The sequence below is a fragment of the Lytechinus variegatus genome, chromosome 12, assembly GCF_018143015.1.
Source record: "Lytechinus variegatus isolate NC3 chromosome 12, Lvar_3.0, whole genome shotgun sequence".
Lineage (NCBI taxonomy): Eukaryota > Metazoa > Echinodermata > Echinoidea > Temnopleuroida > Toxopneustidae > Lytechinus > Lytechinus variegatus.
This window is the reverse complement of record NC_054751.1, coordinates 11860450-11973707: the sequence shown is the minus strand read 5'-3', so window position 1 is coordinate 11973707 and position 113258 is coordinate 11860450. Positions and strand designations below refer to the sequence as shown.

Genomic DNA, 113258 nt, shown 5'->3' with positions numbered 1-113258 from the left:
CATTTTCTACCGAACCAGATAACGATTATCAGCGACGAGATTTGCAGCCATAGATATAGTAATTCTTATCAGAAATAAAAGTGAACTTGACTTTGACCAGATTGTTGAAATCGTACCTTGAAAGCGGTGTGACGAAAATTTCATCATGAATGATTATACTGAAAACGCTATTCATTTTTTCCATTTCATTTGATATATTTCATTACTATACATGTAGCATGGAGTAACTAACAAAGAACTCAATAGTTATGGTGTTCATAAAGTATAGTGCCATTAAATAAAAACGCAGCGCAATTGTAAAAATAAAATAAATTCCATACGATTTCCATTACGAAGTGATTTAAAAGCACTGGTTTATAGGTGGGGGGCTAGGCCTCTCATGAGATTCACAACCAATAAAATAGGAGAAAGGGAAAAAAATAAGGCAAAATCACGGAATATGGGTTTTATTTTCTTATTATCATTATTGCAAGATATATCACAAAATTAAAGGTTCATATTTGAAAAGGAAATCATTTTTGTTCGCTCGCTAGTTTTGAGAGATTTTACCCATACGTCAAGTTGTGCGCTCTTTCGAAGTTTTTGGCTCATTACGCCACTAAATCCCACCAAGACCGAGATGCCGTGGCCGAGTGGTCTAAGGCACCTGGCTATACATTGAAAGCCAGGGGTTCAATCCAGGCCACGGTACCTATGCTCTTTTATCCTGCATTAAAATAAGTGGAAATGCTTTACGCGTTATTGGTAACTAGGTATGCACTTCTTCTAAAAAAAAAAAAAAACTATGACCGACCAGAATAGAGGAGGATATGTTGCATGGGGGGATATGAAATAGTCTCTTTTGTTTGTTCATTAATTCCATGACTTAACCTTTACTTGGGGATAATTATAATTCCCCTGTTAATCGACTACATTAAATTCACATATTTTTTTCTCTTTTCCATGATTTAAACATAATCTGTTCATTGTGTTTTTCTTTCACATTCGGAATTAATTATCAAACCATCGATGGTTCAACAAACCGGAACCGGAATGTCTGGCTTGATGTTGACTTTAATGTGTCATGGAGCTAGCAAGTTTAAACCTGACTGCGCATGCGCATTAAGATAACAAAGAAACTTAATTGATTTGATATTGAAGAGAGGATAATCTAGTTTCCTCCCAACATTTCGGTCTTTCATTATAGGCATCAAGAAAAACACACTTCATTTTTTGCTGAATACCTTGTACAAACCTGCCAAAGCACCACGACACACCTTAGTTTCTACTTGTTAATGTTGCAGTCATTCTTACCAAACCCATCCTATACGATCAGGGGATCGATCAAACATTTTACATTATTTCCAATGGCAATGTTATCGGTCGGTTTGAAGTGGTTTCGTTGGTGTGAAGGCGACAATACAATAGTTTGCGTGCGCTAGCGAGAGTCGAGGATGGACGGGCCGATGTCAGCGCCCTTGTACATGTTGTTGGTAGTAACACCATGAAAGCCATCAGATCCTGTGTCAGATTGTACTGTCAACGGATATGACACTTGGTCGAATGTGAGATAATGTAACCGAAATATCATCCTTGGATTTACATGGATATATAAACCCGATCGCATTCGTCACAATGAGGTAAGTGATTTCGGCATCTTAACGGAGTCAAACAAAGTTGTGTTTAAAAGTCTTTAAAATATTGACACAGCGTGCGGTATATCAACACTTCGTTATTATGTAGGATACCTTTATTTGTTGTCGACCTATTTCTGTATTGGACATGCATAACAACGGCCAATTGCCAAACCAGCTAGTGCATTATTTCGAACCAAAAAAATGCTACACCGGGAAAGGTTGTGTATACACCAGGCGTCCACTTCCGAGAGTTAGACTGTGATTTTCCATCAGCAAGTTTGGACGTATACAACTAAAAACGGGGAAAGGACAGGTGACGAAACGTTCCAACAAAAAATGCAAAAGAAGTTAGAAGATTGTGACTAAAATAACAGAATTTTGCGCTAAAATGAATGCCAACAATTGCAACAAGAAGAACAAGATGAGGTCAAGAAAAATGAAAGCTAGAAGCTAGGATACCAATAATTACATGAACGATTAGATTTACAGCAAGAATATTACATATCATCAACCAACGCAAGTCAATTCAACAACTTGAAAAGATACCAGTTCCTTACGATTACTGTACATCCATTACTCTATAATCCATACGAACCGATGTGCATTGACTCATCTAAAAGATATCTTATATTTCACATCTGCTATAAAAATGTATTTCAAGTTTGAAAAAGTCCAATGACATTTTTCAACCTTCTTCAAAATATGTAACCCTGTTGTTTTTTTAAAGATTTTATCAATCAAAGAAGAATATTTTCGCCATTCAAAATCTTTTCTGCAGTGTATACTTTAGACTCTGCTATTGGTCTAGTGTGTTTTAAACTTTTTATTTTCATTTTTTATTCGTACCAGATTTTTATTTTGTGTAAAATGTATGACAGCCTTTTTCATCTGCAACATTATTTGTTACCGATTCTATTCATATTATCCAAACATTTTTTTTTCGTTCGATATCTATTGATCCCTAGCCGTGTTCGAGATCTTTTAGACGACCTACTGCCATCCGGACTCATGGAGAACAATAGTCTTTTCAAGAAAACGACTGTCCCAGGAGCCCAGGCATGGCAGAAACCAGAGCCCGATATCAATCGAATGTCTGCGTACTACAATCGCGTCAAAGTGAGTCATGGCATGGTTTTGATATTGGTCATTTTTTTTGTTTTCTCCACGAAGTGTCAATATTTGACCACAATGATCTAAGATTTAAAGCGTGTAGGTGGAAGAATTAGCGTTGCTTTTTCTTCTTGAATACCTTACCACAATCCATGGACTAATTAATCACAGCAAAGACCAGGACTCGTAGGCCTATCCTCTTTGTGCTACAGTCATACAAATGAAACCGACTCCAAACCGACCGATGGTTGTCGTTAGTAATTAAATAATATCATTTGTCGGTTTGGAGTCATCTTCGCTGGTGTGACAGACATACTATACGACGGTTTGTGGGAAATGGATTTCCGAATCACGGTATTTGATTTTCCGCGTTATGTACATTGAATCTAGATTTACGATATTTCCTGATTTATGGTTTTGCTAAAAAGAAAACATGTCTAAAGAACGATGATAACTATACTCAATTGGTGTCACGGGATGTAATAAAATAATTCCGAACAAAGGGCTAGATTAAGTCATTTTGAAATGAAATGAAATAAGATGAGAATGGAAACAAAATTAACAAATATAGGTTAAAGGAATCAAATAAAGTAAATGTCGTAGGCCTATTAGAAGATTGGTTGAACGATTCGGATTGGTTTAGATTAAATCACATGACAGTAGTTCTTGACAATGGAGTTTTTTTGGTTTTCGAATTCGTCACAGTCGAAGCATGTTTATGATTTATTTGTAAATTAGTTTAAGAGCATAACATTAACTAATAAACAAATTGATACTTCCAAATATTTTCAATTGTGTTCCCCTTAAGGTGTTTCGAATTTAATTGTGAGGTTTTGGGTTTTACTCCCTGAACTATATTTAGTAGACTGCAACCCACTTGCCTGTGAAATTGTCTGTTTGAAGCTTATTAAATTGGCGATACCACAATAACATTGTAATTCCTTTACCAAGAGATTGTGGACCTGTCCTGTATCTTGTAATATGCCTACTGTCGTTGGCACTCTTTCATTTTAAGGAATTTTCCATTTTATTTTAATGTATACACCGTTAGTAACAGATTTGCACATGCTAAACATACATGCTAAACATGAATTACTGATAAGTTAATCGCTCTGTTTAGGTTTCTGCTATTCAACTATACATATGGCTATACATTATTACTGACTGTAAGTGTAATCGTTTTGTTATGAACATGCGAGTTGTTTTTCTTTTTCATGTGAAATTCATAGCTGAATGTCTTACCATAATTTCAGGTCCTGTGTTTCTATTCGTGTAAGTTATGCCCGCATGAATGAGCATGTTAGATTATTTTCTAAACTCTTTCTATCTGATACCACTTTTACTTTTTGTGACGTCAGAAATGATCAATGTACATGTATGTACATGTATTATATGTAGACATTACTGTATATCTGGTACCTGTTTTTTTACTGCAATGTGCAAAGTTGTTTATCACGCACAAAATAAATGTAGCAAGCGGATGTTATAAACCGGAAGCGATTCCTCTATGCCTAGGCCTCACATAAAACTTGGCCTGAACCTAGCTAGTCTTATTATTCCCTATGTACGCGTTTTGGTGGAATCAAGACATATAGTAACAATAATATTTCCGGGGTCGTGTTTTATATGCCTAAATTCTCGAACGGGGATACAGCTGCAAATTGCTACAGCGTGAGGATACCAACAACTCCCTCAAAATATCTGGAAGACATTACGCTCATTTCACTTGAATAGTCGTAATTATCGGTTGAGTTGTTCCTCAGACGTATAATCGTTATCTTATGCATGAAACCTCAATAAACAAGGGTTTTTTTCAAAATGGGTTGCTTATGCAAAAATCTTTGACTTGCTTTGAATTTTGTGATTATTTGTATACTGAATGTTAGAAATGAATCAACACATTTCGTCGAAATTTTAGGAACAAGATTTTGAGGCAAAGTAACTTCGATATAAGTTAGATAAAAAAATGTTGTTGGAAATGTAAATTCTATCATTTTTTCTTTGAAAGTTTTTCATGATAATTTTAGTAAAAGAACTTCAAGTTCCCTTCATGTGAGTTAGGGACAACATTAAGGTAAGATACATTGTCAAGGAATACTCTTAAACCACCATCGTTACATTCGAATGATTTCCCCCAAAATAAAATGTTCGGGTCATGATAATCATTATTTGTGTGCAATTCAATTGTTTAAGCAAGTCGAAAAATTCCAAATCTTTACAAAATGCATTATAATCAACCGCGGTCATGATCGCTTTGTGACAATGTCTTGACAGTCCAATGTCAATTTCTTCAAGAAGAGTTTTAAAAAAAGAAAGAAAAATTATCTTTAACATGTTTAATTGTCAACATGGTCAAAGATTGAAAATATATTCCTCTTGGTATGCTTGGGTCGATATGTTTAAATCATTGAGATTCGAATAACAGAAAAACAGGAATTCCTTTCTTTCCGGCGCTCCTACATATCTTACGCAAATAGTGCAGTGACTGTCACCAAACTATAGCTAAATGATACATAAACGTGTGTGGAACTAACTAATCGAATGAATATATTCATTCTGGGTTGTATTATGAATTATAAGATATCTATGGGCATTGGCATTTCTGCACATGTGAATAATTTTGATTATGAATATATTTCTCTTTTCGTTGTTTGTTCTCGTATAATTAGGAATATTGCCGACAAGTCTTTACAATCAACCAGTCAAGTGGACATGATAACAAAGATGTAAGAATGATGTTTTGCGAGGTTGGTACACCAAATATTTCTAACCCCTACCTATATTTACTCCGTACTTTACCTTTCTCCCCTGGGGGGGGGCACTCAGTATATAATGCATAGTGGGTATGTGCCGCGGAGGGGACCCCCATTTTTACACCCAGATTTCCGTTCCAAGGCCTGCGGCACACCCCTACCACTTTTTTGGTCGAGTGCCCCCCGGGCCTTTCTCTCTTTATATCCCTCTTCTCTCGCGCGCAATCTCTCCCTCCACTTCTTTATCATCTCTACTATATACTTCCCTCTCTCTCTCTACAATGAAGAAAAAAAAAAATATATATATATATTTATCTTCCTCTTCATTCTCCCTCACGTCTCTCGCTGACCCTAACAACCAACTTTAAGGGTTTTTTTCAAAGCAATACATTTTTATCCAAAACACACTAACCTATCCTTGCCCAAGATACATTATAATAATCTTTTAATTCATTCTATCACTCATCATTAGGCTTAAAAATCAAACATAACATTATAAAAAAATGCCTACATCCACTTCCCACACACACACGCGCGCACACCCACCCTTCCATCCCATCTGCACGCACACACCCCCTACCTCTCTCACAAATACTCCCTCACACACCCAGACGAGCTCACAACCATCAAACCAAAAATATACCTTCCCACACCATGTACACCCACACACATTAACACCCCCACCCTTTCAAACATCAGACTCTAATCCCAAAGCAAACATGCACAGAGGCGTCGAGCCTGGGGGGGGGGGGGGGCAGGGGGCGATCGCCCCACCAATGGAAATATTGGGGGCAAACATATCGTTTTGCCGTCCCCCCCCCCCCCAAATAATTCCGCATGTTCAAAAAATAAAATAAGATTGTAATGTTAAACAGAAATCAGCAAGCAAGATTGAGATACACATCTCCTTCTTTAATTAAAATCGTGCTAAAAATGTTCGTTTTTCAGACTGGAATACAAAAATAATTTCAGCTCGCGCTCGCATCATTTCTGTAGCAAAAACTCATACTTTTCATGATAAGATAGGTGAATAGAATGTCCCGCTTTCGGTTCTAAACCTCAAAAGAACTCCCGCTTCGATTTGCAATAATCTTTTGTTGGATATTTATATCTTGCTCTTTATTAAAACGTCCATTAAACTCAATTTTTTCAGATCGAAATATATAAATTTTCAGCTTGCGCTTCGCGCTCGCATTACTTTGTTGGTGAGATATGTGTTCTCTATCTCATGATATATATATATATATAGGCATATGTGTGTGTGTGAGAGAGAGAGAGTTTGTTTTGTGTGATCGAGCGCCTTTGGAAAGTTGATTTATGATTCCCCCCCCCCATCTGAAAAATGGGTCGACGGCCCTGAACACGCACATCCACACGCACCCCAATAAATAATGGTCTTATGTACACCCCTCTCCCTCCCACACTCTCTCCTCCTTTCTCTCTCTCTCTCTCTCTCTCTCTCTCCTCCCCCCCCCCCCCCTCTCTCTCTCTTTATCTTCCTCTCCTCCATCTTAATGGCGTCTACCATTACATGTCATTTTTTTACAACACCTACCCAACCCAAGCACTTACAACCATAAACGCAAACACACAGAGTCATGTACCCCGCCTCGACACCCCTTCCATAATTGAATCGCTTAATAAGTCCCATAAAACTGTACATTAATATTATCTTACTAACATTATTTCCATGCGTTTAGAATGTATTTTCAAGAAAAATAAAAGATTCATATAAGCTTGGGATTCGAAAGCAGTATTATGGCATTATTTTTGTGCACTTTGTCTTTCGCAATGTAGGGTTCACCAAGCCATCGGGAGAACGAACTTCGACAGAAGATTTTGACCGAAACAAAGATATCTCTGGAGCTGGCGAGGGCAGATGCCCTTCGAAAGGCTGCCGAGCGACGCGGGAAAGACCCCATCTTATGCCGTGTCAAGAAAACGATGGGAAACTTTTCCGATTTTCGGGGGTACGCAGTGAAGCTGGAGAACAGACTCCGAGAGGAGAGGAAAAGGACCGGGGTTTTGAGAAGGAAGTGGGAACGCGAGTTTCACAGAGCAAACAAGTTCGAACGTGAAAAGGTAGATGAGCATTATTTTCATTTAATACCAGTATCATTTCCGAATCTCTTGGATGTGTAATCACTTCACAATCTTGTTTATTAGTCGATTCATTTCATTTTTATACTTTGTACTTCGTATTTATGTGGTACCCCATTTATGAAGTGTTAATGAATTTCAATTCATTTCTTCATCATGTTCATGTCACACGCTAAACTCGCGATAGCGAGTGCCTACTGTTCTTCAGAAAGTCCGTGACCATAAACTACGAAAAGAAACGATTTTTTTCAATAAAATGTAATATTAAGATACTTATATGCAAGAAACTTTAACAATCGAAATTACAATTAACATCACAACATTTATCCCAAAGTGCTTAGAGAATAGAATACAATGATAAACATAGTCTCGAAGGGAAACATTTACAAGTAAAATTGATAGAGAAATTAACAAAGAAAAATATACAGACAACTGTCAAACACGAAAAAATAACAAATTGGCCTATGCAGTAATTTGTGTTGAATGTGGAGTGTATTAGAGTCTGCCTGAATGATCATAAGGATGTTTTTTTTTCAATTTCACTTAACAGCGAGAAGCTGAGAAGAAGATCAAACGGATGTCAGATATGCTTGTCAGGATGAGGGAAATGCTTGTGACCCTGGAGGTAAAAATCATTCCCTATTTAACATTCTTTTCAATTTGTGTGACAATATGATTCCCTTTGTCCGATTAAAGTAACAATACAAAGACGGAATTACTTATATTCATTTGTTATTTGCAAAAATAATTACTACTTTTTCGTAAGCTTATGTAGTATGATTTTTTGGGTAAATAATTGTAATGATTTCCGTTTTTCACTGTATGCTTTTTGTTATACCCCCTTATTATAATTGTCACTAAAACTACTTTATGATGAGGTAATTGTATTATTTTAATCATTACCATTATAATCATTGTTATCATCGTCGTCATCGTCTTCATCATCAATCATCATTGGTGTTCATTAGAGTGTCGTACTAGTAGAAATAATAAGGATTTTTCGCAACCACTATGCAGACGCTTTTCCGGAATGTACAGAATCTATTGTCAATATCCTTTCATGACAATGACAAAGCAGTCTTTGTCGAAAATCGCTAAATCAAGACAGCAGTGTCTTAATTGACTCTCGACTAACGACATAATTACAATTATTCGTCAGCTTCGAATTTTAGGACGATCCAATTTTCGACAAAGACCTCTCAGCTGCACATTTGGGATTTGACGGGTAGTTACAATGCATTTACTATGTTCTAGAAGCATTTCCCTTTGCAATCGCTAAAGCAACAATGAGGGGTAGTAACACATGTAGTTCTTTAGTTCAATGGAAAGTAGGGGCAAGAATGGACCATCACATCATGATGCAAAAGAATGGAATTATCAGATTGTAGTTGGTTCAGGGAATTGCCTCATCACTAACATTTCGTGGTTGATGAGATAATGAGCTAACTACGACAAACAATATGACTTGATCGTTGATATGGTTTCCTTCATACATACTTCAATGACATGCGCTGATACTCGTAAAGAGCTCTGTAAAAATAAACGATTACTCGAATTTTCGACAGAATTGTTTTAGTTAATATCTCCGGTATTAACGTAACTTAATCGTTATTTTCTTGTCCTGATTTCCCCCGAAGGAAGAGAATTCTAAATACAAGACCGATCTTGAAGAAGCTCTTCAGAAAGTACAAGAAAAGGAAGAAGACAACGAGTGAGTATTATGGATCATGTCAAACAATTCTTTGCGACTTCCAAACTCCGGGTGACCATCGAATGATTGTATCACTTTGAAATCATTTTGAAATCAATAATGATATAGATGCTCGATGAGCGTCCTGTTTCCTTTTGGCAGTTAAGATTTTATAAAATGATGTGTGGGATTGCATGTATGTGTTATCTTGTTTAATTCGCTTGTTTTAATAGGTATGATTTCTTCGACAAGGCAATTCTATAAACAAAATGAACCCCGATTCTACTTTAGTGATGCTTCATTTTCCTGTACTTTAGAATGAGTTTTAATATATGTCGTCATATTATATCTACTTCACAATAGGTTCCTAGAGGTTTCCTGGCATGAAGCCAATAAAGCAAAGGAAAAATTGGAACGAGAACTCAGCAGGTATAAAACAATTAGTAGTGGTAGCAGAAGAAGGAGTAAAAGTAGAAGTAGATGTAGTAGAAGTAGATGTAGTAGAAGTAGTTGTAGAAGTAGTAGAAGTAGAAGTTTTTAAGGAGAGCTTTCGCATCGGAGCGAAGAACGGATTCGAGTATATAGCATAGCAAAATGCCCTTCAGATGACAAGAAAAGAGCTGAGATGTCTATTTGTCGAGAATTGGTGAACCGGGGGTTCCGGAGTCGACGAAATATGACCAATACGTCGTTTGTCCAGAATCTTGAAACTACCGTTTTGAATCACCAACTCACCAAAGACTTCTTGGTTATCCATTGTCATGAAGGGCAATTGACAATGCATTTTCTTTGTTCTTGAATCACATACCCGCGGATTAAAATGGGAAATTCCAACATTCGCGTTTTGAGAAAAGTGAGTTCGCCAAACAACTTTCAACTTTGTTGGAGCCACAAATGGGGGGTAGTAGTAGTAGTAGTAGTAGCAGTAGTAGTACTAGTACTAGTAGTAGTAGTAGCAGTAGTAGTACTAGTACTATTAGTAGTAGTAGTAGTAGTAGTAGTAGTAGTAGTAGTAGTAGTAGTAGTAGTAGTAGTAGTAGAAGTAGTAGTAGTAGGCCCTAGTAGTAGTGGTGGTGGTAGTAGTAGTAATAGTAGTAGTAGTTGTAGAAGTAGTAGTAGTAGTAGTGGTGGTGGTAGTAGTAGTTGTAGTTGTGTGTATTTATCGTATTTGACGGTATTTGCTTGCATGGTTTGTTTGTATTATGTCAGAAAGGAAATATGAAAATGAAGCTTTCCAAACTGACGGCCAGTGTGTTTTCTAAGTGATTCCCAATTAGGAAGAAGCCGACAGATATTGTTTTTCCTGTGACAACCTTTGCCGAAAGATAAACGAATTGTTATTCAAATTAATTGTATAAAAATCAATCGATCGATCAGACAGAAAATCTTCTTTGCAAATACATTTGAAATTAGTTTCATCAAGTATTCAGTTGAATTTATTTTTTTATTAAATTCCGTGTATGCTTTTCGGTCCTGCTTCATTAAAACATACACTATATTTCTTATTTCAGACTTTTGAAAGACACAGCGGACTGTCAGTTCAAAGACCTGAATGAAATTCATTTCGCATTACTCAGAAAGACTACACCCCTAGCGAAGGTGAATATGGCCGAGAAATACGAACCTATCGTTGACAAGACCAAGTCTGTCATCACTCTTGGCGGAGGGGCCTTCGGAAGAGTTTTCGCATACCGGCAGAAGCGTGGTCGACAAGGAAAGACCGTGGCGATGAAGATATTGCACGCGACCGCTGACGACTACGAAGTACGTCGGCAGGAGATCATCCTCGAAGCGCGCCTCATCAGACTCTTCGCCGGTACCGGCGTATTTCCGCGCATGTACGGGGTCGGTAGTCTCGGGAATGATACTGCCATTGCAATGGAGTTTCTAGGTGATGATAGCACGTATAAGGTGAGGACTCTGAATACATGGACGCAAGACGAACACGTCAGCATCCACCACGCAAAGACAGTGATGCTTGACATCCTTTCTGCCTTGAAGGCCTTACACTCGATGGATATCCTCCACAATGACATCAAGGGTGATAATGTAATCGTCAAACAGTCCGACCACGACTTATTTAGTGGGTACCTTATCGATCTGGGTAATGCGTCGACGACGTTCCTGTCCGCGATCTACGACTTTGGGCAGACCGAGAGAGATTATTATGAAGAGGATCCGTTGTCAATCCACTACGCACCAGAATTGATATTTGATAACGCAGCGACGACCCGAGCGAGTGATATATATCAGATTGGACAGCTCATTTACATTATGGGATATGACTTAAGAAACGATGATCTTAGAGATATCGGAGAGAAATGCCTGTATAGGGAACCTTTATCGCGTATAAAGCTCTTGGACCTTATCGAACTGATATCTCAGTTATGACCCTAAAGGGAACTGATCTCCGAGAATTCTCTCTCATATGATCATGAAGTTGAGAATAATTTTGAAACATAAATGTTTATGCCCTTCAAAAAACAATCGGAAATAAATTATACTCAATTTTCAGTTTTAACAAATGTTCAAGGTATGGGGTATACATGTAGGATAATAGTAGAAGATATGGGATACAGGATCTGGGGTAAATTGCACGAGGTATGATATGGTATAGGATATGGGGTAAATGTGAGAGGGTATAGGACGTGCGGTATATGATTCCGGATAGTATGTGGTGCGCAACGTATTTTATAGGATATGGTATAGGATATGGGGTACAGGATACGGTACCGGACATGAGGCAAAGGTTTTAGGGTACAAGATAATGGGAATTAGTATATTATGGGTAGAATGATCGGATAGGATATGGGGTAAAGGATATGCCAAAAGGAAATGGGATGGAATGGGTGAAATTGGACTTGAGGCATTTAAAATATGGGGCAGGGTATGACATTGGTTTAGGATATACTATGGGGTATATAAAAAGAGTGGCACTTTGAAATACAAAGGCTGAGCTGTGGGAAAGGCCGATAAATTACAGCGTTTTTCACTCTTGAATTTTTTCCACTCTTTGGCCTTTTGAGGGGTGATGCACCCCTTTCCATAATTCTAATTTTCTATAGTTGTGCCTCTAAGATAAATTGACATATTACTATTTTTATGAATATTATTTTTTATTTTAATTGACCTTCTTTTATTTGACCTCAGTTTAATTTGATCTAAACTATACAGAAGTAAGACATGGGTCCTATACGAACAAGGGAGACACAAACTAATCTCGTGGACTGATATCATCGACTAATGCCTTAATTATGAAATTGTATATCATGGAATTGTAGCTATTTAATCTTAGTTTTAGGAATAAAAGATTTAACTTTATGTACATAAGAAGAGGTATTTTATATTCACTACAAATTCCTTTACAATACTCTAAAACAAACTATTCAGACTGAATATGATCCAAATCTACTTGGGCTTGTACAAGGTATCTATTCAATTTTTACCAATATTATTATCAAGTTTTTCAGATTCTGCTCAAATATTCAATATTCAGGCACTAGATTTTAGATTTTGTTCTGAAATTGATCTTTTCAAAGACAAAAGGAGATGAGTGTGATATGGAATCCGATAATTCAAAGGTTGATAGTATTAAGTTTGTTATGTCTCGAGATGGTTTTATCAGACCATTTATACACTGCCTTAATTTTTCTATTCAATTTTGAGATTATAGTTATTAAAAAGAAATGGGCCTGATTTAAAGCCCAATCTTATACGACATATTTCATTTATTTAAAAAAGAGAGCTGCTGCCATACGTTATTCATCTTGAATATTATATCTATTATTCTTGTATTGTAATCACTTATCAATATTTTCTTAAATCGTGCATAATCTTATGCTGATAATAATCAATGAAGTTGAAGCGTTGAGCCGTTATGATCTTTGTTTTATAACGATTAAATGCTATATACTGCTGCTTTTCTTGTATATGAAATCGTCACAGACTATGAAAGAAATTACACATGTGATACTAGCATCACTTATTATAGTACATCAAAAGATATTGCACAAACTTGAAAGTGAAGCGACCGCACGGAATAAATTGATCGAAAGTCGAAGGTTTGCATATTGTTTTAGCAAATACGAATTAAAATAGACTTCGAGCCTATTGCTATGGTTTCAGTTGTCGAAATGAGAATTGCTGGAGTATATTTTCTTAGTGTATTTTGTCGTATTTTGATTGTCTTTGTGTGTTTTGATACATAAATAATATACTCGTTCACCTAGAATCTCTACATATTGTAAAATATCATGGATCAGAACTTAATCATCGTGTCACTAAATTAAAATTTCAGGTACTATGTTAAATTCATTTGCTTTCATCAATTTTAATACAAGATGTACTGTATATTGGGTCTCAACAACGGGCTCTTGCATACCCCTCCCCTTCCAGTTCTGTTCATTAGCAGCCAACACAAGGATGCTACATAAGTGAAGGGAGGGGGGGGGGCAATGTGACTTTTTTTTTGCTTTGAAGGGAATGTCTTCCTTCTCACATGGGGCCATACTGGAGTAGGCATACGCCCGAATCCACGATCTGTCCTTCATGAGAAGGGCGCTCTTCCACCGGGGCATTATAATTTATGGATGGCTATAATTCACGTACTTGATATTGTGAAAATCTTTTGATGTTTTGAAATGTAACTGTGTACATGAGATGCTTTTATATTCAATAAATGATCCCCTATAAAAGGGTTAAAAGAAAATACAAAAAGTAAGTAGGTTAACATTTCAATTTATTTCTTGCATGAGAGCTAGAGATGACTTTGGGGCCGCTTCATGAAGCTGATTGGAAGTTACGTGTGATCTTACTTAAGACTGGTGACCCTTTCCTGTACCAAACATGGGCGGAAATCCCAGGGGGGGACAGAGGGGACGAGTCCCCCTAGCCAAAATAGTAGGGGGACACAATATCAAATGTCCCCCTACTATTTTTTGGTCTTTTATGATGGAAAGAAATACATCATTCAAAATCGAAACGAAACAGGTATTTTAGACGAGATGACCCGTCACTTTTTGGATGATAAGCTTTTTTCCCCTTTTTTTGGCTTGTCAAATTTTCCAGCCCCAGGTCCCCCTACCTTTGGAGAGAGATTTCCGCCCTTGGCACCAAATAAGATTGGATCAATGAAGAATGAGTTTTAACTGTATCTATTGACCAAGAAAAGGGCCACCAGTGATTCGTCAGTGTGTAACTAACGAACAACTTTAAGAAAGAAAACATAACCCTCGCAGTTTCATTCAATGAAAGTATATCTAGGGAGTTCGAGGTAGAATAAGATTAACCAGAGTGGCAAAGCATACACAGACCTTACCTTTCTCACATTTATGAAAATGGACCGAAAGAATGTGGTGTACTGTCAGGAGGAGGGGGGGGCGGAGAGCCCCGGTGGCGAGCGAGAGATATACAATACTGTTTATTCATCCCTTCAAAATAGTAAGCCTATAAGGGTATGTATATATATATTTTTTTTACAGAAATCGAGTTTGGGTTGGGGTAAGCAACTGCCCCTCATTAACGCTTCTTACAGCCGTTTGGGTGACTCAACATTTACGTAATAATAAATAAATGTCTTAGCCCAATCGGATGCCATTTATCAAACAGTCTAGTCAGAAAGTAGAACGATCCTGCCCCAGCCCCCCCCCCCCCCCCCACACACACACAAACACCCATGCACAATTTGGATTCGAGGGGGTAAAAGCCTCCTCATCCTTGCTTCCGACACCCCTGCTGAAACTGGTCTCCTATACTCCAATTTATCTATTTGCATGGGAGAGAAAAACATATATCAATTAACTCCCTCCACTTACCTCGCTATAGCCATGCAATGGGAACAGGCTGAGGAAGATATGAATACCATGGAAGGTTTTGTTTCAGCCTACGAGAGAGCGCTGCGACCAGTGACCTCAAAGAATATGGGGTTTCATCTTGCAAGTTTTCATTTTAAAGCACTTTTTATGGTTGTAATGTCTTTCTTTTCATTTTAGGTGAAACAAAAATTATTCGATCTGTTCCAACACCTAAGGGCGCCGGAAGAGGGGGGGGGGCAGGGGGGGCACTTGCCCCCAAATAAAATTTGGGGGGGAGCAAAACGAGATTTTGCCCCCCCCCCATGTGCCCCACTGAAAGTAGAAAAATTATAAATTATTTAAGGACAAAAGTAAACGTAGGCACTTTTCTTCCTGAAAAATTGTCATTTCCATTGTCAAAAAATAAAAAAAATTTGCCCCTGACGGGGCAAATACATTATTATAGTAAGCCTCGCGTCTTTTGACGAACAGGGGGGGGGGCGTTTCATCAATATTTTCGTCTGACAAGTTGTCAGATCTGACAACTTTCCTGGATTCTGATTGGTTGAGAAGCACTGTTACTATAGTAACTGTCGGATAAAACGGGACTTGTCGGATAAAACGTCCGACAAGTCCTTTCATGAAACACTCCCCAGTTCCTCTGTGAAACATATCTTTGATAAGCCCCTTTTCCATCTTATTACAGTGTGATAACGTTTAACCTTTTAATGAATACATTTCAGACTAAAAGCGAATGGCAAATTGATAGTGGTCCACCAATGATGAGGTTTATGACTCCATATGATGCTGGCTGTGTCGTCTAACAAACGCGCGGTCGCCCAGAAACGCTCAGACCGGACCCGATATCACTAACGCGCGTGAACACTAGTTACTCGAGCAACATAATGGAATCTATGTCCCGGAGGGGGGGGGGCACTTACATTGACGAGTGGATACCATGCGCGACCAAAAAACACGTAAAAAGGATGTCTTTTTCACGATAGGGCCCGTTACGTACGTAACGTGATAAGGGTGTCAAAAACACAAAAATAATGAAAAAAGGGTATCTATTTCGCAAGGAAAATTACGTGTTTTGGGTCGAATTTGTGGGGATGATTAAACAAAATTAAAATGTTTTATAAAGGATGTCCTTTTTGCCCCAACACTTCGTGTTTAGAGTCCGATTTGCGCAAGGTTTAGAAGGTGGTGGTCGTATACTAAACCAAATAAGGTAAAGCAGACGACCGAAGGTCCCGTAACAATAAAACATTCCTATACTTGTTTAGGGGTTCATTTCAGGGAATATTTACTAAGAGTACCGTTTTGTTTCCAATACTTGTTAAGGGTAGGGTCTCACACGCCAATACTTGTTAAGGGGTGCATTTTCAGAATATGGAAATTACGTGTAGGGTGCTTTTCGAGACCCTATGGTCGCGCAAGGTATCCACTCGTGAATGGAAGTGCCCCCCCCCCCCCCCCGAGATCTATGTCATAGCTGTCAAGCCCAGAGACCATAACATCTCGAGAAACTTGTTTCAATTATTTTATTTTTAACTAAATATAAATTTTGATACAGTGATAACAAGTCAGTGCCCTAAAGAAAATACCAAGGTCATTTCAACTCAATATAGACATGTTATCAGAAAATTATACACAGAATAATCATGTGTAGAGGATTATAATTTATAATTTGTTAAAATGGTGAATCCCACTCGAAAGCAACTTAGAGATAATGTTTAGACATGAAAAAAATAAAATCATCTGTGAAAGTGTCTTCTTGACCGGACTCATATTATCCGAGATATGAATAAAAATGGAAATAAAGAATATAGAAGAAAAAATAAGCGTTATACAGTACTGCTCAACTATAAAAAAATCTTAAGATATTTTCACAGCCCCGTATTTTCCTCTATTCCTTTTCATTGGCACGATTGGAAAGCGTTTTGTCTGATACTATCATGACTATTGCAGCTCATATGATAAAGCACTTATGTATTTTAGATTCCAAAACTTCTTCCCATTACCTGTAACTAATCAGATCGAGATGGCAGCTAGCTCTGGTTCATCCCAGCTTTTGTTATTCATGGACGTTTGCAAAAAAAAAAAAAAAAAAAAAACAATCCGGGAGTGGGTGGGGCTGCAAGACCTAAATTTTTCGAAGAAACTTAAGAGCGAGGGGGCTTGTGATGGGGGAGCTTTTGCATTTAAAGTTGAAGGATTTCGTGCAAATTTTGGTGAATTTTGCCCTCTCGATCGGCGGCCCCCGGCTGCGTACGGTCAAAGGCCTATATTACATTGGTTTAAAACAATTTCGTTTGCAATAAGGCTCGTAATTTGCTGGAACTGCGACCCTGATCATGAAGAAACACCAGTCTGGGTCAGAAGAGGGGGAAACAGAAGGAGCAAAAAGAACTCCAAGACTGTTTAATTCTCAAGAAATTTATTTTTGAATGCTCTTAGAAACGCAACTTTTATACTCCATTTTTACACAAAGTCCTTACCGTGGGGGGGTCCCACAACCTCTCCCGCTCGATCGCTTCGGTATCTCACGCTGTCAAAAATATTGTGCCCCCTTCGGGATTCCCCCCCCCCCCCACACTGAAAGTGTTCCGGCGCGCCTGCCAACACCCCTGCTTCCATGGCCTACTTCCTTTTTCTTCCTCTTCTCCATGTTCTCCTACGCCTTCATACATACATGTATCTTCTTCTTGTATGTGTTTTTATAGCCATAACTTATTTGACTCTTGTATTTATTACCACTGACAGTTTTTCTTCATAAACTTTGGTAATCAAACACACATTTCTCATCTATCTTCGTTCCAATCTTCCATCATTAATTTTTGTCAAGTCATTAGATTTTTTTCTTTCATTGATATGGTGTCTTCAAATCGGCTTACACGCTATACTCTTCCATCGATCACAGAATAATTTCCAGTTTGACATGTAATGACCACCACTGGGGAACTTACGAAATCAGATAACCAAGAAGTTCATCATTCAAATTCATCAGTTCTTCATTGAGTGAGTATATGGTTTGCGTTGAATTTGATTGGTCTAATATTTCCCACCATGTAGTAATTTCTACAGTGTTCTGTTGAAAGGGTACCAACCACAGCCAACAGGTCGAAAGAAAGAGTCAAAGGGGAGAATTGATACCTCTGAAAGGTAGTGATAAAGCACCCATCAGGATGCATAACTTATATACTACCTTTTTTTCATTTTTATTAAGTATCAGTATAGGCCCTTACTCAAAACGTACATAGCTTTGAGTAATATATTAGAAATATGTATTCGGAAATGAGAGCAAGGACGTATTCTTCCCCTCGTTTTTTGATACACGTAATTTTTTTCCCTCAAACATGCCGAACCAAGATGAGAGGAATAAGACCATGGTTAAATGTTATCATGGTCTTTATTATTGATTATTACTATCATATTCTTAGTTAAATTTTTGATAAGAACATGAAAATAACGTACATTCAGTCATATGTACTGTACATTTATATGTTGTATATTAAGCAGAAAACACGTAAATATATCGACAGTATCAAAGTAAACTCAGAAACATCATTAGAGTTAGCACAGCTTTATTGATCTTACTCCGTCTTAAATTCACAGAGGTCTTCATTGCGAAGGGATAACGATCGATATAATTCTTTTCATCATCGAACCTAGTCCAAAGAATCAATACTTCCTCGAATGCTTTATGTCTGGTTTATACTGCAGCTTGTGAACGTACGTGCATTATCAACCTACCAAGTTCATTGTGAAGCCATTCCTGCCGTAGTATTAACTTTCATGTTCAATATTTAAAATCTTAAGTGGGTCAACAATTATTTACACATTGCTGAATTACTATACATGTATACGCATAATTATGCCTTCCATGACCACATAATTTTAAGTACTAGCTCATTCGTAACTTAATATACATGTGATTCATTTTTATGTATACTGTGAATGACTAAATGTACAGTACAAACACTAAAAGGACATCTTAATTAATGTAATGGTACTGACCTATTCTTTAGTATTATTAATTTTATTCAATGAAACATGTATAATTTGTTCTGTTTGCAGACGATATAGACGATATCATAATTACTCGAAGCCTTCTCTTCTTGAACAAGCCACGTGAAGACGAATCGCTCGACCTATCAAAATGCTGAAGCTAATATCCCTGCGGACAGTAATGAAGATATTCGGAGTTGTCATGTTTGTCATCGCTCTTCATCTAACTATTGAAGCTTATTCTCAACGAAAAACGCATGCCGATTTCCAATACAACAAAAATAGTTTGACTGCCAATGAACAAGAGAGAGATGCAGGTGATAAGGGGAAAGTTCAGACTTCCCACGACAAGCATAATTATTTTGAATATATTCCAATGTTGAAGAACCTCAAGCTCAGTTCTGATGCCCTCAAATTTGAGAGAACAAATCGTGAGATTAAGGCGGAACTGAACGATGGCAGGCACAGTAAATGGCTGGCAAATGCTTTGATAAGCATGAAGCACAATGTAACTTTCCAGGAAAACAGACTCTTGTACAAGATACACAACTCAGTAAGTCAGAGGCAGAACCATAACAGCCCGAACACATGCGTCATCAAAGTTCTCCAATTATGTAGGAAGATGTGTAAACGGATGATCAAAGAAGAGAACAAAAGATGGACAAAATTTTATTGCAAATTCTCAAACTGTCACTTTGAAACCAAGGTGAGTGACACACTCGAAGACATTAAAGAGAGCGATGTCGTATTTCTCATTCCAGAAAAACGGGATTGGAAGTCGGTTATTGACTCTCGGCCAAAGGGGCAACTCTGGGTTTTCCACTCAAAAGAAGCGCCTATTCATACCCCGGAACAGTACCCACCTCGAGAGTTCGGGAATCCATATAATATTTCAATTAGCTACCTGACGAGTGTAGATCTTGCTCCGGCCTATTACTACGTGGATTCCCACAACTCAGAACAAAGTCCTATGGTTCTTCGAAAGAAGAAACTCATGTATTGGGCGTCATCGAACTGCAATCACACCAGCTGGGGAAGGACGAGATTTGTACACGAGTTGGAGAAGTACTTGGACATTGATACATTTGGTCTTTGCGGACGCTTGCAGTGCCTTCGCTACGCGAATGGATGTTATTCCATCCAATCGGACTACAAATTCAACCTCGCCCTGGAGAATAGCCAATGTCCAGAGTACATCACGGAAAAGTTCTGGTACAATGCACTCCTCACAGGTTCTGTTCCAATAGTCTACGGACCTTCGAAGAAAGATTACGAACGTCTTGCGCCGCCTCATTCTTTCATCCACTTTGACGACTTCAAGACGGTTCAAGAGTTTGTAGATTACATCAATCTCCTGGATCGCAACGATGAACTGTACCTTGAATACTTTGCATGGCGGAGAGTCGGTCGAGTGGAGAAGTCTTCTACGATGCTGACAACTCGTATCCAGACTGGGGATAGGTTGTGTTACATTATCATGACGTTGCTCAAGAAGTCTTTGAGACCTGGCGAGTTTACATGGCAGGATGATCATCCAAACTTCCATGACTGGTGGACTGGACTGTGTCAGGAGGAAACCCAGAAGAAACGAATAATGGACATTGATGTCTAAACATAGATAGGTTTCTTGCTCCACGGCAGTTTGAAAAAAAAAGAGATATTGAAAAAAAAATATTCGGGTTAGACATAAATGGTTTCGTTCCTTCATGTCAGTGTTTCATCAAGAACTATTTCATCTCTCTTAAGGGTTTTGATATACAGTATCCTGATGTGCTTTGGGTAGGGAAATGATGCAAGGCGTTTTCTCTCACACACACCTACATTCTCAACCCCACCCATTTTCTCCCCCTCACACACACACACACCCACACATCCCCGTCTCTCTTTCTTTCATAATTCTTCCTCTTTACCGAACCATTCTGATTCGTGCTTCGAAATTTTATTGATATCAGTATCTGACTTCGACCGATCATGGCGAATTGATGCAATGAAACTCAATTCTTGGACTATCATGCAATAGAATGATTTTGGGAGTTTATGGTGTTTAATATATTTTTAACACATCAGTTGTTTCCAAAATCATGATAGATAAGTTTCGATATTCACATTTCGACAAATATAATGACTTGAAATATAATATATTATCTAAAATAAAATTATATATATGCACATTGTTATAATGTTGTTGGGGTTATTTTCTAAATAAATTTAGCTATCTGGAATCATTACTTACTACTCTTACCTAGGCAGGAAAGATGTACCTTGGAAAATAAATGTCTTGGTTTTGCTTTTTTAAAGTAATATTACAGTATTCATCACAATCTTAGTAATCAGTAAGAAGTCAATGAAATCTCCGAAATATTTATAACTATTTATTTTGTTAATTTGTTTATATTAGTGGTATATTAAAAAAAAAACTTAGTAACCGCAGAGGAGGAAAATTCTTAGGAAGGTAAATTAAAAACAAACAAACCTGTCTTTATTCCAACGATATTGTTTGCTACGTGAATTGTACAACTTCAATACCTCCCAAACCGAGCCAACGAAAAAATATTAGCTAAAAGCAATACAAAGTAGATATAAGATTACACTAACAATTCCTATAAACAACTTATGTGTGTTATATTATTGATATTTCCTTTTGCATCTTCTTGTGTGAGTTTATATAAAAGACGCACTGAAATTTCGTGTGATATAATGTTCTCAATTAAATATCAAACTATTTTGTAATTACTTCAAGGCCTACAAGTGCATTTTGTATCAATCTTCATTTCATTCATTCAGTAAAAATTAATACAATTTTCGGCAGGATGAACATTATACTTAACATATTGAGATATAAAATGTGTCCATACCATACACTGCTTCTGAAAATTGATCCTTAACAATTCATCTTAAAATTGTTCAGGCTTATAGGTTTAAGATTCGTGCATTTCAAGTTTTTCACAATAAACATTTGTAGTACTTTTTTATTTAGAATTATTCTAATAAACTTTTTGAAATACACCAAAGCTGTATAGGTTATTTTTAATGTCAATCAGAGTGAAAATGGTGAAAAAGAACGATTTTTAAAAACGTTATTATGACCACTGGCTTTGATGTATCAATCTTGTCTTGAGATCAGACCAACTCTCTTAATGAAATAAATTGCGAAAGCAGGGACCCCCCCCCCCCGACCCCTTGACGTCATCAACTCACTCTTAAAAATATTGGGTAAAAATGCTCCATGATGGTAATTATGTATCCAACCAACATTGGGCATTTCTTTTGGGCATTATTATACATCCAGTGTGATGAAAATGTTGCTCATTCTAAAGTAATTTTCTGCTTATTTTTTAACCTTACTGGACAATATGCTTCCCGCATTGGGTAAAATACTACCCCAAATTGTTTGGATACATAATAACCCGCGTGCTGGTTAAAATTTTGCCCAATATTTTTTACAGTGCTCATGTGCCCTTCTTCTAAACTCGAGTTTACCACATACTCTGCTCTAAAGGATTGGTTAAACTATGGATAACCAATTGTGACACAAATCTCTAACAGTAAAAGCTCCTTTTCCAGCTTAACTAATCAACTAATTTAATTGATACACAAATTATTCATAACTGTCAGGAAGTTCTTATTATATTTGCCCATCATTAAAGCATGAGGAAATAGCAAAGTAAACTTGTGAAACAAACCATGTGATCAAATATTGTGTCATCTTCGGCTGACCATATAGTGTGAGCACAGAGTTAGACCAATGGTCTATAAGATAAGCCAGAAATCAGAATACGAGCCAGAGAGTCCTGGTGATCGTTTTGGCGGGAAAACAATGACTCTGATTCTTCCTCAAATTCGCTTGCTCAAATAATAGTAATGCATCATGATCGTCACGCCAACCTTACATAATTATGATGTTTCCGTGGTTTATCACACGGAAATACATGTGTTAGTGATTTAAAAATTATAAGAAAAGGCGGTCAAAATTATTCCGTATTCAAAGCTTTCAGTGGGATTCGGTGGGGAGTACTTTATTATATAGAATAACACTTATTTTGATTCACAACATATCAGAGTACTGAAATGATACGATATCCTGCATTCTTGTTTTCATTTAGGAAATAAAATCAGTTTCAAATATAACCTAGTAGATTTATATGAACTACTTGGAAATATATTAATCATGAGAGAATTGAGAGTGAAGGAAGGTATGGTCACCTGAGTAAAATCAATATTATTTTTGATATCGTTTTATTCAATCAAAGGGAGTTGAAGTAAGCATTAAACTTGATAAGACTGTCAGTGTAAGTAATTTTTTTTTCAAAATGCTGATCATAGTTTATTTAAATAAGTGCAATATTGATAAGCGCAGGCGCAGATCCATTCACGGTATGTAAAGCAGGAGATTAGGCGACCCTGGCTGGGGGTCATTAACTACACCAGTTGTTGCATCAGCCAAGATCTTGCTCTTAAGAGCACTTGGAGTCAGGCCGTTGTCGTTTCCAAGTGCTATGGCTGCCGCTCCTAATAATGACAAAAACATTGAGTAATCAGGGACTCTTCATTGGGAAGAACAGATGTAGAGCCAATATGAAACGTATTATCTCTACGATATGAATAATATATCTTCTATATTTTGTATTACATTCATCGTTATGTTTTTATGATATTGTTACATGGTTTACAAACATTAATATTTTGATCATATACTGTACATTTTGTTTATATCTATGCATTGTAATGGTGGATAAAACCAAACTAAACTATCAGCTCATTCAATCCATTGAGTAAGATATTTTAATAAGAAGCAAACGCCAAGCTTTGTAATCTAGGTTAAAATGACAAATTCAAAACCATTTATCTGACTCGGAATCACATGACGTTTAATAGAAATACGAACTCTATTCTGTGGCTTGTATATTATTTCATTTTTCATTTCTATAACAATACTAATGAACTGGAGACACTGATCAGGGTTCGCAGCCTGCATATTTCTATTTTTTATATAGAGTATGGGATGACAGGTTGGGCTCAGTTACTCAACCCCCCCCCCCCCCCGTCGCCACACGGGAACACTTGCGAGAAACAAGAAAGAGAACGCTCCCATTAAACGCAAGGGAGCATAGCAATCGAACATTAATTTGTCGTTTTTTAATGTAAAATTCGCACTTTAAATTATTAAAACAAACAGGGAAAGGAGAGAATGTCTGTGACGTAACCCAGCAATAAAATTTTGCGAGTCATTTGAAATTTTGAAATTTTAGAACAAATATTGCAGCCTCATTTTATCAATGAAATTTGACACGCTTTATCAATCCGAGGTAGTTGACGAAAAAAAGAGGGCTGCAACCGGTGATAAATGAAACTTGATCTGACGCTTTTTTTCTCTTTAGTTTTTATTCTTATTTTTTATTGTTTGTATACTTTGATGACTGCTGATATAATATGAGATCAGGGGAAAGGACTTGTCAGACGTTTTATCCGACAGTTACCATAGTAACAATGCCTCCCAGCCAATCAAAATCTAGGAAAGATGTCAGAACTTTCGGACAAAGATGTTAATGAAATGCCCCCACATTCCAAAGATAATGACATTTTCTATTTTTTAGAGGGTTTATTGATCATTTATAACCGGAGTTTTTAGAAACCCACCAATTTCTGGTTTTAACGCTAATCATTAAAGCACAACAGAAAAAGTATATATACTCACCAGCTACATGTGGACATGCCATTGATGTTCCGCTTATTGTGTTGATAGCTGTTGGTTCCGTGTACCAAGTACTGGTAATGTCAACACCGGGGGCAAAGATATCAAGACAGGTGCCGTAGTTGGAGAAGTAAGCCCGTATATCTGATCTATCTGTAGCACCAACAGTGACAGTCTGTGTTGATAAATAATCCAATAACGTGATATGATAATAATATTTAAAAAAAAACCTATGATACCAACAGTGGCGTATAATGAGTCAAATATATATAAGGGGGTAGAATATACAGACATTATGGGAAAATGGTGAGATATCATATGATTTTCTGAATATGTTGTCAGCTTAAAAATTAGAATTTCTTTGTAAAGAAAAAATTGCCAGCCCCCCCCACCCCCACCCCATTGAAAAAAATACCAGAAAGAAAAATCTTATTTCGCGGTAGATTTTGACATATCTAAAAAGATATAGTGTTTCACCATTTTCTCTTTACTATCCCCCCCCCCCCTTATCTCGTGGGGAACTAATTTCTTGGTTTTTTTTCTCTCATCATCATCATCATCATCTGCTGTAATCTTCAAAGGGATCTGCAGCCTATTACGAAGATTTGTTTGTGTTAACGAAATTTATTTCACCATAGTCTTACAGGTATTCCAAATATATAAGCCTATACCATCCCGTTTTAAACCGCAATACATTTTCTACATATTCCACTAACAGCATGTAGTTTTACTCCGACGACTTGGAGCCCATTTCTGAATATGGTGACGTCATGGGGTAACCTTCATAAGCACATCAACACCCCCATCCTCTCTGCTCCCGTGGTCTGCACTCTGACCAAATGAATTAGAGTTTAAGAACTACATTAATATTATGTTTTTAACCGATAACAGTGCTTTGTATCCTCTCGAAATGCGCTACATCAGTCCAATCATCATCATCATTATTATTATCATTATCATGATTATTGTTACTTACTTCTTCGACTCGGGCTGGCGAATTTCTGCAGGCATCATGATCATCGTTTCCCGCCGAAACGGTCACTAATACTCCACTTTCAATGAGCGAAGACACCGCCTCATCCAGCAACGGAGATACACCACCTCCAAGCGACATGGATGCTACTGCTGGTTTCTTTGCGTTCTTTTGTACCCAATCAAGACCTTTGTTGCAAGAAACATATAGACCGTACATTTATCGCAAGTCATGATCTCAACGCCCCTCCTTCCACCCCGACTCTTTTAAAGGTCAAGTCCACCTCACAAAATGTTGATTTGAATCAATAGAAGAAAAAAAATCAGAGAAGAATAATGCTGAAAATTTCACCAAAATCGGAAGTAAAAGAAGAAAGTTAAGACAATTTAAAGTTTCGCATATTTTTAACAAAATCGTTTTCAGATATGTACAATTTAGTCACATGCAAATGAGAGAATCGATGGTGTCCCTCACTATTTCTTTTGTTTTTTAATACAATATTTCATTTTTTACAGATTTTACAATAAGGACCAACTTGAATGAACCATGAAATATTAAACAATAGTAGTTCCACATGCTCAGGGTAAAATTAAACTTTATTTCAAAGGACAATGAGGAGAAATTAGAATATTTCATATAATAAAATATAAAAGAAATAGTAAGTGAATGATGCTATCAGTTCTCTCATTTGCATACCGACCGGGATGTGCATTTTACTGTTTTGTGAAATTAAGCGAAACTTTAAAATGTTGTATAACTTTCTTATATCCTTATATCTTACATCCGATTTTGATTAAATTTTCAGTGTTGTGTTTGTTGGATTTTTCTCTTTTTATTCAAATCAACTTTTTGGGGGGATGGACTTGTCGTGTGAATATAGGGTTGATATGCTCATGATAGCGATTTTTAACACGTACTGATTCTTCTACAACCCGGATGATCACGCTTTCCTCAGATTTGCTTCGGAAAAGATAGTTGCATTGAGTTCATCTCGGAAGTGATAATTTACTCATCAACTTCATCAACAGCGATGATCTGCTTTATACTAATCAGAAACATATTTATGTTATAAGCTTAATGCGGTAGAAAAATTCAAATGTGACTGAAGTAATAGTTGCACCCTGAAAATCCTTTTCATTTACTATGTCACTATTTTTTTTCAGTTTGATAAAACCTATATCTAAAAAGGTAAATCGGTTCCATGAAGACGTGAATCTAAGTTGGTTTGATACTAAGAGAATAAATCCTTATTTAATGCTTAGGTTTACACATGGATAGATTATGAACCAAAGCTTTCAAAACGGGCAGAAACAAGGAAGGAAAGAATGAACGTACATACCATTCACGATCTGTGAGGTTAGTCCGCTACCCAGACAGTTGAGAACTCGAACCCCAACCAATTCGGCTTTTCTAGCAATCCCATAGTCATTAGACCCGATGGTTCCTGCGCAGTGAGTTCCATGTCCATTACAATCCACTCCTTCCTGGTTTAATAACATGGGATATTATCATTTTATAATATTATTTGTTTTGTTTGGCGTCACCTGTGCCTAGGAGGCGAAAAGCGAACTGAAACACTATGACCCGCAGGTCTCTCCTCCCGATATAACTGATTGGGGGAATGCAGGTGGGCCACTACACCGGGGTTTCCCCCTACTCTTATACGAATAGTGCAGTGGGTTCTTAACGTGCAAAGGTGGTGACTCTCCTCTACACGGGGTCTCCATTTAACGTCAAATCCGAGGGAAGAAGGGTTTTCCATTGTAACATAGCCTGTATCTATGAAACATGGGAGAGACGTTTACAAAAGTTGTAGAAGTCCATAATTTTTTATAAGGCAGGTTATTCGAGACGACTTGACATCCGATATGAAAGTGATCGATGATTTTGAAAGTTCAAGATTTTTGAAAGTGGAACTATTAAAAAAAATTTGGAGACCAACGAGTGTTGATCTTTGAATTATGAGTGATGTCATCAGTTCACTCATTTGCATACCGACCGTATTGTGCATATCACTATTTTGTGAAATTAAGCGAAACTTAAAGATGTCATACTTTCTTTAATTTTACATCCGATTCTGTTGAAATTTTCAGTGTTATGTTTATCTGAATTTTCTATTTTTATACAAATCAACTTTTTGTTGAGGTGGACTTGTCCTTTAAGAAACAAAATGAAGATAAGAAATAATAAACGTAGGCCTAAAATTGTTTCTTTTTTTATTTTTCTAACTCGATGTGTTTATGGAATGTTATTTGTCAATGGACAATGGCTTGACACGAATAACGAAAGACAGGCAAAGTAAAGCATACATTGTTATCATTATTAGATTACAGAAATTTTATATTCAGAACTATAAAGACTATACCTGTCCTCCGCCTATAGCGTCGTATCCCACCGTAGCTCTGCCATCGAAGTATTCGTTACCTGGGTATATTCCCGTATCTAAAATGTAGACCGTCACGCCATCTCCATCACCTTATATATACAGCACAAAGCATCACATAAAGAAAATGCATTTATATGAATTAAATGTCTTTGCAACCCTCAGATATCAAATGCTATCAAAATTGTAAAGAAATCCTCGTTCTCATATGAGTATACAGTGCGTATCAAAAAAAGTTTACACTTTGAAAAAGACCTGGGAATTGAAAAATATTCAACATGTGGGTAATTTTTCACATATATTCTTGGGTTTGGGTCTCATTTATCCAATGGAAGTAAAAGTTTTGACAAAATGTTACACTGGAGTGAGCACTGTCCATTTTTGTAAAGCTCTCAGAAATCTGTTTGCGCATAAATGCTCATTTTCATGCTTTGTCAAGGGGAAAGGGCGAAATCAAACTTACCTTGCGAAACATTTCTCATACATTTCCCTTTCCCTTTTAGTCAATTGAATTAAAACGAATACATTCAAGCATTTTATAACAATTTTGCCACCCAAACTGAAATTTCAACACTTAGTAAGCACAACCTTTACCCTTTTTGTGCCAGCTGGATCTGAGGACATAACTGAATCTGAAGAAAAGTTTACATCAGACATCTCCAGCATTTTTTCTCTAAGTTTATATCATTTAAAATAGGTTTACATTTCATTTTTCATTTAATACTCGCTTCTCTACACTTATCCCAAGCTTGACAATGATTAATAAAATGAAAATCAAGCCTAAGCCACTTCATGTAAATCACAGCCCAGTGTAAAGCAAATATCGTCACGATGGCATCGGTGTGTGAGGGAGCGGGGTGGGGCGCAATGCACTCTTCGAAGTGTTTTGAGCAAGGAAACAACTTAAAAAGGTAAAAGATATCTTCAAATCAATTTTACTAGGTAAATACCATGTGTTTTTCATGATTAAGGTCTACTTTTCTTGTCATAACTATTTCAAAGTTCTGCGCAAATCATTTTTCACTAACTTCTTAAAAGTAAGTGGTGCTCACTCAAGCGGATTTTTTTTCGACAGTTATATCGTCATTTGCTTAAATGGATCTCTACCAACGTTATAATGTGGAAAAATCACCAGGATATTCCCAATGTATACTTTTACAGTGTAAACTTTTTTCTATACACACTTTATAGACTATAATATGGTTGAAAAATTTTCAATTTAAGATCTGGTTAATTTCAACTATGGTTGATTTTTTTTTTATCAATTTAATATCTGCTTAGGATTTTCATGCTCACCCCCCCCCCCCCCCCTCCTCCCTTCTCACTATTTCATACATATTAACAACTGGCTCGGTTCCAAAGAAAATGAAGATTTCCAAGGTCATACCTATCTTTAAGAAAGGCAATAAACATGACATAGGAAATTATCGCCCTATATCTCTTTTAACCAGCTTTTCCAAGATACTAGAAAAATATGTCTACTCTCGCCTCATTGATTTTTTAAATAGCAATAATGTCCTTCAGGTTCTCAGTTTGGTTTCCGCAGACAACATTCAACAACACATGCACTCTTGTTATTCATCAATAAAATTGCCAGAGCTTTTGACAGCAAGTTACATACTGCGGGTATTTTTCTGGACCTCTCCAAGGCCTTCGATACCATTAACCATGATATTTTGCTACACAAGTTGTCTCACTACGGAATTCGAGGAAAGGCCTTGGAGTGGTTCAGGGACTATCTTTACGATAGACAACAATATGTTTATATTAATGGTGTTGAATCAACCTCTCAAACCATTAGATGTGGAGTCCCACAAGGTTCGTTATTAGGCCCTTTTTATTTTATATATCAATGATTTACAAAATTCCTCTTCGATGTTATCTTTTATTCTTTTTGCTGATGACTCCAATATTTTTTGCTCCCATCATAACCCCAATACTCTTTTAGATATCATTAATACTGAACTAACAGCTGTTTTTGATTGGATACAGGCCAATAAATTGTCCCTTAACGTTGACAAAACTAATTTTATGCTATTCAGCAACTCGGTTTCCACTTTACCCGGTAGTATACTTATAAATAACAAAAACATCTCCCAGGTTGACTCTACCAAATTTTTAGGTATATACATCGACAGTAAGCTAACGTGGCGGGTACAGATTGATTCCTTATGTAAAATATTATCTCGTAACACTGGTGTGATAAACAAACTGAAACACTTTGTACCCTTTCATGTGTTACGTATACTTTATTCTGCTCTAATCTTGCCCTACTTCAATTATTGTATTTTAACATGGGGTAATAGCTCCAAAACCCTCTTGGATAAAATCAACATTGTCCAAAAGCGTGTTATAAGAATAATCGATAACGCTGGATTTCGTGCCCATACAAACAACCTTTTTTTTATTGCAAAATTGCAAAATCTTAAAAATAAATGATTTTTATTTGTACAACCTTGGCATATTTATGTTCGAACTCAAGAATGAAAATTTACCAGATGCCTTTGCGCCATTATTTCAACGCAATTTTATTGTACATTCCCATTCAACTAGACAAGCTAATCATTACCATCTCCCACAAGCCCGAACCGTTTTTGCTAATAGCACCTTTACTACAACAGGACCCAAATTCTGGAACAGCCTTAATAACGAACTGGTTGAAAGCCCATCTCTTAATTGTTTCAAACGCAAGCTTAAGTTATACCTCTTGGAGAGGTACAATGCTGGATCGTACGGATGACTGCATATTTTTTCTATTCTTTATTTCTTATACACTTTATATCCCTTGCCCCCCCCCGTCTTTTTGGTCGTTTTCCAATTTCTTTTTATTGTGCTATTTTTATTTCTATTCGTTTTTTTTTTCATCATTTCCTGGTAACTTGATGCCTTTCAATATATTTTGTGTAAAACAATCTATGTAATAAATATGTATTCCGTTTCCACATTTGTTCGCTCAAAGTAACAACTTATATTTCTCCCCATTGGGAGCCTAATTTTCTACAAGCTCTGCTTTTTATTTAGGCTCCTCACTTTTTTACATTTTGTAGTGTACCTTATGCTTAAAAACTTATGTTAGATACTTAATTTCATCATTGACACGCTATGTTTATGACCACATTTGTTACGTATATTATATGATATTTGTTTTAAAAGTGGAATCAATAAATGAAATGAAATGAAAAACATTACCCAGTATTATCATATATTTCAAAGTATTCACCAATATTTACCAGGTTGGTTGCTCTTTCAGAGAATATTTTGCCTATTCATTAAACAATGACAAAAGTTAAAACATTATCATCTTAGTACAATGACATAATAAACCGTACATAATTATAGTATGCAAAATAATGTATATCAGAGATTCTCTGACTTGCTTTGGTTCTCAAACTCAAAAAGGGGACTATGAACAATGTGTCCAATATTTCCCGATATTTCCTGATAATGCCCAATACTTCCTATACTAGCAAACAATCCTCTGTTGTTTCTAACCTGTGAATTCGGCCTCTCCGTCTAACGGAAGATATCTCTGATCCACACGGTCGATCCCCCAAGATCCAACTTTGTGAGCTCGAACGATTCCATTTTCCTCTATCAAAGAAACCTCATCCGAACTGAGAAGCTACAAAGTGAAAACACACACACACTTATGACTAGCTTGTCCTCTTCTACATAAACAATACCAAATTTCAGTAAAACACACAAAAAAAGTTTAACAAACGAAAATATGGTTATAAGAATAGGACAGGTTGTGCAATAATTATCCGGCTTACATTCAGCTACAGAGAGACAACCAAAGTGCTTAAAACCTGCGTGCTCTTATTATTTTTTGGGGGCGGGTACTGTATGGTGTATGCGTTAGATCCCGTTTGTATAAAATATAACTGAACTGCTAAGGAATATTTACACAAATAGGCATAATTTTTGCGTTTGAAAGCAAGTCAGACAAAACTCTGCGTTTAAACTGAGGTGATCGTACGCTAGTCTTGAATACCCGCTTCATATTGGTTGCTGATACAGATCATATACAGTTTGATTTTTGGAATGAAGTTTGATTGCAGCTCTTTTTCTTTTGCAGTGGGCCCCAGGGAAGCGTTCATAAAGGACAATTGGGACGTTTTATCTGACAAGTCCCATTTTATCCGACAGTTATCGTAGTTACAGTGCTTCTCAGCTACTCAGAATTGAGGAAAGAATATTGTCAGATCTTACAACTTGTCGGACAAAAATGAAATGGTCCCCATGCAGGACGTCCACTAAGTTCATAACTATACACAATCGTAAGTACCCAACGCCAGAGGTGAATCATGGGACCCAATTCATAAAACCTGTTATAATTACAAATCTGTAGTAAAACTGAACTGAAATCCGTCAATATGCTTGGATGATAGGGACCTTGTCATAGAAATTCTGCATTTGTTATTGTAACAAATCTTTAAGAAACGGGACCTATGATTGGCAGTGGACCGCGAAAGGTATTATATTTTCTTCCAAAATTTAGTGACAAGCAAAACAAATATAAGAGAGTTATCGATCCACCCCTCCCTGCAGCTTTTCGCCAATTTTCACATTTTTTTAATCCATGGGGAACTTTCGAAAAAAAATCTGTTCTGAAATTCACGTTATGCTACTCAGATAATTTACGTTGAAAGTTTGGATCTAATTCTATCGTATCTTGCAATATTTAGATATTATCAATAAAATGATATAATTGTGTCTCCTTCTTTTGTGCAAAGTTGAAAGCCACACATTATAACCCCTCTCAAACCACTTGATATTTACATAAATCATCATTACAAAGTGAAAATAAAAAATAATGACCGATAAGCAATTTGCATAAGCGTACTATGCTGGTGTAATTGGAGAATGAGCTACACCCCCCCCCCCCCCTCCCACACACACACATCCTAACCATTTCCTTAATTCCCACATGCGTTACGAAAACATATTATTGTTCTATTCACAAATAAATAAATTTAGAATCGATTGAAATCTATTTCGTTCTGCAATGTACTACACTAGTTTTGGAGGCACAAATTCGTAATCATTTTCCACACAAGTAAACCCATACTTACTTCTTCAAGACCTTCAAAGGTAAGTTTGGCGGCGAACCCGTTGATGATGTTGTAGACGTGAGAGAAGGAACAATTCACAAATGATGCTGATTTTGCAGTTTCGACTCGAGAAACAAATGCACCAGCATCAAACCCAGGCTATATGAGTAACAAGAAGACACGATTTGAACAAAATATCTTAATCGCTCGGCAAACTCCTCAAAACAAATATCACGCAATGAACGGTAGAACTAAAATACTGCGATTTTCTACTATAAAAAGTCCTGAAACATACATGTAGTACTAGCAGGATTAAAAAATGGCCACAAACTGTATAATTATTATAATTATCATTCTGAATTTATATTTAACGCGTACAAGGACAAATCATAAGGTAAAGGAAATTCGACTGGAATTATGATACTGAAAATCCAATGTATTATTTTGGGATTAGGTTAATTGCTTAATTTTGCATCTTTGTATTGCAGAACGAATCAATCATTGTGGAGTAAAAAATTATGCTAAAATCTGTTGCAATCGCTTTTTCATAATTTAATTCCTTACCTATCCACAATCCTTCTACGGCATCGTGACTGTGTTTTATTACAGCCATATTTGAGATTCCATGCATGAAACCTAACAATTCTCGTTTACTTGACTCGTGACACACTTTTATTTATTGTATCTCTTAAAAGCTTTAGCTGCAAAAGTGATTGCTTTCTTCGTTTATTATATGTACTTCGAACATCACGAGATGTTCTACATTTGTATTGCTTTCACATGGTCATTATCTCCTTTCTTTTTTCCCTGGGTGAAATAAATTGAAGTCAGTATATCAGTACTGTCGTCATAAAAAACAAATTCATTCTCATTACAATCACTGATTACTGCCATGCATGCCTATCTTTATTTCATTCATTTCTGTTGAGGGTGGGGGGGGGGCTTGTACAAAATTAATTTGGAAATTAGGGTCTTTTTCAGAACAGAGTTGACTTCAAGCTGTTGCTATCCGAAGCCAATATATTTAAGCATTCAGACATGGCAGAGTGATTAATTGATTCATACCCTGAAATAACAATACTTTCGGTTCACAATCATGCTTACCGGTTTTCTTATTCTTCTCTCTGAAGCCCCCCCCCCCCGTGGGTCATGACCGATCATAAAGGGGTACTCCAGGCTGAAAATAATATGATGAACAGCTAAAGATAATTTCAGTAGAACAAACAGTGAAAATGTGATAAAGATCGGCCAAGGAATAACAAAGTTATGGTATCTTAAAGATTTTACTATTCGAATGAAACAGTTCTATAGGCATGTCTTAATGAATATCTAAAGAGCAAACGGATGTCATATCCCCTCTTGTTCTTGTGTATTTTATGGTATGAAATAAGGTAAATTCACATTTATTTCCTCTAAGAACTAAATAAAAAGGGGTTAATAACTGATTTAGTGCAATAGATATTCATTGCTGCAACTGACTTCATTGAAAACCCAGAGTTACACCAAAACCGAATTCTCCCGAATACATTTGGACCGGTTCTGCCCGAATATGGCCTGATCCATTCGGAACCTGTTCATCTTTAATTCGGGGAGCTCCCCAAATAAAGAGGAATGTGTCCCGCACCGGTCCCGATTCATGATGACGTAACGGGATTTTAATGAAATTTTCAGCATTTTGCTCTGTGAATTTTACATTATTAAGTGTGACAGTTTTAAAAGTGTGGATAATATTTTCACATAAGTTAACGTATTTATTTAGATATAAATATTTTCAGCCCGGAGCACCCCTTTAACTGACAATAAGCTCTCTTCTTCAACAGTTAGCGATGCATAAATATTATATTATCGGATGATTACACAGAATAATTGCCGAATTTAATACTAAATTTGTTAACTCTCTTTTGTCAACTGAGAGATATGAAGAACAATATTATATGGGGGTATTGCCTCAGGATCGATTCAGCACGAGTTGACGAGAGTATTATTTTAAACCGTGTCTCGAGTAATACCGTTCTCTCTATGACGTATCAGCGGAACAAACTGGTATTTTTTCTACATTTCCCTACTGAAAATGACACAGTGTTCCAGTGTTTTCACAGTGTGGACCACTATATGAATCCACACTGTTATTGTTAAATCTGAGCATGTCAACAGTGCCAATCACGTATTCACCCTATTCACTTAGTCTGAACACACTGTGAACATCCACACCATAGATGTAGCCACAGTGTGAAATTCTTTTTACATAATATTTATACTGAATTTGATCATTTAATAGTGTGAATAATATTTTCACATAGTCCATTATGTGAACACACTGTGATCTCACTGTGTTTGAAACCCAGTTTTTTTTTCATTAGGATTACTCTCGTCGTAAAGATTAATGGTTTATCAAAATGAGATCTAGAAAAAAAAAATGTTATACCAAGCATGTCAATTCTCTAACTCTTACTTTATTCAGGACCGAATGTAACTTTTCAATATGAATCATGAAATAAAGATTGCTTAATTGATAAAGATTGTTTCATAACTAGTGTTTTAATTGCCTGTAAGGCAATTACTTCTTTTCAAAACTAAAACACCCCTAAGCATACTATAAATAAATTTCATCCTAAGCCACGACCTTCATAAAAACAACATTAGCTTGTTTTGTTGTTTTAAATATTTTTTTCATGTGTTTGCGCATACATATCCATATCATTATCTTTGGTTTCCAATGTAACTTTCTTCCGTTGGCACTTTTCGCTTCCTCGTTTCTCATGTTACTAATATTCGGATGGTTTCTATGGCAGTTGCGGAACAGGAATATTGAAATCCAAAATAATTATCCACACCAAATACTGCATCGCAACTTTTTACAGACATGCATGTTTCGCAACTGCAGCGTTTACCTCGTGCCGTGTCTGCATATTCTTGAGCAAATTGGTATGTATTTTAATTTCACTTACATCATTCGTATTATTTTGTGAAGAATGTCATATACCTATGTCATTTATTATGTATAAATCCGAAAGTCAAACTTCGCATTCAGCACGCAATGAGCATTGATGAATGCGGTGTGATTAATACTCTATCATGGTATCATGAGTAAGGAGTGCATAATTTGTTTCACAATGCTCAGTACATGTGAGTTTTGGAATGCTGAGAGGATATGCATATTGTTCACTGTGCCCTTATTCACCTTGAAATATCCTGAAGAGTATATCAGTTGGTTCATCAAACTGATAAAGTTATCAACATTACGTTCTAGATTTCAAGGATTTAGAATAATCCCAGATCGTCTGTGGATAATGGCAAATCGAACATTACATTTATTTTTTATCTATTTCTTTCTTTCTTTATTTGTTCATTTATTTATTTATTTATTTTTTCATTTATTTATCTATTTATTCATTTATTTCTGATAGTTATACAGGGTGGCACATATCACAAATTGGGTGGTATTCCATGTGGCCCTGTTAACAAAAGAACAACAAATAATATTGATAATAAAAATATTAAGTAATGAAAAAGATATAATACAGTAATGCATGATACGTACACGCACAAAATGTAAGAATAGATGTTATTAAAAAATATTTGTATCTTTGGGAATTATGTTTATTCTATAATCAATTTTGACAATTTGATTGAAATTTATGAATTTAAATTTGAAGGTAGAACATAAAATAATATGATAATGAATTAGAATGAAAAAAAGAAATTAATTCATATTTAAGCCTTTCAGATTTGAATTTAAAGCTAAAAATTTGAATTCAAAGTTGTACAAATTCAAAGTTGATCTTTTGAATTCCTAATGGTCGTCTGGTCATTATTGAAAAAGGCCACTACCGATCTCAATTTAAATCCTTGAAATTATTAAGAGTGTACCATAACATAACATAATCTCTATTCATTTAAAATGTTATTTACTTTGACATTTTGAATGAATAGAAATGAATGAATTGTGTTCATTTTAAGAAGATATACATATTTTGCATGATATGAACAAAAGCAAGTTAGGATTGATGAATCACTCATACAGATATTGATATTTTCCTGCCATTTCCTTTTAACAATAAGAAAACCCACTCACACAACACACTCACATGTACTACAACTTACCTTAAGGGAAACGATGTACTGGCCCGGTACACGATCATCTTCAGACTTCTTGAAGAGTTTATCCCAGTGCTTTGGCCTTGCTTCCACGGTGAGGCCCAAAATCAGGACCAAGACTAAAACCTGACATTTCATGTTTATCTCTCAGAGCAGACTGTGATCATCAGTAGCTCTAACAATATGGAAACCAAAACTTAATGGTCGACACCAGATAGAGTGACGTGTGACATTCTAACACAAGGAAATGTTGCTTAAATACGTAAAGACAAATAAAGATTGTTTCAAAGTCAACGGTAATATTTGCAGTAGTTCAGCTTTATGGGTGACCGATAGATAAGAGGGGTAAAGGATTTGGAGTTGTTACTTATTTATTGTATATAATGGAACAACTATGAAAAGTATTGAATGCAATCAGGTGATTCGGGGCACTTACAATTGTTTGAGAGGTTATTTACCAATTCTACTATGCTTTGAGTATATCACTATTATAAACCATGGTTAATCATCTCTAACGACAGTAATGTGAAAGAATGGGTATTTTCCTGTTTTTGTTGTTGTTGTTGCTATTGTTGTTGTTGTTGTTGTTGTAGTTGGTGGTGGTGTTGCTGCTGCTGATATTTAGGCGTTTTCACTCCAAGACGCACGACAGATTCAAGAAAAACACAGAAAATTAACACTGTCAAATGTCCTTCATGACAACGAGCAACCAAGAAGTCTTTGTCGAAAATTGTTGAATCAAAACAACAGTTTCGTTTTGGACACTGAACAAACGGCATAATTGCAATTTTTCGTCAGCCCCGAAACTAATGACAAAACTACTGTTTCGGTTCACCAATTTTCGACAAAGACCTAACAGCTGTTCATTGTGATTTGCCTTGCATTTACAATTAATCTAATATGTTCTTGAATTCGTTCTGCATCGCGGTGCGAAAACTATTTTGAACCAAGACGTTTTTTAACGTCTTGGTTGTTGGTTAACAATAATGCTCAGGAAACTGTGGGAAAGGTTTGATGGTTGGAAGTTAGTTAGGTTCCCCGTCCCTCGCCCCTCCAACCTGCCCATAATCTGGTTCTACGTCTGATCAAGGTTCATTTTCCGCATATACATACCCCATCAATGAAGGATGATGATAATCTAAACAAAACTTTGATGTATTTGTTTTAATTCTAGCCTTAAATGACCTAATATTTGCTTGCGCCCCTTGAACTTTGATGTTGTTGTCATTTTTAGAAATATATTTCAGACTTAGCATTGGATTTATTTGCCCCCCCCCCCTGCCCCCCCCCCCCCCCCCCCCCCTCTCCCTCCCTCTCTCACTTTCTCACTCTCTCTCTCTCATATCCAGATAGTTACCAGCCAATGCCATTTTCTTGGACTTATGAACAGCGCCCCCATTCTGACGATAGATGTCTGGACACAGAAAAACGAACAATTGTCGTTTTTTTTAACTACATTATATTGAAATGAATCTAGCAGATGACACAGAAGAGGTGGATGAAAAGTTTCTTAAGATCATCATCATTGGTGACAGCCTTGTCGGGAAGAGCTCTTTCGTTGAAAGTTTTATCAACAGCAAGTTCAGACGCACCAAAACTGGTGGTAGGAACCTAAGGCAATCAAAAATACAACAACTATAAAAATAAAAATATATTCCAATTTGATTGATTAAAAGCTATAATTATACTAACGATATTATTCATAACATATACATTAATCTTAATTAGACTGGGTATTTTGGAGGCTGGAGAGCGGACTGTGCCTCCTCCCCTCAAGATATAGGGGCTGTTCGCACGACCTCGCCGGAAATCGGCACGCACGTCACCTACGATGTAATACGACTTTGTTTATTTCATTTTTCCACAATTAGTAAGATTTTATTCTAAATAATTTAATTATGCTAATTAATCAATGAAATTAGAATTGGTTGTATAAAAATTATGTTTTATATAAATCTCCTACAATTTCTATCTTAACTAAAAAGCCTTGAAAGAAAAGTCTCAATACGACATGTATGGTGCACATTGCAAACATTTCACATAACAGAATTATCGCGAAAAAACTCGAGGGGGCCTTTTAGGACCCCCCCCCCCCCTCTGTTCTCACAATCTTGTCTTTTGTCTGTCAAATAGGGTTATAGTTTTCTTGTTGTTGTTGATTTTAAGACTAAAGAGGTTTCCAATGTTAATTTTCTCTACTTAACAGTTGATTTTGCTTTCAAGATTGTAAAATATCAGGATCAAGTTGTAAAGTTACAGCTATGGGACATTAATGGTAAGTATTGCCGATTCCAGACTTTTGTCTTCGTCACACTTGAACGCTGTCATGATTAAGACACTGGTAGATCAAGACTGCTTTGGGTATAAACCAACGGGGGAAGGCATTGAATGCTCAGAAAGTTTAAATAAATTTCTTGTGGTAATTACGGTTCAGCATGTAGTGGTTTGGAAGAATGATGATGGCATAGTCATCCCTGAAGATTCGACAGTTGGTTAGCGAGTCGTGTAAACCGAAGTCAAGTAGACAGAGAGATCATCTGCTTTTTTTTCTGAAATTCCATCATCATTTTTAAGACCAAATGTTACTTCGACTTATTTAGTTTTCCTTCCGTCTCATTTTCATCAGGTCAGCTCGAGAAATGGAGCTCCATCAGAAGACTGTACTACAGAGATGCTTCAGCATGCGTCATAATATTTGATGTGACGCAACGTAAAACATTCGACAGCGTCGCTGATTGGCGGAAGAATGTGACGATGTTATCCAACGTGAGATCTATACCATGTCTACTTCTTGCCAACAAGGTAAAAGGTTTAAGAACACGTTGCTCATTGTCAGTGTGCGTCAGTCGATTTCAGTATTATGGCATTAGCGCATTTCAGCATCCACTTCACAGACGTTTTCTGCAACGTTCAAAATCTATTGAAAATGCCCCGCGCCAAACCACTGTGGACAGATTAAAGGTCATTTTCGAAAATTGATGGACCGGGGCAGCACATCGTTTTTAAGACTGGGATTCGAACCCCTCCCCCCCCCAAAAAAAAAAATGCAAATATGTCGTTGGTCCTGATTCCATGCCGACACTGTTGTTTTGATTAACCGTATTTCGACAAAGGCTACTTTGTTATGAAGGGTTTTGACAAAGATTGTCTGCGTTATCGAAGGCGTCAGCGAAGTGATTTTAGACGTCCCATATTTTCGCAGTCACCACGCAGCTTTCTCTAGCGCAGAAAATCTTTTGTCAGAAGGCCTTCAATGACAAAACAGCCTTCGTCGAAAGTCAGTGAATCAAAACAATAGTGCCGTCCTTGACTCTATAGACATGCAACATATTTACAATTTTTCATACCGGTCCGAATTTTCAGACGATCAGCTGTCCCGGTCCACCAACTTTCTTTAAAAACCTCTTAGCTATCCATGGTGATTTGACTTTCAATTTAAAGGATTGGTGCGTTGTAGAAGCGTCTGGGTTGTGATTGCCAAAATACGCTATTAGTTACGCCTACCTGCGTCAAGATTACGTAAAATGTGATTAGCGCTTGTGGTACCGTGTCCACCAAGCGTCTTCTATACATACCCGTCCTCTAAATAAACCAACATTCCCAATGAGAGATCATCTCTTAAGAATCTGATCGTACCTTATCTGACTGTTGGAAATGTTATAACTCTTTCATGTCTTTGTAACGCCTTTGCAATTGGCTACATCAAGTTTAAGAAGAATGGGAGACCATTTCGGTCAATTTGAGTAGATTTTGCTCACAGTTTTTCCTTCACTCACTGCATGATTTCTGTTTGTTTTTTTCATTCTCCATAGATCGATCTTCCATCACCAAATGTAAATGATGAGGAAATTGAGGAACTGTGCAATCAAAACGATTTCATTGGATGGTGCAAGGTGTCTGTTCCAGACAGGATCAACATAGAAAAAACAATGCAGTAAGTCTCTGCAAATTATGACTTGAACAAGGACAGATTGATGTTCCTTGGAAGAGAAGGATGTGGAGGTGACGGGTTGGAAGAGGGTATGAGGATGTAGAAGACCAGTTCCATAACATTTGCTCCCTTGACAAATTGTCTGACAATATTGGTCAAATGGGAAATATGGATGTTGAGTCAAACATAAAATTAACCCTCCAAAATGAAATAAGCCCTAATCATTACTTTTCCATCATTCTGAACCAAACAGTGTGCATTCCTAACTCTAACTCTATGCCCTCCGGAGCATACTGGAGCAAGTGTCGTGTAACCCGAAATCCAAAGTTGATTGTAGCAGGTTTTCAGAGGGACATTGCATCATGGCGGCGCCACATGGGCCAGCTAGGGGGTACAGGGCAAGCCAAGTGCCCCCTATGATTGTTCAAGTCGGAGAAAACAAAGGGGGAGAGAAAGGGGAATAAATAAGAGCAGAGGAATGAGGGGGCTGAGGCATGTTACTGTACCATTGAGAACAATAAGACGCCCCTCCCCACTCTATGAAAATGTCTTGGCACTGCCCCTGCGCGCAAGGGCTCTCGTGATTTGTAACATTTTTGCTATCCCCATGATCACGATTCCTTTGATGACTTGTATCTATGAATCTAAATCAAGACGAAAATTTAAAACGACCTAAAAATTTCGCTGGTTGTGTCTAAAACTACGAAGAAATGAGCATTGAAATGTTAAAACAATATGCGATCTTGTTAAGTCTTTATTTTCTTCAATTTGGTTCATAATCACAGATTCTTGGTGGAGAAAACTTTGATATCAAACGGATGAAACCCGGCTGAAGCTTCCTACGGCGGATGAATTTACGGAAAACTTACTTACACGAATCTAGCACATGAACACATTTTTACAATATTCAAATTTGGCGTGAATAGTTTTCAGTGAAATATGGCGCATTTGGCATAATTTGTTGTTTAAACGCCATTTTTTAAAGAAAATAAGGTCAAGCATTCTAATTCATTTGATTCCGTTCAATTCTAGTTTTGATCTCGTTCTATATGTCTTTGTGCTTAATCCATACTGAATGACGTAAAGTAATAGTGATGATAATATGCAACATTTATACAGAGCTTAATCCATTTTTTTTCTAAGCGTTGCAAATGATTCCTCAGTTCAGGGGCGGATCCAGGATTTTTCGATTTTTCGGGGGCACATTTACCCGAGGAAAAATTCGTCACTTTCAAAGGGGGGGGCACACTTCTGCTTTAAAGCCATTTTTACATTATGAATTTTAAATATGCCTCTCAAAAGGGGGGCAAGGGCCGGCTGTGTCCCCCCCCCCCCCCTTTGATCCGCCAAAGCCCCAGTTATATACCACAGTCATCTTATCTGGCGTTTCCTTTCTTCCGGGTATTCATTTACAACACCAGCATGCAGCATGACCAGGGTGGAATGTAGAGAGCAAATGCAGATTACCACCTTGCCAAAGGATGCGAGAACTGCAGTAGAATTTGAATCCAAGACCCTGTGGTTCAAAGTCCGGAAACTTATCTCCTGAACCACAACGATTTAAATGAATATCAGAGTTTATTATTGAGAAATTTGTATACGTACCGCGTGTGCTGCAAACCCCCCCCCCCCCAAAAAAAAGGAATGTTTAAATGTAATATCAATGAATTGTCCACTATTGTCGCTCATTACGCACAATCAGATTAAATTGACTTTCTTTCTTATCATTGTAATATAACATTGCGTTCATACATATCATTAACACATTTATACTATAAAAAATATTTAAGAGCAAACTCCAATTTAAATGGGACAAATTATGTTGGTGTACTCAAATGTATTTAGTAAGTGATTCTCGAGTGAATTCATTATATTCTAATAGTAACCGAATGGTAGCCATGGCTTACATGGTAAACTCCTTCAAAATGACAAGATGTCGTGTGTTTATCGTATTTATGAATAAAACGGAATGATCAAGTAAAATAGCCATCTACTTCGTTGTTTTTGGAGTAGGGGAAAAAGCTGCATGAAAATAAAAAAGAAACATTGTTAAATGAAACGACGGTGTTCTTGAATTGATTTATCTTAAATGTTTTTACGTTAACATTTATGTTTTTAATGGACATTTCTTTAATTCGTCGCATTCACAGTTAGCATAAATGACGATCTGATTTTATATCTAATGGCAATCATGGATTGGTGTAGCCTCTTGTCGAGGCCCTGGCGGCTGATTCCCGAGCGAAGCGAGGGATTTCCTAATTCGCGGAGCGAATTAGGCCCTTGCTTCGTCATGTTCGCTCGGAAAGCAACCGACAGGGCGAAAGATGCTAGGGTTGGTGTGGGGAGGGTTCCAAAATTTCATGTTCAATGACCGAGACAAAACAGGAAAGAAGAAAAATAAAGGAAATGGAAAAGAGGTGAATACGAAAAGTCACGCGCTCGCTTCGCATTCCTGCGACTTCTCGTTATGCCCCCCTCCCCCCGCATAGCATCAAGCTCTGCTTACGCCATTTATTTTGATAGTGAATAATGGAACACAAAAATAGTGCCTAGTTTTCCTTTCTCCTCACGCTCCGTCGCACAGTGGGCCAGGAGACTGATCAAAAGTGTGCCAAAACTGGTTTTTGGTCATGAAACAATTTTTTTTTTTCATGTTCTAAGCGAAGATAAGAACCTGTACAATGCCTGCATACAATATTTCTCCATTAAATTGATAAGTTGCCTCTTTAAGGCTACCGCATGTGTAATTGACACGTTTTAGATATTTCACTGTTTTAAAAAAAATGGATTGCTTAATCTCTTTCTAATTCACGGTGCTCTTTGATGAATGATTGTTTTAAGTGATCAAAGATTTTCAAGATAAAATAATCATCCCTTCAGAGGCAATTTTGGACGAAACCATTTGAAAATGGGAGGTTTTTGCAATTTCTTTTGTCATGAGCATTTCTTTTACAAATTGCTGCCGATTGCTGAGCTGTAAATACCATGATGGTCTTTGGTATAGTTCATGCTTACACTGATACCAAATTTAGCTGCATATATGTGCATTTTCTGGAGATATAACCAATTTTTTCAACCACATGTTCGGCGAATTTATCACAAAAATCGTTCCAAGTTAATGTCCAATTATGCGTGTGCCGAACGTTGCGGGTTACATTAAACAAACTCCCCGTCATGTGCTGGGAGAGAGAGGGGGAGGTGTTTGGCTCTTGTGACTGGTGTCTGCCTTTAATATATTTTCGTTAAACATACGTAAAGGCAAGATTTCATTTCCAAGTCCACTAACTATATAATAATGCATGTAACACAGCTTCATTTTGATGCCAAACTGTTCCATCCCGTGTTCCATATATATCTGATAAGCTGTCATCCTGAGATGATTAATTCTTAAGGTAAGATTCCCGGGTAAAATTATATATTTGTTTTGTTGTTCGTAAACCAAGTAGGGGCTATTGTATATCACTATAACACACATGATAGGTCTCACGCAGTTTTCTGACAAAATATGAAAATGTGTATAGGACAGGGATGGGATATACGTGGGCTCTATTACATGTATAAGTTGCATTATCATTATTAGTATTTCAGTGGCGGATCCAGAGGGGGGCGCCCCGGGCGCGCGCCCCCCCCCCCCCCTTTTTCGCCGGATTTTTTTTTTTTTTTTTTTTGATGGTTATATTTACTAGATTGGTACAATGTAGTCAATTTCAAGGGCTAGATCTAGTCAAAACTATATTTTAACTTACGCTCATGGCCTTTGTGTTCGCACAATGCACCTCTGTCATACTGTATTGCAATATGTAAATTCCGAAATTCCAGGGCGCGCAAGTCGATTGGTTGGAAAGTTGCACCACTTGTAATCGGGAGTTGCAGTGCAGTGACCAGTGTGAAGATGTTGGATTGGATATCATTTTTTCCCGAAATTTTGTGTTTTTTGTAACATGTGTTTGTCCGTCTTTATGGCAAATACATGTAAATTGTAAGTAACAGATCGCGAGAGAAAGTGTCAACGATGCGAATGATAATGTCTATCCCCGAGATTAGTCTTCACTCAAAGATGAAGCCCTATATCGGGCGCCACGTGCGCAGCATTATCATTCTGCCTTGGTCATGTACGTTTTCACTGAAATGTATAGGTCAGACATATTTGTATTTAATGTAAACTAACTTTTACACTTTCTGGTAGATTAAGAGGCATATTATCCAGGGCGCCCCAACTAAGTTTCGCCGAAGCAATCATTCCAAGTTGGAATGATTGCTTCGGCGAAACTTAGTTATAATGGTTTTGCATTAGGGTTACGGAATAGGAATAATGTTTAGGACTTACAAATAAGGGCGCCCCAACTAAGTTTCGCCGAAGCAATCATTCCAACTTGGAATGATTGCTTCGGCGAAACTTAGTTGGGGCGCCCTTATTTGTAAGTCCTAAACATTATTCCTATTCCGTAACCCTAATGCAAAACCATTATCTTGCAACCCAGACCAAATAAAGTCACAATTTTCTCTAAGATGGTATGAAAAAATGAAATAGAAGTCTGCAGACTAAATAATTATTTACCGCTCCACCATATGAAAAAAAATCATTATCTCTTTTTCAGAAACTAAATTTGTACCAGCGATTACGCAAAAAAAAAGATCAACACCACTGAACAGACAAAAACCTAGCTGAAAGCAATCACAACATTGTAATGATGATGAACTAGTTAAGTATGCAGTATCTTAACACAATATAATTATGACAAAATGGGAGGATACGGTATTAAATCTAAAGCGGGACATTCTCATAACATTTCTCCAATCGCGCTTACGTGATAATGCATTGTACGGCACTTCCTTGAATTAATCATGCATGTCATAGAAATACATTTGGGTGTGATATTCGTTATTAAATTATTTACTGAAGTATTTCACTTACGAAAAACGTATATAATATTTTGTGGCTATGCCCACAGAACCTCGAGACTTGCACAGGCAGCAAACGGGATCTATATAGTGCGGAGCTTTAAAAGTATATCCCTTATATATTATAGTGTGAGTAATTAAATTCCTCTATTTCGTCTGTTCTTCGTTTGTCTTGCATAAATAAACTTTCCATATTTTCATCTTAAAAAAATAAAAGTCATGATTGAGCTCAAACTTGGCAGGAATAGCTTTGCCCGACAGAAGGCAATCAATACAGTTTACAACATTTACTTTGTTGGTTGGAAAGCTAGTATACATTGATTCAACATGTAGAAAAAACTTCAAATTGGAAGCCTATATGAATTCATGGTCTAAACAAGTTGTAATATCATAAATGAAAAGCTTACAAAATGCCTTCTGAACTCTGTATACCGAAGACGAGCCTCGGTTTATTTTACATTTTCTGCCACTGATAGTTATAACTTATACAATTATGGACTGGATATCAAAGCTCCTTACATGTATTTTCTAGCATTTTATCATTGACCTTATTTAATTATTTGTGGTATAGTTTTAACAAGTGCTTCGTAAAAATTGATTATCTTATGTTAAAATAAATATAAATACAATTTCATCCTGGCTGGTCATAAGTTAAGATGGCAACGCGATGAGAGACTTTGAACGTAAACAATAAAAATGATGAGAATCCCCTTAAGAAGCATTATATTACTTTGAGGTTGTGCAGAATGACTGGATTATTGAAGATGATTTGAAAATAATACGAGGGAAAAGGTTGATTACCAGGAGATGATGTCGTTTTTTTCTGTAGTTTGTAACAATTTACTGTGCATTTTGGGGAAAAAAGAACCAAATTGTATGCATGTTGCCATGCGACTAAACAATTCTCGTTTGAAACACACAATGTAAATACACAAATGACAATAAACAGAATGGATTATTCGGAACTTATCGATTACAAGTCTCAGTTTCGTATCATTTAAATTTGACGTTTCAATCACACGATGCAAGCAAGTGAAGAGCCTTTGCCAAAAGTATGTTTTGAATGACCGCTTATACGGTGTGTGACTGGAAACCAGCTCCTAAATGAGTCAGTATGTGTCTTTTATTCATGAAGTTACAGTGATTTAAGTGTGCATTTTTCTTCTAAAGGTGCTCTCAAAATACGACTTTTGGACATGATTTTTTGAAAAAGTCCTTGCCGTGGGAGGGGGGTATGAGGGGGGTATCCCCCCTCCCACCCTCCCCCGCTCGGTCGCTTCGCTCCCTCGCCGCTGGCGCCCCCCCTATTTCAAAATCCTGGATCCGCCCCTGACAACAAACAAACAAACAAAAAACAACATTAATGAAGGTCCTCTATCAACAATGAACTACCCCATGCAAAGCCGTAATGCATATTGGATGCAAAATTGCAAATAATAAATCAAAATGTAGTGATCGGATGCACAGGACGCCTCTCTTTTCAAAAGTATACAGAACACAATTATCTCTCAAATCACGTACGTATAACCCCAATATGGCAAAATATTCACTCTTTGAATTAATTTGGAGAGAAAAAAGTATATTGATTTACCGATTTCAGATTTGATGGAGTTTCAATTCGGTCTATGAATTCAAGTTAAAGATATATGAAAGAGAAATGCTTTTAGAACCACTAATAGCCTATATAGGCCCATACCGGAGTGTTGTCAAAATACCAGTATTACCACAATTTCCAGGTATTCTATATCCGTTATTAGCCACAAAACAGTTGGATATCCGCTAATTAACGAATTTATCTACGGAAACCTGTGGAAGTCCGAAGAACGGTCCCATAAATCATTGTTAAAGAGGAAAAAAGAGAATGGATAACAATTAAGCTTTAAGAGAATCAAAATGGGAATTACATTAAAAAGCAATGACTTTGGTATTACTTATACTTTGATAGTATTCATTTATTGCTCAAAGTTTATCCATCATCAGAATTCTGTAAGCTGCATTTGTTACCCACGTACGTGCTCCGTAACCCCTCCCCCGGGCCCCTCCACACCACATTCCTCCTGAAAACAACAACCTGGTAACGATGATGAGATGAAAATAACCTGGAGACATAATTTATCCCCCCCCCCCAAAAAAAAAAGGGTTTGTAACTTCACATACACGTATGAATTCGTTTATCTCTTGGCTCATTTTAAAGAGAAATTCCAGTAGTTGCAGTAAACACTGATTTCATGAGAAAGTCTGTAAAACAAGGCTTAATTGTCAGTATATCATCGAGGATCTAGATCTGGTACTGTTACATTAACTGAACTTTGTGAAATCTTGAAATCTACGCTGAAAAATGTTCACGCCGAAGATACCCAACACAGATAAGCGCACGTGGGACAATGTATAATTATTGCTTAGGGCGTCGGGCCCGACGCCCTACCCGATTCCTGTGCTTATTTGCTGATTTCTCAGCAATTACACAATTTCTTCCAGAATTCTTTGGCACATGCGTTTTATTTATACAAACAGACACTTTGGTGGTCATTTCATTGGATTCTGTACGAACTCATTTTGATATCGTTACCAAAACTAGCATTTACCTTTAAATTTGCTATAATTGTTAGTATCGATCAAGAAGGAAGTGTATATTAGCATTTCAAGGATTGTTTGGTTATGACTCTCATTGGCTTTATATGTATTCCAAAGACTAATGGTAACAGGTTGATTAGTAGCAAGTTTTTAAGACTACAACAATCACAGCCTCTTCCTCCTGATGTTCAAAGAATGCTAAAATATCCTCTCACCAAAGACATAATATTTGGTGAAATAGTAGAGAGAGACTCTGATTCGGAATAACTTTGTATGCGCCATTCTTGGTGAAATAGGTAGGCCTTGTAGGGCCTTGTACTGATTAACCTGCAGAGGACCCGGCCTCTATCATTTATCACTGGAATCCTTATTTTAAAGATTACACTGTCCACTTCTGGTTAATCATTGTACCCAGGGAATGAAAATACTCCTTTGCATATTTTTTTACAATCTCTTTGAATTTTACAATTTCATGGTAGGGCGCCCTCTTTAAGCGATACTCAAGTCACCAATTGAATTATTGTACCCCGAGCACAGACTTTTCATGCTTGTTTGCCTGTTTGTGTGTTTGCTGTTTGCTAACATGCTTAATTATTGCTGAAATTTCTCTAAAACTAGTTTCTGAATATTAGAAACTTATATTCGAATTAGAAACATATAATTTCTTCTCAAATGTTAACAGCCAATCAGAAAACAGTATTTTAACGACGTCATCAATAGTTTAAAATACTTTTATTGAATTCTACGGGTGGAATTACCCCTATCTACCAAATTCAATCGTACAAATGTGTGAATAATGGCTTTTGGCGCACTTTGGGTTCATTCTGGCCCACTGTGCGTCGTGATATCGTGTATAAAAAGCGATACATCGTATGCAAAATATTGTACCAAGGAGATATCTCCTTGGGGGTGTTTCACAAAGATTTAAGTATGACTTAGGTCGCACTTAAATGTCGACGCGTATATGATATGCAACGCGCAATCTTATTGATCTATACGCAGTAGTGCGCGTCCTCTTGGCATGATCTGACCAATGCTGTCATGCCTTTTATACTGCGCGCAACTAGGCATTTAAGTGCGACTCTAAGTCATACTTAAATCTTTGTGAAACACCCCCCTTGATTGTACCAAGTACAGTCCGACCTCTCTTATCCGGACACCTTGGGACCAGCACCAATTCGGATAAGGGATTTATCCGGAGTATGTAGGTGCAAAACTAGGGTGACAATACTGTTGGAATCGGTTGGAATACCCCCCCCCCTCCACTCTCTCTCCGCTCGCTCGCTCTCCCGCTGATCGATTGCTAATTCTCTTACTAGTATATATCGCAGCACTGACGCAAGGCCTTCAGGTGGGTGTGAGGGCTGCTACCCCCTAAAAAATTATAAATCATTGTAATTTTATTTTTATTTCATAACTTTCATCGAACCCCTCAAGTTTTTCAGGTCGATTGGGCTTTTACATTTGAATATATCATGGAATTTGATTTTGATTCCTGGATCTCTTCCCCCGCTCACTTTAGAAAAAAAACAGTGCATCATGATTATTTGAGGGGATAGATCCATGGTTACATCGATCGTCTGTTCATACAAAATCTGTTATATTCGACAGTTGCCATAACAATGCTTTGCGATCTCAGATAATCAATATGAAGGAAAGCTGTTCGGACATGTTATACAACAAAATGGTGAAAAAGTTCGGTAGTCCGAAAGAAATAAGGTTCGTTAGTCCGAACGGATTACCGAGCCTTCGGATTTCGGATTGACGAGCCTTCGGAATAACGAACCTTATTTCGTTTTTGGACGAACGAACCCTCGGAATGACGAACCCTATTTTGTTTTCGGATTAACGGACCTTCGGAATAGCGAACCTTCGAAATATAGCCACAAATGTTTTGATTAACGAACCTTTTTGATTTTCGGATTAACGAACATCGAGCTAAAGGCGATTTATGTGTCTCGGAATTACGAACCTTCGGAATAAAGAACCTTCGAATTAACGAACCTATTTCGCTTTCGGACTAACGAACCTTCGGAATTACGAATCTTATTGCGTCTTCAGACTCGGCACTTTCAGAATAACGAACCTGATTTTGTTTTCGAATTAGCGAATCTTTGGAATGACGAACCTTCGAAAGTACGAAGCTTAATTTGAACCCTCGGAATTACGAATGTCACCCGAAATTAACACCTTCGATTATGGTCTCATTACACCATTTCTCTTTCGTATTCCTCGTATGCCTACATAGTCCCGGACCCCCTCCCCCCCCCCCCACCCCGAATATAAATCGAACCCTGGGATCGAACCGTGCCTGGAATCATATGCCCCAGACGGCAATACGACATCGATATGATATTTGGTAAACAGTCGTGGTGATTGCATTGATGGGATATCCCCCCATAGCTGAATACGTTTCCTGAAATCAATAGCAATGAATAGCAATAAACATCATGACAAGGACGGGCGGGTACAAAGGGCGAAGAGGAACTGCATGTGTTATTCTGCCTTGTATTGTACCTGTCTATCTACATATGCGTTCTGCCGTGCAATATATTATTATATTGTACAGGCATACGTGTTTTGCCGTGTAATATATACCGGTATGATAGCGTTGACACATGCTGCTAAGCCTAATTCATTAAATTCTTGTCTACCAAGCCAGAGCATCAGACGATCACGATCATCATCGGTATGTATATGCTCCTGAGCCTTAATATTATTGTTACACAATTTTTACATTTTGCTAAAGTGCTACGGTATCACTGTATGGTATATTATCCAAAGAGTTTTGTGCCTATGTAATAATATAAATATATAACTGTTGTTAATCTAGAAATGTAATTAAATGTGTTATTGTCTTCATACATGTCTTCTTAATTAGACACGTACGCATACCTCATTATCATCAGTAGATTATCATATTATATTATCAGTAGATTTATTGGATAGGCCTCATTATACTACCGAACTGCCGAGAATCAGCCAGGCGAACTCGACTGATTTTTAACGACCTTGATGATTGATAATGAGATTGCCTGACATGGAGTAAAGGTTGCAGGGGGCACCCCCCCCCCTTCCTTCACTGACAGTAATAATGATTGCCGTTTGACCTCACAAATTGAAAATAAATTGTATTGTCCAATTGCTGATGTGGTTTACGGTACACCATGTGGAGTGTTATAGAAGCAGTGGATAGAAGAAGAGAAGGAAGTGGATAGGCGAGAAAGTGGAGATTTGAGAATAGAGTATTCTTTCTTGAGAATAGTCCTGAAAAGGACTGTAAACCAGAAGGAATGTTGAGTGAGAACAGCTTGAGTAGTAGAGCTGATGAGGAGATGCTGGCTTGCGTCGGCGAGTAGAGATGATGAGTAGTGGAGAGACTCGACGTTTCGGACAGGTTGACTGTCCGTCTTCAGGAGTGGAGACGGACAGTCAACCTGTCCGAAACGTCGAGTCTCTCTACTACTCATCATCTCTACTCGCCGACGCAAGCCAGCATCTCCTCATCAGCTCTACTACTCAAGCTGTTCTCACTCAACATTCCTTCTGGTTTACAGTCCTTTTCAGGACTATTCTCAAGAAAGAATACTCTATTCTCAAATCTCCACTTTCTCGCCTATCCACTTCCTTCTCTTCTTCTATCCACTGCTTCTATAACACTCCACATGGTGTACCGTAAACCACATCAGCAATTGTACATGCCACCATGCAAACCTTCAAACAACATCTGAAATTGTATTGTGTTTATTTACATGCTGTATCACAATATCATTTTCTCAATCAGAGCAATAACGAATGCTATTACTATATCCGTTGATTTTAATTGATTGTATACTTGTTTTCCTTGTTTTATTATTTTCCTCCTCTTCTCTATTTATTTTCAAATTTCTTCTTTCATGGCAATCTTCCTCTTTGTGTTTCTGTTTTTTTTCTTCTATTTATGCTCCCTGCTCTCCTTCATCTAATTTCTTCTTTAAATTCTTCGCATTATTCTCTCTTTTCGCTTTCTTTCTTCTGTACGTTATAACCGAACAAACATTTTAAATCTATTCTTTCCTTGTATCATTGTCAATCTTGCTATCCAGTGATGCTTGCTTTAATTGTTATTCAACAGGATAATATAGGATTAATCACTCGAAAGGAACATGGACCAATGTGTTACCACATCATGAACATATTGGCTATTACAGGCATGCCCACGTCTAAGGATTCATTTCATCATGACTAAAACAAACGATGACATCGAGTTGGATCTTTCAGATGACCCAATTTCTGAAGATGATGAAAGACTGTTGAAAGTGATTATCGTTGGGGACACATCGGTCGGGAAAACTATGTTGAGTGACCGGTATATCCATGGCAAGTTTGGTATTGGTCAACCTACTATTGGTGGTAAGTATATGTCTAGTACGTACAAGGGGTGCAAAACCGTTTGAAAGTGGGGGTGGGGGTTTCCATGCAAAAAATCACAATCAGATGATCATTTTTTGTTTTTGTATAAGGTTTTGAAAGATAAGTGATATATAAACCCCTCAAAAAAAGTTTTGCAACTCGGTTTTGGGGGATGATATCGTTTTGGTTAATGAAGTATAAAAGATGAAACTGGTATCATTGGAAAGCTGAATTATTCATCTTTACAATGACATGCCATTTGCTGTGATTATGTAATCATGGAATATAAAATCACCCTGAACATCAAGAAGAGTCAGAAGTGAAATGTTGCAAAATGCATTGATTTCCAACAAGAGTCTCCATTTCTATAGAATTTCCACCATGCAGGTGACAGTGAATGCACTCGGTCCATCCTCGAAACAATTGGAAATTCGCTATTGCAAACGACGCATTTTGCAACATTTCATGTCTAACATTGCTGCGTATTATCATGTCTGTGTATTTCATGATAACACTAGCATTACAAATGACACATGATTGTAAAGGAGAATAATCATACTTTCTAAAGATATCACTTTTACACATGATGATGGCACATTAAGAAATTTATCAGCACTCAAACTTGCAGTTTGAGTTGCAGAACTCAAACATGACATGGCAATGAATTTTTGCAACATTTCATTTCTTACATTGCTGCATATTTATCATGTCTGTGTATTTCATAACACTAGCATTACAAATGACACATGATCGTAAAGAGGAATAATCATACTTTCCAATGATACCACTTTTACATATGATGATGGCACACTAAAGAATTTATTAGCACTCAAACTTGAGTTGCGGAACTTTTTTTGAGGGGTTTATATATATATATATGTATCACGGGTGGTGTTTGGGGATTAGGGATTCGAATATTTGCACAGCAGTCTGTCGGCAATGGTCCACTGCCCCCCCCCCCCTTCCACTTACCAGGCTGCCCTTACAGAGGGGACAAAAATCGCCCGGGATGATAATTAGTCTGCAGGCACAGACCCTGATTGAAAATTTGATTCATAAATAGGTCTTCATGTAAGACTATCCAATATAAAACTTGCTGTTTCAATTTGGCCTTCAGTACACAAGTCATTGCAGGCTTTGCATTCAGACACTTTAAAGGGGTACTCCAGGCTAAACATAATATGATTTAAACAGATAAAAGAAAAATCAGACCAACAAAACACTGAAAGTTGAACAAAATCGTCCAAGGAATAAGTTATGGCATTTCAGAGATGTGCGCTATTCCGGTGAAACAGTTCTTGGCACGTCTTCATGAATATTTAGTGAGCGAACTGATGATGTCATATCCACGCTTGTGTTTTTATAATTATTTCATTACATGAAATCAGTTATATTCAGTGTTTTCCTATATATACAAGAACTAAAAATTGGATTGACAACTGATTTAGTGCATTAGTTCGTTGCTGCAACTTATTTCATTAAAATGGAGACATAATCATTCAAACATGTAACAAAAATGAAACAATTAAAAATGCAATAAATTCGCTATTTGTTATCAGATTTTGATGAAATTTTCAGTACTTTACTTTGTGAATTTCATTTAGATATGAATAAGTTCAGCCCGGAGTTCCCCTTTAACACGGGTGAGGGGTTTGCACAGAAGACTGCATGATAGTAAAGAAATCAAGCTTCGACCTATAAGCAGGTGTGTTTCTAAAACATAACTTGTTAAAGCTGTATATGGGCTACCTTACAAGAGGGGCGGTACCTGGGTATTCTAATATTGAGGAGAAGGGGCAAGGTGGCGTCATTTTTGTTATACTTATTTTTCTCTCTTTCTTTTTCTTCTTCTTAATTCTTCCTTATTTCTCTCAAAATATTCACTAAATACTTGAAAAAAACAGAAGGTGGCAATTGCCCCCTTCTTCTTTGCCTCACCGCCCCCGCCTATTTAGCCAAGCCAAACATGATTCCCGATCATTACATTACATCTGATGAAGTTCAAATATAGATGTTGCAAAACATTTTCACTGTTCACACACATTTTCAGTTTTTATTTTTATGTTATGTTTCTTGCAAACATAAAATATTTTTACGTTATTTGATAGGATATGAAATACCTTGGGCTTTCATTTCGACTCTTCTTGTTACAGTCTTTATGTGTAATTTTACAAACAGCTCTCACGAAACACCCCTTGGAGTGTCAGGAACCCCCCCCCCCCCATTTTTTATTCATAATGTTTGATTTTGGTTCTCGCTTTATCTACATGCTGCGATGAGTGCAAAACCTCAAAATGCGACAATGTATTTCTCACCAGCGTTACTGAAGGGCTACTCGCCAATAACATCAGATTTGTAATACAGTACGTCCCACAAAAAACGAAACCGAGATTTATCGATCATTTATTATAACTTAATCACAAATACAATATACAAATGACCTACCATTGTAAAGCTTAGAATCTACTCTTTAATCTGAAAGTACTAGGATTATTTCTCATTCACGCATGAGTGAGCAAAAACAATTTGAAGAGGGGACACCAAAAAGTCATTTGGCGGGCTGTATCTGGGTTTCAAAACGAAAACCACATTTTTAAAAAGTTCAATATCTACTCTCTAATTTGATACCTCAATTACAGAAAATGGTCAGGAAATAACAAAGTTCTGGTTATTTGAAATAAGGCTTGAATTTTAATAATTTGATAAATGAAGAGGTTTTACAGGCTAGCGTTCAAACTCACTCGACACTCCGTTTTGTTGACGATCAGCCATGCATTACGTCTTTTGTTAACCGTGCGATAGCTTCTGTGGGGAAACCGGTGAAAAAACGTTTATTTAATGAAATTATGGAAATACAAGCATTGTTTCGAGAGAACGTAACTTTTTTTTACTTCTTGACCATTTTTTGTGATTAAGGTATCAAATAAAAGAGCAGATATTGAACTTTTTGGGCATGTGATTTTCTTTTTGAAATTCAGATACCCCCCGCCAAATGAGTTTTTGGTATCCTTTCTTCAAATTGTTTTTGCTCACTGATGCGGGAATGAGGAATAATCTAAGCAATATCAAATAAAAGACGAGATTCTAAGCTTTACATTGATAGATCATTTATCTATTGTATTTAAGATTAAGTTATGATAAATCATCGATAAATCTTTCGTTTTTTTGTGGGACGCACTGTACATTGTCCATCGCTGTTTTAGTAAGAGGTATTAACATCACGACACAAAAAACATGACAAATAACGTTACAGATTTCTCAAAATTTTATCTAATATTCATTACACTTTACGTAACCTTATTTTCAATTATATTAAGGCAGGTGTTAAACAGAAACCCTCTTCAAATGTATCTCCCTTTCTTTTCCACAGCTGAATTTGCTCTGAAACACGTGACTTCTCGGAATATGAAGGTGAAGCTCCAATTATGGTCCATTTCAGGTAATATTCGAAAATACCCTTGAAATAGAAAGTGATATCAGTGTGTCTGCATGTATGTAAATTTATATTAAATAAAAGATTAAATGAAATTGATTGAAAAATAGAGAGAGTTAAAATAATGGTAGAAGCTTTATTGCCTTTCATCCCTCGTTTTACGTTGTACTGGGTGCAAGGAATAAGAAATTAAGTAAAAAGGGGGAGAAAAACATAATGAAAAAAAAAATCTGATAAACAACCATAGAGACAATCGGTACGAAAATTGGAAGGATGCAACAATATCAGCGCTTGCCGCGGGTACCGACTTTCCAACAAACATCATTTTACATAGCATAAAATTGCTACAGTGAAAAAAAGGGAACAACAAAACATAACTTATCGAAAAATTCATCTGGTCCAATGGTCTACTCAGTTGGTATAATTCGTTTTAAATACATTCATCGATATGTTTTGGATTTTTTAAGTGAACGAAGGTCTATACATGTACTTATATAGGAAGTATTTTCATATGGTTTTTTTTTAAGTACTGCCTTTCTCTCCCATCTATTAAGAGGATGCAAGCCAACGCAAGTAAAACAACATTCTCACGTTTTGCATTTGAATGTTTCCTCCCTTATGAATATGCCCTCCAATAACTCACTTCAAAGAGAAATGCTAAAATAAAACTTCAGTATTTAGGTATTTCGTTCGTTTGAATCGTTTGGTTTTTGTTGTTTATTTTTAATTTGTGTCACTTAGGCTGTGAGAGAGTAAGAAAAATGACAAGTTTATACTACAAAAACGCATCAGCTTGTGTCATCTTATTCGACATCACGCATCGTAGGACGTTCGAAAATGTCGCTGTGTGGAAAGATGATATCGACAGTAAAACTTCGTTATCAAATGGAAAACCAATCCCGTGTCTTCTTCTTGCAAATAAGGTAAGGATGTGGGTTTATTATATTCCATTAGGGGTGGCGCCAGTGGCACAGTGACCCGCCTCATCCCTTGTGTCAAAAAATAGTTCTAGTCTCTATACCCTTTCATGTGAAATGCCTGCTCCTGCCTTTTTTATGAGTGGCGTTATGAACCAAAATTTTAGGGGGTACTAAAAAGTCCCGAGTGAGAAAAGTCAACGAGCAAATGTTTCAACTTTTTTAAAATCTTAAAATATTTAAAATATTTGACATGTTAAAAAAATGATACATCTTGACCAATTTCCTTTCATTTTCTTTCTTTTCCCCCACTATTTTTTCTCTTATTGGAACTATTTTTTGTGGGCGGGGCATGTCCCAAAGGTGCTCCCCCCCCCTCCACCCTTCTGCACTCATGCAAGAGTTTATTATAATTGTTTTTACTTTGTATACATGAACATTCAGCCATTTGGCTGCGACTCATGTTTTTAATAAACCTTGAATTGAATTGAATTAATATTGTTGTTTATTGCTTAGGCAAATTGAAATATCAGAAAAATAAAAAAATTGGACTTGATACTAAACTTGATCCAGGAAATCCTGGGCCCCGTAAAATAAAGGTTCGCGATTAATCGCTAGTTTGAAAGAAACAATTCTGATTGGCTCCTAGGCAGTCTACTGAGCAAATAGCGCGTGCAACGATGATCGCGATAGGCTGTTTCAATTAGCGATTAATCGCTTTTCTTTATGTAATGGTGCCCTGGGGAGCGTTTCATGAAAGGACTTGTCGGACGTTTTATCCGACAAGTCCCATTTTATTCGACAGTTACTATAATAACAGTGCCTCTCGGCCAATCAGAATCAAGGAAAGATGTCAGATCTGACAACTTGTCGGACAAAAATGTTGATGAAACAGTCCCCAGGTCCCACTGCTGTGATCTTTGTCAATACATCATATCCTCTTGAATCTGTAGTTTTACCTTCTCTCTTTTAGTATAATTGCTTACTCGACGCGATTGGAAAATGTAAAGCCTAACGTGTTGCAGAATTCAGAAGTCGATTGGTTATAGCAATTTGATTCCACTATTTTCTTTTTATAGACAGATAAGCCAGAGCACGACATAACAGATGAGGAGATCGAAGAATTGTGTATGAAATACAATTTCATCGGATGGAGGAAGATTTCGGTCAGAGAAAATACGAACATAGAAGAATCCATGAAGTAAGTATTTGAAGAGGGGTGGGGGCTACACTATTTGCCATATACTAACAGTTTCGATTATTGTATGATAATACAGCGCCTGACAAAGTGATAAGTAGGTAATATAAATCATATATCCATATTTATAAATAGGTAATTATAACATAGATAGATAGATAGATAGACATTGATATGGTGATATTCAAACAAAGAAGGTTTAATGGTGGAAGTGGGTTATATGAATTTATTTTCTTTAATAGTAATAGTAATACCACATTATTTCTGGGAAACACGCACACCAACGACAAATATAATTTTAAGGAATAATTATAAAGAAATTTTCCAGGGTTGCAAAGAACTATAATTAATTTGTTTGCGGGTACATTGTAATTTCGCTATCAATTCTAAGGTCATTTTATAATAATTAATTGAGAGTTCCATTACTTGCATTATTTTAATTTTCAGCTTCCTGGTCGAGGAGACTTTATTGCATCTTCCTATGTGACAAAGTGCTTTCATCCGGATGCCATTTTTAGCATCCAAGGGAATATGTCATATACAAGAAACTGTACTTATTATTTTCTATTGTAATGCATGAATTCAACCTTCATCATGTTCATTTTCAAGGCTGCATGTGCTGTTCTTCATTAAACTTTGTAATAATAGCAAGTCCTGCTTCAATTTCAACTACCATGGCAACAGTGAAAATTCTGCGATTTGATTGGGTCTTTCAATAAAATGTGATATTCCAGAAAGAGTTGCTATCATTATAGCAACTTTTGATTAAACAGGGTACAGCAGATTTTTAACCCCTTGGAATCTAGCAACATCAATGGCATAATTTTCAATATCTTAAACATTTTTGCTTGAAATACATTAACATACAAGACCTAGAAATGGAGGCTCTGGCAAGGACCCCATTTTGTTCAGTGTTCCTGCAACGTTCCTTGCTCATAGTATAGTGTACAATGAAAAAGCGAAATGAGACGGAGGAGGAGTTCTAGTAGTATAAGTTGTTATTGAAAATTCACTATATTTTGTTAAATGATCAATAACATTTACATTCAGAATCATATTTTTATATAATATATAACAGAATAACTTAAGATATTATTGTAAATAAACAACTTTATATATAGATTATGAACTACTTATTATAACTGAATCATATATAGATCTTATTAGTTGTAACGTTATTTTAATGAATTGTATTGAATGGAATTTCAGAGGTTGTATTTATATGTTCCGTATCAGTGTGTGTCAAGTCTCTGTGTATGATTCATCCACCCTTTGTTACTTATAATACATACATAGTTATATTTTATATATTAATATATTAATGTCTAAATTTGGCAGTGATAAGGTGCAAAAAAAATGGGGTGTTGGCAGAATCATATTCTCCCGGATCGTATCATTGTTCTTTTTTTTATTTCAAGCACCCTATATTCCCGCACCCCTCCCACCGATTATGTCCAGCCCCATCTTTGAAGTGGTTAGCAATGTTCCCCAAATGATTTTAAGCCTGACAACTAGAAATAAGTGACGACGGATGGCAACCTATAGTGCTTTATAAACAATTATATGAAGCCTATATATTATTATTTAGTTGCATAATGTTGTACCCTGTCGTCATACAATGTTCAATTGTTTTCATGATTTTTTCTAATTCGCTCGGAACTGGAGACAGAAGGCAAATGCCATAGTTGTCTAGTTTACCTCTTCTGCCCCCGGCTATACAAGGGAAATACATTCTTTCAGTTGTCATGTTATCTTTTTATTAATTTGATTTGCTAGGTAAAATTAATGAAAATAATAATGATAAACGTAATACTAATGAGAACAATAATTATAATAATATATCATGTAGTTTATATCTTTGCTTACAGTGTACTGTGTATTTCGCTTTATTATTTACATCTCATTTTATATAGTACCCAACTTACAAGCTTTACTTCTTAGGGGTTCTAAAGAAACCATTCATAATTATGATCGTGTATGTTTTGTATCATTTGATCATTGGTTTGTACTCATATATTTTTTTGTTCTAAAAAACTAAACTTACACCCGAACTTATTATAATTATTATTTATATCCATCGACATCTGTTTTATTATGTCTTTCATGTACTTTTTAGTGAATTAGAACTGAAATGTTTTGATAAGGGATTCAATAATTGTTATCTGGTTGTATTAGATTGTATTTTGTATGATCAAAATCTCCAGCTCCCCCTCTCCACCACGACTCCCCTCCCTCCCTCCCCATCTCTCTCTCTCTCTCTCCATCTCTCACGATCTTCTTTCCCACCCCATCTCTTTCCACTATCCATCCACTGAGAGGTGCTAGAACTTGCACCGAACGATGATGATAGTGATGATAATGATGACGATGGTCACGAGCAGGAGGAGGAGGAGAAGAGTGACGACGATAATGATGCCATGATGGTTGTAATGATGATGGTGATGATCGTGATGATGCAGATGATGATGACGGGTAGTGGTGATTATGATGTTGATATGATGGTGATCAATCAGGCAGGTGGTGATGTTGGGGTGAAAGTGATGGTAGTCTAATTGTGATGATGGTGGTGGTAGTCGTAGTAGTGGTCGTGGTGATGATGATGATGAAGAAGAGGGAGAGGAAATTAATGAGTGTGGTATTGAAGATAGTCGGTAACGATATAGTGATGATGGTGCTGATACAGGTGGTGATGTTGGCGGTGATGGTGGTGGTAGTCTAATAATGGTGGTGGTCGTGGTGATGATGATGAGAAGGAGGAAGTGGCCACCATATTATTCAAGCGAGCTAAAACGTGAAAGAGAGAGAAGGATAAAAACGAAAAACTGACTGTGCAGTTATGTAGGCTAGAAAGTTGGGGAGAGAGAGGGGGGAATTGAAGGAAACACTGGGTGAGCAGTTCTCCTGCTATTTCGTAGGTTTATAATTCACAGGCCACCATCTCCCAGCGAAATAAAGTAAAAGACAGATAGACCGAGAAAATATGAATACTGGGTGTGCCCTTGGCTCATAATTCAAAGGCCACCATCTCTCCTCCGAAAATAATGGGAAGAAGGAGGGGATAGAAAGGAAATACTAGGTGTGCCGTTTGCCTACATTTTAAAGGAAAGGACGTCGTGTCGTAGGCTCATAATTTACGGGGCACCATCTCCCAGCTAGGTATAAAGTTAAAGATAAAACTTTTAAAAGGGAAATACTGGGTGTGCCGTTTGCCTACATTTTAAAGGATAGGACGTCGTAGGCGCATAATTTACGGGGCACCATCTCCCAGCTAGGTATAAAGTTAAAGATAAAAGAGAAATACTGGGTGTGCCATTTTCCTACATTTTAAAGGATATAGGACGTCGTAGGCTCATACTTTGCGGGGCACCATCTCCCAGCTAGGTATAAAGTTAAAGATAAAAAGATAAAAGAGAAATACTGGGTGCGCCGTTTGCCTACATTTTAAAGGAAAGGACGTCGTAGACTCATAATTTACGGGGCATCATCTCCCAGCTAGTATAAAGTTAAAGATTAAAAATATAAAAGGGAAATACTGGGAGTGCCGTTTGCCTACTTTTTAAAGGATAAGACCTCGTAGGCTCATAATTCACAGGCCTCCATCTCTCCTCCTGTAATTGGGGGAGGAGGGTAGAAAGGAAATACTAGGTGTGCCGTTTGCCTATATTTTAACGGAAAGGACATCGTAGACTCATGATTTACGGGGCACCATCTCCCAGCGAGGTATAAAGTTAAAGATAACAGATAAAAAGGAAATACTGGATGTGCCGTTTCCTTACATTTCAAAGGATAGGACGTCGTAAGCTCATTATTTAAGGGGCACCATCTCCCAGCTAGGTATAAAAAGTGAAAGAGAGAGGATAGAGAATGGGTTTACTAGGTACGCTGTTTAACTACAATTTAAAGGATTGGTTTTCGTAGGGCTATAATTCACAGGCCACCATCTCTCTCCTTGGAATAGAGTGAGGAAGAGGGAAGAAAAAGATGGGAAGATAGAAAGAAAATTTTGGGTGTGCAATTTACCCAATTTTTTTATAAGGATAAGACCTCGTAAACTTGTAATTCACAGGCCATCATAAGCAATGTATATAGTGAAATAGAGAGAGAGAGAAAGAGAGGAAACACTGGGTGTGCCGCTTACCTACAATGTTAAGAATAGGACATAGTAGGCTAGTTATTCACAGGCCAACATATCCCAGCGAGGTATAAAGTGAAAGAGAGAGACAGATAAAGAGAATAAACTGGATGTGCAGTTTACCAGTAATTCAAAGGATGGTACCTCGTAGGATCATAATTTAAAGGCCACCATCTTCCAGTGATTTGAAGTGAAAGAGAGAGAGGGAAAGCAAATACTGGGTGTGCCCTTCACCTACAACATCAAGGGATTACACCTTATAGGCGTATTACTTACAGACCACCATCCCGCCTCCTTAAAGGTAGGGGAGAAAGAGGGGGATAGCAAGGAAATGCTGGGTGTGCCGTTTACTTACAATTTAAAGGATAGGACCTAGTTGGCTCATAATTCACAGGCCACCATCTTTCCTCTTCGAACTCTGGGGAGAGAGGGGGTAGATAGGAAACATAGGGTGTGCCGTTTACCTTCATTTTAAAGGATAGGACGTCGTAGGCCCATGATTTACCGGGCACCATCACTTGGCTAGGTATAAAAAGTGAAAGAGAGAGAGAAGGGGAGCGAATGGACTTACTATAGGTGTGTCGTTCACCTACAATGTAAATGATAAGTCTTCGTAGGGGTAGAGTTATAATTCACATGCCACCATCTCTCTCCCTGGACTAAAGTGAGAGAGAGAGAAGGAAGAGAAAGAAGGGGAGAAATAAAAAAAAAACTGGCTTAATTCTGCATTTTACCTACAGGCTCGTAGGCTCATAATTCACAGGCCACCATCCCTCATCCTGAAATGTTCGGGAGGAAGAGGGGGATAGCAAGGAAATACTGGGTGTGCCGTTAGCCTACAATTTTAATGGATTAGACCTCGTAGGCTCATAATTCACAGGCCACCATCTTTCCTTCTCGAATGTTGGGGGAAGAAAGGAAACATTGGGTGTGCCGTTTACCTACAATTTTAAGGATAGGACCTCGTAGGCTAGTAATTCACAGCCCATCTCCTAGCGAGATGAAGTGAGAGAGTGGGGGAGAAAGAGGGTGAGAATATAGACAGAAATTCTGGGTGTGCAATAGTTTTGAGGACAAGGCCTAGTAAACTTGTAGTTCACAGGCCATCATATCCCAGCCAAGCAGGCTATGTATAAAGTGAAAGAGAGAGAAATAGAGATAAAGATATTAAACTGGCTTGATTTTGCAGTTTACCTACAGGCTCATAATTCACAGGCCACCATCCCTCCTCCTGAAATGTTGGGGAGAAAGAGGGGGATAGCAAGGAAATACTGGGTGTGCCGTTTACTTACAATTTAAAGGATAGGACTTAGTAATTCACAGGCCACCATTTTCCTCCTCGAATGTTGGGGAGGGAGGGGGATAGAAAGGAAACATTGGTGTGCCGTTTACCTATAATATAAAGGAAAGGACACCGTAGGCTCATAACAGGCCTCCATCTTCCAGCTAGGTATAAAAAAGATAGAGGTAGAGAAATTGAAAATAAATACCTGGTGTACCCGTTAACCTTAACCTAAAACTTTAAAGGATTAGACCTCGTAGGCTCATGATTCCCAGGCCACCATCCCTCCTCCTAAAAAGGTTGGGGAGAAAGAGGAGGATAGAAGGCAAACATTGGGTGGGCCGTTTACCTATAATCTACAGGATAGGACCTCGTAGGCTAGTAATTCACAGGCCACCGTCTCTTAGCAAGGTAAAAAGTTAAAAATAGAAAGGTAAAAGGGAAATACTTGGTGTGCCATTTTCCTGAAATTTAAAGGATGAGACCTCTGACTCTTAAATCACAGGCCACTATCAACCATCGAGATGGAGTGAGAGAGGGGGAGAGAGAAAGAGGGTGAGATATAGAAAGAAAATTTTAATTTGGGTGTGCAATAGTTTTGAGGATAAGACCTAGTAAACTTGTAGATCATAGGCCATCATATCCCAACCAAGCGAGCTATGTATGTATAAAGTGAAAGAGAGTGAATGAGAGAGAAGTAGAGATAAAGATAAGAAAATGGCTTAATTTTGCAGTTTACCTACAGGCTCGTAGCTTTAGGCTCATAATTCACAGGCCACCATCCCTCCTCCTGAAATGTTGGGGAGGAAGAGGGGGATAGAAGTAAAATACTGGGTGTGCCGTTTACTTACAATTTAAAGGATCGAACCTCGTAACTAGGCTAGTAATTCACAGGCCACCATCTCCTAGCGAGATGAAGTGAGTGAGTGGGGGGAGAGGGTGAGATATGGAAAGAAAATTTTGGGTGTGTAATAGTTTTGAGGAAAAAAACCTAGTAAACTTGTAGTTCACAGGTCATGATGTCCCAGCCAAGCGAGCTCTGTATAAAGTGAGAGAGAAATAGAGATAAAGATAGTAAACTGGCTTAATTTTGCAGTTTACCTACAGGCTTGTAGGCTCATAATACACAGGCCACCATCCCTCCTCCTGAAATGTTAGGAAGAGGGGGATAGCAAGGAAATACTGGGTGTGCCGTTTACTTACAATTTAAAGGATAGGACTTAGTAATTCACAGGCCACCATTTTCCTCCTCGAATGTTGGAGAGGGAGGGGGATAGAAAGGAAACATTGGGTGTGCCGTTTACCTATAATATAAAGGAAAGGACACCGTAGACTCATTACAGGCCTCCATCTTCCAGCTAGGTATAAAAAAGATAGAGGTAGAGAAATTAAAAATAAATACTTGGTGTACCATTAACCTTAACCTAAAACTTTAAAGGATTAGAACTCGAAGGCTCATAATTCCCAGGCCACCATCCCTCCTCAAAAAGTTGGGGAGAAAGAGGAGGATAGAAGGCAAACATTGGGTGGGCCGTTTACCTATAATCTAAAGGATATACCTCGTAGGCTTGCAATTCACAAGCCACCACATCCTATCGCGAGGTATAAAGTTGAAAATAGAAAGGTAAAAGGGAAATACTGGGTGTGCCATTTTCCTGAAATTTAAAGGATGAGACCTCTGACTCTTAAATCACAGGCCACTATCACCCATCGAGATGGAGTGAGAGAGGGGGAGAGAGAAAGAGGGTGAGATATAGAAAGAAAATTGGGCGTGCAATAGTTTTGAGGATAAGACCAAGCAAACTTCTCTCTCATTCACCATGTACACTTTATACATAGCTCGCTTGGATGGGATATGATGGCCTATGATCTACAATTAAACTTGTAGATAATAGGCCATCATACCCCAGCGAAGCGAGCTACATGTATGTATAAAGTGAACATGGTGAATGAGAGAGAAGTACAGATAAAGATAGTAAACTGGCTTAGTTTTACAGTTTACCTACAGGCTCGTAACTATAGGCTCATAATTCACAGGCCACCATCTCTCCTCCTGAAATGTTGGGGAGGAAGAGGGGGTAGCAAGGAAATACTGGGTGTGCCGTTTACTTACAATTTAAAGGATATGAATTCGTAGACTAGTAAATTCACAGGTCACCATATCCCAGCGTTTCCTTTCAAAAGTGAAAGAGAGGGAGAGGGGGTAGAATGGAAATACCGGGTGTGCCGTTCACCTACAACATTAAGGATGTAGGACATTGTAGGTTCATGGTTCAGGGGCCACCATCTTCCAGTGATATGAAGTGTAAGAGGGAGAAATATTTAAGGAAATACTTGGTGGCCATTTACCTACAATTTGAAAGATGAGTCCTTGTAGGGTAGCAATCCACAGGCCACCATATCCCAGCAAGGTTTAAAGTGATAGAGAGGGAGAGAGAAAGACAAACTGGCTGAGCAATTTACCTACAGTTTAAAGGATAAGACCTTGTAGACTCATAATTTCACAGTCTGATATAATGTATATTGGTAGGAAATAACTACAATTCTACTGATAAATGATTCATCATTCACATGCCACTATCTTCATTCCGGGAGTAAAGAGAAAGAGAGGGGATGTGGGGGAGAGGGGGAGTGAGAAACAAAATAATGAGTGTGCCTTTCATCTACATTTTATAGCATAAGACCTCTTTTGACCACAATTCACAGGCCACCATATTCTAGCTAGGTATACAGTGAAAAAGACAGAGAGAACGAAACAAAAAGAAATGAAATATTTCTTGTCTAAACTCCGTTGTGCAGCATCAACGTAAATATCATCTTGTAAAGTGCAATTTCTGGGTTTTGGATATATTTTAGCGTCTTCGGTGGTTATTTCGCAAAAAAAATATATTTTAAAACCTTTTGTGGTCATCACCAACTGATAGACATCAAACTCAGTCAGGGGCTGCGCTTCATGGGGAAGGGTGACCACTCCTTGCAATTTGCAAGTAGGGAAAACGGGGAAGGTAAGCAGAGAAGGGACATACCCTCTTTCCAAACAGACCTGGGGCCCGTCTTACAAAGAGTTGCAATTGATCCGATCAATCTCAACTATGGAAAGCCAACCTTTAAAATGCATGTTTGTTAAAAAAAAACATTCTAGATATGAATGTATATACATACATAGATTCATTGATTTTTGACAATTTGTGTGTTCTCCTTGGTTTACCAAGGACATTTTGCAAATTTCCTGTAGACAAAATTATGGCACTGATAGATTTCCATAGACATGATAGAGTTGATCAATCGTACCTCTTTTTAAGACGAGGCCCAGATTTCTTACATATCTGTGTGTTATCTGTCTGAATTTGAATCTGTTCTATTCTTGATTTGAATAATTATCTCACCTATCTCATCCGCACCTATGTCGTTGCGGAAATTACATTTTGGGACATGGAAATTCACTTTCCCCTGTGCTTGTAAAAAAAATCGTGACCCACGACCTCTGAAAAAAGGTCAAACTTATTATGTTCTCATTTTTTTATAATTAAAAATATCCATAATTTATTGTTCGAAATAGACATGAAATGAAATACTCCGAAATTATGTTTATATACCTGTCATTTCATTATCTTTCTATCATTCTGCATGCCAGTGTAATGGTTTTCTTTACAGATGAGGATACACTTATGCATTAAAACTAGAAATAAATACATGAAAATAACTTATTTTGATGAAATTTTCCTTGCATGAACTGAGCGTCGTCGGTGATGGTAGCTCGAGCTAAAGCCGGGGTAATAATAGCAGCGCTTTGTATCCTCTGGCAAAAAGCGCTAATCCAGCTATTATTATCATTTCAAGGGGGCCATATATAAGGATAATAACCATAGAAGAATTGAAATTAACAAAAATAAGATAACATGATAATGATAATAATAATAATAATTACATGAATAACAGCAAAAGCAATTCATTCAGAAATATTAACGCCTTATTTATAGAAAGACTAGTGAAATAAAAAAAATCACGAAGTTTCATCCAGAAGGGGGCAATTCTGTTATAGCACAGATGTGTTACGATAAACAGGATACAGTATTACCTCTTTTTCCCGCTATTAAATATGCAGTATTTGCTAGGGATAGGGGCAGTTGCCCTTCCCCCCCAAAAAAATTTTTACTTGCACTGTACACTCAACACTTGACAAGCACAAGGTACGATAATACGCCAGTGGCGGACTGTACCAGCCTGGAAGAAGAAGAAGAAGAAGAAAAAAAAAATAAATAAATACAATAAAATAAAATAAAGTAAATAATTAAATTAATGAACTAAAAATAAAAATGAATAAATAAAATAAATAAACAAATAACTGAATAAAATGAATAAGAAATTTAAAAAATGAATAAAAATAAAATAGGTGTGCACGAAATCCTCCAATTTCATAGAAACAAATACAAAATCGCCCCGCCCATGAGTCGCTTCGCTCTCTCGCTTTCGAGTGTTTTTGAAACTTTTATTCATCCCCCCCCCCCCCCCCCCCCCGGCCATGCTATGGACTGGTTTCTTCAAGGCATGAAGCCTTCAAACACGACTCTCATTGTCCCAGGCTGTTGTTTTCGCAGGAATTGCACGAATCACTATAGGGCATTGGAATTTAAATTCACATCGATTGGCTGTATATAATAAAATATGAAAGTATATCTATATTGTTTACGACTAATTTTACGACCTTATTGTGAAATTTGTCACCTCTCTTCTCTGGTGTGACGGTGTGTGTCAGTGTGTTAGTATATTGTCAATGGGAGTGGAAAGATGTCACCTTCTTCTTCTTCTTCTTGATTTCCTCCAGTCTGGAGAACTGTACACAGTGTACAGGTAGTTAGTTTGAAGTTATACATGTACATGCAAGTAGTGGAGGTAAACGTAAAGTAGGTACAAAGTGGGGACACAGTACAGGGACCAAAGATACAAGGTCAAGGGTTTAGAACCTCTAGTCGTTTGTGATGTATTTCAGTCAAGAATCGGAAAGTGAAATAATGAAAATCTGGGATGTACAGCGCTGACGAAATGAATGGACAGGTGACTTTTTCACGATAATGCCAATTAGGGCCTTGCTAACAGGATTCATGATTTAATCATATATACTTGGTAATTGAAATATCATCACTTACTGTTTGTGTCGCCAACACGCACTTGAATCCGATACTTTGATGTGTGTCCTAATTAACCTGAAGTCAAACCAGCCATCTTTCAATTATTTCATGAATAGATTCAGTAATCCACCAAACAACATGAGTAAAATGTAAGCCGAATATTCAATGGCGTGTGCGCATAATTACGTAACTCAGTCCAACACCGTACACATTGTACGCGAAGAATTTCAACTGACAATTAGAATAGACCACGTGGTTAAATTAGGCAAACCAATCACGTCTATGCTCTCCTCGGTTTTAAGGAGAGTTTCCGCATCGTAGTGAACGGATTCGAGTATATAGTAGCATAGCAAAATGCCGTCAGATGACAAAGAAACAGCTGAGATGTCTATTTGTCGAGAATTGGTGAACCGGAGGTTCCGGAGTTGACAAAAATGACAAATACGTCGTTCGTCCAGAGTCCCGAAACTACTGTTTTGAATCACCAACTCCTGCACCAAAGACTTATTGGTTATTCATTGTCATGAAGAGCAATTGACAAAGCATTTTCTTTGTTCTTGAATCCACCGTGCGTCGTGTAAAAATTTGTAAAAGCTTCCACAGTAGACACCTTCAAATTCAGGCTAGACCGATACTGGCAAGATAAGCATTATGATTCCCACTACTCTTAGATACGAAAAGTCAATTTTCACCAACTTGCCCCACTGCCTCCTTAATCTATTGAAGCATGATGGAAGATGACTAAATTAGAAGATAGATCTGGAAGCTCGACTGCTAATTCAGCATTCTTCCAGTATTTGCGGTAAGGTAAGGTAAGGTAAGGTAAAAACACCATATTTTCACGTACCCGCGGATTAAAATGGGAAATTCCAACATTCGCGTTTTGAGAAAAGTGAGTTCGCCAAACAACTTTCAACTTTGTTGGAGCCACAGATGGGGGCAAATGAAGAAGATAAAGAAAATTTGGTAAGATTGATTTTTAAAAAGGGAACCAAGAATAAAGATGAGTACTGAAACAAGTACCATTATTAAGATTATAATTATTAGTAGTATTATCATTATTATTAACATTATTATTTCATTATATTATTATTGTTATTATCTTCATCATCCCCATTACTATCATCATCTTCATTAATTATTTCATTTGGTTTGATTTGATTTTATCTTTTTCACCAAAAGAAATTTAAAAGTACAATACCAGATGAGAAGTTTAAATATACTTTGTAGGTGCATATTGTAGATAAAATTTCTGAGCAGAGTCCTTGAGTCAATGTATCGAAATATTGCAGCTCGGGCTCCCCGCCCGAATTGTCCATTTTGTGAAATACGTAGGCTATTCATGTTCATACATTTCTGCAAATAGTCCTTTAAAAAGACAATTTTCAGGTTAATAAATTACGCTCGGGCTTCGCACTTGCATAAAATATTTAGCGAGAAATCATGATATAAATATCTGGCTCCATGTTTGCGATTGAAATGTTTTATATTATGTCCACCTTTCTCAGGCCATATCACGAACTCATCTCGCGCTTCACTCTTGCATTAATGTTCATGAATTTCAAGTCGTACCGTACCACATTTATATTAATTACAACGGGCCTGTATGCTTCTTAAAGTAAGAATAAGAAACGAACAACGACAAATTGATTCTGAGTTTTTTTTTTTCAATGAGGCACTTATTCCCATTAACATGATTTATGGACCTTGATTTTTTTGTGCAAATTACTTGATTAGTTTGCTTTTCACAGTGTTTGCACTCGGTGGCGTACCATGGGTCACGGCATTAGGGACACGAGCTAAAATTTTGAGTCGCCACTTATTGCGACCATGCACCTTTAACGATTAACGCGAGCCTTCTTTTGACGCAATCATAGTCGCCGTGTCCTTATAAAAAAGTGTGCATTTTAATGAGAACATGTGTTTTGATAATAAGGCGTATCTCACTAACAAAGGATTTTTTCCTACTCTTTTGCACTTGCTGGCCATGTTGACTGATGTCCTGTATTACATCTTTGAGAATTTGAAATTCCACAATTTTCGAGAGCTTGATCACTATGCTCACATGTGTATTTTCGTTTAACGAAGAAAACGCAAAAAATAACAATGATGAAGTTATTGAAAGTTCATTAATACTTTTTTAACAATTATATAGACCTACGTGCCATCATGTCCGTACTTTGCTATTTCTTGATTTATAACATAAAATCATAATTAATCATATGTGTGTACAAATAAATCATTTGCAACGAAGTTTCAGCAATTATAATCTATCACCGAAAACCGAAAGTTAATCCTATATTTATTTTAATTTTTCTACTTTGTTGGAGGACAAAATCTAAATAAACATGATATAATATAATACAAAAGGATAAGTGGTGGCATGGCATTATCAGCTCGCCCAATGCATATACATGAGAACTTGCATAGGACTGTTTTAGTGAAATACTGCAAAACTTTGAAATGCCATTATTTGTTTATGTTTTTTCCTTTAACAGTGCAGTGTTAGATCTACATGTACTTCTGGGTTGGATTTCATTTTCCTGAGAATCGTTAAGGACACCGTAGAAAATGTGTTTTGCAACTTGGAAAGGTTTATGAATAAAATGGCTAATAATATGCTGAATTATCGATTTCTACAAGTTGTTCGCGTACCATGTGTGCATCGTATGATCAAGAGCTCATCATCTTTTCTTCCAGAAGTATTAGGTAAGAAAAATATGCTTAAATCAAACGGCTGCCTCCTTGGCAATGCGGGTCGGCCGTCGGCCGCCCAAGGGTCGGCCAACACCCTTCGTTGCTGGTGCGATGCGGTGGCGGTGCGGGCGCCAGCTTGCTCGCGCTCGCTTGTCCGTAGGCCGTGGCCGAGATCATAGTGCCATCCCCCAGTGGCCCAGTCACAGTTGCAGTTCAGTGTTTGATTGATCCCATAAGCAAGGCGAAATTTGACATCGGTCATCAAAAACCAGATAAACAAAATGGCATTATGATTATGTGGTTTTGGGAACCACTCGTAGCTTTGTGTACGCGCACTTGACTCTTGAGTACTACAAAGTGAATGGAGGTGGAAATAGCTAGGAACCGTGCGTGTGACTGAATAAACTATAAAGCGCTGCTGTACGAAGTTAACGGTGGTTCCCTATATCACGATAATGCCTCGTGATATAGGAAACCACCGTTCACTTCATACAGCAGTGCTTTATTCAGTCACACGCATGGTTCCCTATTTCCACCTCCATTCACTTTGTACACAAGTGCGCGTACACAAATCTACGAGTGGTTCCCAAAACCACGATTTGGCCAACAAAATAAACTATTTCGCTATACTCTGCAGCGCTGCTAGACAGCTGCAGCCGTCTGTTTCAAGGAGTTTTTAACGGCTCGCTGTCTAGCAGCCACCATTAGGGGACTTGCAATGCAAGATCCCCCCATCGGGGCTCTTCAATTTTTGTCTTTAATGAATAAAAATTTTGAAAATAAACACGACCAAAATGCAGATTAATATTCCCTCTTGACATTAATTGCCAAAAAACGGAGAAAAATCAAGTTAAAAGGAACACAAACAGTGACTTACCTCGGCTGTCGCGCAAATTCACTTCCCCGTTTTATCCGATCTTAAGTACATAAACATATGGCCATTGAGTCCCCTGTACATGTACAGATTGCGCTAGAACTTCGAATTTGAATTATGTGTTTTATTGGTATTCAAAATCACATATAATCACAATATTTACAGGTAATTGGAATGATTTGAAACAGTTCAAAAGCAGTAAAATCACAAAACAAAGATGAAATAAAAAAATAAATGGAAAAAATAAAAATAAAAAGGGTGACATAAATCAAAATAAAACATTGGACGATACAGGTTACTCTAAAGGGAATACACATCGAGATAAATTTACATGTATAATCAATTGTAGCATATTACTCTGTGCATTGTACAAGTCTCAATTTAAGATACAAAAACAAATAGAATGGAAAAGGGGGAACTACCTGTATCTAAAATAAAAATCATATATCAAATCGCCACTTCTTAAAGTGTACAGTGAGTTTGTTTCTTTTCTTGGCTAGGTGATGCTCAATTTCCTTTTGTTTCTTCACAAAACTTTTAAATAAATCCACATTTGGTAAGGTGTTCTTGAATTTACAAATATAAATATAATATTTGGCCAATAGTAAAAGGTAAGTAACAAATCTATCCGTTGATACACCAAACAATTTTTGAAAATTAGTGAGATTGAAATCTGAAATATGTTTTTTTATCGTAGTCAATAGAAGATTCCAAATTGGGGTAACCTTATCACAGTCACAGAACAGATGAATTATTGATTCCTCTTCATTATCACAAAATGTACAGTTTGGTAAATCTTTCCTTTTGATTTTATACAGAAATGCATTTAGAGCTATAGTATTATGAAAAATCTTAAAGTAAAAGGAACGGAGGTTAGTATTGATAGTACAAAAGAAATTGGCTTCATGTACCTTTTCCCACAAAGTGGGTACAGGGATTGATAGGCATTCATTCCAGTAGTTGTACCATCTATCTGGAAGATATTGCACATTCAAAATTTTATAGGCATAACATGGTACTTTTTTCGCAGTAATCAGTTTAGTAATCAAAATATCATGAACGTGTACATTAGTCAAAACTGTTCTATTAAACCACTCCATTGGAATATTTTTCATTAAAAAATTGTATTTTCTCCTATCAGACACAGGAATATCAAAATCTAAAATAAGTTCTTCAAACAGTTTATGTCCAGGATGAGGTGGATTCAATAAGTCTGAAATTACAACAACATTCTTCTCATGCCAAGATTCATAATAGAAGTATTTTTTAAATTTTGATCGAATTAATCTATTAAACCATAAGAATTGGCAATGCCCCATCTCAGAAAATTTACAATGAAATGATTCTATAGAAGCATAATCTCTGAAATAATACCATGAACGAAGCGAATCTGCAATTTGGGAATTACCTAAAGATTGTAAAACGGTTTCTGGGGCATATGATTTCCACAAAATATTAGGATCACTATGAAATTTTTATAGAGCTGAGATTTCAATTGATTTCCAAACAGACTCAAAATTATCAAGTAGGTGTTTGACCCATGTCATTTTTTGGGATAGAGCAAATGAATAAGGATCAATCATCTTTAGTCCACACTGAGTATAATCATTACACATAAATGATCTCTTAACCCTATCATTACCACCACTCCAAATAAATTTAAAGAACAGACTATTAAGTTCCTTAAAAAATGACTGTGGTATCTTTATACTGAGAACAGAAAAAAGATATAACAATTGAGGGAGGATAAGAGATTTGATTACACATATCTTGCCAATCAGCGAAAGATTTCTCATTCGCCAGCAATTTATTGATTGGGTCATTCTTTTTAATTTTTCTTTGTAGTTCAAATCAAATATCAACCCCAAATTCATAGAAAAGTTGACACCTAAAGATTTAAAACTTGTTGATTTCCATGTAATTCCATGATTACTTAACGGAAAATCTTGACAACCTCTCTTGGAACCAATCCAAATTGCTTCTGTTTTAGTTAAATTCAATTTACAACCAGAAATTTTACCAAACTTATTCAAAATATCCAACAAAATGTTAAATGAATCTCTAGCCCCGTCTACAAAACAAACCGAATCATCTGCAAATAATGATATTTTTACCTCTTGATTCTTGACCTTAATACCATTAACCTGATTATTCTGTCGAATAGAAATAGCCAATATCTCAATAACTATTAGGAACAGGTAAGGAGAGATAGGGCACCCCTGAAATATACCTCTTTGCATTGAGATGCGATCAGTCAAGGAACCATTATTCAAAACATATGTCTGTCTGTTTGAATACAGAGTTTTTATCCAGTCAATAAAGTTAGAACCAAAATTAAAATGTTTTAAAGTTCGGAAAAGGAAGTTATGATTAACACTATCAAAAGCTTTTTCAATATCAAGTAATATTACTGCTCCAGGAATGTCATTTGTCTGTGTATATTCAAAGATATCAAAAATTAAACGCACATTGTTGCTAATATTTCTGCCCTTTAAAAAACCAGACTGATCTGGATGAATGAGATCATGCATAAAACAAGTAATGCGATTAGCAAAACATTTGGCTAGTATCTTATAATCAGCAGTCAAAAGCGTTATAGGTCGATAATTTCTAACAAACAGAGGGTCTTTATCTTTCTTTGGGAGAAGTGTTATAATTCCATTCCTCTGAGAAATTGATAACACACCATTTTGAAGGGAATAATTGAATAAATCCAATAGTAAATCACTAATATCAGCCCAAAATACTATGTAAAATTCAATAGGAAGGCCATCAAATCCTGGGGTTTTATTCATCTTCATAGATTTAATAACATCAAAAATTTCATTTTCTAAGTCATGTTTTGCATTATCAGAAAGCTTGGGGATATCTAAATTATCAAAAAAGGCTTCATTTAGGTCATCATTTTCTGTTTCTCTGTCATGGTTAGAATACAGGTTTGAATAGAATGCACAGATTTCTTCAAGAATATTATCAGGGTCTGAAACAATATTGCCTTGGGCATTCTGAACTCTAGTAATAGTTTTTTTTCGCCAAGATCTAATTTCTAAATTACAAAAATATTTTGAACTTTTTTCCCCTTCCTCTAACCATCTAACCCTTGACCTTGTGATAAGACCTTTAGTTTCAAATTCATAGATTTTATTCAACTTGTCTTCCAAGTTTTCAAGTTTTAATAATTCAGAATTGTTAGATGAAGTATTGTTATCTAATTGTGACCTTAATTTATCAATCTCATCTAATAAATGAATCTTTTCTTCCTTTCTCTCCTTTTTCTTCCTGGCACAGTACTCAATACAGTTACCTGTTAAAGTACATTTGAGGGAGTCCCATAGTGTGTTTGGATTGCATTCTGAATCGTTATGAATGTGTTTAAAATCCCGGATACTATCCTTTATCAAATTAATAAAGTCAGAATCATTGTGTAAGTAAGAACAGTTAAGCTTCCAGTAGCCTCTTCCTCTGATTGGTTGATTATCAGTAAACTGGATAAAAACAACAGAATGGTCTGACTGAATTCCTGGAAGAATTTTGGATTTAACACAATTTTGCAAATTTTACTAGAAACTAGAATAAAATCAAGCTTTGATAGAACCTGGGGTGTTTTTTGATGTCTTGTGTACTGTCTCAATGCTGGATGATAATGTCTCCAAACATCAACTAAATCATATTCATCAATAATAATAGATAGCATTTCACTTGCCTTAGTATTAGAATGTTTTTGTCTTGTACCTTGGTAGTCAAGGGGGCCAATCACCGCATTAAAATCTCCACCAATAATCAGAGAGGAGTTGTCAAATTTATCTAATTCTGCAAAAACTTTTAGTACAAAATCAGGATCATCATTATTTGGGGCATATATATTCACCAAAGTGACTGGAACATCATTTAATTTACAATTTAAGATAAAAAATCTACCATCCGGGTTGTAAAAAACAGAAAATACTTTGACTGAAATAGATTTTCTTATAAGAATGGCCACACCTCTACTATTAGAGGAAAAACTAGTAAACCATGCAGATTCACCCCATTGGGATTTCCTAAAAACTTCATTCGTTTTGTTAGAATGTGTTTCTTGTAAAAATATAATATCATTGTTAAGGTTTCTCATGTAGTGGAAAATTTTCTTTTGTTTTGTATAATCCTGCATTCCCCGACAATTAAAGGAGCTAAGTTTGATCAACATATTAGGTTTTGTTCTAAACTTTGATTGAATAGATGCTTGCAAATTAGACTAAGAAAACTATGCAGAGAACAAGTGAAGTCTAATAAGATTATACACGAGTTCACATTTACATAAAAATCAGTTTGGTCACCAAAAAGAGAAAAAAGAACAAAACAATCATTGCCAAAAATAAACAACAAAAAAAGAAAAGTCAAAAATATCATTACAATAGCTTAAAGGGAGCAAAAGTGCAAGATGAAATGCAGAGCCTCAAATTAAGTAACAGCTCTGCATTCAGCACAAATCCAAAATCAGCAATACAACAAAAAGCATCCAAAATTCAACGATGTTTAAAAGAGGGTAAAATAAATTTACAAGCTTCAGCATTAAAATTTAAAAAGGACATATAACACTTGCAAGTATACATATACATTATGCATGCATATTTAATCACAAGTAAGTTACAAAAATGCACCTTTTATGTGTATGATTATGCATACACTAATACAAACAATCTTATGACCATATGAAATAATAATAAAAATGAACATACAAGTATAAAGAGTCCAACTATGCTAAACAAACAAGTATAAAAAGTCCAACTATGCTAAACAAACAAATATAAAAAGTCCAACTATGCTAGTAAAGCTGTGCCAAACAAGGTGATATAAGACTTTGGCATGGCATGATACTAAAAAAAGGAAAGTGAACTGACATTTAAGTTCCACCATTCAGATCAACGTAACATAAAGTATACAAGAGAAAACACACCTCTAAAAAAAGTTCACTGACAAAGTTCAACAAAATATGTTTATGAACAAAATAAAAAAACAAGAACTTGGCAAAGTATGACATCATAAGATATAATGGAACAGCTAGAGAGTTATTTTACGATAACAAGCTTTCCTGAGGTATCTCTGTAGGCCAACTTGTCCGGATACAAAAAGAATGGCCTTTTCCCATTTTCCTTTAGTTTTTTTAATTCATCCATCTTTTCCTTCCTCTGCATCATTACCCTTTTGGAGAAATCTTCGGCGACAAATAATTTCCTTCCATGAAACTTGGCATCTTTGACTTTGAACTTCTGAATGCATGCTTTTCTGACTTGCTCTTTATCTGCGAATGATGAGAAGCACACATGAATGATCCTAGGTTTCAGATCCTGGTCACCGGCTTGATCGCGAGGCTGGATGGGAGGTCCTGTAGGTGTAAGGTGGCACCTTTCAATCTTGTACTCGGAAGCAGACAGCCCCACAAAATCCTGCAGCACTTTCTGTAGAGTGACAGCTACGTCTTCTCGTGAGCCTGGACCATGAGCTTGCTCTGGTATCCCATGGAATATTAAATTGTTCCTCCGACCCCTATTCTCTAAGTCATCTATCTTGTTAACGAGCTGGGTGTTATCCAGCTTCAACTTCCTTACCTGCTTTTCTAAGTCTTCTATCTGCATAGAGCATGCAGATAGTTTTTCATTTTGCTGATCTAGCGTGGAAGAGAGCTCGCTGAATTTGGCCAGAGTAATGTTTTCAATGTAGTTTCTAGACGAGCCTCAAATCCTTTGAAGAAATCAACGAACCACTGTGGAGGTGATTGACCAGGCCCAGGGGCCAAATCACTAGTGAACAGGGAGCGCTTCATACTCTCTTGTGTACTACCCGGTTTCGCACTCAACGGAGAATCCATTTCGACAGTACCCTGATCTCCGGGGGAGGTAGAAGGTGTAGATTGATTGGGCTTCTTACGGGCAATCTTCAAACTTTGAGGTGTTTTCTCCGGCGAAAGAGGATGTTTCCTGGAATCTCGATTGGTCGACATACTTGAGGATAATATAAAGTTTCACCCTGCGGAAGCTCTCGAATCACTTTTTTCGAACACCGCTGAAAATTGGACGCTTTGTCGTGAACTAAATCACGGACATCTTGCCATTCCGCAAGATCTATGGAGCGCTCCGGGGCCTGGCAGAGTAAGTTATCCCTATCTAGGCCGGAGTGTTTTAGTATACGAAATCATACTTTTTCTTCTAACTCCCTAAATAAAGCTCCAAATGTACTAATTTTTGGTATCCTCTTTGTAGTGTTCTCAGCAAGTGTACATGAAAATAAATGCGATATCAAATCATTTTCTAATGTATTATATTGTTTTTTGCAATTTCTTATGTATTTCTCTGTTTTTTTTACCTTTTGTTTTTCATTGTTTTTTCAATGAAATTTGTTGGGACTCTTCTGAGATCATAAAAAGTATAAAATGAATTCATTTAGACCAGCAAAACTAAAAATAATCATACAATTATGAATTTTGGTTGAAAACACAATTTGCATTGACTTTGTACACATAATCACTTTTTTGAGCCATTTTTGGTCCGACATGCACTAACATAATGTTGCGTAATCTCGGAACCATGTACCCGGGTGACGCGAAATTGGTCTAAAAAGTTGCGCAAGACTTGAAAGTAAAAAGTCAGCGAGCGGCGCCGTCAAAAAAATTCGCACGGCGAAAATATTGCGCGATTCGTTGAGGGGGGCCTCCGAGGCCCCCCCCCGGCTTAGATAGGGTTGAGCAGCTGATTGGAATGGGAGATAAGGGGGAGGGGGAAGCTGGAAGAAGATGAAGACAAGAGTGAAAAAAGGGAATAAGAACTAAAAAAAAAAAAAGCAGATACATAGCATCGAGTTCAGAGAACATGTTACATTTCAGTTAATTGCATGTATCAAAATAAATAATTTCCTGAATAGTTTTTTGGTGCAGCTTATTTGTTTGATACTAATTTAATGATAATATGCAACATATGTGTTAGGGTAGACACAAATTTTATAGACGAGTGGGTATTACTAGTATCTGCCATTGTGGCATGAGCTTTGGTATGTGCTCCATCCATAAACTAGGTCAGATCTACTCAATTTCATGTCAATAGTTTGAGTGGAATCACTGATAGACTAGTCTGCCAATCACTCTGTAAAGTAGCGTCTTGAAGGGGATTTGAGAATATTGGGCAAATTAAGCTGTTCCGTAGAATGTTCCCGAAGAATAGTTTTTGGGTGCAACTTGTTTATTTGATTCTAATTCAATGATAACATGCAACATTTGTGTTAGGGTTAAAACAAATTTCTCTTGTGTAACTAGTCCATAACATACCACATGATGTGTCAATACTATTGGTATAACCTTAACTATTTTCTTCCAGGAACTCAATCAGGATGTTCCATTGTCAGATGCATGCTGATCAGACTGAAACATGGAAGTGGCAGGGGAAGCAGGAGAGGACAGCCTAGCAAGATAGGTAAACAACGTACCCCAGGACCAAGACCTTCAACCACAACAGAGTTAGTGACCGGTGATGTTGCTGCAAGTGGTATTGAACGAGCCACTCATGAGATTGATAATCAGTACTTTGGTGGTATCCTTGATCATCATCTTTCCGAGGGTGACCTGCAGAGGGTGCCAAATGGTGATTCTGTATCTAAGATGACACCTGCTGAGGACCTGAATGAGTTTGACTCGCAATATTTTCAAGAACTTGGCAAGAAGGATGTCAGTCACAATGACATTGGTCATGAGAGAAGTAGGGTACCAACTGCAGTTAGTAAGTCAAGGAAAGCCACACCAGGAAGAACTATAAGGGGACATTTTATGTTTAATGAAATTGACTTGAAATATTTTGATGACATAAGTTCTAGTTTTGTATATGAGAAAACAGAGAGGAATTCAACAAGTGACCCAACTGATATTAATGAATTTGATCAGCAGTATTTTAGAAGAGAACATGAACATGAGAGTAATCGATCAACTAAGGTGTCATCGGAAACCCCTATGCCTGCAAAAAGGTATATGGATACTTCTCTTTCAGAAGAAGAAATGTACAAACAGCATTTATCAAGGCACACACAAATCAGCCAGGGAGAAGAAGAAGAGTTAGAAAAGAGGAAGAGTAAATCATTTAAAGTACATGATCGGCCAACGCAGTATCAAGATATTTCAAAGGACGAGTTTGCGGACCATAGAGAGGTGCATCTCATCACCAATTCGAGCATAGACGAAGTCCTTCTGGACAGTATCCCTCCTGATTTAAAAGGAAAGCTTCTTGCAAACAGGCAATGGGAGGAGCAGAAGGAAGAGCTAAGGGTCTCCCACCATAATGTGGAGGATCTGGAGGAGAGTGTTGTATCCGCTCTTAAAGCTGTGAAGAAAAAACGTAACAAGAAACAGAAACAAAGAAGATCTAGAGATATGAAAGTGTTTGGCAGCGAAGACAAGGGTGTTCCAGTAAGTGAGGTCCCCTGCTCAGGTTGCGGTGCTTACTTGCAGTGTCAGGACAACAGCCGCCCAGGATTTGTGCCTAGTGAAAAATTCACAGAACTTGACCTTTCAAAACCAGTGAGTAACTCTGTCTGTCAGAGGTGTTGGTACATCATTCACCGTCACACGGCATTGAATGTGAGTGTTGCTCAGGACAGCTATTCGGACATCATCAAGGCTGTTCGGAAGAACCGTAGTGCCCTTGTGATCCTGATGGTTGACCTGCTTGACTTCCCTTGCAGTATCATCAAGAACCTCAAAGACCTCATTGGATCCAGTCGGCCCATCATGATTGTAGGGAACAAGCTGGATGTCTTGCCTAAGGATGAACCGAAGCAGGAGAGGAGGTTGAAAGACCACCTGTTGACTTCATGTGTGGAGATGGGAGTCTGTGATGCAGACAGGGTGAAGCATGTTGAACTCATCAGTGCAAAGTCTGGATATGGTGTGGAAAATCTCATCACTAAAATCCTGTCCTTGAAACCCAAGAAAGGAGATGTGTATCTTCTCGGTGAGTAGATTTTTCCTGAATGCTTCATCTGCAAACATTTTGCCATTATGTTCGGAGTCTATTAAAGATCATGTCTTTCATGTGTTAAAGTTCTTTGAGAATTATCAATCTTGATGAATTGAGATTAAAAGATTTGCATTTGATTTTGCTATTGATGAAAAGATCTTCCATTTTAATTAATTTGACTGCTAATCTCAGGTATATTTTCTGTTTGTCACTGTCTGATGATCATTTTAAATTTCTTGAACCATATTGATATTTCTTCCCAATTTCACCCTGTATTCCAGTGTGTTTGTGCATGAGTAAAAAATGAATATTGTATAGATCAGGGAAATGAATCGTGCTATGTTTGGTTTATCACGATGCATCAATTCCATAACTTTCTGATAAGACAGAGGTTTTGAAGGGTGATTGTTATCACACAATGTTCCCCTACCTCTCCATTCCTACATCATTTATGAACGTTTTGTGCTGCTCTAACATTGTGATGAAATTTATCTCACATTATCATCTCTATGATACGTTCAAAACAGGCACAGCAAATGTTGGAAAATCTACCCTATTCAACCGGTTTCTGGAGTCAGACCTCTGTAAAGCCAAGGCTTCTGCATTGATGGGTCGTGCTACCATATCCCAGTGGCCTGGTACCACCCTCAATCTCCTGCGATTCCCCCTCCTCAACCCATCCAAGGAAAGAATGGCCCAGAGGATGATCAGGTTGAAGAAGAATGCAGAGGAGGTGAAGATAAAGAAGAAAGAGGAAGAGACAGACAGGTTGAGGAGTAAGCTCAATGATGAGGACCCTCAGCTCATGTCATATGTGGAAGGTTTGTAAAGATACCACTCATTGATTTGTCAATTTATATCTTCTCTCTTTTTAATAATGTGGTAGGAATTTTCTTTGAAATGCATTTACATGTTTAAGGGAAAGTCAACCCTAAGAAAAAGTTAATTTGAAGAAAAAATGGAAAATCCAACAAGCATAACACCGAAAATTTCATCAAAATAAAAGGTAAAATAAGAAAGTTATGACATTTTGAAGTTTTGTTATATTTCACAAAACAGTTATCTGCACATCTTGGTTGGAATGCAAATGAGGAGACTGATGACATCATCCACTCACTATTTCTTTTGTATTTTATTATATGAAATACGAAATATTCTAATTTTCTCCTCATTGTCAAGTGAAACAACAATTGATCTTCCTGAATATGTGGAATTAGCATTGTTAAATACTATATGCTTCAGTCAAGTTTGTCCTTATTGTCAAATCTGTAAAAATTAAAATATTGTACAGTTCAAACAATGAAAAACAAAAGAAATAGTGAGTGAGGGACATCATAGACTGTTTTATTTGCATGCCACTGAGTTTTCTGCATATCACTGTTTTGTGAAAAATAAGCAAAACTTTGAAATGTCATAGTTATTTTACATCCAATTTTGATGAAATTTTCAGCATTATGCTAGTTTGACATTTCTCTATTTATTTATTCAAATCTTCATTTTTCTAGGTTGGACTTGACCTTTAAATAATACTGTGTTGCTTATTCTAAGTTTTAATGTGCCCCGTAGTCATAGAATGCTCGCTGTATGACACATTTGATTTCTTATCTTACTCATAGGTAATGTTGGGCAGACATTTAAGCCCAAGTCACATGATGATGAGGAGAACAAAGGAGAAGAAACCTTGCTCCCAGAGGAAGGGGACCCGTTTGGTATGACCTTGGGTGTTCCATCTCCTGCGAGAGCTGTATCCAAGAAGCAGGAAATCAAAGTGCCATTCAGTCCCCTGGAGTTTGCAGAAAGCCAATGGTTTTATGATACTCCTGGTGTACTCTATCAAGATCAGGTGAGGAAATATTCTTCAAATGCTTTACACCCATTGTACGACTGTTTGAATGACATAAAAAATAGTTTTGCCCTAACCTTAATCTTCTAAAATGTCAGATTTGGTTGATTCCAAAGTGATATTCTGTAAGCGCTTTGCTCATGTCATCAGTTAATCAGGAAACTTATGTGATCAATATAGGCAATATGAAATTTCGCCCTATGAATGTGGACAAGGGTGAATCCATGATGAAATGGACATGGCCAACAAATTGTCAGAAAGGCCAGACCTACATTTATTTTTTATCAATATTCAAAGTTCAAACTTATATTTTCCACATTTCTACTGTATAAGTAAGAAAAAAATTATATATGACCTGAAAGGGTATGTTCTCCCAAATAATTTGATACCATATTTATGTGGTTTGCATTAACTCTTGGATGATCAGGAGTTCCTTGAAGCAGTGTAAATTTTTAATTTGCAACAAAGTAAGGAATGACTGCTATGAATGAATCCAGATGTCAATGATGTCATAATCCTACATGGGGTGCACTAAAATCCATTTAAAAACACTTCTTCAATAATTTATACATTATAATTGCTTATTAAACTCTTTTTAGTGTTGATTCTCAAGACAATTTCATTGAAAAGGGACTTGCAAAAATGTTTACTAACTCAAGTAGGATTATTACATCATTGACATCTGGATTCATTCATTGCAGTCATGCCTTACTTTAGCACAAATCAAAATTTACATCACAGCAAAGAATACCTTCTGATTAACCAAGCGTGAAGACATACCACATAAACATGGTATCAAATTATTTGAGAGAAAATACTCTTTCCAGCCATATATAACAATTCTGCGTTCATGACATTTTTTCCTTAAATTGGGAATTTGTGAGGCGTCAATTTTTTTTTTACTCACACACTATAAAGAATAATTTGGAGTGGGAGAATTGATTTTTTTTCTTACTCATTTGAAATGTCAGTCTGTATGGTCTAATTGTTATGAAATAGTATACCATTATTCAAAAGCATTTTTTTTTTTTGTTAAAGTGTATTGCAGTTATGTATTTATTTTTGTATGGCTAACAGTTAACAAACTCCATAAAGAAGGTAATTTTGTGTTGAAATAAATCTAAATCTTTGTAAATTTGTTGGGTTTGGAATTTTTTTCTGAAGGGGGTGGGGGGATGATAAAGTATAGCTGAATGTAACTCGATTTTATTTCCTGTGATATATCTTTATTAGGTTTTGACAAAGCTGAGCAGTGAGGAGTTGAAGTTGGTTGTCCCTAAGAAATGTATTCAACCTCGTTCTTTGGTTCTTAAACCTGGTCAGACATTCTTCCTAGGGGGTCTAGGAAGGCTAGACTATCTGCAGGTAAGTTTATTCACAGGTTATGAAAATCATTGTGATGTCAGGTATGAAGAGAATTCAAGAATTCAATGGAGCGTTTTCTGTACTTCTGTGAAATTACACTCAACTTTGGCATATTTCGGTGAACTGGGTTAGATTCCCACTTGGTGCGTTAGTGCCCTATGGTAAGGCTTTTAAATCCTCACTACCAGGGGCCTGTTTCATGAAGGACTTGCAACTGTTGTAACTTTGCCATAATGGCAACTACCATGGTAATGGGGCTCAGCAACCAATCAGAATCAAGGTCTCCATGGTAGTTGTCATAATGGCAAAGTTACAACAGTTGCAAGTCCTTTATGAAATGGGCCCCAGGTCTCTGAGAGGATCTCAAGCTGTTGGTTCTCTCGTTGTTTCCTTACAAGCATTCATGCTTTCTTAGCAATCGGGTAAAAACAATCACTACCATACTAAGCTTAATGAAAACCCCTCCACACACCATGTTTAACAGGAAATTGTTTATGGTAGTAGCCCAAGGTTTGACCAAGTAAATATCCAATAGGCCCCATTAAAATCTGTGTTGTTTGGCCTCATTAATTGTTTTCTGTTTTAATGGAGCTAAGTAGGAACAGCAGCATCTTGGGGGCCATGGATCGATTCCCATCAAATTTGGGTTCTGAATGTTCTTATTTTCATCACATGTGGAAATGCAAAACAATATGTCACATATTTGAAGCTAAATTCAAGGGAAACATGAAATGCTTGTCCCTAATGAATGGATGGGATTTTGAACAGGTAGTTGTTAAAGCGTTGTTAAAGCATATATGATTGTATATTTGTTTACAGGGAAAAGAATCAGCCTTTTTCACTGTCTTCTCGAGCCAGGCGCTTCCCATTAAGGTCGTAGACACACAAGATGCTGATGCTGTATATGCAGAGAAAGCTGGTTTCAAAACATTTGTGGTAAGTTTGATAGTGGAGACCAGTCCACAAGTTGATTTAGATAAGGAGAGATAAATTAAGCAAGCATAACACTAAAAATGTCATTAAAATGGGATGTGGTTTTAGAAAGATGTGTAATTTTTTAGTTTTTGGTATTTTTAGAAAACTGATAATATGGTGCACAGTTATACAACATTTGCTCCTGCGACAAATGCTCCGGGCTTTATTTTGTCTAAGATGTACATGTAGGGCAGGCAAAAAAGAAAAATTATTTACGGGGGGCTACTTTTCTCAACATATTGGCTAAATGTGCAACATTGGATAAACTTTGATATTGCTATGGGGATTTCCCGGGCTGTTTTGGGGGCTAAATTGCCCCCAGCCCCAGTGTAAATTTTTCCCTGATTAGGGTTGCAATAGGGCGTTGTGATATATTTTGGTAGAGTATAGTGTTAAAGGAAACCAAAACCCAAGAGGAGAATTAATCTTATTGGGAAGAGTAAAATAAGAGTATTTTAAAATGAGTTTCATCAAATTCAGTTGTGAAATTAGCAAGTTATAGACATTTAAAAAGTCTTGTACTTTCAATGGGGATCCTCAAATTGGCAAACATGCTTTAAAATGGCTGATTTTGTGGACAACTCTCCATTTGTACATTTTTTCGGATTCTCCCTTTTGTCTTTAAAATTTCATATTGCTTCATTCTGAGCATGATATGTCATGGGAAAATATAATTCACACAATATAGTCAAGGTCAGGAGGAGATGGTGTGAAATATGGAAAATAAAGAGGAAAATGTGTGTACAAAACAAGTGGATGGTTGTCCACAAAATCAGCTGTTTTGAAGCATGTTTGCCAATATGAGGATCCCCATAGAAAGTAACACAAGACTTTTCAAACTTCCATTACTCGCTTACTCTACATTCGATTTTGATGAAACTTGTTTTGAATTGTTCCTGTCATTTTACTCTTTCCAAGATTGCTCCTCTTCTTGGGTTTCCCTTAAATCCAAGTTTGAAATTAGTTATTGTATTAGTGTGCAGCATTTATAGCAGTGCAAATGTCATGGAACCATGTCAGACAGCAGTGAGCAGACAGAAATAGAGACAATATCATGTCACACACTATTTCTTTTGGATTTTATCACATATAATATCACGTTTCTTTTTTTTTCTCTTTAATGATGTTAAATATGGTTCGGGCTTCTTTATTTTAATTGAATCAATGAAAATTGAAAATGCTATGAATATTAATTGTCTTGTATTATTGTGGGGGAGGGTGGGAAGGTATGAGTGACATTGGTGTGTAGTATCATTGGTTCCCTCATTTGGGTACCACTCGTATAACTGTTAAGGAAAACTAAGCATAAATATGAAATTGCAATTACTTCAGTATGTTTTCAGGAATTGAAATTAAGTTATATCTGTTTGATTTTTCTATATGCATTAAGTAATATTGATATTGGGATGCACTTTGACTTCAGGACTTAAATCTTGTTTATGAATACCATATGATACAAATATTATAATGGTCAATCCAGTTAAGCACACATGGGCGCATGTACTGTTATTGCATGAAAAACAACCTTTCAGTCTGACAAAATCCAAGCTTGCTTCACTTATTACTCAGAAAGTACTGATTTTCTTTTTGATTAAATGAAAACCATATTAATAATTCCCTTGATTTCTTATGTAATAAATAATTCATTTGTTATAAAGCGCATAAAGATCACGAATATTATGCGCTATATAAGTACAATATTATTATTATTTCTTTCAGAATCATTTCTTACACATTTTATATTTGTGAATACAAAAAAACACTTGGGTAGTTATTCTTTTTACCACAACAAGAAGCTATGTTTAAGCCAAGAGTAACTGAGAGGAAGTGAGCACTTGTTAGGTCATCGGTTATAGTCCATCTTCTGTTGATATCATCACCAGGTTCCTATTGGAGGTCGCGAGCGCATGGAGAATTTTCCATCATTGGTTCCAACAGACTTCACACTCACGGGGATTGGACGACACATGAGTGTGGCTGACATCCTATTCTCTTCAGCAGGTAAGTTCGATTTGTGGTTTCCCAACTCGAAACCAACAATTATGCCCTGTTTACATTAAGTCTCCAATCATCGCAAGGTGCCAGTAGGGTGTCGTGTCTTACTAAACGTGAAATCTTCTTCGGGTGGCATATGACAAATGTACAATTTTCATACAGATATGAGACCACAGGATCTTCAAGAGTGTTCATTTGATATTACAATTTTCTTCAGAATTGTAAGATTGCAATGCCTGCATACATTCTAGGGCATTCTTAAAATCAATGCAGGGTCATATTATGATTAGTTCAGGGGCGGTGTACACTGTACGGGCATTTTATGATCATTGCAGCGACGTCATACAATGTTCGGATATTCTACGATTAGCGCAGAGGCACCATTCAATATGTGTACGATCCATGTGAGGCCTCAGAACGGCTTTCTCTTACATCCCTCTGCAACGCCCAACACATAAGATGGTATAATGGCTGTAAATGACTTAAACATCAAGATTGTAGCCCTTAGCCACCAACGATGCCCCTTAGAAATTTGATTAGTTCCATAATGATCTTAGGGAATATAAACAATGCACAAGTCACAAGGTAAGGTTCTCTGTAATATGTCCACAATTTTCATTTGCATGACTTGAAAGAGGAACCCTTCCTGTGTCCTTTGTCAAATCATAAAGTCATGAAAGTTGAGCTAAGTGCTTTGTAAGGCTAATCTTTTGATACTGCTGGGAGTTTCAACAGACCTTGCAAAGGTTGCCCACCTCCTGCTTGAATGTACCTCAAACCCTGGGGGTGTTTCACAAAGTGTTCAGTGTGGCTTAGAGTCACGATTAAATGCTTACACGCACATGATTTGTAACGTGCTGTCTTATTGATTGATGCGCAGTAGTGCTCGTCATCCTAGCATGATTTGACCAATACAGTGATGCCTTTTATACAGGATGCATCTAGGACTTTAAGTGCAACTCAATTCACATTAAGCTCTTTGTGAAACACCCCCCCCCCCTGTTTTCTCATTATTCAAGGCCAGCATTCAAGAGGGAGTGTTCAAAATGTATACTGATGGATATGCAGGGTGCCTATTGACTTCAACATGTTGCTCACATTCATGCCATGTGCTGATAGCCCCCAAAGTGATGTTCCTTATGCACATACTCTGAGGCAATGCCAGTACTATCAGCTTTCCTCTTGTTTCGACTGCTGTGATTCTGCCCCGCAAGATGTGCTAGCTATTGCAGCATGTACACCCTGCCAAACTGCAAGCTATACACATGGTTATAACAGGAGCGCAGCTAGTTTTTATGTTTCAAACAGACGAATTTGTACATCTCATTGGCTGGGCTGGGGATGCAAAGCTTCCCTCTGTCTCTCCAATTAACCCACACATTATACATCTATGCAGATGCATGAGATCAAAGTTTTCCCAGTCATCTTCCTTAAGAACTGAAGGTTGGGGGTTCAAGTCCACCCCGGGCGGATGACTGAAGCCTGCATTCTGTGTAAATGACTCTCCCCTGTTCTATAGATGCAGGCTATGTTACAGTGGAAAACACACCATCTCTCGGATAGGACAGTAAATGGAGGTCCCATGTAGAGGAGAGTCGCCATTTTTGCACGTTAAGAACCCACTGCACTATCCGTATAAGAGGGGAATCCTGATGTAGTAGTCCACCTGCACTCACCCAATCAGTTACATCAGGAGAGAACTTCAGGTCATAGTGATTCAGTTTGCCTTTCACTTTGTAGGCACAGGAAATGCCAAACAAATAATGATAATAATAGAAGCATCATTGTCATAATATCCAGTGCTGGTTGAATATTATTTGAAAATTCCAGTATAGCATGCACCATCATCTTGAATGCCAGGCACAAATCTCTACATGAAATTCTTTAATACTTGTTATAAAAGCTTTTTTCCTTTTCTTTGTTTCTATTCACCCAGGATGGGCAGCAGTCACTTGTAATCAAGGAATGGCAGTTCATCTTCGTGCCTTTACCCCTGGTGGCCTGGGGTGCATCCTAAGGACACCTGCTCTCCTACCCTATGGCTTCTCTTTGAAAGGGACGAGAAGATCCAAAAATTCTCCATTCTATAACGTCAACAAGCAGAAACTATTAATGTACATGAGATGATAGAACCGGATTCTCTCTGTTATTACTTTTAATTTGAGATGTGCAATGATGTCAATGGGTTCTGCTTCCTAGAATGTCATCAAGCAGGACTATCAGTGGACATAAGATGTTGGCACCTCGTAGCTAACGTCTTCCTGATCTGACTAGAACACCTTATCAAGTACAAGGATGACACATCCTATGTGGCATTTCTTCAAGAGTTGAAAGACTGTCTAAGGCAGCCCCCTTGTGAAATGTAAACATGTAGAAGCTTTCCACATGCATGATAAGGTGACACCCACTCCCTCCTTAACTTCTTATTCTGTCTCCACTTCATATACCAAGGATCAAAATCTCTTCATATACATCAGATGCTAAAGCCTGCTCTAACTTTTACAAGTTATCCTTGAGAGAAAATAATTGTTTTATGAGTATCTTCCTGCAAGTCCTGCATAACATGTCCCCTCCATTATAATGCCTTGGAAGAAGAAAAAGTGTGCCATTAAACAAAAGTTCTTGTGATGACTCGACTGGGAATTGAACCCATGACCTCCCATTCATGAGGTGGTCACACTACCAGGGAGCCATCATGACTGGTAAAAGATTGTATGAAGACAAGCTGTTCGTGTACAGTAGATGAAGGAAATCCCTCTTTTTGGAAGAATGCATTCAAGCAACATTGATGAAAGAATTGCATGTAAGTCTAGCTTTAGTGGTTTTTTTTCACAGCTACATGTTCATAGTTGATTATTAAGGGCTTTTAACCTGTTGGAAACTGGCTAATTTCGTTATGCATTTTCCTTTATAGACCATTAGCCATCATACATGAGGGTGCGGTCTCACCAGGACCCCTTCCTGGATGCCAATAGATGACCCAATGATAATAATAATAATTATAATATTTCAAGTAATGAGGAACATGATGGTAATAATGATCATATGCTATATGTATGCTGTAATAATTATTGTAATTATGTAATAGATACTGATGATATTAATGATATATGAATAATTAGAAGATGAATTTATATTGCACCATTCAGAATGTTTAAATCTGTTTGAGGCATACAATTATTACCCCAGATGTAGCAGGATCTTTCTGTGTTGAACATTTTGATGATATAAAACATGTTAGTTGTTAACTGTTTTCATGAACGTAATGAACATTCTATCACAGACTCATAAAGATGAAGCATAATGAGAAATGACATTGGTTGTAAAAGAGATCTATGTAAGCAATAGTGTCATTTAATCAAGAGTGAACCAGTATTTCCTAACTTGGGGAGAGGGCACAAAAATGTGCAAAATTCATTGTTCAACAATATGCGACAAGGAAAAATAACATTCTGCGCTTCGAAAAACACACAATTGGGTTGGCTACCCACAAATCTAACAAAATATATTTTATGGGACAATATTGGGCGCATCTCACAGAAAGGAAAGTTACTCTCCTTTCCTAATTAAAGAGGATGCATTTGCCCGTGTCCTTCCCCCGTATTATATAGGTCCATAAGTAAAGTTTGTTTAACATGCATGTACTGTATGTAAATTCCTAGTTGAAATACAAGTGATTTTAAACTTCAAAATACAGTGAAGATGAACCAATATTGGAGAAATGATGTGATGCAAGGTACAAGAAATTGAGCCTCTTGACGGACGACAGTAACTTTAATAAGTAGTGTATTGTTACTTACAATAACAAATACATGTGATTGCTAAAAGGACTCCATGGCCCGTATTCTGAAGTCGGGTTTAACTTAAACTCAGGTTTAAAGTTGTGGTTTAAGTATGGAAAGCCATAAGTAGCATAATTTGTATTACGTTGTATGTTCCTAATGTTTACTATGCTCTTTCCTGATTCATCGATGGTGAAGACAATCATCTATTTATACTTCCTAGACAATTATGAATAATTTGAGAGCCAAATGAGCTGACAGTATGATATATCTACTGTTAGTGATTATGTAACAATTGGCTGTCCATACTTAAACCACAGCTTTAAACCTGAGTTTAAGTTAAACCCGAATTCAGAATACGGGCCCATGAGTCTATGATTGAAGGAATAATTAGGATGATTGATTGACATCAGTTTTCAAATTCCCACCTGTGTACCATTCTTGCTTTCTAAACATTCTCTACATTTATATAGTTAATATATACATGTATATGTAGGTTAATCTTTGAAAGCAAGAATAGTACACACCTGGAAATTCATTTTAAGATTGCCTGGTGAAGGAAACATTGTTTCCATCTATCTACGAACTAATCAACAGCCTAAAATTTACTTTTAATTATTTGATAGTTATAAAAAAAAAATCATTCTACACTCAATAACTTGTTTGAAAGAAATGCTACTGGGTAAATTTTGATGTGGTGGGTGAAAAGTAAAGAAAAAAATCTTTGATTTATTTTTTATATGGATTCATTTTTTGTCATGAATTCTACAGAATTTCCTGTTGAGACATTCCATTAATATGATATCTGTAACAACTAAAAATGGATAAGGTTTATTTGTATAGTAAAAATCTCAAACACTAAACTAAAACTCTCTATTCATCTGTGTGTGTGGGAGTGTATAGGGGTTTTACAAGTCTTCACAATTGCATTGGAAAATTATGTTACATAACAATGCCTTATTCTCACTATGTGTCTCTACATGTAATTGATCTGACTGCATCATATGGAATGAATACTTGTCAAACAAGCAGTGGTAATGTGTGATTTTTATCGATGCTGATGATATTCTATTTGTTCTTTCTATTGACATAGATCTCAACTGAGCTGAGGTAAAGCAAATTTGGCATTCTTTCTCACATGTACTCTCTCTCCTACCCTCGCCCATCTGTATATTCCGCCATTTTTTTTCTAATTTTCAGTGACTCTTTCTATCTCTCTCCTGTTTTTTTTTTGGAATTGATTTATTTTCTTATCAGCTCCATTGCAAATATAGATACAATTTTGCCAACACAAAATTTAAAAGAGATGCAGAGAGGGAGAGAGAGAGCAGGAGGAAGGAAGGGAGAGACAGACAGAAGACAAAAAACAACCGTTTCATATAGTTACACAGTTTGAATTAAACTTATACTTGTCTCTTGCTTGTTTCTTTTTTTTTTATTTATAACAGCCTACCCATTAAAATGACAACTGCTTTTTGGAGATTGGCACAGATTTCTACGCACTTCCCCAAAACATGAGAACTTAAGAATGCACAAAGTGAAAAAGGAATACCTACGTTTGTTATTGATATTACCCCCATTGATGTAGATGATCTGAAATGAGACTTTATATTCTCATAATACTTATGATGCATACTTTATTATGCAGTCTATTTTCCGATTGCTATAAATGAAGAATTGAATAAGCATTTTGATCGTTTCTGTGTTAAAATTGTATTCAATTGTTCATTCCTCACACTTTTCTTAAAGCAAAACGATGAAGATTTCTTAAAGATGGAATTCAGTATTCTATTTTAATGATGAAACTACAGGTTAGAAATATAACATTTTCTTAGGACCATAAAATACTCCCAGTTTCAGATGAGCCTTTTCTTTTTTTAAATCATAATTTTACTTGTCATATATCGGTTGGTCAATTCAGTGAAAAGTTTGATTAGGTCATTTTGAAGAGAGAGGAAGAACATGGAAAGAAGAGATATAAAGACATTTAGAATGGATGGAGAGAGAGAGGGTGAGAGGAAGGGATGAAAGAGTATAAAATAAATATAAGCAGAATTAAAGAGGAAATAGAGGACAGGGAAATAAAGACAATGTGCAATACATGATTATTAATTATGCTCTTCTTGAAAAAATGAAATGAAAGGGTTGATGATTTTGTGTACGATAATTAATGATTTTCCATAAACATGATTAAAAAAAGTCCTTTACCCCTTCACATTCAAAGCTAAGGTTGCTATTTTATTCATATCTACCCAATCTGTGAGCCAATGGGGGCAGCTTCCTAAATTAGAACAGTCCTTTTAAAACTATCGGGAAACCCTATTAACAAGAAAAACACAACCCCTCTCGGCGTCTCTCCTATCCATCAAATTCCAACTCCAAAATGTCAACTACATGAAGTTGAAGCCGTGTATAGAATAGAAGCACTTAATCACACCTTGCCCCGGTCAAGTACCATCTTGCGTGTTACCTCTCCGCTTTTATGGAGCCTCCTCCGAGAGCTGTTTATACAACGCTATTGCAGCGCTGATGATTGCAATCGTGGAGTTTTAACATTCGGTCTGTTTTGTTTCCCCTTGGTTTCGATGAAGATTGGCGTGTTGGGTTCAGGTTTTTATCCTGACTTGGCACTGGTCTGCTTCATGTTTGATTTGTAATATACTTTTGGATTGTGTTATTCCTTTGTATTATTTTTTTTTGATAGTTGTATTGTCTGGTATCTCGGAGCCCTGTTTAAGAGCTGTTTATACATTGCAGCGCGTGGTTTTTTTGTAGAAATGGGCGTGTTCATGGGTGTCGATCACGGGGGGGTGGGGGGATATATCCCCCTAATATTTCAAGTGGGGGGGAGATGGCCTGTATTATCATCCCCCCAATAATTTAGGGTAGAAAAAATGTAATAATGATGATGAAAAAGTAAAAAGTTTGATCATAATGATTATAATATACCATCAATCAGTTTGTTTCCCTCGTAATTTTTGTATATTATTAAATATAAACATTCCTTTTCAGGACTATTAAACAGATGGGTGGAGATTCAAATGAAAAAGAATGAAATGTTTATGTATATGATATTTTTTAACACATGATATAAAAGGACCCTAACGAAAAACAACTTTTGTTGATAGGGTGTTTCATCCCACCAGTGGTGAATAAATTAATTTTGATGAATCAATTAATTCAAAAGGGTGGAAAAATAAACCAGAGTAAAAGGGTGGCAAGATAAATCGTCTAAGGAATGACCATATAGCTATTACAGTAATAGCTCTATGGAATGACGGTAAGCCCGATGGCGCACAAGAAGCCACACAGTTTGTAATTTGTTTAATTGGTCCGAATCTGCATTTTATCATGCATTAAGAAAAAAGATATTGCCAGTCGGGTTAGATTAAAGAGAAGTTGTATACACAGAGGCGTCTATCGGGGAGGGGGGGGGCAGGGGGAAAAGATATCGTTTTGCCCCCCCCCCCCCCCCCAATAATTCCGCATGTGCAACTAAAAAATAGAATAAGATTGTAAAGCTACACTGAAATCAGCAAGCGAGATTGAGATACCAACTCGATTTTTCATTTAAAATCGTGCTCAAAATGTCTGCTTTTCAGATTGGAATATATAAATGTTCAGCTCGCGCTTCGCGCTCGCATGATTTCTGTACCAACAACCAGGCGCGCCGGAACACTTTCAGTTTTGGGGGGGCAAAATCCCGAAGGGGCACAATATTTTTGACAGCGTGAGATACCGAAGCGATCGAGCGGGAGAAGGCGTGGGACCCCCCCCCCCCCACGGTAAGGACTTTGTGTAAAAATGGAGTTTAAAAATTAAGTTTCTAAGAGAATTCAAAAATCAATTTCTTGAGAATTAAACATAGAATTCACTACGAAAGACTATACTCAGAGTTTATGAGAACCTATGAAATCTACGCGCAAAACGATCGCTTAATTCGGAATGTGGTTTTCGTGTCTGATCAATTAAATTGCGTAAAACGCTTATATTTACTCAAAATACCAGAAATTACATTTTTCATGCAATATCCTTTCAGAAATATTTATTTATGTACATTTACATACACGGACGATGCGAGCTGGAGTACAATTATCGTAAGTTTCAAGGATTGTATTAAGCAGAAGAAGCGTAACAACAGAAACAAAATACATTCTAATGAATGTCTTTTTAAATTCAAAATGTCATACTGTTCTGACGTGGCAGAACAGTATGACATTTTGCGATAAGCGCTTAAATCCCCATTCTATTTAAATCATTTCTGACCTCAGCATTGGAGAGAGTCCGTGATTATCCATGCATAGGCAAAACGTTTTATATTTTGTAACTGGAGGAAAAAAGAAATATGACCTGCTTAATTATTGTCTAACAATTTAAAACTTTTCTGAAAATTTAAAACATTACTCGATTTATGTATTTCCTTTGGCATGTTTTGTATGGCTGGGAAGCACTTTTGGATGACCCCTTCAAAATCTTCTTTTTTCTTTACATATTTTCTGGGGAAAATGTGACCATAACTAGGAAATGATGAATATCAAATTCCAGGAAATATTCATTTGTAAATAATCATGACCTAACAAACTACGGCAGTTCATAATGTACATTATGTAACATATATTATTTAGAAGAAAACAATTACATTCCAACAGCGGATGTGGTTGACGGTACACCATGTGGAGTTTTCGAAAAAAGTGGATAGAGGAAGAAGTGAAATTGATAGGAGGAAGTAGACAGTTGATAGTCGAGTAATTTTTTGTTCAAACGAGCGTAGTCCTGATAAAGACAGTAAACCAGAAAAGGTTGAAGAAGAGGCTTGATTAGTTGATAGATGAGTACTCCTGCTCTGCACTCCATTCGCCGACTCAAGCTAGCATCTTCTCATTTATCCAATAAGCAACTTCTCAATCCTCTATAACTCTTTAAACTTTTCGGTTTTACAGCTATTTTCAGATTCCATATGTTGCTCGAGTAACTAGCGTTCACGCGCGTTGGTGATATCGGGTCCGGGGAGCGTTTCATGAAAGGACTTGTAGGACGTTTTATCCGACAAGTCCTGTTTTATCCGACAGTTACTATGGTAACAATGCTTCTCAACCAATCAGAATACAGGAAAGTTGTCAGATCTTACAACTTGTCGGACGAAAATATTGATGAAACACCACCCCGGTCTGAGCGTTTCTGGGCGACCGCGCGTTTGTTAGCGGACACAGCCAGCATGCAAATTTGCCATTCGGTTTTTAGTCTGAAATGTATTTCTTAATAGGCCCTGTTGCACCCACAAATGTAATAACGCCCACAAATGTAATAACGCCCACAAATGTAATAACACTTTACCCACAAATGTAATAACGCCCACAAATGTAATAACACTTTACCCACAAATGTAATAATTTTTGATCGCCCACAAATGTAATAATGACTTTACCCACAAATGTAATAAATTTGAAGGGATTTTTGGCGAATCCGTTCTAAACTAAAATCCTATAGTAATGCGTTCATATAGCACAAAAGTGCAAAGTCTTTTTTTCAGACCTGGTTAATAAAACATCAAAGTACAAGTCCAAAGTCTTTCTTCCAGACCCGGTTGTTTCAAAAATTATAATATAAATCCAAAGTCTTTTTTCCAGACCCGGTTGTTTAAAAAAATGTAATAAAAGTCCAAAGTCTTTTTTTCCAGACCCGGTTGTTTCAAAAATTATAATATAAATCCAAAGTCTTTTTTCCAGACCCGGTTTTTTCAAGAATTTTAATAAGTCCAAAGTCTTTTTCCTGACCCAGTTATTTCAAAATTTATAACATAAGTCCAAACTAAGATACGATAATGATATTCCTGTGGAAAAAATGGGAATCGAGCTTAGTCTTTTCTCCAGACCCAGTTAATCATAACTGGTGGAATTAATGTCTTTTTTGTTGTTTCAACTTATACGGTGTATATTGTGAATATATGCACTAAGAGTAAATTGAGAATCAAGCGTAGTCTTTTCTCCAGACCCGGTTGCCTGTTATTTTTACATTATGAATAACAGTTTAAAAACAGTATAAAGACCCCATAATCTTATCAATGCTGGATATAGCGTAGTCTTTCAGCCCGACCATTTTTTTCTTCAAAAAAAAAACGCTAATAGTAAGAATTAAAAAAAATCAAAGTCTAAGACCAAACAAACCTTCAACCTAAGAACCTGTTTTAAAAGAGGTTTAGAGTGTTGTCTTTATTCCAGACCTAAAACAGTTACAAAAAAAATCTTCTAACATAAGACCTTATATTCTTATTCTCGTGGAATAACACGAGCTTTAAAACGTACTCTTTCCTCCAGAGCCGGCTACTGAAAAAAGTAACTGAAAAACTTCGAATCTAAGACCAAATTTCCAAAAATATGTCTTTTTTAAAATAATACTACTACCCCTACAAAACTTTGTAATAACGCGTGGGTAAAGCAGACATCCTTTCTCCAGACTTGGTTACTATTTGAAAAATAAAATAGTTTTTACAAATATTCTAAAACGAATACCCAATAATCTAATACTGTGGAACAACATGAAGACTGATTGTCGAAGATCGACTTTCCTCCAGACACAATTATTTCAGGAATAAAAAAATCAATAAAACTCAACCCCCAACAACGAATCTAAGAACCAACAATCCTCCAAATTAAGACCATGCATGTAGAAAAGCACATGTTTAGAGCGTTGTCTTTATTCCAGACCCGGTGATTTAAAAATGATTTAAACAATCCTAAAAACAAAAGACTCATATTCTTATTCTTGTGGAATAACACGAGTAATATGCTTAGTCTTTCGTCTGGACCCGGTTATTTAAAAGATAAAGAAATATTGAAAAAAAATGACAGCTGAGACCAATCTTCAAAATTAAACCCACTTAAAATGCTTGGGGTTAGAGTGTTGTCTTTACCCCTCACCGACGTATATTATAACTTTTGAAACGACCGGGTCTGAAAAAAAGACTTTGGACTTGCATTATAATTTTTGAATTAACCGGGTCTGGAAAAAAGACTTTGGACGTATATTATGATTTTGAAAAACCGGGTCTGGAAAAAGACTTGGACTTGTACTGTAATATTTCATTAACCGGGTCTGGAAAAAAGACTTTGAACTTTTGTGCTATATGAACGCATACTATAGGATATTAGTTTAGAACGAATTCGCCAAAAATCACTTCAAATTTATTACATTTGTAGGTAAAGTCATTATTAAATTTGTGGGTAAAGTGCATTATTACATTTGTGGGTAAAGTGTTATTACATTTGTGGGCGTTATTACATTTGTGGGTAAAGTGTTATTACATTTGTGGGCGATCAAAAATTATTACATTTGTGGGTAAAGTGTTATTACATTTGTGGGCGTTATTACATTTGTGGGTAAAGTGTTATTACATTTGTGGGCGTTATTACATTTGTGGGTGTAACAGGCCCCCATTCCACAGAACGGAGACCATTGAAAGACCACTGATAACTTGAAATTAGTGAGGTCTTACAGCGGTCTTCAAGATCAATGAAATTTGTCATCTCTTTGGAATGGCTCAGAAAGACCCCTCAAAGAACTCTGAAAGACTGATGGATATTTCTTGTCGTACTGTCTTAGACTAGTCCTCTCGAGATCTTTCAATGGTCTTTCAGAGATCTTTTATGCAATAAGTGGTCTTTCAGAATTCTTTCCATGGACTTTGCCTGGTCCTTCAATGGTCTTTCAATGATCTCTCATGAGTTTTTCAGTGATCTCCGCAAAAATCTTGAGAGAGACTGCCGAAAGATCAATGAAAGACTATGAAGACCTTTGAAAGTTCATCGAAAGACCGCTGAAAGACTGCTGAAAGACCACTGAAAGACCGTTGTAAGACTGTTTTGAACCGTTTCAACAAGTTTTAGAGACCACGAAGACCACTGAAAGATTGGTCAGGACTCGTGTAAGACCTCAAAGACCATTGAGAGACCTCTGAAAGATCAACCAAAATTCATGGTCTTTCAAAGGTCTACCAGCGGTCTTGTTCTCTGTGGATTGGGGGTTTAAAAGGTTATACGTTATCACACTGTAATAAGATGGAAAAGGGGCTTATCAAAGGTATGTTTCACAGAGGGACATGTTCGTCAAAAGACGCAAGGCTTACTAAGATGTGTAATTGCCCCGTCAGGGGCGAAATTTTTTCATTTTTGAAAAAAGAAATAACAATTCTTAGGCAGAAAAGTGCCTTCATCGTTTACTTTTGTCCTTAAATAATATCATTTTTCTACTTTTAGGTGGGCACATTGGGGGGGGGGGGGCAAAATCTCGTTTTGCCCCCCAAAATTTTCTTTGGGGGGGCAAGTGCCCCCCCTGCCCCCCCCCCCCGCTTCCGGCGCCCTTGCCAACAACTCATACTTTTCATCATTAAATAGGTGAATAGAATGTCCCGTTTTTAGTTCTAAACCTCAAAAGAACTCCCGCTTCGATTTGCAATAATCTTTTGTTGGATATAATATATCTTGTTCTTTAGTAAAAGCGTCCATTAAACTATCTTTTTTTTTCCAGGGGAGCGTTTCATGAAAGGACTTGTCAGACGTTTTATCCGACAAGTCCTGTTTTATCCGACAGTTACTATAGTAACAGTGCTTCTCAACCAATCAGAATCCAGGAAAGTTGTCAGATCTGACAACTTGTCGGACGAAAATATTGATGAAACGCCCCCCAGATCGAAATATCAAAATTTTCAGCTCGCGCTTTGCGCTCGCATCTATTGTTCTTCTAGATACCCATCTTAATCATTGGTACCAAAAATGCTTAGAATATCAAGCTTTCAGGTCAGAATATAAAGGAATTTCAGCTCGCTCTCTAGTGAGATACATACTAATCTATCCTCGTGAGTTACTAAAAACAAACCTAAACAGGTACATTTTTCCTGTTTTCATGTCATACTTAAAAATTTCAGCTCGCGCTTCGCGCTCGCATTGTTGGTGAGGGTAATATATATATGTAAATATATATATAAACATATATGTGTGTATACATCATGCTAAATAAACAGATCACTATGTACATAGTCCAGACAATTTTTTGTCATTTTTTTTCTTTCGTATTAGTTTAGAATAGGCTTACTTGTAACACAAATTAAATTTTCAGTACACTACATGTACAACAATGAAGGAATTTCCAAGAACTCCATGCATATCAACCACTCTCAAATGTCCTAACTTGTGATTTTGATGGGGGTAATGTTGAAAGATCCCCATCCACATGAACATTTGTGTCAATCATCCCCCCCCCCAACCAAGAATACCGATCGACACCCATGGGCGTGTTATCATTTAGTTTTAATGATAAATTAGGCTGAGATTTTATCTTTATATGATTTTAAATATACGTTAGAATGACATGATTCTTTTGTATGATTTCTTTCTTTTATGCCCCTATAATGGTACAACAGTCTTCGATCTAACGGAGCCTATTTGAGAGCTGTTTATACATTGCAACTCCTTATGGACATAAACGTGAAGAATGGTGTAGATTCCCTAATTTCCCTGTTTGTCATTCGAATATTTGCGTGTTAAGGTTGGGATTTTGTTAAACATAAATCCAGACTGATTTAATTAGCATTTCATTTTCCTCTCTTTCACAGTTTCACAGGGTTTGTCACCCCCTGCCCCCCCCCCGTACGCCCCTGCATTATTTTGTGCACCCGTCGAATCCATTATTTGAAGTCGCATCTTATCTGCTATGCCGCCATCTGGCGTTGAGAACAGCACAGTCTTCGCCAATCGAGATGTAATTAGCCACAGCCACAGACCGACGAAATGCACTTGTGACATTATCACGTTGAGTGCATACTCGAGGAAAGATTATTGGCTCACGGTAGGAAAAGATTTGACCGACACATGATGTTTCTTACGTCATAATGGTGAACCTCACTTACCAAGGTATAAACCTATGTTCAAATACTCCCCTTGTATTTCATAATTTTCTTCTCTTCTATCTTTATTACTCACTTCTATTATCATTACACGTCAACGGAATTATAGCATATAGCGGAATAATAATAATATATAATAATAAATGCATAAAACTGACAAATTTAATGGCTGAAATTACCCTGTAACAAACTTAAGCAAGAGGTCAGACTTGTATTTACAACGCAGTGTATCAATCCACATGCACTTTTTAAAAAGGTCGCAGAGCCGTTCGTAAGGCCAAGATTATTATCTTAGTCAGGTATACCTTAGACAATGTTATCATTGATAAGGTCAGTATGGGATAAACCCTACCAAGGGAGTCTATATAGGCCGACTTATACCGGTCCAGATGGAGAGGAGGGAGGATAACCTTCGTGATGTCATAGACATGATTAAATTGGAAATCGTAATAAGAACCAGTTTTAATTAACCCTCTCAAATTGGCCCAAGAAACCAGCGGTATATCAATGACGGGTGTTGACGGACAGTCTTCCGCGCTGAGAGTTCTCTTTTAAGCGCCGATAACTATGAGCGTTGTAGCCAGGGCGTCAAATTATTTTTTCTTCCTCAGGAGCAAGTTTTGAAGCTCAAAGTTTCCTCAATCAGCTGGTAAAAAACAACCACATTTGGTTGATTTTTCATAATCAACATTATTCTGAAATACCTATATTTTTGCGTATTGTGAAGAAAGATACAACATGAGTTACATATTCACATGGTTGTACTGTTACAAAGTCCCCCCAATAATACTTGATAACTTATGTATAGACTTTCAGTACTCACTTTGGCTTTGTACTGTTACAGGTAGTGCATATAATTGAGCATCTAAATGGATGAAAGATCCATTCCCAATCAGAAACTATTAGTTTAATGATGGAGTTGGGTCGTTTAGACCTACAATACACCTTTCCAGCCTGGATGTAGGACTTCTTACTGATACAAACTTAGAGTATTTATTCTGTACTGCTTTATGCTTAAATAGACCTTGCAATTTTGTACAGTTGTAATCGTATATATTGTGTACTGCTTGCTAATGCTTATCTCTAACATCATACAACTTCTGTGTTGTTACAACTTACAGACTAAGAATACTTATTTTGCACTGGTAGAGTTTACATGGTCCTTAGGAACTTACAGTGCGTGTTATATCATGTAGGCGGTAACTAGCACATCAAAATGAACTATCACGACAAACGTTTATCGCAGTAAAACTGTTCTTATTCTCCTCGTGTACACTCCGGGGTACACTCTCAATACAACAATCTTAAGTAAGGGATATAATATCGGATATATATATCAGAATGTCAAGTATCAATTAATAGATAAATAACATTGTTTTGCGCCTATTCTCAATTTCCTCACTCAGACCTGTCCTCACCTCACTGGCACTGTGCAAGTGCAAGGTAAAATATGTATAAAAAATCCAGAATAAGTGTGCTCAGTATTACTGGGTTACTCTGCTACGTTTTGCAAGCTAGTCTAGACGTAACTAAATGAATGAAAATATGGCACTTTTTTCTTAGTCTCACTGGCACTGTGCAAGGTAAAATATGTATAAAAAATCCAGATTAAGTGTGCTCAGTATTACTGAATTACTCTGCTACGTTTTGCAAGCTAGTCTAGATGTAACTAAATGAATGAAAATATGGCACTTTTTTCTAAGTTTTCTCTTTTCTTCTTTTTTCCTCCTCCTCCTCTTCCCCTTTCTTGCCTTCCTCTTTTCTTTCTTTTCCTCTTCCTCTCCTTTTTCCTCTTCTTTTTTTTCTTCTCCTTTTTCCTATTTTTATTTTTTTCTCATGAAGGCACAATTTCCTCAATTTCTTCTGTTGCTTCCTGGGAGCGGTGCTCCCCGTTCCCGCACAATTTGACATCCTGGTTGTAGCTTTGTTCACACATTTAAGCGCAAATTCGGATAGGTATAAAATTGATACAATTGCCCATAACGCGTCTGATTCTGGCAATGACAGAGTTTACATTAAATCTCATCTTGGCGAAATTACTTCTGTAAGATCGACATACTCCGACAACTTGATTCGTCGATCGCTATCATGGTTATAGCCTGTTGTCGAACGCATACGTCAGGAAAAGACGCACCGGGGACAACCTCTTTTTTATATCGAGGTTTAAATTCTAGTTTATTTAGTCTTATAAAACTCTTGAGAACGTTTTTAAAAGTAAGAATTTTAAATTCATAATGTTTTTTAATCACTTTCGTGGTCAATTTATGTTGTTCTGGGCTGGCGTTTTTGTATTTTCTGATTGCTAATCATAATTTGGTGACTGTTTTCATTTTTGTCGTATTTCTATAAAATCATGTTTCTTTAATATCTGTCATACCTTTCGTTCCGGATTTCATCCACTTTGGGGCGACACAACTTAAAGCATCACGTGTGAATATGGTAAATGTAGCTTTAATGGCATCGTTATCAACTAGGAACACGTCTATAAGGTCATCACTTGTAAAGCAAGAGGTCATTATAACCTGCATGGTCAATCAAGTCTGGCGAGAAGGAACATCGTCTGCCCATATCACATTCACAAATTGTGTTTATCTTGAGAAGGCAGAGGCAGGTCGTAGAATACTGCTGTTCTCTCATCAGTGATTCGTCCTTCAGCCTTGGTGGAGTTCAAGCAAGCATGCAGCATGTCGTGCCTATTTAAGTACGACGTCACTTTCTAACGTGAAATTGTTACTCCTCGCTGTATAATGGGCATGTATTTAAAAGGCTTGTCTTTCTACCATTTTCTCTCTTTTTTCAGGACACGTGCTCAAGAATACATTGGAAATGGTGTAAAGATATCAGAATTAGGAGTGAGCATAACATTTTTTTTTCTGGAAAAAAGAGAGATTCTGATGGCCTTACAAATCGGACAGTCAGTTTCACTTTTCCTCTAAGAAAATTACAAGCGAGAAAGCCTAATAAACAAAATAAAAATGGGGGGGCTATGGCGGATGGAACAAAAATGTTGATATTTTGAATACATTGTGATATGATATTCAGAAAATAATGTCATATTTCACTCTTTTCCTTCCATTCCTTTGCTCTATTTTCGTTGTCGTGACACTTTAAGGGATGTACCCAAGCCCCCCATTCTCTAATCTGTACGCCGCCTCATGGTCCCATTATTTAATATAGACAACTTCGATTGTTACAGTGCATTTTTTATTAGACATTGTCAACGAAAATGATCTTGTCCTTTTTCCTTCTCGTATTCCATAAATTATCCTTTATCGTCCCATTGGATTCTTGATTTAGGCCTTTATTATTTCACTTAAAAAAAATAAAGAATGATAGAGATGACCATATGGTAGAAAACCACCACTCCTTAAAGTGATAACGATGCACACGCAAATGTGTGGGTTTGGAATAAATCATTCAAGACGAAATTGTAATGCATAAATCCTAGAGGGGCATTTTACGAGATTTAATACAAACATCATCCCGCTCAACGGATATAAATACATAATTTATCCCAAATCGCTAACGGCTGCGATAAGCAAAAAGGATGTCCGTCAAAGAATACATTTTAAAAGGTTACATTTTAAGGACATTCTATAATAGAATCCTCCTCCTCCTACGAATCCTGTACTCCATGAGATACTGTTTCGGCCTCAAGCACTGTATTCTACTTGACAGAAACATTGGCATACAGCTTGTAATTTGTTTAACTTATCTAATCCAATAAGTATATGATTAAAACTCAGATGAGGCATTAATCTCTCTGTTTTGTCGCTTTATCTGATCTGCCTGTTTGTTAATTGAAAAAACTCGATCAGGTTGAGATGAATTTTCTTGGCGGGTGAACTTGATGTCTATTGTGAATTTTTCCCCCTTTTATTAACCCAATGACAAAATAGAGTGAGAGTAAAGAAAATGCTACTTACGCACCCCCCCCCCTGAGTCTCTCCCTCTCTCTCTCTCCCTCTTTCTCTCTTTTACTCACCATTCAACAAGAGACTCTCACTTCCTAAAATGGCGGATAATCAAGCTTTCCATGTTTTATCTCATGTTGCATTATATCTGGCTCTTGTGACGCACATTGAATCGTCAGGTTTCATAGATCGACCGGGATAGATCCCCGCAGTGAAAAGTCAGTCTTATTTTGGTTACAAATGACTTTGATTTGATGTTATACATCAAGCGGATTTCTTTTTTATCTCTCTCGTCTTCTCCCTCTTCTTTTTCTTCTCTCTATTTCTTCTTCTTTTTTTTCTTCTTCTTCATTTTTTTTCTTCTTCATTTTTTTTCTTCTTCACTTTATTATTTTTTTCTTCTTCTTCTCCTTCTTCTTGATCTTCTTCATTTTCTTTCTTCTTCGTCATCATCTTGTTTCTTCTTCTCCTCCTTTCTTATTCTGTCCCATTTTTTCTTTGAGGACGACAGTGAAAATGGCAAGACGCAGTACTAATCCGAAGAGAATGGAACAAGAATACCATGAGAATTAATCTTCTTGTGTCGTGGTAAGCAAAGATGCTACCCCCTCCCACTCCCTATAGATGGTAACGAGGAGGACCATGGAGTTCGTAGCCGTGCATGTGACGCGTGATGTATGCCATGTTTAATCCGGAAACGATTGATGGCTGGAATGATAAAGTATTCATCATGATCGGTTTGGAGGTGATGGGTTCCATTCACTGAGAATAATCATCATAGGTTTATCATAACAAGACCTTCTAAAAATCTTCAGAAGGACATCATTGAAACGGGGAAAACTCCTTACACCCATACACAAAATACCCACTACCCCCCCCCCCCCGTTCAGACTCTTCACAAGGACACATCCGTACCCATGCCCCACCCCATACCCCTGTCGCTGACACAAGAGTATGTGTGCGAAGTTACATAATCCGTAAGTTTATTAATATTAGACTTTCATGAAATGTCTACAAAATTTGTAGACATTTGTATGTATCATTCATGTGATAAGTATCATATGAATGATACAATGCCTATCGTTGATACTATGATAAGCTGTCCTCTATATCATGATAGGCCAAGTTATAGGACAGCTACATCCTTTGTTCTTCTTATTTAGTGTGTAGTCGACGCAGCATCATTCTGCCTAGTACCATTTATATTAGGGAAAATTTCAATTTTCTCCCCTTTTTTAATCAAGATCTGGAATGTATTTTCTTCCATTCTCTTTCAAAATCCCACATGAGAACACAATTTTAACCTTTAAAACTTTCAGGATAATTTAATTGATCATTAAAATTATGCTGAACAAGGTATCTTCATGAGAAAAAAAGAGAAAACTTTTCAAAGAGAAAGAAAATGCTACTTGTTCTGCAGTCAACGAAATCTAATCATTTTAATGAAAGCATCCCTGTCTTTACTCAACATATGATACAGAACGTGAACCAAATTACTACTGCCATATTGAATATAATAATACGTCTACTCATAAACACTTGGTTTGATTCCGATTATAAGCAAATTTGTCATCATTATACTTTATCTGATATTCTCTTGTTACTTCATACTCAATGCCTTTGAATCCTTGAAGTGTTGTTAAAGTGGGTTCCCCGCCGGTTAGGGACAAACTCCTTTCATTCTTAATGATGAAGAGTATTTTTTGAAGAGGAGAAACATAATGCACTGTCAAACCGGACCTCCTATGCGGTAACAGGAAGCTTTTACTTTAATGGTAGAAGGGGATTTTGTCGAATTAGGAAACAATGCCTCTTTAAAAGGAGTGACGAGAGTGAATGCATATAGGGTAAAAAGACAATGGATAGTAAAGGAAGGGGTATCATAACTGGACCACCGTTCTTATGAAAAGGAGCAACATGAACCACTTTTGTGGGGGTTGTAAATCCATATTCTAGACATTTATAAAGCTAAAATAATAGAAGTATTATAGAGAAAGCGACATGAAAGAACATTTCATTAAGGAGAGATCAAGAGACAAAGATGATCTATAAGAAAAGATTTTAAAAGGTACGGTAGAGACAGATGGAGATGGGAATGTACGGGGGGGGGTAGAAAGACAATGGGGGAGAGTAGAACAGTGCAGTTTCGTAAAATGAATAGGTTTTTTTTTGACTGACGAATTTGCCCTGAGCCAATCAGATGCAGGGATTTCGGAAGCTTATAATGTTCAATGAAAATCACTATTTCTTTATAAACCCCCCCCCTCCCCTCACAACATACCGTGGGATGAAGAGGGGGAACTTGGAGGGAGAGAAGAGCGAATGTGTAGCCTACGAATGTGTAGCCTGCGAACGGGGGCGAATACATTGAATGTGATCAGTATGTTTCGTAAAACATAATGGGATAAAAGACACGATCAATGTCAATTTATATGCGACTGTAAAGCATAAGTTAGAATGGTGGCCTTAACATGAGGATTGCTTTTTTAAGAGAAATTCCCAACATGGCATACATTGACGAAATGTGATCTTCTTTAGATATTAACTTACTAGAAAAGGTTTCACATGGGACTGCATGCAAGATCGTTGTGGTCTGCGGGTATTAGATGGACTTATCAAAGTGTCAGTCTAGAGAGGCATGGAGGGCGGAAATGAGATGAAGGTTGAATTATAGATAGATAGATAGATAGATAGATCGATAGATGAATAACAGCAGCGATAAATAAAAAGAAAAAAGAGCAGGAGGAGAAGAAGAAAAAGAAGCAGCAGAGAGAAGAAGAAGAAAAAGAAGGAAAAGAAGAAAAAAGAAGTAGAAGAAGAGGGAGAAGGGGAAGGAGAAAAAAGAGAAGAAGAAGGAAAAAACATGAAGACGAAGTAATAAAAACGAGAATATGACGATCCCAAAACACTAAAAGAACAAAATAAGCAATTAATGGTGTTCGATGTAACGAATTAGTGGCAATCTAAACCTTAATTGTTTGAATAATTCTCCTCGGTTTTCCCCTATACCACGTGACCGCAGAATGCATGGTGGGATGATGTAAAGGAAGAACGTGACAGGAGGATTAATGACTTTGGTTATTCCAATCGACAGTGGTTCAGTGGTTTTCATCACGATCATGGGGGAGTCAGGGGCCGATTGCATGAACAAGGACCGTCTTTCGTCTGTTCGTGTCGTCGATGATGCGACATTATTTGGCACCTATTCTAAGTTTAATCATTTTGCGCACTTTTAAATCCAATTTTTGTGAGTGAAACTTATGTGAATAAACACCACCCGATTAAGGTGGGGGTTAAAACATTTATGTAATAGTATCTCAACCGGAAGTGCAATTCAAGGGAAACCCCACATTATGCACTGCAAAAACTCTGGTGTTGATTTAACACCAGCCCACGGGCTTTGACAAATCTATTTTCATCCACCATCATTTTCAAGTTCATCATCGATAATCATCGACGTCATCGATGCACACTCTCGTGCAATGTGACCACCGTAATACCCATCACCATCACCATTTTCATTGCCATCATTCCCGTTTCATACTATTACCACCATTATCACCTCTGTCATCAGATCTACATCAGAACTTTAATATCCCTTCCTCTTTCTCTATATCATCTTCTTCTCCCACAAGAATCGAAATAAGCTAGATGATAAATTTGATAGGTTTTCGGAGAAAATGAGGTTCGTGGTCTACTGTGTCAATTGAATGTATGAATATATGCATCATTGAAGGACACATAATTATTAAATGCCTGAAGGCCACATTCAGACAAGCAAATACATTCAATTATCCAGTTGATTATCATTTTGCGTAGACGACTTTAAAACATTTTGAACAGAAATCTATTCCAAAACAGATGATTACTGCTCTTATTTATGATGTGACGACATTTCATGTGTACACATATATTGGAACTACCAACCCCCATAACAGGAAAAGATAAATTATGTATATAAAGATCGCTGTCTGAAATTCTTAAATCTTCAATTATTCGCGGATCAGAATGGAATATGAACGGAATCGAATGAATGTATATGATAAATTGAAATATGAGTGATACGTTATCATCTACCTTAGATATGCACCTAGTATTTTACTAGTTAATGCTCTCTCCATCTATCTCTCTCTTTCTCAACCCAACACACCTAGACACTCGCACACAGTCACTCTATCCCCTCGTCCCTGTTTTAAAAAGAAAATCTGAAAAATACATTCAAAATTTGAAAACGAATAAGCCTTACTTGGATTTCCATAAGACCTTAAAAGAGTTAAAACCTTGCAGGTTTATGAAAGTTGCGCGAAACTGGGATCTAAGTGTCTGTCTGTATTTACACGAAATGCTCATTAAACTTAATGGTTATACAATTCTTTATTGGAGAAGTTTTGAGAGCAATAATGTAGCAAGCTTACCGAGAATCGGCTCCGTGACACGAATTCCAGTTCATTCACTGAATAAGTGGATACCGTTTCAATTCAAATACAATTATTATTGTGACGATTTGGACTAGATGATTACTATACTGTCACGATGTTTTTGCCTTTTTTTCTTTATTTTCTCTGATTCCTCTGACAACCTTGTTTTCTCCTTACCTCTAGACAACCCTCCTCTATTCGAGTCTAAAACTAGTCTCATTAGTGTTCACTGGGAGCTTACTGGATAGGATTACAAATGTGTTATATGGATGTAGAATTCCGTTTCGTCCCAGGGGAGCGAATGCTAAGCGAAACTTCCGCTCTCTGGATAGTACTTAGTATATCGGGGGAGAATCGTTTCTCCGCGGAGTGGATGATCGCGCGTGGGAGTCAATGAAATCTATAGGGAAGAAGGAGTCAAGAATATTCTGGGTCACCATGGATATAGGGACATCCAAAAAGATGGATAAGTTTGTAGAATGACTACGGTGAGGGTTTAGAAATGTGTAATAATTAGCTATATGAGAATCTCTAATGCCTAATAATCCTGATTATAAAGTATAATTTCCGTATACATTCCATTCAAAGCACATCAAGTTTTGTGTTTCTGGAAGGATAATTTGAAAAGTTATCTCCCCTCCTGTCTCCCTCTCCCTCTCTCTCTCTCTCTCCCTCTCTCTCTCCATTGTCTCCTATATGTATCCTACCCAGTTTCAAATAGTGATAGTTGCCCTGGCATCACAAAAATATGGAAGCTTAAAAGTGCCACCGAGATGTTGAGATAATTATCTCGGGAAGTCGACATCTTGATAGCAAAATATAAGATGACGAGATCCTGGATCTCATCATGTTGACATCTTTAGAAGAGATGATGAGATGACGAGATCCTGGATCTCATCATGTCAACATCTTTTAGAAGAGATGTTGAGATGACGAGATCCTGGATCTCATCATGTCAACATCTTTTAGAAGAGATGTTGAGATGACGAGATCCTGGATCTCATCATGTCGACATCTTTTAGAAGAGATGATGAGATGACAAGATCCTGGATCTCATCATGTCAACATCTTTTAGAACAGATGATGAGATGACAAGATCCCGGATCTCATCATGTCAACATCTTTTAGAAGAGATGTTGAGATGACAAGATCCCGGATCTCATCATGTTGACATCTTGTAGAAAAGATGATGAGATGATGAGATGATCTTGTCATCTCAACATCTCTTCTTAAGATGTTGACATGATGAGATCCAGGATCTTGTCATCTCATCATCTCTTCTACAAGATGTCAACATGATGAGATCCAGGATCTTGTCATCTCATCATCTCTTCTACAAGATGTCAACATGATGAGATCCGGGATCTTGTCATCTCATCATCTCTTCCAAAAGATGTCAACATGATGAGATCCAGGATCTTGTCATCTCATCATCTCTTCTAAAAGATGTCAACATGATGAGATCCGGGATCTTGTCATCTCAACATCTCTTCTAAAAGATGTTGACATGATGAGATCCGGGATCTTGTCATCTCATCATCTCTTCTAAAAGATGTCGACATGATGAGATCCAGGATCTCGTTATCTTATCTTTTGCTATCAAGATGTCGACTTCCCGAGATAATTATCTCAACATCTCGGTGGCACTTTTAAGCTTCCATACAAAAAGGCTCCGTAGGCATGATAGATATGCACCTGGTAAACGGTGTTTTTCTCCGAACCTTTAGTTGACAAAATTATATTTGGTTTTATTTATTGCATTAGTCGAAAATGTCTGTAGGTCTATACTCCTTTTTTCCTGTTTGCGTTTCGTTTGAATCTATCTTGGATTTCATTTTCGAGCTCATGCATAATTACATACAGTCGATAACAGAGGAAAAAATGCATTTTGTCTCACAGTCAATGTTTATCAATGCTCATGTAATAGGACTAATGAGTAAAGTCGGGTATTTCCATAATTGGCAATAAATTAGCACTTCTGTTGAAATTAACACGCCATACATGTTAGCATATCTGTAATTTCAATCCGTGTTGAAATTCTATAGGAGGGGCATACATTTTTTTTTGACAAGTAAGAAAAAATTGGGCATCATAATTTTGTGGGGGATACACTGTCCCGTCGGGTACGCTAGTGGTTTATGCTAAAAATCAAAATCTCGCCTTTTTCTGTTTTTGTTTTGTTTTATTTTGTTTTCGACAGTAATCATAATTATGGCAAACCGTTTTTGACGATATAAATGTAGTTAGAGTTTCCACAGAAATGTGAATAAAACAGTCTGGGTCAATCACCCCTAGTGAGAATTTGTGATATTTCTAGTTATCTATAGCTTGATACTGAATTTAATCCATAATGTCAGTTAAAATTTTTCCCCAAAAAAATATGAGATCGTTAGGAAAACAAATCTACACGATGAACTCGTATATTATGCAACTGATGCGATTGTCTGATTATTGATCGCATCTCAACTTGCAATCAATATCAGTATCAAACACAGACCTATCCAGTACCATACCATGTCAGATCGATAGAAAGTATATTTGAGAAGGGCGCCAGGTTGGCTTGTAAAATATCAGTGAGAGTGTTGGTATGCACATAATTTATGTTGGCCACTGTTGCCTTCAATTTAACCTTGGTTTATGAGCCTTGTTATTTGTTTATTTGTTTGTTATGTGTTTTCATTTTCGATTTTACTGTTAATTTTTTCTTCTGTAAAAGTTCTGATTTCAGATCATACCTCTGTCAGATTAGCAGAAGCATACTTTTATTATAACATTTAAAATGATTTTAGTATGTATTAATGAAGTCCTAAATATGTTAATTCATCTTTTGATCAAAACGACGATTTTTAAATAGGGTCTTGTCTTAAAGGTATGTTATATATACATTATATCTCTAAGGGCCTATTGTACAAACAGTCTTTTTTACACAGAGAATTGGACCAATGAGGGTTTTTATGTTTATTTGTAATTTGTTCGTCGTTTACTATATAAAAGGTTCTCAAAATGATTAGACACATACGAAATTAATCAAATTTGTGTTGTTGGTTTTTTTTCTTCAAACTTATGACCATATATTTTTTGGCAATGCTTCAAATATATACGTTTAAGATGAATTTGACCTGTACATCCCATCAGACAAAATGTAAGACACCTATATTCTTGCCTTAATAGTTTACTGTATAAAATGGTCGCAAAAACTTGCAATCATACCGGAGATTCACTAATAATTCCTTGATCATACACACTTGCCTTTACTACAAGCCACGAGAAGCAATTTTGATTTCAGTATAGAATATTGATGCCACCCGCCGAAGAAAGAATTCTAGTCTCCATAAAAATGACGATTCAAAGAAAGACAAT

The 113258-nt window shown here is 36.9% G+C and overlaps 6 protein-coding genes across 10 annotated transcripts; 5 read left to right on the top strand and 1 right to left on the bottom strand.

Moving 5' to 3' along the window:
• The first annotated feature begins 1213 nt into the window (after positions 1–1213).
• On the top strand, positions 1214–13407 carry LOC121425549. 3 transcript variants are annotated; one of them, XM_041621630.1, is made up of 8 exons: positions 1214–1619; positions 2582–2732; positions 5396–5452; positions 7277–7561; positions 8130–8204; positions 9217–9290; positions 9633–9698; positions 10781–13407. In XM_041621630.1, exons 1-8 carry the CDS (start codon positions 1615–1617, stop codon positions 11658–11660), a joined length of 1593 nt encoding a protein of 530 aa, XP_041477564.1. In that variant the 5' UTR covers positions 1214–1614; the 3' UTR covers positions 11661–13407. The 3 variants fall into 3 exon arrangements, with proteins under 3 accessions (XP_041477564.1, XP_041477563.1, XP_041477565.1); XM_041621629.1 differs by having other exon boundaries at positions 5396–5473; XM_041621631.1 differs by lacking the exon at positions 1214–1619 and adding an exon at positions 1633–1929 and having other exon boundaries at positions 5396–5473.
• A 4526-nt stretch (positions 13408–17933) lies between these two features.
• On the top strand, positions 17934–21607 carry LOC121424914. Of its 2 annotated transcripts, XM_041620803.1 has the most exons (3): positions 17934–18082; positions 19142–20711; positions 20757–21607. In XM_041620803.1, exon 2 carries the CDS (start codon positions 19224–19226, stop codon positions 20682–20684), a length of 1461 nt encoding a protein of 486 aa, XP_041476737.1. In that variant the 5' UTR covers positions 17934–18082; positions 19142–19223; the 3' UTR covers positions 20685–20711; positions 20757–21607. The 2 variants fall into 2 exon arrangements, with proteins under 2 accessions (XP_041476737.1, XP_041476736.1); XM_041620802.1 differs by having other exon boundaries at positions 19142–21607.
• An 812-nt stretch (positions 21608–22419) lies between these two features.
• LOC121424915 (aqualysin-1-like) lies at positions 22420–37520 on the bottom strand. The gene is made up of 8 exons (XM_041620804.1): positions 37279–37520; positions 33196–33333; positions 31613–31742; positions 28103–28212; positions 27077–27221; positions 25741–25925; positions 24768–24939; positions 22420–23581 (listed from the first exon to the last, which is right to left on the bottom strand). The coding sequence occupies exons 1-8, from the start codon at positions 37408–37410 to the stop codon at positions 23442–23444; spliced, it is 1152 nt and encodes a 383-aa protein (XP_041476738.1). The 5' UTR covers positions 37411–37520; the 3' UTR covers positions 22420–23441.
• On the top strand, positions 35868–43331 carry LOC121424916 (ras-related protein Rab-7L1-like). Its single transcript, XM_041620805.1, has 6 exons — positions 35868–36099; positions 38622–38875; positions 39479–39547; positions 39899–40074; positions 41085–41206; positions 41989–43331. Exons 2-6 carry the CDS (start codon positions 38740–38742, stop codon positions 42023–42025), a joined length of 540 nt encoding a protein of 179 aa, XP_041476739.1. The 5' UTR covers positions 35868–36099; positions 38622–38739; the 3' UTR covers positions 42026–43331.
• A 7831-nt stretch (positions 43332–51162) lies between these two features.
• On the top strand, positions 51163–60766 carry LOC121425583 (ras-related protein Rab-7L1-like). Its single transcript, XM_041621680.1, has 6 exons — positions 51163–51368; positions 52794–53071; positions 56442–56510; positions 57246–57427; positions 58501–58622; positions 59067–60766. The coding sequence occupies exons 2-6, from the start codon at positions 52900–52902 to the stop codon at positions 59104–59106; spliced, it is 585 nt and encodes a 194-aa protein (XP_041477614.1). The 5' UTR covers positions 51163–51368; positions 52794–52899; the 3' UTR covers positions 59107–60766.
• A 10934-nt stretch (positions 60767–71700) lies between these two features.
• LOC121424893 (nitric oxide-associated protein 1-like) lies at positions 71701–93507 on the top strand. 2 transcript variants are annotated; one of them, XR_005971454.1, is made up of 9 exons: positions 71701–71871; positions 80080–81702; positions 82236–82529; positions 83325–83551; positions 84785–84916; positions 85736–85852; positions 87775–87892; positions 89823–90689; positions 92762–93507. XR_005971454.1 is itself a non-coding variant. In XM_041620756.1 (8 exons), the coding sequence occupies exons 1-8, from the start codon at positions 71760–71762 to the stop codon at positions 90011–90013; spliced, it is 2814 nt and encodes a 937-aa protein (XP_041476690.1). In that variant the 5' UTR covers positions 71701–71759; the 3' UTR covers positions 90014–91910. The 2 variants fall into 2 exon arrangements, 1 of the variants encoding a protein (XP_041476690.1); XM_041620756.1 differs by lacking the exon at positions 92762–93507 and having other exon boundaries at positions 89823–91910.
• The last annotated feature ends 19751 nt before the right edge of the window (positions 93508–113258 follow it).

Bases quoted from the DNA above. Each gene is read 5' to 3' on its own strand.
- LOC121425549 (XM_041621629.1), top strand. The intron at 2,733-5,395 runs GTGAGTCATGGC...TCGTATAATTAG, and splicing joins CGTACTACAATCGCGTCAAA to GAATATTGCCGACAAGTCTT. The intron at 7,562-8,129 runs GTAGATGAGCAT...TTCACTTAACAG, and splicing joins ACAAGTTCGAACGTGAAAAG to CGAGAAGCTGAGAAGAAGAT.
- LOC121424914 (XM_041620803.1), top strand. From the start codon at position 19,224: ATGCTGAAGCTAATATCCCTGCGGACAGTAATGAAGATATTCGGAGTT.
- LOC121424915 (XM_041620804.1), bottom strand. From the start codon at position 37,410: ATGAAATGTCAGGTTTTAGTCTTGGTCCTGATTTTGGGCCTCACCGTG. The intron at 31,743-33,195 runs GTAAGTATGGGT...TTCACTTTGTAG, and splicing joins CCTTTGAAGGTCTTGAAGAA to CTTCTCAGTTCGGATGAGGT. The intron at 27,222-28,102 runs GTATAGTCTTTA...TTATTAAACCAG, and splicing joins ACGCTATAGGCGGAGGACAG to GAAGGAGTGGATTGTAATGG.
- LOC121424916 (XM_041620805.1), top strand. From the start codon at position 38,740: ATGAATCTAGCAGATGACACAGAAGAGGTGGATGAAAAGTTTCTTAAG. The intron at 40,075-41,084 runs GTAAAAGGTTTA...CATTCTCCATAG, and splicing joins GTCTACTTCTTGCCAACAAG to ATCGATCTTCCATCACCAAA. The intron at 41,207-41,988 runs GTAAGTCTCTGC...TCATAATCACAG, and splicing joins AACATAGAAAAAACAATGCA to ATTCTTGGTGGAGAAAACTT.
- LOC121425583 (XM_041621680.1), top strand. From the start codon at position 52,900: ATGACTAAAACAAACGATGACATCGAGTTGGATCTTTCAGATGACCCA. The intron at 57,428-58,500 runs GTAAGGATGTGG...TTCTTTTTATAG, and splicing joins GTCTTCTTCTTGCAAATAAG to ACAGATAAGCCAGAGCACGA. The intron at 58,623-59,066 runs GTAAGTATTTGA...TTTAATTTTCAG, and splicing joins AACATAGAAGAATCCATGAA to CTTCCTGGTCGAGGAGACTT.
- LOC121424893 (XM_041620756.1), top strand. From the start codon at position 71,760: ATGAATAAAATGGCTAATAATATGCTGAATTATCGATTTCTACAAGTT. The intron at 81,703-82,235 runs GTGAGTAGATTT...CGTTCAAAACAG, and splicing joins AGGAGATGTGTATCTTCTCG to GCACAGCAAATGTTGGAAAA. The intron at 85,853-87,774 runs GTAAGTTTGATA...TATCATCACCAG, and splicing joins CTGGTTTCAAAACATTTGTG to GTTCCTATTGGAGGTCGCGA.